The sequence below is a fragment of the Sus scrofa genome, chromosome 9 (genome assembly GCF_000003025.6).
Source record: "Sus scrofa isolate TJ Tabasco breed Duroc chromosome 9, Sscrofa11.1, whole genome shotgun sequence".
Taxonomy (NCBI): domain Eukaryota; kingdom Metazoa; phylum Chordata; class Mammalia; order Artiodactyla; family Suidae; genus Sus; species Sus scrofa.
The window spans coordinates 11,474,642-11,618,820 of NC_010451.4; the positions used below are offsets into that span (position 1 = coordinate 11,474,642).

At 38.1% G+C, this 144,179-nt stretch overlaps 1 protein-coding gene across 1 annotated transcript; it reads right to left on the reverse strand.

The window, feature by feature from the left end:
• LOC100525597 (glycerophosphodiester phosphodiesterase domain-containing protein 4-like) lies at positions 3,933-109,436 on the reverse strand. The gene is made up of 15 exons (XM_021063935.1): positions 109,393-109,436; positions 97,485-97,578; positions 94,501-94,560; positions 90,338-90,436; positions 90,174-90,267; positions 89,293-89,370; positions 88,101-88,246; positions 87,618-87,700; positions 67,248-67,404; positions 51,486-51,707; positions 43,996-44,150; positions 29,760-29,907; positions 24,352-24,434; positions 23,556-23,608; positions 3,933-4,646 (listed from the first exon to the last, which is right to left on the reverse strand). Exons 1-15 carry the CDS (start codon positions 109,434-109,436, stop codon positions 4,462-4,464), a joined length of 1,701 nt encoding a protein of 566 aa, XP_020919594.1. The 3' UTR covers positions 3,933-4,461.

Consider the following 144,179-nt stretch of genomic DNA (forward strand, 5'->3'; position numbering starts at 1 on the left):
TGATATCACTCATATGTGGAATCTAACATATGGTACATATGAACCTATCCATAAAACAAAACAGGCTCACAGATATAGAGAACACACTTGAGATTGCCAAGAGGGGTGAATTGCACATCCCCTCTCTGCTCTGGTTGTCTCCATGTGCTGCTGCCTTGCTGAACTCTGACTGTGAAAGCAGAGACCTGATCCTTGCCAGGGGAGGGGCCTGTAAAAAATCCCTGTTGGGGCCCCAGAGGTGGTCCAACCTCAGATCCTTCTTCCCAGCCTCCAGGTGTTTAGGCTCTTCCCTTTGTGAGGAGCTGTCTTCTGAATTTGAGATTCTGCTGCTATACCTGGGTCTGTAAACATTTTCCAACACAGGTGTCTCACACTTTGCACTCATTCCAAAAAACCTCCAAAAGGAGATAGGTTGCTCCTATTTTATAGACAGAAAAACTGAGACTCAGAGAGATCAGATGATGTAATTAGGATCGCAGGGCTGATGGAACTGGGGTTTGATTCCAGGTCTTCGTGACTGCAGTCCCAGTCTGAGCTAGCCCATTGACCAGTCTGTGGGAGAGACAAGCCAGGATGCTGGGCGGGGTGCGGGAGCTGGGGAAGGTAGCTGGCCTGGAAGCCAGAAGGGCTGCTCTTCTTCAAACCTGAGATCTGTCTCGACACTCCTCCTTTGCTCCATGTTGCCCATTTAGCAAGGGGCAGTCACTACCATGTCCCCCAAAGCAGAAACCCGAAGTCAGTGTGGACACTTTGCTCTCTCATCTCCCAAGTCCCATATCACTCACCTGAGGGCTTTACATCCTGCCTATCTTTAAAACCCACCCATGTCTCTCCATCACCAGCCTACCACCTCAGAGCAGCCCACCATCTCCTCTCCTCTGGATGCAGCCAGTAACCTTCTCTCTGATCTGCCTCCTCGGGCTTTGACCCCTCAGCCCCTTCTCCCCAGGATGGTCATTGTGCTTTCCAATCCTCAGTGACGTCCCACTGCTCTCGGGGTAGGACCCCACCTTCTGACTGTGGCCCCCCCTTGGGTGCCACCCCTACTCCTGCTGCCTTGTCTTGCACCAGCACTCGTTGGCTCAGGTCACTCTCGCTCCACTTCTCAAATTCTCTGGTGTGTCTTGTAATGTCTCTCTTTGGATCGCCCCTCCCTCAGTTCTTTCCCTCAGCTACTGAGCTTTTAGATGTCAAGGACATTTTCCTTGTCCACAGACTAGATTGGATCACCTTGTTATATGCTCTCCTAGCACTGAGAACAATTCCTTCAACAACTCTAATTATACATTGGTTTGGTGTGGTGATTAATGTCTGTTCTTGTCTTGATAACAAATACCATGGGAGTAGGGAGGGTATATGTTATTGCTTAAAAGGCCTGCCCTATGGTAGATGCTTAATAAACATTTGTTGGCTTAATGGGTGGGCTCATAGGTGAACTGGTCACTCAGTGAGTGGTTGGGTGGAAGAATGAATGGTGCAGAAATGTACGGGTGATTATTGGCAGGCAGATGCATTATATTGCACAGATTCAGTGCTTTAGAGTTTTAAAGCAGAGACATATGCCAGTATCATCACATTTCCTCTTGTCCAGGAGGTGAACAGTCCTGTTTCAAGGAGGGGGACAGATGGGGAACCTGAGACTGTTAACCCTAACTTTCCTTGAAAACCTTCTCATGCTGGCTCCTCCTATTATCTTCCATCGAGACCAGCTGGCTTCCTAGGAAAAACATTCTCTGAGGGAGCTGGGTTTCTCCGTGGTATGATGGAAGTCTGTGCCTTGGTTTTGGACATGTCTGAAGCCTGGGGCTGCACTCCTGGGCTGGTTTCACCTTTCCCCTGGTGTACACACCATGGCTAGAGGTTGGGTCAGGGTCAGAGGGCTTGGTGCTATGCCACGGAGCTGGCCTTGGCCCCTTCCAAGTGTGTAAATGGATGCTTGCTCAGGTGATGTTCTCTTCTCTGGGGCTAGCCATGCTCCTCTCTGAGTTTGTGCAGGATGCATGAGCTGGTAATGGCTGCCTCTACAGAGTCTCAGTATCTTATAACCTCTGGCAAGCCCCACACTGGCAAGCCCCAGAGTTTTTCAAGACAGCTAAGTGTCTGAACCCAGGGCTGAGGTACATAGTATGTGGCTTGAACCTCTTGCTCCCCGGGGAGAATCCCTGAGCCAGTGGTCTCCCTCCTTTTCTGTGTTCTCTGCTACAGGTCTGGGTTTGACCTGATCACTTCTCATACCTTTCTGACTCTGTACTTTCTTTATAGCCTTGGTCATAGAACAGCTGTTTTGCTTGCCTTTAGATCAACCTAGCGAGAGTTGCTCTAGTTTTAGTTGTAAATTGATGTGTTCCCGAGGGGAGGTGAGTCTGGCATCCTCCTACTCTGTCATCTTGATCTCCTCTAACCTGAGATCCTCTTAATTGCCATCAACAAGTACGGGGTCAGTCTCATCGATCCCAGAACCAAGGTGAGCAGTGACAGGAAGAGCAGGTGGGGGCGGGCTTCTCCGTCTGCATTTCTAACAAAGGCCCCCAGACCCAAACCCCACCGTCCCCACCAGCCACCACCATCCTCGCTTCATCCGTGCCCCTGGCCACACATCTTGAGGAACTGTTCGTGTTTGCTGTGTCTACTTCTTACCTGTCATCTGCTCCATGAAGACAGCTCCCTGAGTTGCTAACACAGTCCTCAATACTAAATCCAATTAACGTTTAGGGCTTGTCCTTTCAGCAACATCAGATGCTGCCAACCACTCCCTCCTTCCAGAATGCTCTCTGCCCACACTGGTTAGGGTGGCAGGCTGTGCTGCTGGGGGAACTCTGCTCTGATCTGTGGGCCTGAGCAGCTCCCACCAAGGGGGCCAGAAGGCAGAGTCTTACCACTGACACAGGAGGGTACAACTGGGACTGTTGGCACAGGGGGCCAATGACCACCCTCTTCCCCTTGGCTCCGTGTGCCCACCTTCCTGCTTTTCCTCATGTCGTCCTTGGTCCGTCTCTCGGGCAGTTTCATGGGCTTCTTCTCCATCCATGTGCCCCCGCCACCCCACATACTGTGTTCCCCAAGGTCGGGTCACCTTCGCATCTCCCTCCCACCTCCCTCTCTGCTGGACCATTTCCTCTGGGACCACAGCTGGAGCTCCTTCAGGCTCTCAAAATTCCAATTCTGGCCCCACACACCTGAATGCCCCCGAGGTTTCCTTGGTTGTCCCACCAGCTGGCCCCAAGCAAGGCCTGCAGGAGAAAGGCAGCTGCCTCCCACACCAGCTCCACAGCACAGCTGGACTCTACTTTCTTGTTCCTTTTCTCGTCTGATGGTCACCTGCATCTAGGTGCTCAATCACTCCACAGGAGTGCTGTTCTTTCCAGAAGCCTATGTGGGAGGCAGTGGGGCTCCGTTTTGAATGGAGGTCCAAAACCAGACAGTCCCGCTTTCTGGGACGACAATGCTGCTGTCTGAGGCAGCCCTGACCCACCAATGTTTACATGACTCATATTTATCCCACACTCAGCCCAGGATAAACAGGAGCTACAAGGAAGTTGCTGGGGTGTCTGCCCCTACACATCATCATATACATGGGAATATGAGGCCCAGAGGAGGAGTGTGAATAGGTAGAGGTCACATGGTAGAACTCAAGTCGCTGTTTCTAACACTGGGCTCCTAAACTGATGTTCTCAACTCTAGATTCCCTTCAAGGCCAAAAGCTATTGGGATTATGCCCATCATTCCACTGAGGAATCAGCCAATGCCAAGCTATTAGGAAGCACATCACTGCATATGGGAAGACATGAATTGCATATGGGATGAGATCTTTGCCCCCAAATCATGCCCATGTAACCTCTCATTCTCTGACTCAGGATGGCTTCACTTTGGCACTCATCCCTTGGACTTTGTTAGTCTGAGGGATCCAAAGATTGTATCATTTACCTTGTAGGTTCCTGAGAGGTTGTCTTTATTTACACGCTGTTGTTCACCATAGCCACTCCTTTAGTGGGCAATATTATGAACATTTCAGATAAGTCCTGTGATGCCCGGAGGGCAATCAACTCCACCTGCAAAACCACGACTCTTTTTTCCTTTGTTCATCCCCTTGAGATGAGAGGTAGACCAGAATGGTTTTCCCAGAAGCCTCCCTGGCTCTGCTATATGCCTTTCTTGACCACTCATTACCATCAGGTCACCCCAAGCAGAGAGGAAGGATATGAAGTGGGCAAGCTGTGGCTACTTCTTTGAAGACCGCCCAAAGCAGGAGAGGGACATGCTGGATGTGGTGGAAAACATGATGAAAGAGTACCACTGGGAGGATTCAATAGTGGGGGCTTTTGGGGTTATGTTTCAGGAGGAGGGACCTTCATGGAGGGAACTGCTGGTTCATAGTCTCCATGGTGGGCAATGCAGTTCGCAGGGTGGGCTCTCTGTTGGTCTCTGAGGTGGGTGCTTGGGTGCATTCATTCAAAGGCCGGTTCACTGGGCACCAGCTGGTTCTCTAACATCATCCATGGGAAATGGTGGTGGTTTAGTGGTTTTATAGACAGGCTCTTGTATGACAGCTGTAGATTCTGGGAGCTCCCCTACACTCTTGGTTAAAGGCTCAGGGCTTTCCATAACTTCCAAAGGTTCTTCCTTTAGGAGGCTTACACTCGGAGTCTCTGTGGGATAGAAAAGACAGAAACATAAATTCCTCCAAAGTTGCTTCTTTCTAATCTTTGCTTTCATGTGGTAAAACCTGAGTCTTCTTTACAATGTTAGCCCCTCACTAGGGGTCTTTCCCTCTAGTTTTCTCCCTACCCAGGCTTTGGCAAACTTTGCTAAGGTCCTCAGTTCATCAAGGTGCTGGTGTTTAAGAGTCTATTGTGTGAGCTTCTAGCTCACCATGGAAGCCTTCAGAAGGCAGAGACAGACATTTGCTTAAAGTTCATGCATTACTTCCAAATCAGTTTGAATAGAAAAATGAATTAATATCTACAGTTTTAGGTTTCTAATTCATGAATGTTGCTCCATTTATCTGGGTCTTCTTTCTCTCTAAACTTTAGTAGTTTTCAGAGACCAATCATCTATCTTCTTTGCAAGGGCTTGCAATATTTTCCTAAAATTTCTATTTATGTTTGTGTGCTGTTGTAAATGATGCTATTTCGATTTTTAAGTTTCCAATTATTCCAATATAATATATAGACATAAAATTTATTTTTCTTTATATTAACCTTGTATCCTAGAGCATTGCTTAACTCATTTATTAGTTCTAGTAGGTTTGTTATTAGATTCCTTAGCATTTTTTTAATGTAAATAATCACATCTGCAAATCAGGAGTCTTATTTCTTCCGTTATGCCTGTTATTTGCCTTAGTATACTGGCTATGATCTCCACTACGATGCCAAGTAGAAATGGTGAGGAGATATCCTTGCCTTATTTATGATACTAGAGGGAAAATGCTGTTTCACAATTTTAAAATGTTGTTAGCTGGAGGTTTTTTTGGTAAACATCTCTTAGATTGAGGAGGTTTCATTCTATCCCTAGATCATGCAGAGCTTTGATTGTAAGTGGGTGTTGATTTTTGTCAAATACACATTTTCTACTTAATATTGTTAATATTATAGATTATACTGATTAATTTTCAAATGACATCTTCATCTTACAGAGGTGGGTTAAACCTCACTTTCTCCAGATGTTTCTCTTCTTTATATATTGATAGATTCAATCTAATATTTTGATCAGAATTTTTATGTCTAAATTCATGAATGATAATTACTGTAAATTTTTAGTTCTTGTACTATCTTTGCCAGACATTTTTTTAATGAGATTATTGCTGTCCTCAAAGAAATCAGCTAGGAAATATTTCTTTCTCTTCTTTTTTCCTGAGTTGGTGTAAAGTTGATCTTATTTTTAATATTTGATTAAGCAGTGAAACTCTTTGGACCTGGACTTTTCTTTGTAGTGAGGTTTTTTCGTTTTTGTTTTTTTCAGGGCTGCACCTAAAGCATATAGAAATTCCCAGCCTAGGCATCGAATTGGAGCTGCAGCTGCTGGCCTAAGCCACAGCCACGGCATCAGGGGATCTGAGCTGCGTCTGTGACCTATACCAAAGCTCATGGCGACACCAGATCCTTAGCCACTGAGCGAGGCCAGGATCAAACCTGCATCCTCATGGATGCTAGTCAGGTTCATAATCTGCTGAGCCACAATGGGAACTCCTTTGGTGAGGTTTTTAATACATAGATTTGATTCTGATAGAGAATACGTTATTACAAGTTTTTATTTCTTTTCTCAGTTCTGCTAAGTTATATATTTCAATAAATTTGTCTACTTCATTTAAACTGACAAATTTAATGGCTTAAAATGTTCATAATTTTTGTTTTTATGTCTAGGATCTGGACTTTCATTAATCCAGAATGAATTAATCATTCATTAATCATTCTTTCATTAATCATTCATAACAGGCAATTTTTCCCTCCCTCATTTATCTAAGAGTTTGCACTTTTACTAGTATTTTCTAAGATCTAAGTTTTCACATTTAAATTTTTCTCTATTGTTTTATCTTTTCTATTTCACTGTTCCTGCTATCTTTATTATTTCTTTCCTTTTTCTTGGAGAAAAATTTACTTATCTTTTTTTTTAAACTTGGCTTTAACTTTGAGGTCTCATGATATATTTCCTTTTTTAAAAAATAACTTTATTGGAGTATAGGTGACTTAAAATGTGCTAGTTTCAGGTGTACAGCAAAGTGAATCAGCCATACATATGTGTGTGTGTGTGTGTGTGTGTATACACACATTCTTTTTCAGAATCTTTCCCCACATATAGGCTATCACAGAGTATTGGGTAGATTTCCCTGAGCTATACGGAGGTCATTATTACTGACTAATTTTGTATATAGTAGTGTGCATATGCCAACTGCAACCTCCCAATACATCACCACCCCCCAATGTTTCCCCTTGGTAACCATAAGTTTGGTTTCTACATCTTTGAGTCTGTTTGTTTTGTGAACAAATGCTTTTCTATCATGTTGTATTAGATTCTACATACTGACCTCAAATGATATTTGTCTTTTTCTGGCTTACTTCACTTAGTACGATAATCTCTAGGTTCATCCATGTTGCTGCAAATGGCATTCTTTCATTCTTTTTATAGCCAAGTAATATTCCATTGTATGTATGTACCATTTCTTTTTTATCCAGTCCTCTGTCGACAGACATTTAGGTTGCTCCTATGTCTTGGCTATTGGAAATAGTGTTGCAATGAACACTAGGGTGCATGTAACCTTTCGAAATATGGTTTTCTCTGGGTATATGCCAAGTGTTGGATTGCTGGGTCATATGGTATTTCTACATTTAGATTTTAAAGGAACCTCCATGATGCTTTCCAGTGGTTGCACCAACCTACATTCTTAGCCACAAAGTAGGAGGGTTCCCTTTTCTTCACACTCTCTCCAGCATTTATTTTTTGTAGACCCTTATTTGATGGCCATTCTGACTGGTGTGAGCTGGTATTTCATTGTAGTTTTGATGTGTATTTCTCTAATAATTAGTGATATTGTACATCTTTTCATGTGTTTTTTGGCCATCTGTATGTCTTCTTTGAAAAAAATGTCCATTTAGATCTTCTGATCATTTTTTTGATTTTTTTACATAAAGCTGTATAACATGTTTGTGTTATTTTGGAGATCAACCCTTTATTGGTCACTTTGCAAAGATTTTCTCCCACTCTGTGGGCTGTCTTTTCATTTTTAACAGTTTTCTCTGCTGTGCAATGTTACATACCACTTGTTTATTTTTATTTTACTTAACACAAATAAGGTGGATTAACAAATATTTCTGAGATTTATATCAAAGAGTGTTCTGCCTATATTTTACTCTAAGAGTTTTATAGTGCATCTATGTTTAGGTGTTTAATCCATTTTAAATTTATTTTTATGTATGGTGTTAGAGAATGTTCTAATTTCACTCTATTACATATAGCTGTCTAGTTTTCCTAGCACTATTTGCTGAGAGATTGTCTTTTCTCTATAGTATATTTTTGCTTCCCTTTTTTGTAGATAATTAACAATAGATAAGTGGGTTTATTTTTGGGCTTTCTATTCTCTTCCACTGCTCTATATTTCTGTTTTTGTGCTGGCTCCATACTATTCTGATGACTGTAGCTTTGTAGTATAGTCTGAAACCAGAGACTCTGATTCCTCTAGCTCCATTTTATTGTCTCAAGATTATTTTGACTATTCTGTTTTTTTGTGTGTTTCCATGCAAATTAAAAATTTTTGTTTTAGTTCTATGAAAAGTACCATTGGTAATTTAATAGGGATTGCATGAATTCTGTAGATTGCCTTGTGTAGTATAGTCATTTTGACTACATTGATTCTTCTAATCCAAGAACATGGTAGGTTCATCCATTTGTTTGTGTTATCTTCTATTTTCTTAATCAGTGCCTTATGGTTTTTGCCTCTTTAGGTAGGTTTATTCCTAGGTATTTTTTCTCTTTGATGTGAAGGTAAGTGGTATTCTTTTCTTAATTTGTCTGATCTTTATTGTTAGTTTATATGAATGTAAGAGATTTCTGTGTATTAATTTTGTATCCTGCAACTTCACCTGCAACTTCATTGATGAACTCTAGTAGTTTTCTGGTAGTATCTTTAGGATTTTCTATGTATAGTATCATGTCATTTTCAAACACTGACAGTTTTACTTCTTTTCCAATTTGGATTCCCTTTAATTTCTTTTTCTTCTTGGATTGCTGTGTCTAGGACTTCCAAAACTATGTTGGGAGTTCCCATCATGGCTCAGTGGTTAATGAACCCAACTAGCATCCATGAGGATGTGGGTTTTATCCCTGGCCTCGCTCAGTGGGTTAAGGATCTGGCATTGCCATGAGCTGTGGTGTAGGTCGCAGGTGTGGCTTGGATCCCACATTGCTGCGGCTGTGGTATAGGCTGGCAGCTATAGCTCCCATTGGACCCCTAGCATGGGATCCTCCATATGCCATGGGTGCAGCCCTAAAAAGACAAAAGACAAAAAAAAAGACTAAAACTATGTTGAATAAAAGTGGTTACAGTGGACATCCTTGTCTAGTTCCTGATCTTAGCAGAAATGCTTTAGCTTTTCACTACTGAGAATAATGTTAGCTGTGGGTTTGTCATATATGGCTTTTAATACCTTGAGGTAGGTTCCCTCTATGCCCACTTTCTAGAGGGATTTTTTAAAAGTCATAAATGATTGTTGATTTTTGTCAAAAGCTTTTTTCCAGCATTTATTGAAATGACCAGATTTTTTTTTAATACTTCAGTTTGTTGATGTGGTTTATAACATTATTTGATTTGCATATATTGAAAAATCCTTGCATCCCTGGGAAAAGTCCACTTGATCACAGTCTATGATCCTTGTAACACACTGTTGTATTTTGTCTGCTAACATTTGTTGAGGATTTTTGCACCTATGTTCAGCAGTAATACTGGCTTGTAATTTTTTTTTTTTTTTGTGGTATCTTTGTCTGCTTTTGGTACCGGGGTGGTGGTGCCCTCATAGAATGAGCTTGAGAGTATTCCTTCTTCTGCAAATTTTTTTGGGACAGTTTCAGAAGGATAGATGTTAGCTCTTCTCTAAATGTTTGAGAGATTTCACCTATGAATCCACCTGGTCCTTGGCTTTTGTTTGTTGGAAGTTTTAAATCACAGTTTCAATTTAAGTACTTGTGACTGCTCTATTTATATTTTCTATTTCTTCCTGGTTCAGTCTTGGAAGGTTAAACCTTTATAAGAACTTGTCCATTTCTTCAAGGTTGTCTAATTTATTAGCATGTAGTTGCTTGTAGGAATCTCTTATGATCCGTTGTATTTCTGTATCATCGTTTTAATTTCTAAATTTATTAATTTGAGCCCTCTCCTTTTTTTCTTGATGAATCTAGATAGAGGTTTATCAATTTTGTTGATCTTTTCAAAGAACCAGGTTTTAGTTTCACTGATCTGTTTTTCATTGTTTTGTCTTTATTTCATTGATTTTTGTTCTAATCATTATGAGTTCTTTCCTCCTACTAAATTTGTTTTTTGTTTGTTTGTTTGTTCTTTCTCTAGTTGCTTTAGGGGTAAGGTTGGTTTGTTTATTTGGGATTCTTTTTTCCTGAGGTGAGACTGTATTGCTATAAACATCCATTTTAGAACTGCTTTTGCTGTGTCCCATAGGTTTTGGATTGTTGTATCTTAGTTGTTATTTGTCTCTAGGTATCTTTTTATTTCCTTTTTGGTTTCTTCAGTGATCCATTGATTATTTAGTAGCATGTTATTTAGTCTCCACATGTTTTTGTGGGATTTTTTTGTGGTTGATTTCCAGTCTTATAATGTTGTGTTCAGGAAAAAATGCTTGATATGATTTCAATTACTGAGGCTTGATTTGGGACCCAAGATGTGATCTATCCTGGAGAAGTTCCATGTGTGCTTTAGAAGAATGTGTATTGTGCTGTTCTCCAATGGAATATTCTACAAATATCAATTAAGTCCATCTGGTCTAACGTGTCATTTAAGGACTGGGTTTATCAAATTTCTTTGTGGGTGATCAGTCCATTGATGTAAGTGGGATATTAAAGCCCCCCCCCCATTATTGTTACTGTCAATTTCTCCTTTTATGGCTGTTAGCAGTTACCTTATACATTGTGGTATTCCTATGTTGGGTTCATATTTATTTACAATTGTTATATCTTATTTAGTTGATCTCTTGATTATTAGGTAGTGCCCTTCTTTGTGGTTTTGTTTTTCTGTATCCATTCATCCAGCCGACATCTTTTGGTTGGAGTATTTAATCATTTACATTCAAGGTGATTATCAATATATATGTACTTATTGCCATTTTCTTAATTGTTTGGGATTTGTTAATGTTGGACTCTTTTCTTCCCTTCCTTTTGTTCTCTTGTGATATTATAACTATCATTAGTTTTGTAGATTGCTTTTTCTATTTTAAAATGTGTTTATCTACTGTACTTCATTGGTTTGTGGTCCCTGTGAGGTTTTGAGATAATGTTATATATATGCAAATTGTTTTAAGTTGCTTGCCTCTAATTTCAAATGTATTTTCAGTATCATGCATTTGGAGTCCTGTTGTGGCTCAGCAGTGATGAACCCAAATAGTATTTGTAAGGATGAGGGTTCAATCCCTGGCCTTGCTCATTGGGTTAAAGGACTTGGCATTGCCGTGAGCTGTGGTGTAGGTCACAGATGTGGCTCAGATCTGCTGCTGCTGTGGCTGTGGTATAGGCTAGAGGCTACAGCTCTGATTCAACCCCTAGCCTGGGAACTTCCACATGCTACAGGTGTGGACCTAAAAAGGCACACACAAAAAATCCTGCATTTGTACTCTCCTCTTAAGAGTGCTGGTTTTGATATCATATTTGTGTGTGGATCATTTCCTAACTTTAATTATGTTTTCCTTTACTGGTAAGCTTTTTCATTTGTAATTTTCTTGTTTCCAGTTATTGCCTTTTCTATTCAACCTAGAGAAGGTATTTTGGCATTGGTTGTAAAGCTAGACTGGTGGTCCTGAATTCTTTTAAGTTTTGCTTGTCTGTAAAGCTTTTGATTCCTCCACTGTACCTGAATGAGAGTCTTGCTTGGTAGAACACTCTTGGTTGTAGCTTCTTCCCCTTCATAACTCTAAATACATCTTGCCACACCCCTCTGGCTTACAGAGTTTCTGCCAAAAAATCAGCTGTTATAAATATAGGGGTTCCTTGTAAGTTATTTATTGCTTTTCCCTTGTTTTAATATTTTTTTCTTTGTATTTAATTTTTGTCAGTTTGATTAGTATGTGTCTCACCATGTTCCTCTTTGGGTTTATCCTGTATAGAATTCTCTGAGTTTTTTCAACTTGAGTGAGTGTTTCTTTCCTTATATTAGGGAATTTTTAAGCTACAATATCTTCGAATATTTTCTCTGATACTTCTCTCTGAGACCCCTATGATGAGAATGTTGGTATATTTAATGTTGTCTTGGAAGTCTCTTAGATGGTCCTCGATTCTTCTTATTCATTTGTCTTTATTATTTTCTGTGATAGTGATTTCTACAACTCTGTTTTCAACCTCACTTATTCATTCTTCTGCTTGTTACCCTGCTATTGATTACTTCTAGTGTATTTATCATTTCTGATATCACTTTATTCATTTTGTTTGTTTGTTCTTTACATCTTCTAGCTCTTTGTTAAACATGGCTTTTAAATTATTGATCTGTGCCTCCATTCTTTTTCCAATACCTTGAGTCATATTTACTATAATTCTCTGAATTCTTTTTCAGATAGATTGCTATTGCCCCTTCATTTGGTAGTTTTTGTGTGTTTTTATCCTGTCTTTTGTCTGAAACATATTTCTCTGTTGTGTCACATTTTCTAACTTTCTATGATTATGGTTCCTTTGATAGCAGGTATGTAGGTGCCATGATTAATGCATGGTCCTGAAGTTATCTCCATTGAAGAACTGGATGCAACTGGAGCACATGAAGAGAGTGGTGGTGGCTCACTACCTCCCCTAGAGCCAAGTGGCTGCTGGAATGGGTTCCGTAACAGAGGTAGCAGTATTACACATGACTCTGGAGCAGAGGGGACAGCAATGGTTCCCATGATTCCTCCCACTACTAGGCAGCTCACACAACTGCTCCCTGAAGCTAGCAAGGATAGCAGCAGTTCATGCAACCATTCATGATGCAAGGCAGCTCATTAACTTTACAATTTTAATTGTAATGTGTCTAGGTATATCTCTTTTTGGGTTCATCCTATTTGGAACTCTCTGGGACTCCTAGATATGGATGTTAGTTTCTGTCAAGTTTTCAGCCACTTTTTGTTCAATTAATTTTGGGGGTCCTTTATCTTTTTTCCTTTTAGGAACTCTGAAACGTGACTGCTATTACACTTGATGTTGTTCCAAATGTCCCCTAATGTATCTTACTTTTTCTAAAATTCTTTTTTAATTTTGTTGTTCCATCTGGATGAATTCCAATGTTTTTTCCCTCCAGCTCACTGATTCATTCTTCTACCTCACCCCGTTTGTTGTGTACCACTCTATTTTTTTATTTTTTATTTATTTTATTTTTTAATTTAATTTAATTTTTTGCTTTTTAGGGCCATACCCATGGCATATGGAAGTTCCCAGACTAGAGGTCAAAGAGGAGCTATAGCTGCCAGCCTACATCACAGCCAAAGCAATGTGGGATCTGAGCTGTGTCTATGACCTACACCACAGCTCATGGCAATGCTGGATCCTTAACCCACTGAGCAAGGCCAGGGATTGAACCCGTATCCTCATGGATACTAGTCAGATTCATTTCCACTGCGTCATAACAGGAACTCCCTTATGTATTTTTAGTTAAGTTATAACTTCTGTTTGGTACTTTGTTATGCTTTCTCTCTTTCTGTTGAAGTTTGCACTGTGTTCATTCATTTTTCTCCTGAGATCAGTGATTTATTTATGACTATTACTTTTAACTCTTTATCAGGTAGACTGCATATCTATCTTTCACTTACTTCTTTTTCTGAGATTTTTCTCTTGTTCTTTTGATTGGAACCTATTCCTCTCATTTTTTTTCTAATTCTGTGTGTGTGTGTGTGTGTGTGTGTGTGTGCGTGTGTGTGCGTGTGCATGTGTGTGTCTATGTAATAAGGAAATCAGCTATCTCTTCCAGGTTTGTTTCATGCCTTATCATGTGTCTCTTTCGGCAAATACACAAGTAATTTTGAACATGTATATTTGGCAGTTGTTGAGTATACCATTTTCTGTACACAAGTCAAACTGGCTAAAAGTGTTCAGACTTCTATATCTTGATTTTATTTTTTTTGTGTGCTTAGTTGTTCTTTCAGGTAATGAGAGGAATGTTAAAATCTCCAACTATTATTTGTCTCTTTCAGTTTTTGTTTAATGTGTTTTGAATCTGTTATTAAGTGTAAAATTATAGTGCCTTCCTGATATATTGACTATTTTATCAGTACAAAATCTTTGTTTCCAGTAATGCCTCATTTTTTAAAATTTTTATTAAAGGATGGCTGATTTACAATGTTCCTTCAATTTCTGCTGTACAGCAAAGTGACCCAGTCATATATATATGTACATTCTTTTTTTAATACTAACTTCCATCATACAATAACCCAAGAGATTGGACATTGTGCTATACAGTAGGATCCCATTGCTTATTCATTCCAAGTGTAACAGTTTGCATCTAACAAACCCAAACTCCCCATCTATCCCACTCCCTCTTCCTTCTCCCTGGCAACCATAAGTCTGCTCTTCATGACTGCAATATGATCCTGTTTTGTAGATATGATCATTTATGCCATACTTTATATTCCATATATAGGTTATATCATATGGTATTTGTTGTTCTCTTTCTGACTTCCTTTACTTAGTATGAGACTGTCTAGTTGCATCCAAGTTGCTGCAAATGCCATTATTTTGTCCTTTTATGGCTGAGTAGTATTCCATTGTATATCTGTACCACATATTCTTATTCCATTCATCTGCTGATGAACATTTGGGTTGTTTCCATGTCTTGGCTATTGTGAATAGTGATGAAGTGAATATAGGAGTGCATGTATCTTTTTGAATGAATGTTTTATACATATATATCCCCAGTAGTGGAACTGCTGGATGATAAAGTAGTTCTATATTTAGTTTTCTGAGGAACCTCCATAGAGTTTTCATTAGTGTTTGTACCAGTTCACATTCCCACCAAAAGTGAAGGAGGATTCCCTTTTCTTACACCCTCTCCAGCATTTGCTACTTGGAGACTTGTTAATAATAGCCATTCTGACCAGTGTGAGGTGGTATCTCATAGATTTGATTTGCATTTCTGGAATACTGGATGACACTGACCATTTTTTTCATGTGCCTACTGGCTAACTGCATGTCTTCTTTGGAAAATAAGTCTATTTAGGTCTTCTGCCCATTTTTCGATTGGTTATTTTTTTTGTTGTTGTTGAGTTGAATGAGTTGTTTGTATATTTTGGATCTGGCTCGTGTCAATTGCATCACTTACAAAGATTTTTCTCACATTCTGTGGGTGGTCTTTTCAGTATTTATTTGTTTATTTCTTATCAAATAGTCTTAGTCGTAATCAGTTGTTATTTCCCCAATACATTATTTTTTTTCTACTGTACAGCATGGTGACCCAGTTACACATACATGTATACATTCTTTTTCTCACATTATCATGATCCATCTTTTCAGTTTTTTCTTAAATGGATTCCTCTGTTGTTCAAAAGTTTTGACTTTAAAAAGGTCCCATTAGTTTATATTTTTTATTGACCTTATTCTAAGAGGTGGATTACAAACAATGTTGCTGTGATTTATGTCAAAGAGCATTCTACATATGTTTTCCTCTGAGAGTTTTATAGTATATGGTCTTACATTTTTAGTTTATTTTGTGTATGGTACTACAGAGTATTCTAATTTCATTCTTTTATATGTAGCTGTCCAGTTTTCCCAGCACTACTTATCGAAGAGACCATCTTTCTTCCACTGTATGTTCTTGCCTCCTCTGTCATAGATTACTTAATCATAGGTGCTTGGACTTTCTATTCTGTTCCATTGATCTATATTTCTGTCTTTGTGCAAGTACCATACTAATTGGGTAAGTGTAGCTTTGTAGTATAGTCTGAAGTCAGGAAGCCTGATTTCACCAGTTCTATTTTCCTTTTTCAATATAGCTTTGGCTATTCAGGGTCTTTTGTGTTTCCACACAAATTTTAAAATATTTTTAGTTCTGTAAGAATATCCTTGGTAATTTGATAGGGACTGCATTGAATCTGTAGACTGCCTTGGGTTGTAGAGTCATTACGATAATGTTGTATATATCCATCTGATTGTGTTTTCTTTGATTTCTTTCATCAGCGTCTTACAGTTTTCACAGTATAGGTCTTTAGGTAGGTTTATTCCTAGGTATTTTATTCTTTTTGATGTGATGATAAATGGGATGGTTTTCCTAATTCTCTTTCTGATCTTTGTTAGTATATAGAAATGCAACTGATTTCTGTGAATTTTGTATCCTGTAACATTGCCAAATTCATTGGTGAGTTCTAAAAGTTTTCTGGAACTGTCTTTAGGATTTTCTAGGTATAGTATCATCTGCAAACAGTGATAGTTTTACTTCTTCTTTTCCAGTTTGCATTCCTTTTATTTCTTTTTCCTCTCTGATTGCCCTTGTTAGGACTTCCAAGACTATTGAACAGTAGTGGTGAAAGTGGACATCCTTGTCTTGTTCCTGATCTTAGTGGAAATGTTTTAAGTTTTTCACCATTGAGAATGATGTTAGCTGTGGGTTTGTCATATATGGCTTTTATTATTTTGAGTTAGGTTTCCTCTACCCCAACTTTCTGGAAAGTTTTTATCAGAAACAAGTGTTGAATTTTGTCAAAAGTTTTTTCTGCATCTATTGAGATGATCTTATGGTTTTTATATCTCAGTTTGTTGATATGGTGTATCATGGTGATTGATTTGAGAATAATGGAGAAACTCTGCACCCCTGGGATAAATCCCACTTGATCATGGTGAATATATTTTCATATATATTTGGATTAGGTTTGCTATTACTTTATTGAGGATTTTTACATCTATGTTCATCAGTGCTATTGGCCTGTAACTTTCTTTTTTCTTTCTTTCATTCATCCTTTCTTTTCTTTCTTTCTTTTTTTTTTTTTTTTTGTATGCTTGTCTGGTTTGGGTGTCAGGGTGATGGTGGCCTCATAGAATAAGCTTGCGAATGTTCCTTTCTCTGCAATTTTTGGAAGAGTTTCTGAAGAATAGATGATAATTCTCTGAATGTTTGATTGATTTCCCCTGTGTAGCTACCAGGACCTGGACTTTTGTTTTTTGGAATTTTTAAAATCACATTTCCAACTTCTGTACTTGTGATTGGTCTATTCAATTTCTTCCTGTTTCAGACATTTGTAAGAATCTGTCCATTTCTTCTAGATTGTCTATTTTACTGGCATACAGGTGCTTATGGTAGTCTCTTATGATCCACTGTATTTCTATGGAGTCAGTTGTAATTTTTCCTTTTTAACTTAAAATTTTATTGATTTGAGTCTTCTCCCTTTTTTCTTGATGAGTCTGGCTAAAGGTTTATCAATCTGGTTGATCTTATCAAAGAACAAACTTTTGGTTTCATTCATCTTCTCTGTTTTCTTTGTCACCATTTCACTGATTTCTGCTCTGATCTTTATGATTTCTTTCCTTCTACTAATTTTAGGCTTTGTCTGTTCTTCCTTCTCTATTGTTTTGGGTAAGTTTAGGTTTTTTAATTGAGCTTTTCTTGTTTCCTGAGATAAGACTATATTGCTATAAACTTCCCTCTCAGAACTGCTTTTGCTACGTCCCATAGGTTTTGGATAGTTGTATATTCATTATCACTTATCTCTTACTTTATCACTTATCACTTACTTTAATGATCCATTGGTTGTTTAGTAGCATATTTAGTTTCCAAGAGTTTGCAATTTTTGCTGTTGTTGTTGTTTTTCTTGTAGTTGATTTCTAGTGTCATAGCACTGTGGTCAGAGAAACTGCTAAAATAATTTCAACTTTTAAAATTTACCAAGGCTTGATCTGTCACCCAAGATGTGATGTGTCCTGGAATACGTTCCTTGTGCACTTGAGAAGGATGTATATTCTGATGATTTAGGATCGAATGTTCTAGAAATAACAGTTAAGTCTATTTGGTCTAGGCTATCATTTAAGGACTGTGTTTCGTTGTTGATTCTCTGTCTGGATGATCTGTCCATTGATGTAAGTGAGGTGTTAAAAGTTCCCTACTATTATTGTGTTGCTGTTGATTTCTCCTTTTATGGTTATTAGCAGTTGCCTTATATATTGCAGTTTTCCTGTGTTGGGTGTATATATATTTCCAATTTTTATATCTCCTTCTTGGTTGATCCTTTGATTATTATGCAGTGTCTTTTGTCCTTAGTTACTTTATTTTAAAATCCACTTTGTCTGACATGATTATTTCTACTATGGCTTTCCTTTGATTTCCATTTGCATGTGTATCTTCTTCCATCTCCTTACTTTCAATTTGTATGTGTCTCAGGACTGAAGTGAGGCACTTGTAAAGAGTACATATATTAGTCTTGTTTTTGTGTCCATTCCGCTAGACTGTGTCTTTTTCTTGGAGCGCTGAATCCATTGACAGTGTAATTGTGGATTAGTATGTACTTATTGCCATTTTCTCGTTTTGGATTTTTACTTTGGTCTTTTTTGTCTTTTTCTTCCTTTTTCTTTTGTTATATTTTCTTTTGACTTACTGTCTTTAGTGTTGTGTTTGGATTGCTTTTTTTTAATGTGTGTATCCATTATAGTTTTTTCATTTGTGGTTTCCATTAGATTTTGATATAACCAATTATATTTACAGAATTGGTTTTGGTTGCTGTTCTCTTATTTTGCATTTTCAATGTTCTGCACTTTTCTCCACTTCTCATGCTTGCTAGTTTTGATATTGTCAGTGGGTGATTTTCCACCTTTATATTATCTTTGTCTTTACCAGTGAGTTTTCTCATTTGTAATTTTATTGTTTCTGATTGTAGCTTTTTTTTCTGCCTAGAGAAGTTCCTTCAGTAGTTGTTTTATAGTTTGGTTTGGAGGTGCTGAACTCTATTAGTTTTTGCTTTTCTGAAAAGCTTTTGATCTCTCCATCAAATGTGAAAGACAGCTTTGCTAGGTAGAGTTATTCTTGGTTATAGGTTCCTCCCTTCATCACCTTAAACTTACTTTGATACTTCCTTCTAGCTTGCAGAGTTTCTGCTGAAAAAAAAAATCAGCTTTTATCCTTATGAGGTTTCCTTTGTATATTATTTGTTGATTTTCTCTTGCGGCTTTTAATATTTTTTCTTTGTATTTAACTTTTGTCTGTTTGTTTAGTACATGTCTTGCTATTTTTCTCCTTAGGTTTATCCCATATGGGATTCTCTGTGCTTCGGCTACTCGAGTGAGTATTTCCTTTCCCATGTTAGGGAAGTTTTCAGTTATAATCTCTTTAAATATTTTCTCTGGCCCTTTCTCTCTCTCTTCTCCTTCTGGAATCCCTATGATATGAATATTGGTATGTTTAATGTTGTCCCAGAGGTATCTTAAACTCTCCTCAGTTCTTTTCATTCTTTTTTCATTTTTCCCCTCTGTGGCAATCATTCTGCCTTCCACCTCACATGTTCATTCTTCTGCCTCTGTTGACTCCTTCTAGTGTATTTTTCATTTCATATATTGTACTACTCATCTTAGTTTGCTTGTTACTTAAGTCCTCTAGCTATTTGTTAAACATTTCTTGTAACTTCGCTATCTGTGCCTCCATTGTTTTTTTCCAAGATCTTGGATCATCTTTACTATCATCACTCTGAACTCCTTTTCAGGTTGATTGCCTATATTATCCTCATTTAGTTGTCTTTGTCTGTTTTTGTCTTGTTCCTCCTGTATGAAAACTAGTTCTTTTTCATCTCTTAATGTCTAACTTTCTATGTTTGCCATTTCCTTGACAGTGGGTATGTAGATGCAGCAGAATGTAGTTCTCAGACGTGGTATCAGAGCATGTGATGGGAGCAGTGGTTTATGTTACCTCCCTTGGATCCAGATGGCTGCTTGGAATGGGGTCTGTAAGAGCGATGGCATTGGTTCACAGTTCAGGATTACTTTCATGGTAGGGTTGGCAGCGCTGGCTCCTGTGACTCCTCCTGCTACCAATTAGTTCTTAGGGCCATTTCCTATAACTGGCAATGTCAGCAGCTGCTCCTGCATCCATCCTCCATCAGGGAGGCTCTCAGGACTGCTCTCTTTAGCTGCAGGGGCAGGCAACCTTTCTGCAGTTACTCCCTTTGTTTGATCCCTCTAGGGAGTGTTCTCTGTAGCCCTAAGGGCAGGGGCTGATCTTTAACTGTTATTAAAAGGCTCTCTGTTTCTATAGGACCTGTACAACTCTTGTAGTCCCTCGCACTACTAGGCCAATTGCAGACTGATCCCTGTAGCCACCACGGAGCAAAACATGCATCCTTTCAGTGGGCCTGTCTCAGCTCTAGCCAGACATGCAATGTACACTGCTTCTGTGGTCCCCTCCCTGGCTGTTTACAGGGATTATGGAGTTTATGGTATTCCTGAGCACTCCATCAATTCTCTTGGCCATCTGCATCTCCTGGATAGTGTGTGCTATTTCTGAATTCACTTTGCCCACCCACCAGCTCTTACATCTCCTGAGACCATCTTCTCTGTTTCTGAAATATCTTTGTCTGCCCACTGGGCCTTATACGGCTCTCTGCCTACCCACCAAGCTTTTTGTGACCCTCAGGATTGTCTGTATTGTTTGTGAAATAACTTTGCCTTTTTACTGGGCCTTTTTGTGGCTCTCCACCCCAATGCTCCATGTTTTTGAATTTATTTTTAAAGATATTATTTCTTATGCTTATTATTTGCAGGGCATATTATTTTTTATCCTTTCACTTTTAATCTTTGCTTTTGTATTTTAAGTATTTCTTTTGTAGATAGCATATGGCTGCGTCTTGCTTTTTTACTATCCAGTCTGATGATCTCTACTGCTATCCTGAGAATTTGGTCCATTTATAGTTAATGCCATGTTTCAACTTGTTTCCTGTGGGGGATTTTTGTGTGTGTATTATTTTGCTTCCTTTGTTCTCTTTTTCCTAAACCCATCTGCTACAAGAGACATTCTTTGCTGGCTTTGAAGAAGTAAAATGCCATGTTTTGAGAAAGCTATATGGCTAGGACCTGAAAGTACTTTCTAAGATATCAGAGCAAAACTCTGCCAAGTGTGATTCAGAAAACGTAGATGACTTCAGTTTTGAGATTTTAAGGAAGTAAATTCTGCCAACAACCCATGAGCTTGGTAGAGGACTCGAAGCCTCAGACGAGACTACAGACTGGGCCAATATCTTGATTTTAGTCTGGTGAGATTCTATGCAGAGCACCTAGCAAAACTATGCCTAGACAGCTGGTCCACAGAAATTGTGAGACAATAAATTTATAGTGCTTTGACCTGCTAGGTTTGTGGTAATCTGTTACACAGTAACTAAAAACGAACCCATACTGTAATAGAATATATCCAAAATCAAGCACAGAAATTAAATAAGCTAAAGATATAAATAACAGTCTTGGTAACCTATGGGATAAGTAACCATATTATCATAGGTTAATATGAAGCCACCTAACATCTATGTAATTGGAATCCCAGAAAGAGAATAGTGATAGAAAAAGATTTGAAAAATTTACATTGAAAATTTATACTGATCCAACACTGATCTAAAAATTTCAGAAAACCCTAAGCAGATAGACACACTCACATATACACACTCATAGACACTATAATAAAGTAAACCATAATAAAATTACTGAAAACCAGTAATAAAAGGAACAATCTTAAAAAGCAGCCACAGAAAGTAGAGAAACTATGATAATAAAAAATGGAAGACTCCTTTTTTTGGAAGACTATTCGTAACAAACTATATGAGACAGAAGAAAAAGGATAAACTTCTTCATAGGCTAAAAAAATACATCCTAAACCAAGAGTGGTGAGGAACTCCTTCTAGTGGCAGCAGCAGGTGCAGAAGTACCACCCATCCTGGGGAGGGGTGAGGTTGTGCTGCAAGACACGACACTATGCTTAGTGTTCAAGGCCGTATTCTCCACACTCAGAATGGATCTGGGCAGTGGTTCTGGCTTCTTCCCAGTCTGTGTTCCTTCCCGGATTCTAAACTTGGTTCCACCACTTCTAAGTACTCAAACAGATTTTCAATAAATTTACTTAGATGAAGAAAAACTGGTTTCTGAAATGGGCAACTGAAAACTTAGAAACAGGAAAAATTTTTAATATTCTACTCACCTTATTTTCTTCTCTTTTTAACGTGATGGTAAGTTGGGGTCAAGTAAACTGAGTGCTTTTGTCTGGCATTATAGTCACTTCATCCACATTCATACAGTTCTTTAAACTTTCCTTCAAATCCATGCTTTCCTCATCATCCATATTCTTTTTATTTCTTGGCTGGATTACTTTTGTGGACTTAACTTGTGTCATTCCTAACAACCAGCACTTCAATATGTGACTAACTTAGGATATAAAGCCTTTAAAGCCATGATTAAAATGAAGCCACTGTGGTGAGCCCTGATCCAGTCTGAGTAGAGAAGAGAAAATCTGGACACACAGAGGACACCAAGTGTTTGTGTGTACACAGAAGAAAGGCTGGGTGAGGACTCAGCCAGAATGTGGCTATTTGCAAGCCAAGGAGAGAGGTCTCAGAAGAAATCAAACTTGCTGACAAATTGATCTTGAACTTCTAGCCTCCATAACTGTGAGAAAATCCATTCTGTTGTGTAAGTCACCCAGTCTTTGGTATTTTGTTATGACAGCCCGAGTTTACTATTACAACTATTGACATTCATAAGGCAGGTGAATGCAGTCTTTAGACTTAACAACCAGCAGAGTGATATTTTTAATATCCATATAATTCAGAATTACTAGAGATATCACTATACCTTAATAAATTTGGGTGAACTTGTTTAAATCTTCAGTTTAATAGTATGAAAGACCACTATCTTTCAAATTTCTGAACTTTTTTTTTCATAGTCCTTATGGATCCATTCCTACAACTCTATGTATGTGTTCAACTCTGCCAGCTGATATAGGCATCCCATTATCTTTACTGCTGTCCACAATAAATTTAATTAAGTCATGATTTTGTGATTGTAGCAACTTTGTTTAAGGCTGCAGGAGCTATTAGAGGAAGCTAAATCATGTACTACACAGTCCTCTGGCTCCTAACTGGTTTTTCCTCTGATGTTGCACTGGCTTCCCAAACCAGTAACTTGCTGTGTGATTATATATAGAATAAACTCTAGCTTCTCTTCCCCTTACTAGGCGTATCTCAGTTTCTCAGCTCCTGAGTTATTCTGATGCATAATAAGTTATTCTGCTATTCCATCCCTTTATACAGAAATCTAATCATATTGTTTCATTGTTTGAAACTCATTTGCCATCTCCTGATTGAGTATATGCAGAGCCTAGACTGTAGCCCATTATTCCAAGATCTCTGCAGTTTTCACCTTCCAACGTACATTGCCCACAATTAAAGTCCCATTAAGCAGCTTCAGCTCTGATGGTCATGGCAGTTTCTCTGTCCTGGACCTAGGTGCCTGGTCCAGCAGGGCCAACTGCTGTACCTTGCTTGCTCCCTCACTGCTCTCTGTGGGACAGATCTCTTTTCTCTTGGGCAACCCTCCACTGACAGCTTTCAATTACTTCAGACTCTCTCAGAGTGCCTGGCACAAATTGGGACTCAATAACTGTGTGATAAGTGAATATATGAACAAGTGAACAAAAAACCACCCAGGTTCACGGTCTTCCAAGGAGCCTCACTGCTTAGAGGATAGAATCCAAAATGAATCCTGATGTCAAGGGCCTTCCAGAATCTGTGCCTAGTCTATCTGTCCCCATTTCAGTGAGACTGGTCCCAACTCCCCAGTTCAGACTCCTTGAACTCTTGTCAGAAACATTAAAGGAAAGCCTTGTATCCTGAGGCAATGGGTAGGGATGAAGAGATGGGAGTCCATGAGGCCTCTGACTTTACCTGCATAACTGCTGATACCTTTGAGGACTTTTTCACTTTGGCTTTCTCTCCACCTAGAAGAAAACAGACTATCCATGAACCCATAGGCCTCTTCCAAAAAAGGCAATAATGCAAGACAATGGCCATAAAAGAATATCCTCCAGTCAAATTCCCCCTTAAGCAGAGGGTTTGTAGTCTCCCCCTTTAAAGGCCACCTCAAATGAAAAAATGATGGGCATGCTGGGTCCTAACTGCAATGATCTCTGCTACCAGATGGCCCCTCTTTACCCTGAAACTTGCAGTCTTGTAGCATCTGCCCTGCAAGGATTCAAAAATGTCATTTTCTTGGACAGATTTTTAAAGAACCATGACCTGGAAAGAGGCAATGATTTTCACAGGTTCACCCAGCAGCCAAGGGCAAAGCCAGGACAAATTTCCAGGCTTTCCAGATTGTGAACTTGCCCTTACACAGCACCCTGCTATGTGCAATTCTGTGGAAAGCAGGAGGATTTGGAGGCACTTTTGTGAACAATCTTTGGTCCCTGTCCCCTCCCAGTTGATCCACACTGAATCTGTAGTAACAGGCTTTGGTTAAGCTTTAGTCAGAGTCCTTGTCCTTCAAATGTGGTCTCATGTTCAGTAGGTGGATCACGTGTGAGGAGCTGCAGGCAGCATCAGATGATAAAACCCTGTCTCCCTGAGGATTTGCCTTGTGGGATTACGGGAAGAATGTAACTGCTTTTCTCAAATTTCCATAAAAATCACTTATATTTCTATTTTAGGAAAAAGCATTTAAAAATTACAAATATATGCTTACCAATGAAAATAAAATATGGCAACAATGAAAACGGCAGAAGCACAGTCCAGGAGAATCCACATCAAAATATAGAAATTTGGTGTCTGCAAAACACAACACAAACCATACTTATGGGACTTCACAACTGGAAGGGACTTTAGATCATGCGGGCCAAGTTCCTTGCTTGGCTGCCAGGGATGGAGTGAGGACAGACCAGGCAAAGGAAACTTGATTGATGGGGTTGGTCACAAACACGGGGAGTACCTGCTGCTATCCTAACAAAACCCCCTCACGTGTGCTTAGATCTCGATAAAGGATTAAACACTTCACCCACTTCATCTCCCTGAACCCTCAAGACAGAGGACTGAGGGAGTTTCAGAGATGTCACTTAAAAAATCTGATAGCAATAGAACTAGGATAAATAAATAGTTTAGAAATCCCGCTAGGGGATTAAGACAGACAGGGAATTTTAAGGGAGTTTGGGAGACTGTTGTAGGCTAATGACCACTCCAGAAAAGAATCCAGTAACCTAGAAACAATATACACTACCCTGAAGGTAGTGCAGCTCCAGACACATTTAAACTCCAGACACACTCAAAGCACAAACCCTGATAGTTATAACACAAGACAAAAGATATGGGGTCTGAGTCTTATAACATGAAGTCAGGTAGTTAATAGTCCTTGAAAAGTAGCATTTCTGCATGTAGCCAGGACAGAAATATAGGTGAAAGGGGAAAACACTAGGTAAAAGGAGACATTATCCTGAAACCTGAGATAAATTATACTATTTTAGTGTATGTTACTACCCTTTTGCTAATATATAAGATATATATTATATACAATTATAAATTACATGATATATATAATAAATTGTATATAAAGTTTAAATAATTTATTAAATTTATATATTATATATAATATATACAATTTAAATAGCACCACAACAGTCCTGGTTAAACCATCTAGGGTCAAAATAGGAACTAACGATGTAAGCCTTGACATCTATCCAAAAACGAGGATAAAGGCAGTCTTCTCCACTACTTTTTCTTTCACTATAAAACTGTAGCTTTTTTTGTCCTCAGGGCTGCTGTATTCCTTTGCCAACCTTCTTGTATCTCTCATAGGTGTCCTATAGTGATAAATTCACTCTTTGCCTGTCACTTTGCTTCTGCTGATTCTTTCTGTGATAAGACAAAAGAATCTTAGCTTCAGTAAATCCAGACGCTAGGTGGGCAGTTTCAATCAAAAGACAGTAGGTTTGAGCCCCCTCTTAGGTCAGGGATCATGAGTTCAAGTTCTAGTCTAAGGTGCCTGTGGATCTGAGGTCCAGCCTGTGGGTTCGAGGCCCAATCTGAGTTTTGGCTGGTTTCAAGTCCCACCAGAGAAGGAGTACGGTTTCAAGTCTATTCCAGGAGTAGAGCTCAAGTTTCCTGACTTCCAGTGCTCTATGTTTTCATGGCTTCCCAAACCTGGCTGTGCATTTAAATCTACCTGAGCAGCTTTTAGTAACACAGGTGCCCGGGACTCACTACAAACTCGAGAATTAGAATGTCTGAATTTTAAACAAGCTCCACAGGAACAAGCAACCAGCCAGTGAACCAGCATTTAGGAATCATTCTCCTAAATCACAGTACTTCACATAAGTATGTTGAAATTATAATTTTTACCTAACATGCCCACCTCTCCAGGATCCTTGCCTAATCACCCATTTCACAAAGCTCCATCTTCTAGGTAATCTTGTATGAGTTTTTTAATTGCCTGGTTTGATCCTTCCTAATTTCATTGTTCCTCCTCCAATATCTCTTGATGGTACTGAGTCTGGCATTTTTATTCTTTCTTATACCTTTTTCAACATATTCCAAGGTCTTTCCTTGGACTGATGAATAATGATAATAATAAAAACAGCATGAAAAACAATAACACAAGTTATCATGAAAATGATGAGAACAACTAACATTAATGAGCATTTACAGGAACTAAGGAGGTGTTCTAAGTATATTAAGTGTATTTTCACAGCTAATCCTCACTAGAGCTCTACTAGGCTGGTACAATAAAGGCTCTTAAGCAACATCCACTAACCTGAGACTCTTAATTCCCTCTGGGAACCTGACTGACTGATGCCTGGGTCTGGTTCAGGATGCCCACCAGGTGAGCTATACAGTCACCAAGAATCAATAGTTCTTACTGTCTATGGCTTAGAGTGGCTGTACCTGTTGTTATAATTGCACAGTGTAATTAAATGTTACTTAGATCTATAAAACCTTGAGTTTTAAACAAATGGCATTTCCAAGGAAACTAAGTGAACATTTTGAAAAAACTCAATGAAGACAGAATAGGTCAGCTAAAAATAAATTGCAATTGAATTAGGTGTGAGTGAAACACTAAGAGATGAGGGGGTGGGAGGATTATAAAAATCTGAGTGGAGTCTTCGTTCAGGTCATTTCTCCCACAAATTTAAGTTCTTGTGCTTTAAGGAAACAAATCTTAGAAATCATAGATGGTTCATTTGGAAATAGTTTTTAATTTAATTTTTTAATTGTTCCAATTAAACAATTTAAATTGTTCCCCAAAACAATGTTTTTTCTACTGTACAGCATGGTGACCCAGAATGGTCATTTAGAAATATTTATAAGCAAGAGAATAGAGAATTCAATCAGCTAAAATACCTTCAAAGAAAAGACCTTGAGTCTACATCAAAAAGTAATCAATATTTATAATTAAAATGTGGGAGGTGTGTGTGTGGTAGACTTATAAAAATGACAATATTCCTCCCAAAATGCAGGCCTGTATGCAGTGTCACACTGCTGTTCTTCTCCATCAAGAAGTAAATTCTGTTTCTTCTCTTCCTGCCTTGAATCTGGACTTGACCATGTGACTTTCTTTGGCCAATGAACATTAGCAAACATCATAGTGGGAGAGCACTAAAAAGGCACATGCATTGGGGCTTGACTTCTCTTGCTGCTGGGAACCTGCTGCCACCAGGTGAAGATGCTCAAGCTGCTCAATACAAATCTGGTATGGTAAATCATACCACGTAAGACCCTAGACATATGAACAAGGCCATCCTAGAGCACCTAGTCCAGTCAAGCTGGCTCAGACCAGAGAAACTACTCAGCTGTCATAATAGAATGTGACAAATATTTGTCAGTTTTAAGCCACTAAATAATAAGTAGGTACTATTAAGTATTTTTAAAAATGTAATAAAGTGCCAATAGATTACATACCATTTATTTCATGATTCCTCGTTTTAACTTTTTTTTTTTTTTTGAGTTCTAACTTTTTGAATTAACAGACCATATGCAGACTGGATTGTGTTGGGAAAAAATGCTTCTATTTTAGTATCTTTATCCTCAATTTACAGAAAAACAAACTGAGGCCCTGACAAGTGAACTAGCATTTCCAAGTTCACACAATAATTTCTAGAGCCACAATTTGCATCTGCATATCTTAAGCCAGAGTGTGGGATGCTTAGGAAAACCCTTGGGATACTGGCCCTACCTCCCTGAACAAAGTGGCCTTGGGTCCTTTACAAAAGCCCAGGCCAGATGCATGAGGAAGTCTTTTGCTTGCTTCCTTTTACACTCTTTGAATTTTGAATCACATGAATTTATTATCAATTCAAATATTATCAATTCAACTATTAATGAAAAATTTTGCTTAATAAAGTTTTATTTAATATGTCCATGGTATACTTGAGACATTACTGATTTGGGGAAATAGGATTATGGAGGGATGCACTGCTTTCTAACTTATGCTTTTTTTCATTATTATTATTTTTTTTGCTCTTTAAAATTTTTTAAATTATAGTTGATTTACAATGCTTTTGTATTATAGTTGATTATAACGTGCATTTTTTAATGATTGAATTTTATATAATGTATAAGTTTACATTATAATCAAATTTAAAAAACAGAAATGTTAGAAAAGTATATTGTACATACACGAAGAGGGACAATATGGGGACAGACAAGTGGAGAGGCTTCACCTACGCCAAGAGACCTGCCGTCCAAGGTTTCCTTGAGGGGCATCTGCAAAGCTGCCCAAGCCACCAAGAAAGAAGGGGTGAGCAATATCACACTGCCACCAGAGGGCCTCAGTGCGGTACTGGCCCTGCAACTGTGCCCTTGGTCCTGATCCCCCTTCTCCTGTCCTGACCCTGATGAAGTCAGAAACAAGGGCCAGTGAGGCTGGGGGATGGTGAAGGCAACTGAAATATTTAGGCTTCTCATTAAGGTTTCTCTGCCTAAATCTTTGACTCTCAAGAAAGTTTAGAGCTTGGAATATTATTATGGACTAGACACTTGGATGCTGAATTGGGGCTTTTTGGTGACTAAAACTGTACTTCAAAAAATTATTTAAGGGAGTTTCCATTGTGACTCAGCAGGCTACGAACCTGACTAGGATCCCAAGATGATGCGGGTTCGATCCCTGGCCATGCTCAGTGGGTTAGGGATCTGGCATTGCCTGATCTATGGTGTAGGTTGCAGTCATAGCTCAGATCCTGGCCTGCTGTGGCTGTGGTATAGACCAGCAGCTATAACTCTGATTTGACCCTAGCCTGGGAACTTCCATATGCTGCAGGTGTGGCCCTAAAAAGAAAAAAAAAAAGAGTAACTAGAAAGCTATGGGATCTGAAAGAGGCAGGGAAAGATCTAGCTCACAAAGAAGTCTAAATAGTCACGGAAATTAACCTGTTTTCTGTTGAAGGCTGTCGGTTCCACCCAGTCAGTCAACCTGCTCTACACTGATGAGAAAAATGGGCTCTGTAGCAGTTAGCGGTTAGCTGGGGCTCCCTTCACAGGTAATAAGTGACAGGATTTAGCTGAAATTGTAACCCAGGTCCTCAGGTCCCCAAGCCTCTGGCCATAAGCAGTAGCAGGGCAGAGGGGGAAATCAAGCTAGCTGGCTGGACATTCGCTCTTCTTTTCAAAAGCATTTTCTCAGGACATGACACACAGTCGTCACCTTGGGCTTGAGTACACCTGGTTTTCTCTCCGTACCCCATGCCACTGTCATTGTTGCCATGCCTACAGGAATGTGGGGCTGCACTGACACAACTCTGGAGTCAGACTTCATCTGAATCTTGCATCATGTGATGATGTGCAAGGATCTTAACAGCTTCAAGCTTCCGATTCCCCATGGGGATACCAACTGTGGATACCTCAGAGGGTTAAATTACATAATGCATGAAGGGCACATTGTGAGGATTCAGTAAACAGCAATTACGACACCAATATTAATTCCTCTCTCAAAAATCACAGAAATATCTGGGGGAGAGAAGGGAGAAAGCCACAGATCCGATATCACATTAGTCTCTGCTCTTAACTGGCTCCCATGGGGACTGCACAGTGGGCAAGGGAGGAGTGGGGTGTGGGACAGAGGTTCCTATTTTACCAGATGTGGAAGAACAGTCTGGACAACCAGCTCACCATGAAGTAGTAAGGGTGATTGATCTTATTCAGGACCTGAATGTTGTCTGTGGTCACTGACTGAATCCTGGAGCACCAGGCCAGTGAGAAGAGCCAAGGTTCATTGATGATATACAGGTTGATACTGATGTTAGCTGCTTTATATTCTCTGTAAAGAAAAAGAATCCACAAGAGATTTAAACTCAATCTCACCTTCATCATGTAAGAGGGAAATAGCCACCATAGTTGGGAAGGCTGTTGCTTAAATAACCAGAAGCAGCTGGTCCTGGGACAACTTATAATATGACATGCAGAATGGTGTTACAGTGAGATAAAGACTAGACTTAATACCCTTGCTCCTGTACCAACAGGAGTATTTTAGTGAACTGTCTGTCCTAAGGGAAAAAGAAGAGGGGAAACAAACGGAAGAGGGAAAAGGAAAGGAAGGAAGAGAGGAGGGAGGGAGGAAGGAAGGGGAAAAATGGAGGGTTCCATTAGAATTCGCCAATTTACATGGTGTGAATACTCCTGCAATAGCCCAATTTCAACTAACTGGTAAAACACTTATGCTTGTTTCCTGAATATTTAATAATTGGCTCCCCTGAGCTGACAAGAGTGAGCTCCAGCACACTATTGTGTAGATATGGTACTTACTTCCTTAAGAACATCTACTGTCTTCTACTCTAGCTGCTCTCCTATCAGTCTTCTTTACTTGACTTTAAGAAAATTAAAAGCAGACATTATTGCCTTACTCCTCTCTGTATATCCAGGACCTAGCATAATACTTGCCTCATAAATAGTTAACTGAAGGAATAAATAAATAAATACTGATCTGATAAATATTTACATTTCAAATAAATAAAAGAGGTTTTTTTCCCTTTGGCTGCACAATGGCATATGGAGTTCCCAGGCCAGGGATCAGAGCCACAGTCGAGACCCAAGCCAGATCCCTAACCCCCCATGCCAGGCCAGGGATGGAACCTGTGTCCCAGCACTGCCAAGATGCCACTGATCCCATTGCTCTACAGCGGGAACTCATCAAATAAATAAAAGAATTTTTTTAAGCACCGGGTAGGGGAAATAGAACCCAAATTTCCCTGTGCACTAAATGCCAGTAGATATTTATGTATTATGTATAGAGCCAGAAAGAAAATAAGTAGAAGAGTATCTAGTAATTCTAGCCAAGTTGTCATTTTCAGGGAAAACTTCTCACGTCATATGGCATGTAAGTCCCTTCAAAAATTTTTGTCTTAACCCTGGAAAGGGTATAACATATGAAAACAGCTCCATAAAGCCTAAGTTTGAATCCGTCTTTGTCTTGTACTACTTTGATAAGTTCTTAGGCTCAGTGTATAAACTGATTCTGAAGTAAAATAATACTATCACCTTTGCAGAAGTGCTTATAATTAGTTACCCAGTATGTTAGAATTGTCTTTAAGACAATTTTACAGATCACGTAAAGATTAAAAACAACAACAACAAAAAGAAATGAGGAAATAATAGTCAAAAGCTATTTTAAAGTTTTTTGAAACCAACACACAAAAACCATTCATAATTTCTATATATTGATAATGAACCTATAGAAACTGAAACAAATACCACAAAAATTATTCCAAAGAAAAGCAAATACTTAGGTATAAATTTAAAAAAAAAACAAGCACAGAATTGTTAAGTCATAAACTATAACGCATTGAAGAAAGCAATCAAACAAGCTTTTAAAAAGTGAACAGACATATGTGTTTATGAACTGGAAATCTCAATATCATAAAGATGTCAATTCTCCTCTCACTGACCTGCAGGATTAATGCAATTCCTATCAAAACACAGGTAAGGGAGTTCTCATTGTGGCAGTGGGTTAAGAATCCAGTTTGTCTCTGTGATGGCTCAGGTCACTGCTGAGGCATGAGTCTGATCTCCAGTCCACTGCAATGGGTTAAGGATCTGGTGTTGTCACAGCTGTGGCTTGGATTTGATCATCGCCTGGGCACTTTCATATGCTGCATGTACAGCCAAAACAAAAACAGAAACAAAAACATGCCAGCAAGGTTTTTTTGTGTAGTTAGCCTAGCTGATTCTGAAATGTATATGGAAAGGCACAGCCCAAAATTTAACTAAAATGATACTGAAAAAAATGGAATAATGTGAGACTCACCCTACCCAGTATTAAGGCTTATTATATAGCTAAAGTAATAAATGTGGTATTAGAGAAGGAATATAGGCCAATGGAACATAATTAAGCCAGAAACACCCACACAAATATGTCAAACTGATTTCTGACAAAGGTGCAAAAGTAATCTATGGCATAAGGAGAGTTTTTTCAACAAATGGTACTAGAGGCACAGGCAAAAACCAAAAAAACCTCAATCTAGGAGACCACTGTGGCTCAGTGGTAACAAACCCAATAGGATCCACGAAGAACCCCTGGGCTTGCTCAGTGGGCTAAGGATCTGGCATTGCTGTGAACTGTAGTGTAGGTCACAAACATGTTGCTGTGGCTATAGTGTAGGCCTGCAGCTGTAGCTCCCATGTGACCCCTAGCCCAGAAACCTCCATGCAGGTGCGGCCCTAAAAAAACAAAACAAAACAAAACAAAAACACAATCTACACCACACACCCACACACTTCATATAAAAACTGACTCAAAATGGATCACGACTTAAACACATAGTGTAAAACTATAAAACTTTCAGAAAATAAATAGGAGAAATCTTTGAGACCTAAGGGCTAGACAAAGAGTTCTTAGACTTGACACTAAAAGCATAATTTACAAAAGGGAAAATTGATAAGTTAAAGATAATCAAAATTTAAAAAATTTTTGTTTTGAGGAAGATTCTGTTAAGGAGATGCTACAGACCAGAAAAAAACTGGGACAAAATATTTGCAAACCAAATATCTAACAAAGGACTATCTTTATAATATAAAATAACTCTCAAAATTCAACAATAAAAAATTAAGCAATTAAGGGAGTTCCCAATGTGGCTCAGTAGTAACAAACCTGACTATGACCCATGAGGATGGGGTTCAATCCCTGGCCTTGCTCAGCGGGGTTAAGTATCTGGCGTTGCCATGAGCTGTGGTGCAGGTACCAGACACGGCCCAGATCTAGTGTTGCTGTGGCTGTGGAATAGGCCAGCAGCTGTAGCTATGATTTGAATCCTAGCCTGGGAATTTCCATATGCTATGAGTTTGGCCCTAAAAAATATTAAGAATAGTTAGAAATAATATGAAAAGACATTTCACTGGAGAGGACAGATCATTGGCAAGTAAGCACATGATAAGATGTTCAATATTATTATTCAATAAAGGATTGAGGAGTTCCCGTCATGGTACAGCAGAAACAAATCCGACTAGGAACCAGGATGTTGCAGGTTCATTCCCTGCCCTCACTCAGTGTGTTAAGGATCTGGCATTGCCATGAGCTGATAGGTCACAGACACAGCCCAGATCTGGCATTGATGCGGCTCTGGTATAGGCCAGCAGCTACAGCTGATTAGACCCCTAGCTTGGGAACCTCTATATGCTGTGGGTGCAACCCTAAAAAGGTGAAAGACAACAACAACAAAAAATTATTACTCAACAAAGAACTGAGGAGTTCCCATTGTGGCTCAGTGGTAACAAACCTGACTAGGATCCATGAGGATGCGGGTTCAATCCCTGGCCTTGCTCAGTGGGTTAAGGATCTGGTGTTGCTATGAATTATAGGGTGGCTTGCAGTCAAGCTCAGATCACTCCTGTGTTGTGGCTGTGGTGTAGGCTGGCAGCTGCAGCTCTGATTCAACCTCTCTCCTGAGAACTTCCATACGTTGCAGATGTGGCCCTTAAAAGCCAAAAAAAAAAAAAAAAAAGACCCAAAGAATTAAAAATTAAAACCATAAGAGCTATCACCACATACCTATTAGAATGGCTACTGTAAAAAAAAAAATGATGATGCCAAAAACTATCAAGGATACAGAACCTCTGGATCATCATATATTGCTGGTGGGAATGTAAAATGGCACAGACCCTTGAAAAAGTTTGGAAGTTTCTTATAAACTAAATAAAAGTTTATATAGTTTATAAAGTTCCTTATAAAGCTTTTAAAATGATGATTTCCCAGCAACTGCATTCTTGGGCATTTACCCCTTAGAAGTAATAGTTTATATTCACAGCAGGGGATTCTGGGAAGATGATAGGAAAGAAGCACCAGGAACCTGTCCACATGTATACAGTAACTGCACAGCAAAATCTATCTAAGGTAACTATTTTGGCACTATAGCGTCTATTGAAAGCTTGCAGGGAAGTTTTAGATAGTAAGTTATGGTTAACTCTGGCCACTTTCAGCAATTAGAAAGGTAGCATTTCCAATTTCACACACCAAGCCCCATTGTTCCTGGAGCTGCTCCTGGAGCAGCTTGCATTGGCTTTTGGGAGCCAGTGTGGGCTAAAGGGTCACTATCTTCCAAATATTGGTGATTTGTGCTCTGATCACTGATTGTTGCGTCTGACCACAGATGTGGACAGAAAGAGGAGGGCAGCCACTGCTGCCTCCCTCACCACCCCCATTGTTGCAAAGCTCTCCTTTTACCACTAAAGTGACTTCCATTGTATTTAAAAGACTAGAGTACTTTCCTTTCCATATTTCATTTTTATTTTCCCCCCTTTTGGGAGCCAGACTTTAAAGATTAGAACATTCAGAAGCAATCCACTGGGATAAAGGAAAAAATGGGAGGGTAGGAATAACATGTACACACTACTATATAAAATAGATGATTAATGAGAATTACTGCATAGCATGGGAAAACCTACTCAATAGTTTGTAATAATCTATATGGGAAAAAATAATGGATATATTTATAAGTATATTTATATTTATAAGTATCACTTAGCTTTACACCTGAAACTAATCAATATTTAAGTCAACTATACTGCAATAAAATTAAACTTTTAAAAAAGCAACTGCATATATAAGGAAAATTACAACATGATCAAGTATGCCTGGGAAAGGCATATTAGAGACCTAAGAAGAATTTAAGCTTAAAGCTCAGGCTGACTGTTAGGCACAGAGACAGCCAACAAACAAACAAATAAGCAAAAAAAGGCAAACCTAGGGATGAGGGAGAATCTGACTTCCAGAGTAACCAGATTATTAGATTCCAATGTCCCATTTTCAGCAAAGAAATCACAAGGTGTACAAAGAAACAAGAAAGTGGGGTTCCTTCAAAAGAAAAAAAAATAAAACCTGTCCCTGGCAAAGAGCTGATGGCAGATATACTAGACAAAGACTTTAAAAAAAATCTTAAAGATACCAAATGAACTAAAGGTAGATGTATAAAGTTAAAAAAATACATGAACAAAATGGAAATATTAATGAGACAGAAAACCTAAAATATAACCCCCAAAATTCTGGAGCTGAAAATTACATGAACTGAAATGAAAAACTGACTATTAATATTTCAAGGTAGATTTGAGTGGGCAGAATAAAAAGTGAACTTAAAGACAGGTCAATAGAAATTAATAATTCTGAGGAAAAGAAGCAAAAAATATTGAAGAAAGTGGAGCAGATTTCTGTGAGACACCATAAAACAAGTCGGTATATGCATTACTGGGGTCCAAAAAGTAGAAAAGTGAAAGGTATAGAAAGAATATTTGAGGAAATAATGGCTATAACATCTCAAATTTGTTAAAAAATATGAATATAAATATCCAACCAACTATAAGTAATAGCACCCAAAGAGATCCACTCTATGACACTTTATAATCAAACTTTCGAAAGCCACAGGCAAAGGAATAATCTTGAAAGCACTAAGAGAGAAGCAGCCTGTCACATACAAAGGATCATCAGAAGATTTCTGATAAATTCTGCAGGATAGAAGACAGTGGGCCCACATATTCCAAGTGTTAAAAGAAAAAAAAAAACTGTCAACCAAGATTCTTATATCCAGTGAAACCTGACTTTCAAAAATAAGGAGTGCTGTGGGGAAGAACAAATCTGACTCACCCGACTCCATGTGAGATCTGGTTCTCTTACTTTAACCTTTGTCTTCTACTGCTTTTGCTACAAGAATATTGCCTATAGCCTGAAATATATAGACAGCCCATTCTCAAGGCTCTGACCTTTAAAGATATAATATATTTCCATTTATATGGGGAGAAAAATAACTGCATAACAGAGAATAACATTTGTCTTGGGCATTTTTAGGACCATTGTAACCTGGCTCATGAGGACAGATGTAAGAACAAAGGGATCCTACACCAAGAAGTTTACAACAGCCAACCACATCCTCTCTTTTAGTACAAAAGAAACCTAAATTTTAACTTGGGTAAGATGTTTCTTTGGGACTAGTCTGCCATCTTCTCAGTCTGCTGGCTTTTTGAATAAAGTTGCTATTCCTTGTTCTAATAGCTCAACTCATCATGATTTGACCTACATGAACACCTGAAAGAACAAAGGATTCATATACTAAGAGGCTTGCAACAACCAACCACACTCCCTCTCTTTTTAGTATAAAAGAAGCCTAAATTCTAACTTGGGTAAGATTGTTCTTTGAGATACTAGTTCATCATCTTTGTCTGCTGGTTTTCTAAAAAAAGTTGGCAAGGCCCCAACAACCTGTCTCTCAATTTGTTGGCTTGCTGTGCATTAAGTGATATGAGCCTGGACTTGGTAATAGGAGGAAATAAGAATTCCCAAACAAACTAAAGCTGAGGGAGTTTGTACCTACTAGACTGGCCCTGTAGAGAGTCCCCCACGTGAAATAAAGTCACAAGACAGTAACTCAAAGCTATATGGAGACATAAGGATCTCAATAAAAGTAGATACATAGTAAATATAAATGCTAGTAATATTTTAACAATGTACCTAGCTTCTTTGTAACTGTATTACTTATTTTCAATATAATTTAACAGACTAAAACATCTAAAGGAAAAAACAATCATTAGTCTAAAAGCTCATATTATTACAAATGGTTTGGTTTATCATTCAATATGTTGGTTTCTTCATAATTTGAGAAACTACTACATTTAGAAAATTATTAGTTTATGTTTTAGGGCACATAATCCACAAAGATAAAATTTTCTGATATCAAAAAGTGAAAAGCAAAGGACTGCAGCTGTAAAGGAGAAAAATTATTGCATGTTATTGAATTTAAAATAGTATAAAATCAATCACAGTGTAATAACTTCAGAATGGTAAGTGTATTTCCCATGGTAATCAAAAAGAAATTAAGTATAAAATAGAGTTTAAAAGGATTTTAATGTTTCACTATAAAAAAAAACTAAACTTGAAAAGAGTAAGGCAGTAAATAAGAGATAAAAACTATAAGGTACATAAAAATAACAAATTAAAATGGTACATATACACAATGGAATATTACTCAGTCATTAAAAGGAAAGAAATAATGGCATTTGCAGGAACATGGATGGACTCAGAAATTATCACGCTAAGTGAAGTTGGTAAGACAGTAAGACACTAATATCATATGCTACCACTTTCATGTGGAACCTAAAAAAGGACACAATGAACTTCTTTGCAGAACAGATACCAACTCACAGATTTTGAAAAACTTCTGGTTTCCAAATGAGACAGGTTGGAGGGTGGGGGGATGCACTGGGTATTTTGGATGGAAATGCTATACAATTGGGTTGTGAGGATTGTTGTACAACTATAGATGTAATAAAATTCATTGAGCAATAAAAAAATAACAGATGAAAGAAACAAAGTAATGAATACAGAAATGACAGAAGCAACAATATGACAACAGTCCCTCCCCTTATCAGTAATTACTTTATATGTTAATAGATTAAACTCTCCAATCAGATACAGAGATTGGCAGATCTCATAAAGACACATGTCCCAACTTTACCATGTTTACAAGAAAGTCGTTTTAAGATCCAAAGCACAATCAGATTGCAAGTAAAACGGTGGAAAAGTTATTCCTTGCAAATGCTAACCAAAAAGAGCAGGGGTGGCTATATTAATATCAGACAAAATAGATGTTATATCAAAAAAGTTTACATGTGACAAAGAAGGACATTATAGTTTAATGAAAGTTTCAATACAGCCAGAAGACATAATAATTATAAACATTTATGCACATACTGCAGAACAGCAAAATTTAAAAAGCAAACACTGATTGAATTGGAGATTTTAACACCACACTCTCAATGTGAGAACAACTAGATAGACTATAAGCAGGGAAACAGAGGACTTAACACAAGAAACTAACTACATGTAACAGACATACACAAAACACTCAACCCAACAATAATGGCACACATATTCTTCTCAAGTGTACATGGGACATTTTCCAAGGTAGACTGTATGTGAGGCCACAAAATCTCAAAAAAGATAGGTATCAATCAAAGTATCTTATCCAACTACAACAGAAGAAAGTTAGAAGTCAATAACAAAAGGAAAACTGGAAAATTCACCTTTTGTGGAACTTAAATGACAAACTTTCAAGCAACCAATGGATCAAAACAGAAATCACAAGGCAAATTAGAAAATACTTAGATACGAATGAAAATGAAAACACCAAAATCCATGGGATACAGAAAAGTGGTGCTGGGGTGGGGTGGAGGATGTATAGCTATAAATGTTTACATTAATTTTTAAAATCATGAACTATCTCAAATCAACAACCTAACTTTAAAACTTAAGGAAATGGGAAAAGAAGAACAAATTGAACCAACATAGCAATAGGAAGAAAACAATAAAGATTAGAGCAGACTTAAAGAAGAGAAAACCAATAGAGATAATCAAAGAAACCAAAAGTTAGTTGGCTCTGAAAATATCAACAAAATCAGCAAGCTTTTAGCTAGATGTACTAATAAGAAAAAGAGAAAAGATTCAAATGACTGAAATCAGAAATGGAAATGGGCACATTATTACCAATTTTATAGAAATATGAGGATTCTAAAAGAGTACTTTAAGTAACTGTATCCCAACAAACTGGATAACCTAGATGAAATAGACAAGTTCCTAGAAAAAAGAAACCTACCAAAACTGAATCAAGATGAATTAGAAAATGTGAATAGATCTATTAGTAGGAGATTGAATCATTAACCTAACTCTCCCCTCAAAATAAAAATCCTGGGCCCAATGACTTCACTCTGAATTTCACCAAACATTCCAAGAACAACAAATACCAACCCATTAGGACAGCTACAATGAAAAAACAGAAATCAACAAGGATGTGTTAATGTGGAGAAACCAGAACATTTTTGCCCTGTTTTTACGGCTGCTGTGGAAAACTGTACAGTGGTTCCTCAAAAAAAAAATTAAAAACGGAACTACCATATGATCCAGCAATTCCACTTTCTGATATATATATCCCCAAAGAATTAAAAGCAGGGTCTTTGAGACATATTTGTACAACCATATTCAAAGCAGCATTATTCACAGGAGCTAAAACGTGGAAGCACCTCAAAAGTCCACCAACCAATGACTGGACAAAGCAAACTGTGGTATATACATACACATAAATATTGTTTTAAAAGTGAATATGATTCTGCAATGGATGGATCCAACGGGGTGAATCTTGAAGACATCATCCTAAGTGAAATAAGCCAGTCACAAAAATACAAATATTATATGATTCCACTTGTATGAATCAAAATCATAATGATATAAAGTAGAATGCTAATTGCCACAGCTTGGGCTGGGGATTTACGGGGGTTCATTGTTTAATGAGAAAGTAAGTTTACGAGATGAATTGTTAGGTAGGTTTATGGTGGTGATTATTGCTCAACATAATGAACGTATATTAAAACCACAGAATTTAAGGCTGGTGGGCAGGGCCGGGAGTCTCCTAGACTGATGGTTGGATATGGCCCATGCTCCTCTCAGGTTGCTACTTTTGATCTGGGTCCTTTGGTGTGTGGGATTTTGTGTGAACCCTTTAAGAGTGTAGTGTTTCCTACAGTCCTCTGCATCTCCCAAAAAGAGGACTGAGATGGCCCTGGAAGACCTCAGCATCACAAGATGGAGAAGCCAGATACCAAATCATCAGGAAAGGCCACGTGTAGTTGGCAAACCCATTTGGACTGTGATGTAGTTAAGAATAAACATTCAAAGTGATAAAAGGAAAAAACCTACAATCAAGAATACTTTACACAGCAAGGGTCTCATTCAGATTCGATGGAAAAATCAAAAGCTTTACAAACAAGCAAAAGCCAAGGGAATTCAGCACCATCAAATCAGTTTTACAGCAAGACTAAAGGAGTTTCTCCAGGTATAAAAGAACAGGCCATAACTAGAAACAAGAAAATTACAAATGAGAAGGTTTACCAGTAAAGGCAAACATATACTAAAGGTAGAAATCACCCACATACAAATATAATATCAAAGCCAGCATCATGAAAAGAGTATGATAGCAGGATATTGGAAAGGCATTTGAAATTAAGATCCAGAAACTTGGAGTTCCCGTCGTGGCGCAGTGGTTAATGAATCCGACTAGGAACCATGAGGTTGCGGGTTCGGTCCCTGCCCTTGCTCAGTGGGTTAACGATCCGGCGTTGCCGTGAGCTGTGGTGTAGGTTGCAGACGCGGCTCGGATCCTGCGTTGCTGTGGCTCTGGCGTAGGCCAGTGGCTACAGCTCCGATTTGACCCCTAGCCTGGGAACCTCCATATGCCGCAGGAGCGGCCCAAGAAACAGCAAAAAGACAAAAAAAAAAAAAAAAAAAAAAATCCAGAAACTTAAAATAATCTAGGATATCCATAGACTCTAATATCAAAACTTCATGATAACTGCAAACCAAAAATCTACAATAGAGAATGTGAGGTTTATCTGGCTGCTACATGTCACCCCATTGATTGCTAGCATTGATTCGGCTGATCTGGCTGGCTAGGTGGGTGTCCCCTTCCTCCCTTACTGCTCCATGTGCATGCCTCCCGAAGCTGCGTGCTCAGCCGAAGAGGACAACCATCCCCGAAAGAGGAGGATCGTTCCTCAGTCAAGGGTATACAAATAGCTGCACTCCCTAGCTAGAACCTCCAAACAAGCTCTCAAAAATCTACAACAGATGCACACACAAATAAGAAAAAGCAATCCAAACACTGCACTAAAGATAGTCATCAAACAACAAGAGGAGTTCCCGTCATGGTGCAGTGGTTAATGAATCTGACTAGGAACCATGAGGTTGCAGGTTCGGTCCCTGCCCTTGCTCAGTGGGTTAACGATCCGGCATTGCCGTGAGCTGTGGTGTAGGTTGCAGACGTGGCTTGGATCCCACGTTGCTGTGGCTCTGGCGTAGGCGGGTGGCTACAGCTCTGATTCGACCCCTAGCCTGGGAACCTCCATATGCCACGGGAGCGGCCCGAGAAATAGCAAAAAGACAAAAACAAAACAAAACAAAACAAAAAAAAAGAGAACAAAGAGGAAGGGAAGAAAAAAGACCAACAAAAACAATTACCACAATGGCAACAAGAACATACATATCAATAATCACCTTAGGGGCGTTCTCATTGTGGTGCAGTGGAAACGAATCTGACTAGTATCCATGAGTATGGGGGTTTGATCCCTGGCCTTACTCAGTAGGTCAGCAATCCTACACTGCTGTGGCTTTGGCATAGGCTGGCAAGTGAATCTCTGATTCAACTCATAGCTTGGGAACTTCCATATGCCACGGGTACAGCCCTAAAAGCAAATATCATCATCATCTCACTAAATGTAAGTGAATGGGGGGGGCGTGAAGAGAAGATGGTGGAGAAGTTAAGACATGAGGCTTACTTACTCCCACAAATACACTGAAAATCCATCTACGTGTGGAATTACTCATACAGAACATTTGCTGAATGCTGACAAAAGACCTCAGGATTCTCACAGAGCAAGAAAAACTACAAAACTGGGTAGGACAAAAGAAAGAAGAAAAAGAGAGAAAATAAGAAAGGAAGGATGGGACCTGAGCCCCTAGGAGGGAGCTGGAAAAAGGAAAAGCTCCTGCACCCTGGGAAGTCCCCTGCCAGTGAGGAGATCAGCCAGGATAGAGGAGGAATGACAGAGTACCAGAGGAGAACACAGCAACTGGTATGAAGCAGTTACAATGGAAAAAGCCCTACACAAACAGTCAGTGCTACTGCCCTGCAATCCCAACTCTACACTGGTATGGGCAGGGGTTGGGAACTGAAACTCTAGCTTTAGAGATCAGACTCAGAGAGAGAGCTGGGGCTGGTTACATTGGAAAAAACTGGGATTGGCCACACAGAGACAGCCTGGAGGGACTGAAGTCTAGAGTGACCACATCTGAGGGTGTAAGCAGAGGAAACCTAGTTTGGCTTGGAGGCTAGGTGCCAGTGTTGGAATTGTTGGAGAGAAAGGGTAGGATCAACCATTATAGTTTTATTCCTGGTGCATGCTCCCAGGCAGCAAGACACCAACTGCTCCAGCTCCAGGAGCCGCCTGGGAGCAGCTACTGCCTAGCCACAGCTGGGGAACAGCCTCCACCCTTGGGGCTACAGAGCATGCAGACCAGGTAGAGGTAACAGGGATAGCACATGCCCTTTGAGACACCAGGGCCATTTGTGCTGATTCTGCAGTCACTCTGGCCACCCACTGGGCCATTCGTGGCTCTCTACCCACCCATCAGGCTGTTTGTGACTCCTGGGACTTTTGTGTTAGTTCCCTGCCCAGGCAGGTGAATGCGGAAGTGGTGTTTGGCCAGAGAAGCTGATAATGGCTTGGTGCATGGGTAAAGTGATCACAGAAACAGTGCAAATGTCCCAGGAGTCACAAACGGCCCAGTGAGTGGGTGGAGTAATCTAGGGAATAGCACAAGTTCTGCAATACCTACCAGTGGCTGGGCAGGGGACTAAGGAAGAGGCATACATTGTGTGGCTGTCCAAAGGAGCCAATGAGGGACCAGTCAGCACATGTTCTGCTCTGTGGCAGCTACAGGGAGCACTCTGCACTGGCTTGGCAGAGTTTGGTCATGGGGGAGGGATGGTAGGAATAGTACAGGTTCAGTACAGAGAGCCTTTTAGTAAGTTAGGGAGCAGCCCCTGCCATTGGGGCTACAGAGAATGCTCCCAAGAGGGGCCAAACACAGGGAGGGATCATTAAAGCTATAAACAGCAGTCTTGAGAGACTCCCCAGAAAAGGAGGCGACAGCAGGGGAAGCTGCTGATGTTTCCAGCTATAGGAAATGGACCTGAGAGCTACCTGGTAGCAGGAGGGGTCGCAGGAGCCACTTTTGGCTCCCCCACTCCCACTGTAAGAGTAATCCCATGAATTGTTTACCACTGCCATTGCTCTCACAGACCTCAATCCTAGCAGCCAACAGGCTCCAGGAGAGGTAACATGATATTGCCGTTCCCATCAATTGTTTGGGTACACATGAGCTGCTACCACCTGCTGCTGCATCTACATGCCTGCTGTCAAGGGGACAATAAACATAGAAGGTTAGACATTATGAGATGACAAAGAAATAGCTTTCAGACAAAGTAACAAAAAAACCCCACCAAAACAATTAAATTAAGAGGAAGTAGGCAATCTACTTAAAAATGAATTCAGAGTGATGATAATAAAGATGATCCAAGAGCAATCACAAGTATTGAAATTGAAACTGTGATTAAAAAACTACCAAAAAACCCAAAGGCCAGGATCTGATGGCTATACAGGGAAATTCTATCATACATTCAGAGAAAAATTCCTATCTATTCTTCTGAAACTCTTCCAAAAGATTGCAGCAGAAGTATTACTCCCAGGCTCATTCTATGAGGCCACAGAATTCTATCAAAATTTATAGATTAGTGTTACCATCATTATGAAACTATTCCAAAAATTGCAGATGAAGGAACACTCAGAAATTCCTTCTATGAGGAAACCATCACCCTGACACAAAAACCAGAATGATACCCCATAAAAGTAAATTACATCCAATTCACTCATGAATATAGATGATTAAGTTATGTTCTTAGTTATTCCTGTACAAGATCTGGATATCTGGATCACAAAGATATTTATGAGGTACTGGCATCTCTCTGGTAATGGTAGAGGAAATCAATTATCACATTATTTAAAAAGAAAAACACCAAGCATACAGAAAAGTAGATTGAATGATGAGAGACTGGAGAAAGGGCTGAAGATTATGTTCCAGATCAGAGTCTAGAAATGTTTGTTGGCAGAGGGAGGGAAGGGTCAGAAGAGGAAAATTGGGAATTCTTAAAAGCCACACACAGAAATCCTGATAGGAAAGGGGGAACATAAGTAGCTTGGCTGGGATGCAGATTTTGTGTAAGTAAGGCAATACATGCTGAGAGAGGCAAGGTCAAACACTTACCTCAACCCATTGTAGTACAATCTCTTGTAGTCAACATTTATTCTAGTGATATTTTGTTTTGCAAGCTCTTCAAGGGTGTAAAATGTGCCCACATGCTGAAAACCAGGAGCTCTGTCCTTGATGTAGTCTCTCTCAGAACCTGGTAACCAAGCAATCTGCAAAGAGAAAAAGGAAGTGTTTCAGCAGATAATAAGCTGTCTGGGTACAAACAGTCCCAAGTAGAATGGGTGGAGCCCCATTTGGGGTTAAGTACAATCGATAGGGAGGAAAGACATCCTAGCCCTTGTTGAAAGAGTCAACCTGGGAGAGACGGGGAAAAGATGACAGAGTAGTAGGATCTGAAGCTCACCTACTTCCAAGAGTGGCCCAGCAAAAGGAGAATGGTGGAATGGTGCCTGACCTCACAGCTACAGAGAGTGCTGCCTAGCAGTATCTAGGGAGCAGCCCTGTCCCTTGGAGCTATTAAGAGAGCTCCCAAGAATTACACAGCAAAGAGTGACCTCAGGAATGGCACCTGACCCCACGGCTACAGAGAGTGCTTCCACAAGCTGACTAGGAAAGAGAGGAACCTGGGGAACAGTGTCTAACCCCACAGCCACAGAGAGCAGTACAGAGAGCCTCCTTGACATAGGAAGGGACCATAGGAATAGCTGCTGATGTTGCCAGCTACAGAAAATGGTTCTGAGGGCAGCCTGGTTATAGGGAGGTCATGAGAGCCCCTGATGCCCCCCCTGACCCCCACCTCCACTACAAGAGCAGCCCAATGAATCATGAAAAACTGCCACCTCCCCCAAGGACACCATCCCTAGCTGCTGGACTCCAGGAGACACATTGAGATATCGCTGCTCCCATCACATGCTCTGGGTACATGTGAGCTGCCACCACCCCACAAAACTACAGGATTGGACACCAGCTGCTATATCTACACACCTGCTGTCAAGTGGATCACAAACAAAGAAAATTAGACAATATGAGAGGACAAAGAAATGGCCTGCAGACAAAGGAATAAGATAAAATCACACACACACACACACACACACACACACACACACACACACACTAAATGAAGACAGGTAATCTACCTGAAAAATAATTCAGAGTGATGATAGTAAAGATGATCCCAGATATCAGAAAAAGAATGGAGCACAGATTGAGAAGTTACAAGAAATGCTTAGCAAAGACCTAGAAGACTTAAAGAATAAGCAAACTACAATGAACAGCATGATATCTAAAGTGAAAAATACACTAGAAGGAATCAATAGCAGGATAACAAAGGCAGAAGAACAAATAAATTCGGTGGAAGACAAAGTGGTGGAAATCACTGCTACAGAAAAGAATAAAGAAAATGAATGAAAAGAAAGGAGGAGAATCTAAGAGACCTCAGGGACAAAAATAAACATACCAACATTTGTATCATAGGGGTTCCAGAAGGAGAAGAGAGAGAGAAAGAGCCAGACAAAATATCTGAAAAGATTACAGCTGAAAACTTCCCTAATGTGAGAAAGGAAACCCTCACTCAAGTTGAGAAAGCACAAAGAATCCCATAGGAGATAAACCCAAGGAGAAAAAGATCAAGACACATACTAATCAAACAAACAAAAATTAGATACAAAGAAAAAATATTAAAAGACACAAGGGAAAAGTAACAGTGATATACAAGGGAATCCCTGGATGGATAACAGCTGATCTTTCAGCAGAAACTCTGCAAGCTAGAAGGGAGTGCCAAGATATATTTAAGGTGATGAAAGGGAGGAATGTAGAACAAGAACAAGTACCCAGCAAGGTTCTCATTCAGATTTGATGGAGAGACCAAAAACTTTTCAAAAAAGCAAAAGCTAAGAGAATGCAGCATCTCCAAACCAGCTCTCCAACAACTACTGAAGGAGCTTCTCTAGGCAGAAAAGAAAAAGCCACAATTGGAAACAAGAAAATTATAAATGAAAAAGCTCACTGGCAAAGACAAACATAATATAAAAGTAGAAAAATCACCCACTGACAAATACAGTATCAAAACTAGCAAGCATGAGATTATGACAAATGCAGAACACTGAAAATGCATTTGAAATTAAGAGACCAGGAACCCAAACCAATTCTGTACACATACAGATGGTTATATCTAAATCTAATGGGAGCCACAAACTAAAAACCTATAATGGACACACACATAAAAAAGAAAAGGCAATTCAAATTCAATACTAAAGAAAGTCAGCAAATCACAAGGGAAGACAACAAAAGAAGAGAAGGATAAAGACCCAAAATCAAGAAAATGCAGTAAGTACATACTTATCCATAATACAAATGGATTAAATGTGTCAACTGAAAGACACAGTCTGGCTAAATGGATACAAAAACAAGACTCATATATATGGTGTTTACAAGAGACCCACTTCAAATCTAAGGACATACAGACTGAAAGTGAGGGGATGGAAGTGTATATTACAGGCAAATGGAAATTGAAGGAAAATGAGAGTAGGAATACTCATATCAGACAAAACAGACTTTAAAATAAACAAAGTCACAAGGGAAAAAGAAGAACACTACATAATGGTCAAAAGACCAATCCAAGAAGAAGACATAACAATTATAAATACATATGTGCCCAACATAGGAGCACCACAATATATAAGGCAACTGTTAATAGCCATATAAGGAAAAATTGACAGCAACACAATGATAGTTGGGGACTTCAACACCCCACTTACATCAATGGACAGATGATCCAGACAGAAAATTATCAAGGAAACATAGGCTTTAAATGACACCGTAGCCCATACAGACTTAGCTGCTGTTTATAGAACATTCCAGCCAAAGGAAGCATATACATTCTTTTCAAGTGCACAAGGAGCATTCTCCAGGACAGATCACATCTCAGGCCACAGATCAAACCTTTGTGAATTTAAGTAAATTGAAATTATTTCAAGCATTTCCTCTGACCACAATGTTATGAGACTAGAAATCAACTACAAGAAAAAATAGCAAAAAGCACAAACACCTGTAAGCTAAACAATATGCTGCTAAACAACAAATGGATCACTGAAGAAGTCAAAGAGGAAATAAAAAGGTAGAGACAAATGACAATGCAGATAAGACAATGCAAAACCTGTTGGTCATAGCAAAAGAAGTTCTGAGAGGGAAGTTTATAGCAATATGAACTTAACTCATGAAACAAGAAAAATCTCAAATGAACCTAAACTTACACCTAAAGCAACTAGAGAAGGAAGAAGAGACAAAGCCCATAGTTAGCAGAAGGAAAAAAACCATTAATATCACAGCAGAAATAAATGAAATATAGACAAAGAAAACAATAGAGAAGATCAATGAAACCAAAAGTTGGTTCTTTGAAAAAATCAACAAAATTGATAATCCTTTAGCCAGACTCATTAAGCAAAAAAAAATGGAGAGGGCTGAAATCAAGAAAATTAGAGATGAAAAAGGAGATGTTACAATTGACACCACAGAAATGAAAAGAATCATAAGAGAATACTCTAAGCAACAATATGCCAATAAAAGTGACACCTAGAAGAAATGGATAGATTCTTAGAAAGGTTTTACCTTCTAAGACTGAACCAGGAAGATACAGAAAATAAGAACAGACCAATCAAAAGTACTGAAATGGAAACTCTGATTAAAAAAAAAAAAACTTCTGAAAAACAAAAGTCCAGGACCTGGTAGCTACACAGGTGAATTCTCGCAAACATTCAGAGATTTAACATCCATTCTCCTGAAAATCTTCCAAAAAAATTGCAGAGGAAGGAACACCCCCAAGTTCATTCTATAAGGCCACCATCACCATGATACTAAAACCAGACAAGGATACAACAAAAAAAGATAACTACAGGCCAGTATCACTGATAAACATAGATGCAAAAATCCTTAACAAAATATTAGCAAATGGAATCCAATTATATATCAAAAGGATCATACACCATGATCAAGTGGGATTTATCCCCAGGATGCAAAGATTCTATTTCAACATCCACAAATCAATCAATGTGGTACACCACATCATGAAACTGATATATAAAAACCATATGGTCATCACAATGGATACAGAGAAAGCTTTTTGAGAACATTCAACACCCATTTCTGGACATTGAAGGAACCTAACTCAAGATAATAAAAGCCATATATGACAAACCCATAGCTAACATCATTCTTAACGGTGAAAAACTTAAAATAATTCTGCTAAGATCAAGAACCAAGACAAGTATGACCACTTTAAACACAGTTATTTGAGAGTTTTGGAAGTTCTAGCAAGGGTAATCAGAGAAGAAAAAGAAAGAAAAGTAATCCAAATTGGAAAAGAAGCAGTAAAACTATCACTCTTTGCAGATGACATGATATACATGGAAAATCCTAAAGAACATTACCAGAAGACTTAAACAAATTCGGTAATGTTGAAGGATAAAAAATTAATACAGAGAAATCAATTACATTTCTATATACTAATAATGAAAGAGCTGAAAGAGAAATTAGGGAAATCATCCCATTTATCATCACATCAAAAAGAAGAGAATAACTAGAAATAAACCTACTTACAGAGATAAAAGACCTGTACTCTGAAAACTGTAAGAAGCTGATGAAACAAATCAAAGACAATACAAACAGATGCTTTTGGATTGGAAGAATCAATGTTGTCAAGATGACTATACTACCCAAGGCCATCTACAGATTCAATTCAATCCACATCAAATTATCAAGCACATTCTTCATAGAACTAGAAGAAAATATTTAATTTTTTTTAAAATTTTTGTCTTTTTAGGGTCAGACCCACAGCATACGGAGTTTCCCAGGGTAGGGGTCTAATTGGAGCTACAGCTCCCAGTCTACACCACAGCCACAGTAACATGGAATCTGAGCCACATCTGACCTATACCACAGCTCAGGGCAATGCCAGATCTTTAACCCACTGAGTGAGGCCAGAGATCAAACCCACAACCTCATGGTTCCTAGTCAGATTCATTTCTGCTGCACCACAATGGGAACTCCAAGAACAAAATATTTTAATTTTGTGTGGAAACACAAAAGACCCCAAAAATCCAAAACAACATTGAAATAGAATAACCAAACCAGAAGAATCAGGCTTCCTGACTGCAGACGATACTACAAAGCTACAATAATCAAAACAGTATGGTACAGGCAAAAAGACAGATTTATAGAACAATAGAACAAAAGAGAAAGCCCAGAGATAAATGAATACCTGTATAGTCAATTCATCTAGGACAGAAGAGGCAAGAGTATACAATGGTGAAAAGACAGTGTTCAATCAGTGGTGCTGAGAAAACTGAACACCTACATGCCAAAGAATGAAATCAGAACACTCTCTAACACCATACACTAAAATAAACTCAAAGTGGATCCAAGACCTAAATGAAAGACCAGACAATATAAAACTCTTAAAGGAAAATATAGGCCACAAACTTTTTGACATAAATTGCAGCAGTATCTTTTGGGATCCACTTTATACAATACTGAAAATAAAAATAAAAATAAAAATAGACATATTGGACCTAATCAAACTTATAAGCTTTTACACATCAAAGGAAACCATAAAAAATACAAAGCACAGAATGGAGGGAAATATTTGTAAATGAAGCCACTGACAAGGGATTAATCTCCAAAATGTACAATCATCACTTTCAGTTCAATATCCAAAAAACTAAACCCAATCCAAAAATGGGAAGGAGACATAAATAGACATTTCTCCAAAGAAGATACACAGATTTACAAAAAGCACATGAAAAGAGGCTCAACATCACTAATTATTAGAGAAATGCATATTAAAACTCAATGAGGTACCATCTAATACTGGCCAGAAGGCCACTATTTATAAGTCTACAAATAACAAATGCTGGAGAGGGTGTGGAGAAAAGGGAACCCTCCTAAACTGATGGTGGGAATGTAAATTGGTACAACCACTATGGAAAACAGTATGGAAGTTCCTCAGATAACTAAATATAAAACTACTATATGATCCCACAATCCCACTCCTGGGCATATATCCAGAAAAATCTGTAAGTCAAAAAGATACGTGCACCCCTATGTTCACTCTAACACTATTCACAATGGCCAAGACATGGAAAAAATCTAAATATCCACTGACAGATGAATGGATTAACATGTATACAATGGAATACTACTGAGCCATAAAAAAGAATAGATTAACACCATTTGCTGCAACATGGATGCAACTACAGATTCTCATATTAAGTGAAGGAAGTCAGAAAGAGACAAATACCATATGATATCACTTATATGTGGAATCTAAAATATGGCACAAATGAATCTATCTACAAAACAGAAACTCACAGATATAAAGAACGTACTTATGGTTGCCAAGGGGGAGAAAGTTGGATGGACTGGGAGTTGGGGTTAGTAGATGCAAACTACAACATTTAGAATGGATAAGCAATGAGACCCTACTATATAGCACAGGGACCTATATCCAATCTCTTGGGATAGAAAGTGATACAAGATAATATGAGAAAAAGAATGTGTGTGTGTGTGTGTGTGTATATATATACATGTATACACACACACACACACACACATATATGTGTGTGTGTATTAAATGTATATAAAACTGGGTCACTTTGCTGTAGAGCAGAAAATGGCACAACTTTGTAAATCAGATTCGCTTTAATAATAAAAGAGTCAACCTGGCCTAATATTATCTAATGATATCAGGGCTTTCATCAGGGTTGTTCTGGGGCTATTTTCTGAGTTAACATCATGGGGCTTTCATCAGCATTGTTCTGGGGCTTTTGTCAGTGTCGTTCTGGGGCTATTTTTCGAGTTAATATCATAGGACAAAAGGTCCACCGTGTCAGCACACCAGCCACAGTGGATGAGGAGCTGGTAGGTGTGGATGAAAGGTTAGAATCATAACGATATCCTCTGGCTGATGACGTTAAACATTATCTTTGAGAGGGGTCACTTCCTTCCAACAGAGAATGCTATTGTGACTCACAATTGGAAATATTTCTATTTGCAAAAAGACACGTATTCATTTCACTCACTGCATTCTTTCCTGTTTGGAGAATTTAAGACATTTGGAATGAAGAGAGTTCTGAAAATCATGATGAACAAATCTCTGCTCAAATAGGAATTAGCTGTTCTTTATATATCATTAATGAAACCTAGGCTTTGAAACCTCAGTGTTCAGGACCTTTCTAATAGCTCTACAATGGTGATGGTGCAGGTCACATCATACAGTATTACACATTCCCTTTTAACAGAGTGGTGACATTTCATTTGGTCTGAAACAGCAAAATGTCTCAATGTGTTCTCCTACTGATGTAAATTTAACTGAGTCATTCTTAGATTGTCACCTGTACCTGTATAATTAACCAATTCCATTTCTACAGGGAGGAAAAATATATTTAAGGGTCCCGGGGAAGACCTACAAGGTAGGTGAGGTTCAAATGCTATGCTCTTGAAAAATGCTACCCACTTCCCAACCTCTACCATAACTACTGAGACAGACATACCAGATGTTGTTCAATTTGAGAGTCAAGGATCTCGCTTACTACAAGATGGATATACGAGTATCTGGCAGGATGTCTTGGTGGAGGGGCATTGAGATCAAATATCACCAATTTTTTTTCCCTCTGCGCAAGTTTCAATAATTCCATGAGCTTTGGAATCTTCTGTTTACTTGCTTTTTCTCTATCAGCCTCTGATAGGGGCTTCATATGGTAAAATGGTCTGATCTAAAAATAAATACATCGGAGAAAACATTCGCTCCTATTAAAAGCATTTTCCAATTCTCCTATTCTTTAGCCCAGAGCGAGCCCTATGTTGGTCCATGCTGGTCCATTATCATTCACCCCACCAGGCTCTCTCAAATACTGATCCTAAGATAAGAGTTGACAAGGAGAGAAATTAAATATAATCTCCAGAGGTAACTATGGTATTTGGAATGATTTATTCTATACATTGAACCTGTTATATTTGCACTGAAGGTCCTTCCTCTTCTTGTTTTGCTTGAACTTCCTTTCCAATCATTTTTTTCTATACCCTGAGGTAATACAATCACTTTCCAGCCACACTAGTTTCACACATATTCACCTTTATAGTTTCATGTAATGAAAAGAAAATCAGCTTTGGCTTCAGATTAAATTAGATTCAATCCCGGCTCTATCATTCATTTGCCTTCTTTGCCATATCCATCTGTTAAAATCTTATCAAAGCTGTAAAGTTCAGTTTAAATGATACCTCCTTCATGAAGCCATCTTTAAATATTTCTGAATTAAAGAGGCTTTGATGGTATTAAACACCAATGGCTCATTTTTATGTCTCTTTAATTAACACTATTTTCTATACTTATTTGTAAATGTCTTAAATCAGGTTCAAGTCCTGGCATCATATCCTTCTTACTTTGTAATGTTGGTAAAATCATTTAAATTCTCAAAGTCTTCATTGTCCCAAGTATAAATATAAAAAAGGAAGAATAATCTATGTATTTTCATTATTATTTTGATGATTAAATACTATAAAATATTTACTAGGTCCAGGAACATGTCTGATACATAGAAAAGTGCACAATTCACAACAGTTCCCTCGCTGTACTGCTTCTACTGAGTATAACTTTCTCACAGAGGGAACTATCATTTTTTTCTTTGTAATACACAGCATTTCACCAATACCTCAGTCCACATACATATGGACTGTATTATAGGCTATATTAAACTTAGTAGATGGCTTCTTTTATCATAATTTGCCAATTTTGATCATTTGTTGGTGAAGTCAGTGGCAAAAGTTGTCTCTCAGGAGAAGAAAACTAGCTATCACACATTTTCTCAAGATTCAAATAATCTCTTTTTTTTACACATATTTACCTTCATTCATATTTCACCTTTTCTATTTTTTCTCCTTTCCATCCATCCATCCAGCACCTAAGCAAGCTGCCTTTTCTCAATTTTTTTTTCTCAGAAAAAATCACCTTGCACAATATCCCCATGCTAGACTAGAAGGCAGATCATCAGTGTTGAATTAAACCATGGTCTATATATGAGCTGAGGTCAATAATTAAGTGTTTTCTTAACCCTAATGACAACAGAAATTTGCTTCAGAATTTAAGATTTTGTTAGACTTTACCAGTTCTAGACCAAATATTTCACTTAACTGTTACATCTTCACATTGGGGAAAATAGTGGGAAAAACTGGATGGGAAAGATCAAGACAGGATTTAAATACCTCACCTGTGCATAATTTCTAAAATGTCCTTAAACGGAAAAAGGAATAGGAAATTCACTATACAAGGACATTTGTGGAACCTTTCCTCTAAGGATAAATTGGACAAAAAGTCAAAATAGCAAAACTGTAAAGATTAACAGGAGCATTTAATACTAGATTCCAAATAAAAACCATATGATCACCTCAATAGATGCAGAAAAACCTTTGTCAAAGTCCAACTCCCATTTCTGATAAAAAAAAAATCTCCTGAAACGGACATAGAGGGAACCTACTTCAACATAATAAAGGGCATATATGACAAATCCACGGCTAATATCATTCTTAATGGTGAAAAACTACAAGCATTTCTGCTAAGATCAGGAACTAGACAAGGATGTCCACTTTCACCACTGTTATTCAACAGAGTTTTGGAAGCCCTATCAAGGGCAATCAGAGAAGAAAAACAAAGAAAAGGAATCCATATTGGAAAAGAAGTAAAAGTATCAGGTTTTGCAGATGACATGATACCATACCTAGGAATCCTAAAAATGCTACCAGTAAATTGTTAGAGCTCATTGATGTATTTGGTAAAGTGGCAGGATACAAAATTAATACACATAAATCAACTGCATTTCTATATACTAACAATGAAAGATCAGATGAGAACTTAGGGAAACTATCCCATCTACCATCACATCAAAATGAATAAAATACCTAGAAATAAACCTACCTAAAGAGACAAAAGACCGATACTCTGAAAACTGTAAGATGCCAATGAAAAAAATCAAAGACAACACAAAAAGATGGGAGATATTAACAAACTCTTGGATTGGAAAAATCAGTACCATCAAAATGACTATACTATCCAAGGCAACCTACAGATTCAATGCAATGCCTATCAAATTACCAAAGATATTCTTCACAAAACTAGAACAGAATATTTTAAAATTTGTATGGAAAAACAATAGACCCTGAATAGCTAAAGCAATACTGACAAAGAAAAATGGAACTGGAAGAATCAGGCTCCCTGCCTTCAGACTATACTACAAGGCTACAATCATATGGTAACTACACAAAAACAGAAATATAGATCAACTGAACAGGATAGAAAGTCCAGAAACAAACCGGGCAACAATGATCAACTCATCTATGACAAAGGAGGCAAGAACATATAGTGGAAGAAAGACCATCTTTTCAGTAAGTTGTGCCAGAAAAACCTGAGAGCTACATGTAAAAGAATGAAATTAGATTACTCTCTAACACCATAGAGAAAATAAACCCAAACTAGATTAAAGACCTAAATGTAAGGCCAGATACTATAAAACTCATGGAGGAAAACAAAGGCAGAACACTCTGTGACATAAATCACAGCAACATCTTGTTTGACCCACCTCTAAGAGTAATGAAAATAAAAACAATAATAAACAAATGGGACTTAAACTTTAAAAGCTTTTGCTCTTTCTGCATGCGTGGAGATCATATGACTTTTTACTTTGTGTATGTTAACATGATAAATTCATTGATTTTCAACTGTAAACCAGCCTTGGATTCTCATGATAAAGCTCCTTTGATCAAAATATGATATTCTTTAGATATATTGCTAGACGCAATCTATAATACTTTGTTGAGTATATTTCCATTTATATTCATGAAGGATATCAGTCTTGAGATTTCTTAAAATGCTTTTTTATGGATTTGTTATCAGGGAAATGCTGGGCTCATCAAAGTACACTAGGAATTAGCCACTGCTCTTCCATTTTCTAGAAGATATTTATGGAATTTCTTTTTTGTACATTTGGTAGAATTTACCACTGAACACACCTGCACCTGGAATTTTCTGTTGGAAGTTTTTACACTACAAATGCAATTTCTTCAATAGATATAAAACTATTTAGGTTGTGCATTTATTCTTGAGTGAGTTCTGGTAGTTATGTCTTTCAAATGATGAAATAAAATGTATATCAAAAGGCAAAACAAGAAAATTTATACATAAAATTCTCTCTCACTGTCCTTTTGGGTCTCCTCCTCTCCTTTAATGTGCAATGTTCATCTTTTATACATTAACCAGATTTCCTCAAAGGTGGGGATGTCTGCTAAACTGTAAAGATATTGTTTTCCTGCTTCCAGTGTAACCTAAAAGATAAGCATTCTTTCTCAACTCTGTAAGGGGCCATGTGACTTGTTGTTCACTTTGTATGAGTTTATCCGGACTATTTATCTTTGGTGAATGTTATACAAAATTCCAGCATGATGTATGATTATCTGTCTTGAAAGTGTATATGACTGTACCTTCAACTTTCTAAGAGTCCTAACAGTTTCTGAACTTCTGAGAGTCTGTCTCCTGGGTTATAATCTTTTGTTTGGCTTGAATAAAATTCTATTCTTTTTCTTAACTTAGTTGTTAATTGAATTTTCATTAATACAAAGAATTGTTCCATTTCATCTAAATGAGAAGATTTACGAGCATTTCCTAGATAATGGTGTATTCCTAGGAATACAAAGACCTGATTTACAGTGTTCTCCCACTTTCCCCCTTAAATGGCTAATTACATAACTGGTTTAACCACTGGTCCCACAAGCTATGAAATGTAATAATTGGCTCTTGTGGACCAGTATGACCCAGCTCCTCTGTTCACTTTCATTATTATAACATTAATGTCTAGAGGGTCTGGACTGATGGACATTCTTTCATTGCTAACGTTGGAAGTTTTGTGTATTAGCTGTTTTTTTCTTGGTCAATTGGCTAGATGTTTATCAATTTTGCTGATCTCTTCAAAGAATGAGATATTTTTCATTGGAATTTCCTATTTCTCTGTTTCCATTTCATTGACTTCTGCTTTTTATTCTTTCTTTTCTTCTGCTTACTTAAGGTTTAATTTGCTCTTCTTTTTCTAGTTTATTAAAGAAGAATCTTAGATTTTTATTTGAGACTCCCTTTTCTAATATAAGCAGATAATCCCAGGAGTTTTTCTCTAATCACTGGTATAGTTAGTTGCTTTTCACCAATTTTAGTATGTTGTCTTTTTTTACTTTCATTCAATTCAAAATATTATAGTTTCCCTTGAGATTTCCTCTTTTATCTAGGGATTATTTAGAAGTGTGGTTTTTTTAATATTTGGGAATTTTTCAATTCTAAAAAAGAAACACATTCTGGAGCTTAAAAAATAAGATGAAAAATGCATTAGAAAGCAGTTAAAATAGAGCAGGTAAAAGGAAAGAAAGAATAAGTGAGCTGGAAGATAGGAATCTACAAATGTTTCAGGTGGAAGAGGAGAGAGAGAACGAAGATTTCTGAAAGGTGAAGAAACACTATGAGAACTATCAGACTCCATTAGGAGAACTAACAGACAGATAATGAGCTGACCAGAAGACAAGGAAAAGTTGGCAGAGCATTTATGCACAGAAGTAATAGCTAAAGACATCCCAAACTTTGGCAAAGAAATAGACATACAAGTGCACAAAGCTAATAAATCACCTTAACTCGGTGAAAAAAGACCTCCTACATGATACTTTATAATGAAGCTGTCAGAAAGGAAGCTGGGGGAAAAAATTAAGTATCCCCCAAAGGAGCCCCCATTAGATTCTCAGCAGAAACTCTCCAGGCCAGGAGAGTGGAAAATCTTTCAAAGCATTGAAAGATAAAATTTGCTTGCCCAGAATACTCTGTCCAATAAAGTAACTCTTTAGATTTGAAGGAGAAGTAAAGGCTTTACCAGACAAACAAACCTGAGGGAGTTCCTACCACTAGACCTGCCTTACAAGAAATGTTGAAAGGAGCTCTTCTATCAGAAATAAAAAATATAAAAGTGTACATAGCTCTCAGTAAGGTAATAAAAAGACGGAATACACAGACTCATAAGAGACAACTATGAACATTTATATGTCAACAAATTAAATAACCTAGAAGAAATAGATATGTTTCTAGAAATTCACAATCTATAACAAGACTGAATCAGTCAGAAATAGAAAATCTGAACAGATCAATAGTGAATCAAGACACTGAGTCAATGATAAAAAAATCTCCCAACACAGAAAATTCCAGGACCAAATAGCTTTAGTGGTAAAGTCTACCAAACATTTAAAGATAATACAAATCCTCCTCAAACTGTTTGAAAATAATGAAGAAGGAGGAATATTTATAACACATACAGGACAAATACTGTATAATATAACTTATACATAGAATCTAAAAAACACAAACCTGTTAAAAAAAAAAAAAAAACCCCACACACAGTAAAATAGTTGTTACCAGGGGGTGTGGAGGTGGAGGGAAAAGACTGATGCTGTTTAAGGGTTCAGCCTTCTAACAAATACTAAATAAGCCAAAAAGATCTAAAGCACAGTATTTTGAATATTGACCACAATATCTTACTATAAGCATATTATGTGATAAATACCATTACGGCAGCAACAATTTTACAGTATTTAAATGTACCAAAGTAACAAGCTGTATACTTTTTTTTTCCCCTGCATTTTAGGCCTGCACCCACGGCACATGGAAGTTCCCAGGCTATGAGTCTAGTTGGAGCTACAGCTGCTGGCCTACACCACAGCTCATGGCAATGCAGGATCCTTAATCCACTGAGCGAGGCCAGGGGATCAAACCCACAACCTCACGGTTCCTAGTCGGATTTGTTTCCACTGTGCCCCAATGGGAACTCCCAGGCTGTACACATTAAATTTATACAATGTTACATATCAAATTTATCCAACTTTTTTAAAAAAGAAAAGACAATATTTAGGAATTTCAAGATATTTTTTCCTGTTAATGATTTCTAGTTTAATTCCATTTTGGTCAGGTAACACACTTGGTAACAATCTGTTCTTTCGTATTTGTCAAAATTTGTTTCATGGCTCAGAACGTAGTCTAGCTTCTATTTGTTTTTAGTTCTTTTCTATTTGTTCTTTAGTTACTGAAAAAAAGTGTTGAAATATATAATTGTTTACTATTTCTTTCTGTAAGTCCTACCAGATCTGATTCATGTAAATTGAAGCTGTACTGTTCAACGAATACACATTTAGGATGTATATGTATTCTTGATGAGCTGATCTTTCTATAATTTCATAATATCCATCTTTACCACTAATAATTTTCCTTGTTGTGAAGTACACTCTGCCAGATATTAATATAGCCACTCCAGATTTCATTTGATTAGTGTTTATATCGTGTATCTTTATGCATTATCTTAACTTCAATCTGTAAAACAGGTTAAAATAATATAGTGGTGGTTATAGTTGAAATGGGCTTTTATAGACATCATGAATCTGGATTTTAATACACTCTGATTCTATTTTTATTGTAATTATTCATATGGCTGTATTTAGGTATTTCGATTTATGATTTTTTGATTGTCCTTTATATTTTTGTTTCTCTGTTCTTTTTTGCCTTCTTTTGGACTGTTTCTTTTTAATACTTTAAGTGGCTGCTTTAAAGATTACAAACTATCTTCCTACTTTAAACTTTCAGTCCACTCAGCTTCAGAATTTTCTTACTTCCAGTAAAATGTGGAGTTCTTACAGTTTTACAGGCCCTTTCCCTTTTCCCTCCTCCCCATGATGTTTAGTTCTCTGTGTACCAAATCTACATACATGAAAAATAAGAAAATATATAATTTTCACTCTTAAGAGTCACGCATGTTTTTTAAAACACCAGGAGAAAAACAGTCCATCCTCTTCACTCCCACATTTACCATCTCTATTGCCATTTCTTCAACCTGAGAGTTCCAAGTTTCCATCTCATATTTTCTTGCACGGTTGGGGGGCTTCTGGAGTAAATTCTCTAATTTTTCCCTTCATCTGAGAAGCCCTTGATTTAACCTTCATTCCTTAGGGATATGCCACTTTTTGCTGTTATCAGTATCTTTGATTTAGCCATTCGAATGGATGAATAGTAGTATTAAATTATGTTTTAACTTGAATTTCCATAATGACCAATGATATTTTAAAATACCTTCATATGTTTATTTGCTCTTTTGTAACATTTGATGGCAAAAAGAACATTTAAACAGGCCATATTGTGACACATAAAATGAACTTTAATATGAAAAAACAACAGACATACAAAGTGTGCAATCAGGCCAGAAGAGAATTAAACTAGGCTTCAAGGACAGAGACAAAATGCTAAAGAAGGATGGGAGCTCAACTCCTCTCACGAAGACACCAAAATCACAATTAAGTGCTGAACAACCATCAACAAAATAGGCTTGAAATGACCAAAAAAGATATCCTATGCCCAAAAAAAGAAGAAGCCACAACAAGATGGTAGGAGGGGCACTATCATGATATAAGCAAATTCCATACCCAACAGGTGAGCAACCCACAAACTGGAAAATAACTATATCACAGAGGCTCTCCTATAGGAGTGAGAGTTCTGAATCCTAAGTCAGGTTCCCCAGCCTGGGGGTTCTGGCATTGGGAAGAGCAGGGCTTGAATGTGGGAGCTCTACAGGATTAGGGGAAACAGACTCCACTCTTGGAGGGCACATATGAGGTTTCAATGCGTACTGTGTCCCAGAGCAAAGCAGAGACTCCATAGGAATCTGAGCCAGACCTACATGCAGGTCTTGGAGGGTCTCTTGGGGATGCAGGAGTCAGCTGTGGCTCACTGTGGTGGCAGGACACTGGACTTGGAGGTCCCTGGAAATAATCATCAGAGTGAGCGCCTTTGGAGGCTGTCATTTTCGAAAAATTTGGCCCTGTCCAACAGCAGCCTGTAAGCACAAGTGCTGAGAGTCCCAGGCCAAACAATGCTAGGGTGGGAACACAGCCCCACCTATGAACAGAGAGAAGAAAATATTTGTAAATGAAATAACCAACAAAAGACTAATCTCAAAATGTACAAACAACCCATGCAGCTCAATATCCAAAAAAAGCAAGTAACCTAATCAAAAATAGGCAGAAAATCGAAATAGACATTTCTCCAAGGAAGACATATGGATGGCCAAAGTGCACACAAAACCTGCTCAACATTGCTAATTATTACAGAAATGCAAACCAAACCTACTATGAGGTACCACCTCACACCAGTCAGAATGGGCATCCTCAAAAAGCCTACAAACAATAAATGCTGAAGAGGGTGTGGAAAAAAGGGACCCTTCCTACACTACTGGTGGGAATGTAAATTGGTACAACCACTACGGAAAAAAAGTACGGAGGTTTCTTAAAAAACTAAAAAATAGTATTACCATATAATCCAGCAATCCCACTCCTGGGCCATCTACCCAGAGAAAACCATAATTCAAAAAGATACATGTACCCCAATGTTCGCTGCAGCACTATTTACAAAAGTCAACATAAAAACAACCTAAATGTCTATCAACAGATGATGGATAAAGAAGATGTGGTACACATATACAATGGAATATTACTCAACCATAAAAAAGAATGAAAAATGCCACCTGCAGCAACATGGATGAACCTAGAGATTATCACACTAAGTGAGGTAAGTCAGATAAGAGAAAGACAAGCATCATATGGTATCATTTATATGTGGAATCAAAAAATGATACAGATGAACTTATTTACAAAACAGAAACAGACTCACAGACTTTGAAAACAATTTATGGTTACTAAAGGGGACAGGTAGGGAGGAAGGATGGATTGGGGATTTAGGAATGGCATATATACACTATTGTATATGGGATGGATGGTCAACAGGGACCTGCTGTATAGCACAGGGAACTGTACTCAGTATTATGTGATAATCTATATAGGAAAAGAATCTGAAAAAGAATGGATATGTGTATATATATAATTGAAGCACTTTGTTGTACAACAGAAATGAATACATTATAAATCAACTATACTTCATAAAACTTAAAAAAATAAAATCAATTAAAAATTATAATCAATAATAAGGTAACTGGAAAATCTGCAAGCATTTGGAAATTTAAAAAGAAAATTTAGGGGTTTCTGTCATGGCTCAGTGGTTAACAAATCCGACTAGGAACAATGAGGTTGTGGGTTCAACCCCTGGCCTTGCTCAGTGGGTTAAGGATCTGGCATTGCTGTGAGCTGTGCTGTAGGTGGCAGACATGGCTCAGATCCGATGCTGCTGTGGCTGTGGCGTAGGCTGGCAGCTGCAGCTCCAAGTGGACCCTAATCTGGGAACCTCCATATGCTGCGGGAGCAGCCCTAGAAAAGGCAAAAAGACCAAAAAAAGAAAAACAAAAAAAAAAAAAGGAAATTTGTAAATAACCCATGGGCTTTGGGAAATTTTTAAATATTTTGGACTAAATAAAAATGAAAATGCCACATATGAAAATCTATGAGATGGGGAGTTCCCGTTGTGGTACAGTGGAAATGAATCTTACTAGTGTCCATGAGGATGTGGGCTCGATCCCTGGCTTCTCTCAGTGGGCTGGGGATCTGGCGTTGCTGTGAGCTGTGTTCTAAGTCACAGACATGGCTCGGATCCCATGTTGCTGTGGCTGGGCCGTGGCTGGCAGCTACAGCTCCGATTGGACCCCTAGCCTGGGAACCTCCAAATGCCATGGGTGTGTCCCTAAACAGACAAAGAAGGAAGGAAGGAAATAGATTTGAGCAGAAATCAATGAAACCAAAGACTGATTCTCTGACCAGAAGTTCAATAGATCTGTCTATCAATGGATAGATCTCTAGGAGATTGGAGGAGAGAGGATTACAAATTATAAAAATCAGGAATGAAAAATGGAATATAACCATTGATTCCAAAGTCATTAAAAGGATAATAAAATATTACAAACAATTCTATGTCCATTAATTCAACTACTAAATGATTTAGAGCAATTACTCAAAATACACCAACTATCAACAATCACTGAAGAATTTCTAACTTCAGATAGCTTAGGTTTTCAGTCCTAGAGATTCTGTTTGGTTGTTTTTAGATCTTATATCTCTCTCATTATGTTCTTGTTTTCCTTTAAATCCATGATAGATTTGTGATAGCTTTTGAAAAGTTCCTTTCTCTTAATTCCCTTTCTCTATCTTTTTTGGATCTTTTCTTTTTTAATGGGTAGTTTTTCTCCTGATTTTAAGGCACACTTTCCTGCTTCTTCATGTATTCCAAGTAATTTTATTATTGGCTCTTGGAGACTGTGACGGTTACATTGTTGGAGGTCTTGATGCTGCTGTTTCTTCCAAAGTGTAGCAATCCTCTTGGCAGATGTTTATATTACTAACAAATCAACTGAATTTTTTTGGAGTGGATATAAAATAGCCTTTATCTAGGGTTTGTTCAGCCTGATTACTGAGGTGTGACCTTTCTGGGGTTTTTACTAAAGGTCCCAAAGGTCCAACAAACTCTATATTCTGATATTAAGTAGAATGTAATTATCTTCCAGACCCTGTGAGCTCTTAGAATGGTTCATCTAAAAGCTCCCTAGTAGTATTTGGCCCAGTCTTGTGGACTTTCACCCTATTTGTGAGCTTCTTAGCAGCAATAGACTCAAGCAGAAACCCTATGAAGATTTCTGGAGGCCCTTCTCTGGAGACTGCTTTCATTTTTGTCTTCATCCCTCAAAATTCCAGCCACCTTGATCTCCGCAAGATCCCATCTTTCTCTCCTCAATTCCGCAAGATATCCATGCTTTGCCTAGGTTTCTCCTGCCGTGTGATAGCTGCAAAGGGCCTCCAGGCAAGAACATGAGGTCATTCATAACATTCTCCTATTATTTCCTTCACTCATGGATCACAATTCTTCACTGACTGTTCTCTCGTATCTGAGAATGATGATTTCATTTATTGTGTCTGGTTTTCTAGTTGTTTATGGCAGGAGGACATGTCCAGCACCTATAAACTGTCATGACCAGAAGTAGGAATGTCCATGCTTCATCTAGAGCTCAACACTGTGTATTAAACCCTCAATGGGGTAGGAATTGTAAATGATAAAAAGAGAACCTTTACCTTCCCAGCACATGCTGTGCAGGTAAAATAATTATATATAAAAAACCATCAAATTGCTATATATATAAGTTTCAAAGAACAAACTGGATGTACCAGGAGAGCTGTTTTCAATGCCCATAATATGTTCTTAACCATAACGGAAATAGACTAAGTCATTTGAAAATAGTTGTGTATTATACTCTATTAATAGTGTATTTTATTATACTTTCTGACATGGTTTACTATAATAAATTAACCAAATGAATTCAGTTTAATTGTCATTTGGTTTCTGCTTTATTCACATGTCCATCTACAGGTCTTTTCCATAAGATACAGATCAGAAATTGGAAAGGCTATATTCAAATTCTTGTGTGAAAGGACCATAGAGATATTCACTTAACTACTGATATGCAAGGAACTCAAAGAATAGGGTTCCTAGTGTAACCTAACATTGCCATCTCAGACACTGTATTAGAGGAATGAGTTAGAACGTAGTTATATTTAGTTAGTTATATTTCCAGGATTAAATTTTAAAGCAGGAACAGGTAACTTTCTGGAAGCACACTGATAACCCCAGATATAGCAGGACATTAACCATGCCAGACTGAATAAACTGATTAGGGCAACCAAATCAGGCTTATTCATTTTGGACCTTTGTTAGCATTCTTTTCAACATTCTATTTCCTGACGGGCATATGACCAAAACCCATTCTCTTTTTGACCTTTTTATACTCTTACACTTGTGCAAAACATTCTTTGTATTTAGTAACTTGTTCTCATTACAAATTATTTTTACTGAGTCGCTATATTTCATGGCAATGCAGTCATTTGCAGAAATTGAATAAAAATTGTCCTTATTTCCACTGGGATATAATTGGACAAACTGATTGTGTAATCAAGGTTATATATGAAGGATCATATTTGAGAATACATTTCATTCAATCTGGTATAACAAGCCCCCAGTCCTACAAAGGACACAGATGTAATTTATATTCATAACCAACGCCTTTGAGTCTTCCTAGTCAAACTGTCCGGTGTCTGTTGTTGCTCACTGTCCAACATTACAGGTAGTAAGAAAAGTCACTGATCAGCAGAAAAAGGATACAGGAATTTGCTCACATTTGTGGTATACATGTGAAACTTGGTTTAAATGAGCTTCTTATTTTTCAAGTAGTAGCGATAAAGAGCTCTGGAATGATTTAATGGCCTTAGTAGTTGTTTAACACAATCTGACTCTAGATTTGCTGATTATATGACAAGGAACCTTAAGCAGGTTAAGTGAATTTTTTCACTGCACTGATGTAAAGTAAAAAAGCCTAATAACACAAAATCACAATGAGATAGCTCTAAATAATGTATAGAACTTATTTATGATCATAAGAGGGGACCTAAATTATTCAAAACTTAGAAATAAGGCAAAAGGTGATTAATGAAGCCTGTAGCAACATGGTAGCATATGGTTTAACAAATACACCGAAGGTCATCTGACTCTTGGGGGAATGTAACTTTCTTTGAATTACTATTTACTATTGTTAGGGTCAGAATATGTAAAGTTAGATGTTAACTTGTAGAAAATGGATAAAAGTGGAGATGGTTTTTGTCCAGTGGAAACGGAAACGAGTTTGGACAGAGATGACAATTCCAAAAGTAGGCTTTGTTAATACAGAGTATATTAACTGAATTAATGTACTAAGTTTGTATCCAACTTGGCAATGTAATTCCAGCATTTCTTTGTTGCACTGACTACTTGCATGTTGGTGTCTGATGAGTATTTTGAATGGGTGTTGTCATCCTGCTTGTTCCTGGATTAACATGCTTAATAAAACTTGTATTCTGATCACCATCTATATGCATGAGAATTATATCTTTGTAATTTTGAGATTTATACTTTCACAGAGGGATATAAAAATGCTCTACAGGAGTTCCCATTGTGGCACAGGGGAAATGAATCCAACTAGGAACCATGAGGTTGTGGGTTCAATCCCTGGCCTCGCTCAGTGGGTTAAGGATCCAGCGTCACCGTGAGCTGGGGTGTAGCTCGCAGATGTGGCTCAGATCTGGCGTTGCTGTGGCTGTGGTACAGACCGACAGCAATAGCTCCAATTAGACCCCTAGCCTGGGAACCTCCATATGCCGTGGGTGTGGCCCTAAAAGGGACAAAAGAAAAAAAAAATGCTCTACATAAATGCTGATTTTGCTGGAGAAACAAGAACTCAGCTAAGATTCCAGGGGAAACTCCCAGAACTTCTGTATCTATTTTTATTTCATTATCAACCAGATTTCATTGCTTAATTTTCAAAGTAACCTCAAGAATAACTAATATAATGACAAATAATCATCAGCTCACCACCATCACCAATTCATAATTATACCCATCCAAATAAAGAGCAACCCACAATAATTTTTACAAATAAAACCAATTTATTTGCTATGGAATATTATCCAAACAGCCAAATCTTTCAACCACGTGCCAACACCATTTCAATCACCTCTGACCACACAGCATGCAAGCAAAGGATGTTCCTTAGTGAAATCCAAAATTAAAGCCTCTAGATAACCATATGTAAACCTGAAGTTTTACGTTTCCGTAGCCAGATTAATAGTATAACAAAACACTGCAAGCATATCACCTAAATATGCTAACATAAAACTGTTAATCCTAAAAAAAAGCCTACCAAAATTTATCACAGTAACATATCCTATCCTATCACTTGCAATAAATAAGACCTTAATGGACCATATGTTCCATGTTAGATATAACAACAGCATTTTCATCTGGAGAATATATTTGCCAAAATATTACCTATAGCTAATCCAATGTATACATTCTAGTAAAGCATTCTGGCTTGTGCCTATTTTTTCATGTATAATGAGACATATACAGAATATGCATATAACAGAAACCTGAAATATCAAATTGATCTCATTTTATTCACAAATGGAAACAGGAGTTCCCGTCCTGGCTCAGTGGTTAACGAACCTTAACAGTATCCCTGAGGACAAAGGTTCTATTCCTGGCCTTGCTCAGTGGGTTAAGGATGCCACATTGCTATGAGCTGTGGCATAGGTCGCAGATGCAGCTTGGATCCCATGTGGCTGTGGTTGTGGTGTAGGTCAGCGGCTACAGCTCCAATTCAACCACTAGCCTGGGAATTTCTATATGCCATGTGTGTGGCCCTAAAAAGACAAAGGACAAAGAAAAATAAAACAACAAAACACAAATGGAAACAGCATTTATGGCTATGTACTCATATGAGAGTGAGTACTTTGAGGCAGACTCAGTTATTACAAATCAACATTCAGGTATTCCTTATATTAACACTAATTAATAGATGAATTTGAAGTGGAAAAATCTATCCTTACATAGTTACTTACTTTTCATCATTTAAACACAAAAAAAGATCAAGTCAATCCTTTATATTTGATTAACATCAAATATGGACAAAATTCCATTCCACTCTTAATATACAAGGCAGCTAGATTTATTTTCCTAATTACACAATTACATGACAAGACAGCTATTACCACAACTGATCCCCAACCATGTTAGCTCTGCTGCCATAGGTGCTGGCAATACGAATGCCTGCTGTCTGTCCTTCTCAGATATTTATTGTCAAAATCAGACTCAAAATGAGTATATCTGCTTGCCAACACCTTGGTCACATGGATTCCCTCTAAACATATGATAACCTGGAAAATTTAAGTTGTTAAGTTTTCGTCATCTCAAGAAGGTAGGCTTGACTTTTACCACATGCAAATCTGAGCTTTTGTTTTACCCACTCTAAAATATTCAGGATAATTCTAAACTTTCTAAGTTGTTTAAGCACAATCTCCTCATGTTTCCCTGATTCTTCTCCTAATTTACCTTCCACTTCCTCCCTACCCCTCTTTTGTCTCTCTTTCCTCCTTTCCTTCCTTTTTCACTCACACACACACACACACACACACACACACACCCCATGTCCCCTCTCGTTCCAATATACCATAATCTCTGCAACAAACCACCTTCATTGCCCATGGTTCCCCTTAGTAGTGATCTTCTTTCAGCTCAGATGATAATATTGCTTGAAGTGCTCTCCAACTCTCTCAGGAAGAACCACTCACATTTGCACCAAAATTTCACTGTACAGTGTATTTATCTCCAGAAGCAGCACATGGCATCATACAAAAGAGGGATTCAATGTAGGTTCTTTGACCTAGGGAATGTGTCTTACCCATGAATGTGAAAACCATCTGCCTGCATTCAGAGTTGACAGGAAATCCCAATAAAATACGGTTGGGTTTCGGAGGGAGGCATTTGGCAAGACCTCCATGATATTGGTTGTTCTTCTTAGGTTATAATCATGCATGAGAAAAGGCACTTTATCATAACTGCAGGTAGAAGGGGGAAAAGGGAAAGGTGTGAATTGGCTGAATTCAGTAACCTTGGTAGATAAAGTTCTTAGGAAGCCCATCAAATCAGAGGTCTTATTACTAGGGTTCCTCACCCCCTGTCAAATCTCAGCAAAGGCCTAAGTGCCAGTAATTTGTAGTTGATTTCAATATGTTCATGCCCTAGGGATCAATCTTTTGTGGTGTGTGAAAATCATATTATTTGTGGTGATAGAGCATCTTCCCTATATAGCAGCTTTTTAGATAAAGAAAAAGTGGGTACAATAGTGACCTGAGAGTAAGGTAAGTGGAGTGGGGATGGGGCAAGACCCTGTGGTCCCCAAAGTCATACTAAGCAGGCACCTGGACAATCTTCCTATGTTGTTCTAATTCATTTCCTACCTAGACACCTGCTCTGATTGTATCTGATGCTAGACACTTCACATCAGATGGCATCATTAGAAAAGTTCCTGGTTCTGTTTTTTGCTGTTGACCTCGAAGAATCTCTGTTTTATGAAAATCTTTCTCTCATTAAAATATCCTTGAAGAGAACTCTGTAATGGCCATGGGGGAGTAACAGGGTAGAAATTTAGCCTCCTGCCCATAAAAAACTAGAGAACTGGAGAAAATAAGGCAATAACTTTTCAGCCAATGGACAATGGGAAGCATAACATGATGGCTTTAGAGAAAAAGCCAAAAAAAAAAAAAAATGAAATGGTCTCTAGCATTACCCAGGCTTCTCCTTATAGATGAATACTGGACTGTGGCACTGGAAGGGAAAACCTAAAAGGGGCACAGCTCTTGTGCTGAAATGAGGAGAAAGATATCAGATGAAGGGGAGGTGAAGACGGCTAGGATCTGTAAACGAGAATTCCACAGATGTTTGAGTTATGCCAAAAAAAAAAAAAAAAAGATTGCCAGGGAAATGTGTAAAGAGTTCTCTTTAATGCATGGCTAAATATCAATGTGTATCCTCACAGAGTAAAACTCTATGAATAACCTCAGAATAACCTCAAGGAAATGAAAACTACCAGAAAATTCTAAGACAATTTGGAGAGCCCACACTGGGATATGAATTATTCAAGTTCCATCCACTAAGAGTGAAGAGACCTCAATAATTTGGAGGCATTTTCTAGAGACTCCAGAGGGCCACACCTTTGAAATGAAGATAATTTAGAACTAGAACGACTTTAGAGCCTCTATTAAAGAGCTTAAAAACAACTTCCAAAGGACTAAACTAATCTCCTGTAAAAGAAACCAGAAAGAAATTCTGGAGATAAGATGTACAAGAACTAAATTAAAAAATGAAGATTCTTTCTTCTGCTTATCTCCAGAATTTATTCTGGTTTCTTTTATAGTTTTAAAAAACTTTTTATTTACATTTCCATTTTCATTCACATATTATTTTATTGAATTTATACACATTATCCTTTAATTCTTCAAATATCTTTAGTACAATTATTTTAAAGTCTTTTTTTAGTATGTTTCACATAAGCTCTTTGCAGGGGTAGCTGATTTATTTTTTTCCCTTGAATAAGCCATACTTTCCTATTTTTTATGCCATGTGATTTTGGGGGATTGAAAACTGGACAAATGGTATTATAATAGCCTTTAATGTGGACTTGTACATGTGTATGTATACTTGCATATTTACCTTTCCTAATGTTCATAAAGATTCTTGGATCTATTAGTACCTAATTTTTATCAAATTTTGAAGATTTTTTACTTTCATTCCCACAGATTTTTTCCCCTGTTCCTCCTCTCCTTTAGGACTCCAATCACACAGAAGCAGGCAAAAGAAAGAATCAGAGAATTTGAAGACAGGACAATATAAGTTATTGCGTTTGAGGAATGGAATGAAAAAAGATTGTAGAAAAGTGAGCAGAGTCTAAGGTAACCCTGACACCAAAACTAGACAAACACACTACAAAAAAAGGAAACTACAACCAATATCTCTTACGAATAGTGATGTAAAAATCCTCAACAAAATACTAGAAAATAGAATTCAGCAGTGTACTAATAGGGTTATAAATCATATCCAAGCAGGATATGGTCTAGAATGCAAGGATGGTTCAACATAGCAAAATCTGTCAATGTTATATAACACATTAATAGAATGGAGAATAAAACGCATGATCCTCTCAATTGATACAGAAAAAGCATTTGACAAAATTTGACACCTTTCATTATAAGAACACTAAACAGACTGGAAATAGAAGGAAACTATCACAACGCAATTAAAGACATATATGAAAAACCCAGACTGAACATGGTATCCAATGGTGAAAAGACTGAAAGCTTTTTCTCTAAGATTAGGAACCAGGCAAGGATATCTGCTTTTGGAACTTCTGTTCATAGGAGTCCTGGAATTTCTAGCCAGAGCAATTAGGCAACATAGGGAAATAAAAGGCATCCAGACTGGAAAGTAAGAAATAAAATTACTTGTTTTTAGATGGTATGATCTTATATGTGGAAAACCCTAAGATCACACACAAACACCCCAAAACCAATAAATTAATTCAGTAAAGTAGTAGGATACAAAGTCAACACACAAAAATCAGTTGTATTCTATACACTAAGATTTAACAATAAGAAGAGAAAATTGCAGGAGCAACTCCACTAACATCCATTAACAAAATAATAAATGCATAAGAATTAACTTAACCTGGGGGGGCAGAGAAAGATGGAGGAGGAGTAAGGGTTGTGCTCACCATTTCCCACAAACACATCGAAAAAACACATCTACATGTAAAAGAGCTCACACAGAACATCAACTGAGTGCTGGCAGAAGAACTTAAACCTCTAACAAGGGTAAGAAACTCTTGACATAACTGAGTAGAACAAAGAAAAAGAGAGAGAGAGAGAATGAATAAGGACTGCACTAGCATTCCAGAGAGGGAGCTGAGAAGGAGAAAAGGAACCCACACCCTGAGAAGCCACCTAACCGATGGAAAGATCAGCCAAGTCAGAAGGATCTCAAAGTCGCCGAAAAAGCACAGCAGCAGGTCTGAGAAGGGAAAAGCAGAGTGGGAGCCACACAGATCATCTGAACCACCAGCCCAGACACCACAGCCTCGCTGGGCACTGAGACTTAGGCTCCAGAGGTCAGTCCCTGGGAGAGGACTGGGGTTAGCAGTGTGGAGACAGCCTAAGGGGATAAGGAGCAGTGTGCCTCAGGCAGGGGAATGGTACGCTAAGGGCTGGGGAGTGGAAAGCCACAGCAGAGGGAACCTGGGAGAAGGTCCAGACCCACAGGAGAGACAAAGGCACCATTGTTGGGGAGGGGAGAGGAGGCAGGCCACCATAGGAAACTCCTTACGCCGGAGTGTGTGCATGTGCTCGCAGGCTTGCAGGGTGGGGGGCAGCAGTGGCATAGGCTGCTCACAAACAGAAGCTGCTTGCAACCCACAGGAGACCAGGCATTTCTGGCACAGGATACCCGTGAGAGAAGCCTCTTGCTCGTATATGGAGACTGGGTGCTTCCTGAGTGGGCTACCAGTGGCCAGCCACCTCTTGTGTGAGCTAAGGGGATCAGGGGGCTAAGTGTGACACGGTGCCTACAAAGCACCGTACACTATTGCACTCACTCCCTTGGGAACATACCTGCCCTGCAGCTGCCACTGCCAAATGCTCTGGGTGGCGCCCAGACACTTGGTCACTGTCCCTTCCAGAGACCATACAACTAGGAACAGCTGGTGCAGCACCCCCTGCATGGTCTAAGTGGGACAGGGTGCTTCTTGCATGGTCTGCAGCGGGTGGTAACAAACCACTGCAGTTATCCCTCACTCCAGAGGTGGGCAGGGCCCACACCCACTGGGGATACCTGAACAAGAATCAATTGCAGCTCCAACCACCTCAGAAGGAACTACAGAGAAGAACATTAAGACAGACCACCACCTGATGTTGCTCTCACTCCCCTGGGAGCACACCTGACCTGCAGCTGCCACCGACAAACATTCTGGGCAGTGCCCAAATGCTTGATCACTGTCCTTCTCAGGAGCCTGCAACTAAAAGCACCTTGTGCAGCACATCCTTTGGGGGCTAAGCAGGATGAGGTGCTTCTTGCATGGTCTACAGGTGGGGGGGGGGAAACCACCTGTTATCTCTGGATTCTAAAGGAATCCAACATCAAGATATAGGAACATAGAGGGCCCCAAAACAAGTTGAACCCAAACAGGCCCACACCAAGACACATTATAATAAAAATGGCAAAAGTTAAAGACAGGATTCTAAAGCAGCAAGAGAAAAGCAAAGCGTTAATTATAAGGGAACCCCCATAACACTATCAGCTGATTTCTCACAGAAACACTATAAGCCAGAAGGGAGGGCAAGATATATTTAAATGCTGAAAAGAAAAGATTTGCAACCTAGAATACTCTACCCAGCAAAAATATCATTTAAAATAGAAGGGGAAATAAGGAATTTCTACAACAAACAAAAGCTAAAAGAGTGCAATACTAAACCCTTTTTTAAAAAATTCATTTATTTATTTTTCTGCTGTACAGTGTGGGACCAAGTTACACATACATGTATATATACTTTTTCCTCCCATTGTTGTGTTGTGATGTAAGTACCTAAACATAGTTCTCAGTGCTACACAGCAGGATCTCATTGTAAATCCATTCCAAGAGCAATAGTTTGCATCTGTTAACCCCAAGCTCCTGATCCCTCCCACTCCTCCCTCTCCTCCTGGGCAACCACAAGTCTATTCTCCAAGTCTATGATTTTCGTTTCTGTGGAAAGGTTCATTTGTGCTTTATATTAGATTCCAGTTATAAGTGATATCATATGGTATTTATCTTTCCCTTTTCTGACTTATTTCACTCAGTATGAGAGTCTCTAGTTCCATCCATGTTGCTGCAAATGGCATTATGTCATTCTTTTTTATGGATGAGTAGTATTCTTTTGTGTATATATACCACATCTTCCTGATCCAATTGTCTGTTGATGGACATTTGGGATGTTTCCATGTCTTGGCTATTGTGAATAGAACTGTAATGAACATGCAGGTGCATGTGTCTTTTTTAAGGCAAGTTTTGTCTGGATATATATCCAAGAGTGGGATTACTGGGTCATATGGTAGTTCTATGTATAGATTTCTAAGGTACCTCCATACTGTCCTCCATAGTGGCTGTACCAGCTTACATTCCCACCAACAGTACAGGATGGTTCCCTTTCTCCACAACTCCTCCAGCACTTGTTATTTGTGGACTTATTAATGATGGCCATTCTGACTGGTATGATGTGGTATCTCATGGTAGTTTTGATTTGCATTTCTCTAATAATCAGGGATGTGGCGCGTTTTTTCATGTGCTTGTTGGCCATCTGTTTATCTTCCTTGGAGAATGGTCTATTCAGGTCTTTTGCCCATTTTTCCATTGGGTGGTTAGCTTTTTTGCTGTTGAGTTGTATAAGTTGCTTGTACATCCTAAAGATTAAGCCCTGGTCAGCTGCATCATTTGAAACTTTTCTCCCATTCTGTAAGTTGTCTTTTTGTTTTCTTTTTGGTTTCCTTTGCTATGCAAAAGCTTTTAAGTTTGATTAGGTCCCATTGGTTTATTTTTGCTCTTATTTCTGTTGCTTTGGGAGACCGACCTGAGAAAATATTCATGAGTTGATGTCAGAGAATGTTCTGCCTATGTTCTTTTCCAGGAGTTTGATGGTGTCTTGTCTTATTTGTCTTTTAGCCATTTTGAGTTTATTTTGGTGCATGGTGTGAGGATGTGTTCTAGTTTCGTTGATGTGCATGCAGCTGTCCAGGTTTCCCAGCAAGATTTGCTGAAAAGACTCTCTTTTTCCCATTTTATGTTCTTTCCTCCCTTGTCAGAGATTAATTGACCGTAGGTGTCAGGGTTTATTTCTGGGTTCTTTATTCTGTTCCATTGGTCTATCTGTCTGTTTTGATACCAGTACCACACTGTCTTGATGACTGTGGTTTTGTAATAGTGCCTGAAGTCTGGGAGAGTTATGCCTCCTGCTTAGTTTTTGTTTCTCAGGATTGCTTTGGCAATTCTGGGTCTTTTGTGGTTCCATATACATTTCTGGATTGTTTGTTCTGGTTCTGTGAAAAATGTCATGGGTAATTTGATAGGGATTGCATTGAATCTGCAGATTGCTTTGGGTAGTATGGCCATTTTTACAATATTGATTTTTCCAACGAGGAACATGGAATATCTTTCCATTTCAATACATCTTCTTTAATTTCTTTGATTAACATTTTATAGTTCTCAGCATATAAGTCTTCTACCTCCTTGGTCAGGTGTATTCCCAGGTATTTGATTTTTTGTGGTGCAATTTTAAAAGGTATTGTGTTTTCGTATTACTTTTCTAAAGTTTCACTGTTGGTATACAGAAATGTGACTGAGTTCTGAATGTTACTCTTATATCCTGCTACTTTGCTGAATTTGTTAATCAGTTCAAGTAGTTTTGGGGTTGAGTCCTTAGGGTTTTCTACGTATAGTATCATGTCGTCTGCATACAGTGACAGTTTAACCTATTCTCTTCCTATTTGGATGCCTTTTATTTCTTTTGTTTGTCTAATTGCTGTGGCTAGGATTGCCAAAACTATGTTGAAGAGCAGTGGTGAGAGTGGGCATCCCTGTCTTGTTTCAGATTTGAGTGAGAAGGCTTTCAGCTTTTCTCCATTGAGTACCATTTTTGCTGTGGGTTTGTCATAAATGGCTTTGATTATGTTAAAGAATGTTCCCTCTATACCCACTTTGGTGAGAGTTTTTTATTATGAATGGATATTGGACTTTGTCAGATGCTTTTCTGCATCTGTTGAGATGATCATATGGTTTTTGACTTTTCTTTTGTTAATGTGGTGTTTGACGTTAATTGATTTGCATATGTTGAACCATCCTTGTGAACCTGGGATGCACCCCACCTGGTCATGGTGTACGATCTTTTTGATATGTTGTTGGATTCGGTTGGCTAAAATTTTGTTGAGAATTTTTGCGTCTATATTCATCAAAGATGTTGGCTGATAGTTTTCTTTTTTGGTGGTATCTTTGTCTGGTTTTGGAATTAGGGTAATGGTGGCATCATAGAATGTCTTTGGGAGTGTTCCTTCTTCCTCAAACTTTTGAGAAAGTTTAAGGAGAATGGGCACCAGATCCTCTTGTATGTTTGGTAGAATTCACCTGTGAAGCCATCTGGTTCTGGGCTTTTATTTGCAGGGAGTGTTTTTGTGAAATATTCAATTTCATTTCTAGTGACGGGTCTGTTCAGTTGGTCTATTTCTTCTTGATTCAGTTTCAGTAGGCTGTAAGATTCCAGAAAGTTGTCCATTTCTTCCAGATTGTCAAATTTGTTGGCACATAGTTGTTCATAGTATTCTCTTATAGTTTTTTGTATTTCTGCAGTATCCATTGTGATTTCTCCTTTTTCATTTCTAATTTTGTTTATTTGGGTTTTTTCTCTCCTCTTCTTAGTGAGTCTTGTCAGGGGTTTGTCAACTTTGTTTACCTTTTCAAAGAACCAGGTCTTGGTTTTATTAATTTTCTCTATTGTTTTTTGAATCTCTATTTTATTGATTTCCTCTTTGATCTTAAAAATTTCCTTCCTTCTGCTGACTTTAGGTCTTTTTTATTCTTCTTTTTCTAATTCATTTAGGTGGTGGGTTAAGTTGTCAATTTGAGATTTCTTCTTTTTGAGGAAGGCCTGTATATTCCTATGAATTTCCCTCTGAGACTGCTTTTGCGACATCCCATAGATTTTGAGAGGTTGTGCCTTCATTATCGTTTGACTCGAGGTATTTTTTAATTTCCTTCTTGATTTCCTCATTGACCCATTGGTTTTTTAGTAGCATGTTGTTTAGTCTCCATGTAGTAGGTTTTTTCTCATTTCTTTTCCTGTGGTTGATTCCTAGTTTCATGCCACTGTGGTCAGAGAAGATACTTGAAATAATTTCTATGCTCCTAAATTTGTTCAGGTTAGCTTTGTGCCTGAATATGTGATCAATTCTTGAGAATTTTCTATGCTCACTTGAGAAGAATGTGTGTTCTGATTTTTTTGGATATAGTGTGTCCTGAAAATGTCAATTAAGTCTAAATTTTCTATTGTCTCCTTTATGATCTCTGCTGCTTTATTGGCTTTCTCACCAGAGGATCTGTCCATTGATGTAAGTGGGGTATTAAAGTCTCCTACAACGATTGTATTCCCATCAATTTCTCCTTCTGTGTCTGTTAGTATTTGTTGTATGTCTCTGGGTGCTCCTATATTTGGGGCATATATATTGATGATAGTATGTCATCTTCTTGAATGGATCCTTTAACCATTAAATAGTGGCCTTCTTTGTCTTTTTTATGGCTTTCATTTTAAAGTCTATTTTGTCCAATATGAATATTGTAACTCCTGCTTTCCTGTCATGTCCATTGGCATGAAATATTTTTTCCCACTCCCTCACTTTGAATCTATGTGTCCTTTGTCCTAAGGTGAGTTTCTTGTAGGCAGCATATTAGAGGTTTTTGTTTTTTTATCCAATCAGCCACTCTGTGTCTTTTGGTTGGAGCATTCAGTCCATTGACATTTAAGGTGATAACTGATAGATGATTATTTACTGCCATTTTAAGCCTCATTTTCCAGTTGATTCTATGATTCTCCATTCTTTCTTTCTTTTTTTGGCTGGATGGTCTCCAATTATTTTCTGCTTGAGTATTTTTCTTTTCATTTTTTGTGAATGCTATGTTTGGTTTTGATTTGTGGTTGCCCTGTTTTTTAAGTATGTTAACCCCTTCCTATATAATTGTGTGTTTTAGCCTGATAGTCCCATAGGTTCAAACACTTCATTACCATACTAAAAATTTAAAAAAATTAAAAAGAAACTATTTATTTCCTTACTTCCCTTGCCCACATTTTATGATTTTGATGTCTCTTTTTTTTCTTCTTAATTTTATTTTGTTTTAAACATCTGCATGATTAGATCTGTATACTGGCTTATTTGAGTGACTGCTCTCTGATTGTGGTTTCCTCCATCTAGTTCTTCCTCTTTTTTTTTTTTATTTAAAGAAGCCCTTTCAATATTTCCTTGAGAATGGGTTTTGTATTGCTGTATTCTTTTAGCTTTTGTTTGTTGGAAAAAAATTTTATTTCCCCTTCTACTTTAATGATATTCGTCTGGATAGAGTATTCTAGGTTGCATATTTTTTCCGCACAGCACTTTAAATACCTTTGCCATTCCTCCTAGCCTGTAGAGTTTCTGCAGAGAAATCAGCTGATAGCCTTATGGGGGGTTCCCTTATAAGTGACACTTGGCTTTTCTCTTGCTGCCTTTAGGATCCTCTCTTTATCATTAACTTTTGCCATTTTTATTATAATGCATCTTGGTGTGGGTCTATTTGGGTTCAACTTGTTTGGGCCCTCTGTGATTCCTGTATCTTGAAATCAGTATCTTTAGATTTGGGAAGTTTCCAGCAATGATTTCTTCAGATATATTTTCCATCCCCTTATCTTTTTCTACTCTGTCTGGAATTCCTATTATGCATAGATTGACCCACTTTATATTATCCCATAGGTCTCTTATATTGCTTTCATATTTTTTCATTTGGTTTTCTGTCTGCTGTCCTGTTTGGGTGATTTCCATTATTCTATGTTCACATCACTAATTTACTCCTCTGCATTATTCATTCTGGTTTTTACTGCCCTTAGCTCAGTTTGTATCTCTGCTAATGAATGTTCTAGCTTTTCTTGGCTCCTCCTTATATTTTCCAGTTCCTTTCGAGGGAGTCTGCATTACTGTTCATATCTTCTCTTAATTCCTTCAGTATTTTCACTATCTCCCTTTTGAACTCCAAATCTGTCAGACTGCAGAGATCTGTTTCATTGTTGACTGCTTTAGGTGAGTTCTCCTGTTTGTTTAACTGGGAATGGTTTCTGAGCTTCTTCATCTTGCTTGTTATTTTCTTTTTCTTGGTGGAGGTGTACTCCCCATGCTGGGCAGGGTTTGCCCTGGCACTTCTGTGGAGTGTTTCCTGTGGGCTGGCAGTGTTGGCTGGTCTTCTTTGAGGCAGTTGGGTGGTTCCAGGGTGGGCGGGTCTAGCAGGGTCACTCTGAAGCAAAGGAGGTCTTCCTGAGGGCAGGTGGGACTGGCAGGTCTGCACCTCGATGGGGGCAGACTTCCCATGGCCAGGCAGAGCTTGCTCTGGCGTTTCTGGGCTGCAGAGCTCTTCCAGGGGGCAGGCAGTTCTGGGCAGCTGCTCTGCAGGAATGCAGCACCTCCTGAGTGTAGGTGCAGCTATCAAGGCCTCTGGGAGACAAAGGAGATCTTCCCCAGGGCAGCCGGAACTGGCAGGACTGCCCTGTGATGGAGGCAGACTTCCTGTGGCCATGCAGGTCTTGCCCCAGTGCTTCTGGGCCGCAGAGTCTTCCAGGGAGTGGGCAGTGCTGGGCAGCTGCTCCACGGAAGCACAGAGACTCCAGAGGGCAGGAGCGGCTAGCCCGGCTGCTGGGAGACATGGGAGCACTTCCCCAGGGCAACTGGAACTGGAAGGACCGCCCCGCGATGGAAGCAGACTTCCAGTGGCCGGGCAGAGCTTTCTCTGGCGCTAAACCCTTTCTAAAAGAAATACTGAAAGAGCTAATCTTAAAAAATAAAAAAAAAAAGTAAGAAGAAATGGAATGGAGGAAACCGCAATTGGAAAGCAATCAAATAAGCCAGTATACAGATCTAAATATGAAGATGTTTTTTAAAAAATTTAAAAAAGACAACAAAATCATACAATATGGGAGGGAAAATAAGAAAATTTAGATTCTTTTTTAATTAAAAAAATTTAATGATGTGTTGGAGCCTATATGACTATCAGGCTAAAGTAAGCAGATATAGGGAGAGGTTAACATATTTAAAAAACAGGGCAACCACAAATCAAAACTGAACATTACATTCACAAAAACTGAAAAGAAAAGCACTCAAGCATAAAATAAATGAAAACCATCCAACCCTCCAAAAAAAGAAGAAAAGAGAAACAAAGAATCAACTGGAAAACAAGGTTTGAAATGGCAATAAATAATCATCTATCAATTATCACCTTAAATGTCAACAGACTGAATGCTCAAATCAAAAGACACAGAGTGGCTGACTGGATAGAAAAGCAAAATCCTTCAATCTGCTGTCTACAAGAGACTCAACTTAGGGCAAAGGACACATATAGATTGAAAGAGAGGGGATGGGAAAAGATATTTCATGCCAATGGACATGACAGGAAAGCAGGAGTTGTAATACCCATAACAGACAAAATAGACTTTAAAATGAAGGCCATAAAAAAGACAAAGAAGGACACTATTTAATGGTTAAAGGATCCATTCAAGAAGAGGATATTACAATCATCAATATATATGCCCCTAATATAGGAGCACCCAGATACCTACAACAAATACTAACCGATAAAAGGAGAAATTGATGGGAATACAATCATAGTAGAAGACTTTAACACCCCACTCACAACAATGGACAGATCCTCTAGACAGAAAATCAATAAGGCAACAGAGATCCTAAAGGACACAATAGAAAAGTTAGACTTAATCAACATTTTCAGGACATTATATCCAAAAAAATCAAAATATACATTCTTCTTAAGTGCACATGGAACATTCTCAAGAATTGATCACATACTGGGGCACAAAGCTAACCTCAACACATTTAAGAGTACAGAAATTAGTTCAAGTATCTTTTCTGACCACAATGGCATGAAACTAGGAATCAACCACATGAAAAGAAATGAGAAAAAACTAACTACATGGAGACTACAAAAAACGAATGGGTCAATGAGGAAATCAAGAAGGAAATTAAAAAATACCTTGAGACAAATGATAATGAAAACACAACCACTCCCAATCTATGGGATGTTGCAAAAGTAATGCTCAGAGGGAAATTCATAGCAATTCAGGCCTTCCTCAAAAAAGAAGAAAAATCTCAAATTGACAACTTAACCCACCACCTAAATGAATTAGAAAAAGAACAACAATCCAAACCTAAAGTCAGCAGAAGGAAGGAAATCATAAAGATCAAAGAGGAAATTTTAAAAATGAACCTTTCCACAGAAAAGAAAATCATGGACTTGGAGAACAGATTTGTGGTTGCCAAGGGGGAGGGGGAGGGAGTGGGATTGTCTGGGAGTCTGGGGTTAACAGATGCAGACTATTGCGTTTCGCATGGGTAGGCAATGAGATCCTACTGTTTAGCACTAGGAACTATGTCTAATCACTTGTGATGAATCTATACATGTATGTGTAATGGGTCACCATGCTATACAGTAGAAAATTGATAGAACACTGTAAACTAGCTATAATGGAAAAAATAAAAATCATTATTAAAAAAATCAGGAAAAAAAGGATTAACTGAACCAAGGAGGTGAAAGTCTTATACAATGAAATCTAGAAAGCATTACTGAGATAAGTGAAAGAAGACATACATGAATGGAGACACATCCCATGTTCACAGAATAGAAGACTTAACATTGCTAAAGTGTCAATACCACCCAAAGAATCTACAAATTTAGTGCAATCTCTAACAAGATCTCAATGACATTATTTGAAGATATAGAAGAACTCATCCTCAAATCCATGGAGTCACAAGGGATCCCAGACTGCCAAAACAATCTTGAAAAAGAACGAAACCAGAGGAGTTATACTTCCTGATTTCACAACTTACTACAAAACACCAGTAATATGGTACTGGCATAAAGACAAATACAACAACAGAATAGAGAGCCCAGAAACAAACCCTCATATGTATGATCAAATGATTTTTAACAAGAGTAACAAGGCCATTCAACAGGGAAAAAACAATCTTTTCCAGAAATGGTGCTGGGAAAAATGGATATTCACATGAAATTGGACCTTTATGTAACACCGTACACAGAAATTAACTCAAAATGGATTGAACACCCAAACTTTAGAAAAAAATCTTAAAATATTAAAATGCTTAGAAGAGTCTATAAGGGGAAATCATGATGTTTGATTGGCCATGGTTTTTTTTTTTTTTTTTTTTGTTTTTTTTTTTTTGCTATGACAACAAAGGCAGAAACAAAAACAAAAAAATTAGACAAATTGGCTTCATGAAAATTAAAAATTTTGTGCTTCAAAAGACACTATTGACAGTCTAAATAGGCAACCCACATACTGGTAGAAAATATTTGAAAATCTTATATGTGATAAGGAATTAATATCCAGAATACACAGAGAACTCCTAAATCTCAACAACAAAAAAATAACTGATTCAAAAATGACTCGATATTTGTCTAAAAAGATTTGGTAATCCATTCCAAAGCCAATAATGGAGCAAGATAATGTGAGAAAAAAGAATGTATACATGTATGTGTAACTGGGTCACCCTGCTGTACAGTAGGAAAAAATATGCATTGGGGAAATAAATTAAAAAAAATTAAAAAGATTTGACTGCTAATAATCACATGAAAAGAGGCTCAACATCACTAATCACTAGGGAAATGCAAATAAAAACTATAATGATATGCCACCTTACAATGATTAAGGTAGCTCCTATCAAAAAATAGAAAACAATGGGTTTATTGTTACTGGTAAGAACATGGAGAAATTGGAATCTTTGTGCACTGTTGGTGGGAATATAAGGTGGCATGGCCACTGTAGAAAAGAGTATGGCACTTCCTCAAAAAATTAAAAATAGAATTACCATATGACCCAGCAATCTCACTTCTGGGTATATACACAAATAAACTGAAAGCAGGGTCTCGATGAGGTATTTATGGATCTGCATTCAGTATCACATTATTCACTACAGCTAAAATGTGGAAGCAGCACAAGTGTCCATCGGCTGATGAATGGAGAAGCAAAATATGGTACATACATACAATGGAATATTATTTATCCTTTCTAGAACAAATTCCACAGTATGCTATAACATGAATGAATTGAGGATTTTATGCCAATGACTAAGCCAGTAACATACAAAATATACTATATTATTCCACTTATATGAGGTACCTAGAGTAGTTAAAATCACAGAGGCAAAAGTAGAATGAGATTTTCAGGGGCTGGACTGGGGGGGAGGAGAGAATGGGGAGTCACTGCTTAATGGGTACAGAGTTACATTTTGATAAGATAAAAGAGTTGTGGAGATGGTTGAAAGTTAAGCAACATTATAAATATATGTAACAACGCTAAACTATATATTTAAAGATGGATAAGACGGTACATCTATGGTTTTTATTTTATTGCAATTTTTTAAATTGAAATTTTAAAAAGGCACCACAATATATTAACTTAGAAAACCAACCCAGATGACAATTCTTTTCTTAGTGAATAAGTGAACTTCCAAGTGGAAAGATTAAGAATTAAATGTACATATGTTTAAAATAGTCATACATGTGTTATTACTGTTGTGCTTAAGGAATATTTGGGCATCTAGCATTTCAGGTAAATTTTTATGTTGGCCCAGCTTACCTTTATAATTCTAACTGAAAACATGAAATAGGTCAGCGGACCTAGATTTATGATTGTAAGTTCAAATCTCACAACATTAAAAATGTTTTGAATATATGAAAGCATTGAAGTCAATATAGTTATACTTAACAAAGAGGCAAAAATGTAGATACCAGTAGGAAGATTAGATCTACATGAAAGAATGAAGAATATCTGAAATGATGAGTAAAAAGTGAAAACACTTTTCTCATTTTTTAATTTTTAAAGATTACTTGCTGTTTATAGCAAAAATTAATAACAATGTATTGTAAGATGACAGTAACAGGTCAAATGATGGGAGAGATGAAATAGAATTACACTGTCAAAAGACTGTATTTTACACAGGAAAAAAGGTATAATTAAAGGAAGAGGTGATAGGTTAAAGATCATTTTATAACTCTAGTGCAACCACCAATAAAAAGAGGTTGATTAATAAGCCAACAGTGGAAAGAAAGTCCTAAAACTACCCCATTAATCTAAAAGGAGGCAGGAAATGAGAAAACAAATAGCAAGATAGTAGTAGAGACTCACTTCAGGTGCAAAATTTAACGGCGGTACCAAAAAATTCAATAATCAATATAAATACTATTTTTAAATATTTTAAAAATCTGACATAAAATCCATTTTTTATAAACAAAAAATGAAAATTTAAATATAAACAGGATTAGCATTACTGATTTTTAGTTTTGTCTCATGCTCTAACATGGCCTGGCATGGCACATCTTTACTGAAACAGTTCATATTTTGTTCACCATGGATGTTGAAAGTTAAGCAATACTGACAGAAATTACCATTCTCTCTCCCCTTCATGTGCACACACACACATATGCACACACATTAGTTACAACAGTTGGTTTAGTTTCCTTAAAAAGCTAAGTAGAGCCTGAGTTGGTAGGGAAGGAAAGTAAAAATAGGCCACATAGCTTATCAGGATCTTCATCTCTCTGTCTCAGATTCCAGTGGTAAGATTTCTCTTCTGGCCCACACCAGGAGGTCAACACTGCCTCAGGAAATATGATTCAGTGTTATCCAGAGACGTGTTGCTGCATGGTCCTCAAGGGAGGATATGGCTGGCCTGGCTTTTATGCTAAACCTCAGCAGCCAAAAATCTTTGTATAGGTTCTTATCAGGGCCTGCAATAGGCTTTCTCTCAGGTGCTGAGTATCTGTTTATATTACTTGCTTCTGAAGTACAGACATGCCTCCCTCCTCTTTAAATATTTCTCAAAACTATCAGGTTCCAATCAAAATTACATATAAACACGTTTGGCATGTCCTAAGAGCAACGTGCTTGTAGTTTCACAAAGTGGGGTGAACACTCAGTCAAAACAAGTTCCCTTTGGGAGTGGGATGAGAATAAGACTTCCCCTAGGAATACTTTATTGCAAACCTCAAAAATGCCAGCATTTTGAGGGAAAGAAAAGATGGTAGGAGGTGAGCAAAGGAAACAGCTAAGAAGAAAGAAAATCAGCAGAGTACGATATTCTGGAAGCCAAATAACGAAAATGCTCTTTAAAAGAAGGAATATTCAAATGCTGAGAGGTTAAGAGGAAAACTTAAAATTTGCCATCATGTCCGGGAAGTTTAAGGTCACTGGTAACATAGAAGGAGCTCGCCGAAGTGGTGTGGGAAAAGTCTGGTTAGAGTGAGCTCAAATGGAAGACAGGGAGTAGAAATAATTCTTTGTCCTGGATATAGATCCAAAAAAACCAAAAAATATGTTTGACTCTTTACTGCTCTATAGGGATGACAGTGGCTACACAGTACGTCTTAAAATCACATAGTGTGATTTCTCTAACTTTATTCTTTGTCAAAATGGCACAGCTATCCTAGTTCCTCTATCTTTCCCATATAATTTTAGAATCAGATTGTCTTTTTTTTAAGTTGATGGTATTCAAATAGAAATTTTAAAATATTTCTATTTTGAGATAATTGTAGATTCACACGTGTTTGTAAGAAATAATACAGTGAGATCTCACATATCCTCACTCAGTTTTTTCCAACAGTAACATCTTGCATGACTATACTACAGTATTACTGAAAATCACTGACATTATTCATATTTCATTGGTTTTACATGCACTTATTTGTGTATGTGTTCACTTTACCACATGTACAGAATCAGGTGGCAATAAACACAGTCAAGATATAGAGCAGTAAAGATATAAGATATAGGATCAATCTTTTATTACCATTTATAGTCATAGGCCACCTCTCTCTCTCTTCCTCTTCATCCCAGGCAACCACTGATTAATTCAAAAGCACTTTAATTTTATCATTTTGAAACTGATATATGGAAGAAAGCATACAGCTTGGAACCTTTTGAGACTGGCTCTTTTCATTTAGCATAATTCCCATAAGACCCATACAAATTGGGTTGCATGTTATCAATAAGTCATTCCTTCTTACTACTGAGTAATACGCGATGGTATGGATATAACACAGTTTGAACATTCATCTCTTGAACCTCTTGAAGGACACTGGGGTTGTGCAGATATTGCCTATTATAAATAAAGCTGCTATAAACAGAAATGAAAAAGTCTTTGTATGAACATAAATTTTCGCCCTCTGCACTAAATACGCAGGAGTGCAATTTCTGAGTTGTACGGTAAGCAAGTTTAATTACATAAAAAAATTCCAATAGAGAATCCGGAAATAAACCCTGACACCTATGGTCAATTAATCTTTGACAAGGGAGGCAGGAACATAAAATGGGAAAAGGAAAGTCTATTCAGCAAGCATTGCTGGGAAACCTGGACAGCTGCATGCAAAGCAATGAAACTAGAACACACCCTCACACCATGCACAAAAATAAACTCCAAATGGCTGAAAGACTTAAATATACGACAGGACACCATCAAACTCCTAGAAGAAAACATAGGCAAAACACTCTCTGACATCAACATCATGAATATTTTCTCAGGTCAGTCTCCCAAAGCAATAGAAACTAGAGCAAAAATAAACCCATGGGACCTCATCAAACTGAAAAGCTTTTGCACAGCAAAGGAAACCCAAAAGAAAACAAAAAGACAACTTACAGAATGGGAGAAAATAGTTTCAAATGATGCAACTGACAAGGGCTTAATCTCTAGAATATACAAGCAACTTATACAACTCAACAGCAAAAAAGCCAAATAATCAATGGAAAAATGGGCAAAAGACCTGAATAGACATTTTTCCAAGGAAGATATACAGATGGCCAACAAACACATGAAAAAATGCTCAACATCGCTGATTATAAGAGAAATGCAAATCAAAACTACCATGAGATACCACCTCACACCAGTCAGAATGGCCATCATTAATAAATCCACAAATAACAAGTGCTGGAGGGGCTGTGGAGAAAAGGGAACCCTCCTGCACTGCTGGTGGGAATGTAAACTGGTACAGCCACTATGGAGAACAGTTTGGAGATACCTTAGAAATCTATACATAGAACTTCCATATGACCCTGCAATCCCACTCTTGGGCATCTATCCGGACAAAGCTCTACTTAAAAGAGACACATGCACCCGCATGTTCATTGCAGCCCTATTCACAATAGCCAGGACATGGAAACAATCCAAATGTCCATCGACAGATGATTGGATTCGGAAGATGTGGTATATATACACAATGGAATACTACTCAGCCATAAAAAAGGATGACATCATGCCATTTGCAGCAACATGGATGGAACTAGAGAATCTCATACTGAGTGAAATGAGCCAGAAAGACAAAGACAAATACCATATGATATCACTTATAACTGGAATCTAATATCCAGCACAAATGAACATCTCCTCAGAAAAGAAAATCATGGACTTGGAGAAGAGACTTGTGGTTGCCTGATGGGAGGGGGAGGGAGTGGGAGGGATCGGGAGCTTGGGCTTATCAGACACAACCTAGAATAGATTTATAAGGAGATCCTGCTGAATAGCATTGAGAACTATGTCTAGATACTCATGTCGCAACAGAAGAAAGGGTGGGGGAAAAAACTGTAACTGCAATGTATACATCTAAGGATGACCTGACCCCCTTGCTGTACAGTGGGAAAAAAAAAAAAAAAAAATTCCAAACTTACCACAGCAGCTATACCATTTTACATTTGCACCAGTAATGTATATGTGATCCAGTTTATCCACCAGTATTTGGAGTTATCTCCGTTTTTTAAACTTGGCCATTCTGACAGCTGAGTAGTAATTTTAGTTTTAGTTTGCATTTTCCTAATAGATAATGAAGCTGGACATCTTTCCATGTGCTCATTTGCATCTATGAATCCTCTTTGGTGAAATGTGTTTTCCTAGTTTTTGCCCATTTTCTAATTGGGTTATTTGGATTTTTTTTACACTATTTGAGTTTTGAGAGTTTCTTGTATATTTTAGATACAAAGCACATTGTCAACAATATATTTTACAAATAGTGTCTCCCAATCTATACTTCTCTTTTTATTCTATTCTCAAGTTCTTTTGCAGAGCAAAAGTTTTTCATTTTGAGGTCTCATTTATCATTTTTTCATTTTATAAGTAGTGCTTTGGTATGAAGTCTAAGAAAATTTTGCCAGCCCTACATCCCCAAAGTGTCCCCCTCTTTCATTTTCTAAGGTTTTACAATTTTACATTTAAATCTATAATCAGTTTTGAGTTGGGGGGTTTTTTGGTTTATATTATGAGGTTTAGGGTCCTATTTTTTTAACATCTGATGTCTAACTACTCTGGGCTACTCGTTGAAAAGGCCATTCTTCTTCCATTGTTTATCTTTTCCTGCATTTATTTTTACTTTTTACAGTGGTAAAATACATACAACATAAAATTTTCCATTTGACAACCATTTTTAAGCATACAATTCAGTGGCATTAATTACATACACAAAGCTACTTCCAAAACTTTATGTTATCCCAAATAGAAACTCTGTAACCATTAAGTAGTAACTCCCAGTCCTCCCTTCCCCCAGTACTGGTAGCTTTAACTCACTTTCTGTCTCTATGAATTTACTTCTTCTAGATATTTCATATAAATAGAATCATTCATTAGTTTTTTACTTTGTTTATTTGTTTCTAGCTAGTTTCACTTAGTGTTTTCAAGGTCCTCAGAGCACATTAATTTTGGCATCCATACAGGCTAGCTCACTCATCTATAAACTTATTTCTCATTTAGATACCTTTTAATAAGCTGTTGAATCTACTCAGACTATTATCTTTCCCCATCTCTGCTGGTAAAATTGTATTTTTCCTTTAAGGACCAACCCAAACACAATTCTGAGCACAGAGATCTTTTTCAGAGTAGGAGATGGCCTCTTCCTCCTCCACTGAGGTTCCACTGCATTTGACTTACTCTTCTCTGGGAGGCGCTCACCGCAAATGGTCTTACACTGGGTTTGTTTGTAAACATGCCATGTCTCCTTCACTGCCTGGGACAGCTCTTAGGCAGGACTCGATCTCACTCATCTGCTCCTAACCCACACTCAGAAGAGGGATTTACAGCAGGTACACAATAGGTGCCCAGGGAACACTGGTTCAATAGGTTGCTAAGGGAGGGCGTGGGGATAAGTGGTAAGCAGGTTTGCAATGCGGCCGGGACAAATTTGAATGGTGTGTGAGGCTCCACAGAGGGTATCTGATCATACAGGGGTCAGATGCATGGCTCATAAAGGAGAAGTGGTTCGTGTGTGTGTGCTGTGTGCAGATGCACGTGTGAACACCAGGAAACTCCCCAGGACTTGCCCTCCCTATAAATGGGGCCAGGCTGGAGTCTTCCTTGGTATTGGTCTGTTCTCCTCCCACCCTGGCCCCTGCTTTCCTACCTTATTTGTACATCACTCTCCAGCCCGAAGGCACCTTCTTCAACAGCTTTCTCAAAGGACATCATGGTATTCTCAGGCCCCAGCTGTGGAAGAAAAGGACAGGAGGCCCTTAATCTCAGAGTCCGTTCTGCCAACATCCCTTTTAGGGTAGAGAGGGAGCCCAGTAACAAAAGGACTTTAGCAAGCAGAGTCTGGCTCCCTTGGCTCTTTTTTCAAAGAGCCTGCCTCCATTCTTCTCTACCCAAACTGATTTGGGGATTCTGCTCATCTGAGGCAATGTCACTGGGCACAATAAAGAGAAAGGAGTGAGAATGAGGTGCTCTGGGTTCAAGGCCAACCTCTCCCTTTACCTCCTATTACTGTTATCCTAGGTGAAACCCTTTACTTCTAGAGGGGTTCCTATGGTTCTCATATGCCCTTCTCTCGACCATACATGTACCACGCACACCTGTACCCATCCACATGCATCATGCTCAGACCTACCATGGGTGCACCTCTATGTCCAAAGAAGCTCGGCTTGGGTCCCAATTTATCCTTCTCTTGAATGCAGGGAGAATGATTCCCCCAGGGCACCACATAGAGACATAAAAGGATAAGGAAAAAAGGCAATACAACAGCCACTTGCAGAGCTAAAAAAGTTGGAAGTAGGAGAAAGTGATCAAAAAAGGCAATGAGAAATGGAGAATCATCCTAAGCAAGTAACTATCCCCCCAAAAAACCAGTAAATCTCCAATCTATGGGTTTGCTGACTCTGTGGACTCACGGACTCACTACTGATTTCTGACACATCTCCACATACTTTCATTTGAAAATACAAGACTATCTAATTAGTAATTGTTATTATTAAGTCAAAATTATTACAAACGCACACTTATAAGGGAATGAACTGTACAAGAGGCGAGAAGGAAAGGAAGGAGAGATAATATTAAGGAAGCTTTCTCAGAAGGAGAAGAAGTTTGGCTGGTTATGAAAAAGCCCTCAAGATCTTAAGATCAGCCTAAAATGGCCCTATATTTCAGGCTGGGTGGTACAGTGGAAGAGAAATTAGTTGAAAGAAATCTGAATTCAAAACCAGACTCTATCCCTTTCTAATTCTGACTCAGACACGGTGCTTAACCTCTCTGGGTCTTCATTTTCTTCATTCTGAAAAAATGGAGCTATCTTGCTACTGACATCTGCCTTATAGAGCTGATAGGACAGGTGATTCACCATAGGTCTTCAATAAATAGTAGGCATTTCTCTACCTCTTCTTCTTATACACACACACAAACATACACAAACACACAGACACAGAGAGTCAGACCATTATACCTGTTATCACTGGCCATTTCCCAATACTTACTATTTTGTTTTTCAGGGCTGCATCTGCAGCATACAGAAATTCCCAGACTAGGGGGCAAATCGGAGCTGTAGCTGCAAGGCTATGTCACAGCCACAGCAATGCAAGATCCAAGCTGTGTCTGCAACACAGCTCATGGCAACACCAGATCCTTAACCCGCTGAGTGGAGCCAGGGACTGAACCCGCATCATCAGGGATACTAGTCGGGTTCATAACCCACTGAGCCACAACGCGGAACTCCTACTTAACTATTTTAGACCTGTGAGGATTTTACCCATTTGTACACTTAAAAATTACACCTATGCCACTTTCAAATCTAGATCTCCAGCTCTAACCTCTCAACTTTGTGATCATATTACACATCTTATTTCTTCTTCTTTCGTTACTTGTAATCTTGTATCTTCTGATTTTAGCTAAAATTTAGAAAATGAAAAGAGTTTATTATTGTCCCCTTTAAGTTCCTGCACCCAGAAACATTTCCTAACATTCACCTTCCACCTACACACACACAGGGGTACAAACACATGATGCAACACGTCTTTTCCTTGCCTGCATCCTCACACAAGTCAGGAAGCCAGCATTATTTGTTTAACCATAGTCCAAAAAGGGAGACATAGGTAAAAGAAGATCCTACTGCTCTCTCACTCCACTCTCAAAACAGTTTGGTGTACAGCTCTGATTCTTATTTGGTTCAGTGGTATCAGGGCAAAGACTGGAGAGGAAACCAGTGGCAGAGGAAGACATTTCTTCTGTTGCTGCCGGTCCCCAGATGTGACGGGACTCGAGGGGCCTGCTTTAAAGTACTATGATGTAGCTGGGGATATCTGCACCTGGTTCTTGAGTAGAAAATAATAACATTTAAATACAATATTTAAAGAACTGTGACTTCTATCATCCCTTGTCAAATAAAATTAAAACTGCCTCCACCCTCTTGCCAACCACTCCAATCCATTTCGAGACAGTCAATGTGTAACAACGGACAGAGAATTCTCTTTTGGTAGGAGAATCCCTCATGAGAGGAAGGACTGCTTGGCCAGGGGAATGCATGCCGGGCCATGCAGGGTTGTGAGTCTGACCAGAAGGAGCGTGTCCGAGCAACAAGCTACATGAATTTCAGGGTGGTATTGCACTGGCTATCTACCACGCTTGTTGCGCTGAGTAAAGTAGGGAAGCCAGAGCTGAAAGGATCAGGCAAGGTTCCACCCACGTGACATACCTTCTCCTTCCAAATGGATCACGTAGAAGGCCACAGGCCAGGCGACCATAACCATCATAGATATGCTGCCCAGGTGTATGTAGGGAGCGAAGACCTGGGGGGAAGCCAAAAGTCAGGCTGAGCATATCTGGACAGACAGGGCTAGAACAAAGGATGATGCTTACCTGCAGGGACAGCCCAATGGTGAGCCACCTCTCTTTCCAGTAAGTGAATAGGAGCCAGAAAAAAAACGAGCATATTCCAACCACTAGCAGAATCAGGACCTGGGGAAACAAGAATATTGCCCTGACTTGGAACATAATTTCCTAGGCTTGGATCAGAACTGTCCTTGGAAAATGCATGTCCTCACAATTTCAGGGACCTCACTTATCCTTTTAATCTTACCATCCTTCAACCCCCCCCAATATTATAAGGATCTAATCATTTAGCTACTATGCAGCATGGCTGGAAAAAAATAATTACACAACAATGTGGCCCAGTGCCTTTACTAATTTATCATCTCCACTTCAGCTGGGCTCTCAACACTGCTGGGAGTATTTCACTTAGTTTCCACAATGGCCATCACAGTATTCACTGTCTTTAAATACAGCTCAATATAATCACAAGTAAATAGCACTTTGTAATGAATTGCCTTTTCAATGTAGGTTTTCCCATAGACTGTAAGCTTCATAAGCTCGAGGACAATATTTGGTTATGATTATATTCTTGCTGCCTTGTAGAACGTCTGAAACTTAGTAAACATCTAGTTCATATTTGCTGAACAGATGAAAAAAAATCTGCTGTCCATAACGATATTCCTTTTTTGAGAAAGAAGACTGAAATCAAGAAGACTCAACTCCAAGTTCTTCCTCTTTGGAAGTAGTTTTTCCACATCCGTGTTGCCCTCTAGAGAGTACCTGGTTCTCTCCCCTCCATAATCTCTATATCTATGAAATAACAACTGAATCCACAATTAAACCTTCCCACAAAATAATTCCAGGACTTGCCACTTCGGTGTTTAATTTCCCAACATTTAAGGAAGAAACATTTCCATCTTAACAAACACTTCCAGGGGATAAAAAAGAGGGAATGCGCTCCAACTTGTCAGATGAAACCAACAGAACCCTGATACCCGAACTGACAAGGACATCACAAGAAATGAAAAGTACAGGCCAATCTCTCCTATACACAGATGCGCATCAATGCAAAAGTCTTAGATAAACTAGGATGGAGGTTGGGGGTTTGGAACTGGGATATAGCCACACTCATGTAGATGGAATGGATGGTCAACAGGAAACCTGCTGTATAGCACAGGGAACACTACCCAATATTCTGTGAGAGCCTATATGGGAAAAGAATCTGAAAAAGAACGGACTGTGTATGTATATAATTTAATCACTGTTGTAAAGCAGAAATTATAACAACTTTGTAAATCAACTATACATCTGCCAAACTTTTAAAAATGGAAAAAAAATTTAGCAAAATAAATGCATGAACAAATCTATATCAGTAAATTTTTGGCAAACCTATGCAACAAAGGTTTAATAGTCAAATCAGGAGTTCCCGTTGTGGCTCGGTGGAAACAAATCTGAATAGCATCCATGAGGACTCAGGTTCGATCCATGGCCTTGCTCAGTGGGTTAAGGAACCGGCAGTGCCCTGAGCTGTGGTGTAGGTTGCAGACGCAGCTCGCGTATGGCGTTGCTGTGTGCGGCTGTGGCATAGGCCAGCAGATGGAGCTCAGATACAATCCCTAGCTTGGGAACCTCCATATGCCATGGGTCCCGCCCTAAAAAGACAAAAAAAAAAAAAAAAAGTCAGATCAGACTCACATGAATCCCATGAATTCTGTGATCTTAAGCAACACCAAATTTTACTAATGATTGAAAGGATACAGGCATTATAAGGTATAGATGAAGCATTCTCCCTTGTTTTTTCAGAGAAATCTGATCCTGTCAAGTGCTGCTACTCATAAACAGGACTTTCCTCTCTGGCATTAGAATACAATTGCTCTGGGACTTAAAACATGAAGTGTGTTTTGAGCAAAGTATGTGGAAACATTGCTTCACATCAGGAGTCTTTTGGGTTAAGGCACATCATATTCCACATACCCCATTAATTGCATAACTCCCAAAAGCCATTTCTCCCACCCTGCAAATCTGTATATTCCAGGTTTATTTAAAGTAAGCAACCCAGATGGGCCAGGTTACATCCTGTTAGACATTTTCATAGATAAGGCCCTCTATTACATTTTGGCTAATAAATATCTTTAGTATGTTTATCAGGAGGTTGGATTATTAGCTTGTGTATAAAGAGTTTTGACTGAGGTCATTCATTGCTCTCTGAGCCTGCCTGGATAGACGGGAATATACTACAGGCCTGGTGCTCACCCTTTCCCTCCAGGTTTACTCTTTATACATTGAAACTCCAAGTCCTAAAGAAACTCCCTTAACAGGGAGATTGGAAGACCGAGGGTTTAAAGGCTCACTAACGTCAGTCATTTTCCAAGGGGATGTCAACTCTTCTCATACCCAGCTCCAGCACCTCTCATTGACCACAGACTCATGACTGGAGTTAGATGCCAGAATGCCTCAAGAGATGAGGCTTTGTTAAATTTACTGACAAAGCACTGTAGAATATGTGTGGGAATAATTCCAAGGGTGTTAGACATGGAGAAAAGAACATAATTTTATATCAGGCTGAACTGATTGATATGTGTGCACTTCCCAGAGACTCTGAATTCAATATACCAGAATCCAGGTATTTTGCATCTGAAAGTGGTTCTAATTGTTGTTTGGTTATCTGAAACCTTGGCTCAATAGTAGCCTATGCTTAATAAACCTGCGATGTCACCAATTCATTGGTATCACTTGGAAGAAAGAATCCAACGATTTATTGAGAAAAGTCTGTGGAGTGCTATCACCTATGAGCAGCTAACCCGTTCCATGGCGTGTTCTACGGGAGGTCTCAGAGGACAGGGAAAAACACATGGGTGAGGAAGGGTCAGCATCCTTGACAAGAACAGCAGTGGCCATCCTTTATCCCTGGATAAAGGTGACTGATGCTGCTGCTGAACCTGGATTCCTGACTGGAAAGGCAACGATGAGATCCTGCTGTGACAGAGACTAAGGAGCAGTGCTCACCCCCAGAGGCAAGGCAATCACGATTTCTCTAACAGGCACAAACCTGGAATGGTCATCAGAATGATTTTACCCACAGGGGTTCTTGGTAGTGACTAACTGCTCGTGGTGTTCCAACCCTAAAGCCCGTGATGATCACAGTAAGGGCTGGACGTTCGATCTTCAATGTCCTCTTCCTCCGTAAGATCTTGTGGATCCACTTCCATCTATTTTTAACTCTTAAGATTAATTTTCAGTTCATGCTTCCCATTTGAGTAAGAGAAGATCTAAGGGGGGCACTCAGAGATTTAGACATGTTCCTGGATTTCAGGTAAACACAAGGAATAGTATCAAAACCAGGCCTGAGTCTATAAGCAGCAAGAAGCTGTGGCTGGAGATGCTCCAGGCCAGGGCAGAACAAAACAAGGCAGGCTATGCTGGAAATGAGCTGCGTGCCCACAGATGTTGGGACAATGATGCCTGCTTCCTGGGACCAGATACGTATCCTCTGAGAGAAACCATGCTTCCTGTAAGTGTAAAGGGCTCCAAACTAAGGGAGAGTGAAAAAGACCTCAAAAGAGAAATTTCAGGGATTGACTCCACCAAGAGAGGTGCGGTCCAGGTTCTCAGCAGCAGGGTCTCTGAAAATACACATAGCAAAGTCCATGCGGTAAAGAGCCAACGATGGTGCATTTACTTGGTCCTGATGGAACCAACCCCCCCTTGTGGGACAGTGTCCTTTATCCTACCTCTCCTTCCCCTGAGCTCTGCTCTCATGGAAGAAAGGGGAAAGGACAATTATACTCTTTCCACCACTGGAGGTTTCCTGGCCTGGATTATGTGAAAACAGGGGAAGGGTAAAGTCTCATAAAGTTGGAGTTCGGTGTATTACAATGAACTGAAATTTTAAATGACTGAAATGAGAATCTTCTGACTCAAGAGGACTGGTAAAACAAGGGAGCATGGCTCAGATTTTATGGGGATGGGAAGAACAGAGTCAGAGAATGAGTTTAACAGGGAGTAGTGAGGAAAAACAAAGTCTGGATTCAGCTTCATCCATAAGTCAGTTCCCTCCGTTAGCAATTTAATGATTTCAGTTAAAACTGGGTAAGCAGATCTCTTCTTTCTAAGGGAGACAAAGAAAGGGAAACTCTGTATTTAACACTGAGTGCCAAAGAGGCACATTCCGTCCTGGCCTAAGGTCTCCTATGAAGATTCTGAGGTCCTACCTTATGACACCAGTGCAGGGAGAGTTCCCGCCCTTCCCAACACAACAAAAGTCCAAGTGCCTGAAAAAAAACAAAGAAAAAGTGGGTTATTTTGAAATTGCCATATTCCTACCCAAAGCACTGTTCTGGAACTCAGAATTCCTTTTACAGTCCGGCATTACATTCACGTCCCGCTACATCTGCACCTTTCATCATTTGGGAATTTGCCTGCTGTTCCTCTGCCTGGCAAATTTTCCCTCCCCATGCCATTGACCCTTAAAAGGTAGTTCAAATGTCACTTGCTACTTGTAACGTTCACCAGGAACCTAGAAAGAAGTTATTATCTTCTTTAGAATTCTGTACCAATCACCACACTGAAATCCTTCCCGAGTTCCTACCAATTTCTTTTCCCTGGGATGGAGCTTATTCCTGGTATTACTCAGAGCCACTAGGGAGAGAACAGGGGTCGGGGGCAGCCCTTCCAAGGGTCATTTAAAAGTTATTTCTTGAGGAACCAGTGCCATTGTTACAACTGTTAACCACTGTTGCTAACACTGGTGTTAGTCAATAAATCTTAATTAGATTTGAATCTAAATCTAAGTAGTCATCAAGTCCGTATGGAGATGGAGACCAAAAACTGTAATCCTCAGATGTGTAGGATATTACTGAGAGTTTGAAAGTATAAGGCACTCACCTTTTCATCAAAATAATTTTATGAATATGATTTTTATTTGTTCTTTACCAAGTCTTATAAAATATAATTTCTCATTTGAAAGAAAAGAAACAGGCCAGAAGAGTTATATGACTTGACAAAAGTAACAGACTAACCTAAGGGTAAAGCAGAAACAGGAGTTCCTATTGTGGCCCAGCAGGTTAAGGACCAAGGTTGTCTCTGTGAGCATATGGGTTTGATCCTGGCCTTGCTCAGTGTGTAAAGGATCTGGTGTTGCTCTGGTCATGGCATAGGCCACAGCTGTAGTTCCAATCTGACCCCCGGCCCAGGAACTTCCATATGCTGCAGGTACCGCCATAAAAAGAAAAAACAAAAAACAAAAAGATAAAGCAGCAATAGAATCCAGGTATCCTCAGTTGTTGCCACTGTATGCATCCAAAAAAGAGGCAGAATAGAGTAGAAAATTTGTTAAAAATATATTACTTATTGGACAATGGAACTCACCCCCACCTTAGAAGTTAATTGTACCATTTCAAATTCATTGTGTATGAGTGCAGTACAATTCAGTGGCTAGATTCTTGCCCTAAACACATCCTTCATCTGCATTTTCCTCACTAAAATGATAAGTTTTTGGAGCTCCCATTGTAGCACAGAGGATAAAGGATCCAGTGCTGTCTCTGCAGTGGTTCTTAGGTTGCTGCTGAGGTGCAGGTTTGATTCCCGGCCCAGCACAGCAGGTTAAAGGTCTGGCATTGCTGCAGCTGTTGCATAGATCACGGCTATGGCTCAGAGTAGACCCATGGCCAGGGAAATTACATATGCCTTGAGTGTGGCGAAAGGAAGGAAGGAAGGAAGAAAGAAAGAAAGAAAGAAAGGAAAGAAAGAAAGGAAGGAAGGAAAGAAAGGAAAGAAAGAAAGGAAGGAAGGAAGGAAGGAAGGAAGGAAGGAAGGAAGGAAGGAGAGAAAGAAAAGTTTCTAACAAGTCCCCTAGTCTCTGGCTATATCCACCCTCCTCACCACAACCTCCAGAAAGATTATCCTACCTAGAGATCTGATTTATGCCAAATGTCTTGGCCTACTTTTTGAGCCTTTCAAAAATCTGTCACAGGCCTATATCTTAGCCATGTTCCCCATTATTCTTCACTTTCCCCAACATGCTAACAGTGTGATTCTTCCAGCTTATCTAATCATACCACATACATTTCTGTCTTGCTGACTTTGTCACGATGTCCCCACAGTCTATGACTTTCTCATCTCCATAAAAGTAGGTCCAAATCCAACATTCCTTCAAGATCCCATGCCAGTGCCCCAATTTCCAAGAAGCCTCACTTAACCCCCTTGGCTGGAAATCTCCTCTTCCTTCTCAGAACCCATGTAGAATTTTATTTAGGCCTCTCTAATGACAATTACAATGTTCTGTCTGTGCTGGTTATTTCCGTTAAAAACTTAATTCTCTACTGTATTCTCAATTCACCGAATTAAGGACTATTGTAACTTTATCTCTAATACCTATTTCTTTGAAGTGCCCTGCATGAAAACAGAAACTACACATCTTGTTGATCTCTGCATCTTCAGTACTTATAATTTATATAATGATCAATATACGTTGAAAGAAAAATTAATGCAAATGGCAACTGATTGGGGGGTTGAGTTTTTCTATATCAGACAGGAAATCACTGGGAACAAGGAATTATGAAATTAGAGAAAGATATATATGCCCCATGTATAGGTGGGCACTAAAAAACTCCAGTTTTACCTAAAAGTCTTTTATAAGCTTTCCACTTCTGTAGACTCCTCTATTTCTTGGCCTGAATTTCTTACACCACATGACACTACTATGTTAGGAAGAGAAGCAGGGTCACTATGGCCTAAAGACTTTAACTAAAATGTACTTTGCACCTGGACTAGGGGACTAGCATTTGTACTTCAGAACAGGATTAACACACTCGCTAACTTGCAAGGCCCAGAAAGACTAATTCTCAAGAGATGGGCTATGGAATGAATAGTTCGATGTGCAGAGGTACTGCCATGCGAAGATGTATCTAAAATGACAATACTGAGAGAACCAGAAAATTAGCTGAGGAAAAGGATGTTCTCCCACCCTTTCAAAGAGTCAAAGTAGCAAGACACATCTTCTAACAGCACAAGCCTTTTTCCCCATCCATTTATCCCTCACGCCCAATATGCAGGTGGCTGATATCAACTGCAGTACCGCTAAGTGTGATCTGAGGTTCGGAGGGCTCCCAGGACCAACTGGGAACCATTCCACAGACAGGAGTACTTCATGAAGCTACTCAGGAAGGGAGTGGGATAAATGGGAAACATTACTCACCAACAGAAAAGATGTGTAGATAGCCAGGATCCAAAACAAACTCAGCAAGACAAGGGACCAGAAGAACCAGACTCCTGTACCTAGAAAAACAACCCTGCAAAAATGGGTTTCAATTCTTAAAATACGGTGAAAATTAGTAACATCTGTGTCAAGGACGGTGGAGACAAGACCAGACTAGATGAGGCACAAGAAAACAGAGGAAGCTAATTAGAGAAGCAATTTGGGAATAGATGTGTGAAGGGCTTTGCGATATCTGGTTGGGAATTTTAACATGGTCCTATAGGCGACTGGGTACCTTAATAGGGTTCTGCATGAATTGTATGGTTTTTAAAAGTTATTTATAGTTCATCCTCAAAAATTATGTCTTCTTTAAGATTCAATATAATACAGAAATTCTGGAACACCAAAAGAGAAAAAGTCACCCATAAGTTCACTTCATATCTTCGTAAAGCTGATACTTTCCATTTTGGCAGGTTCCCTTCCATACAGATGTGTTTTCCCACATAATTGTAAGCCACCAACTTACTCTCTCTTCTGTGTAAGAGATCTGGGCCCTTTATAAACAGTTCTAGTGTATTCTGTTCCCAAAGGAGTTTATGAGAGAAAACTGCTAAATGTTTGCTAAGAGAAACAGTGTTATATTTAGTCTAGGTATTACAGGTCAAAGAATTTGGACTCTTCATTTCAAGATAACAGATATTACTTCCTCTCCATAGAAGACCTGGACAAATTACACTTTGATGATATAAAATATGGTTAGTGAACATATAACCACATTAAGAAGAAAAAAGAAAATTCTCTTTGGTCAGCATCTAGAAGACACATCAAGAGAGAGAAATAGGCAAGCAGCTGTCCTAACAAGAGGGATCCCAGATTGAGACAGTGGGAAGAGTGCTCTGTAGAAAATGACCTCCCAACCAGGAATCAGTAACTGTGTAAGTAATGTTAACTAATTACCCCAATAAAGCCAACTAATATATAATACAATAGCTTGCACACAAAGACATAATTAATACAAGAATCAGAAAAGAACTGCAAAATAAATATATTCAAAATCTTCAGAGAGATAAAGGACTCATATCACATAAGAATAGGATGTTTAGGAGTTCCCGTCGTGGTGCAGTGGTTAACGAATCCGACTAGGAACCATGAGGTTGCGGGTTCGGTCCCTGCCCTTGCTCAGTGGGTTAAGGAATCTGGCGTTGCCGTGAGCTGTGGTGTAGGTTGCAGACGCGGCTCAGATCCCACATTGCTGTGGCTCTGGCGTAGGCCAGCGGCTACGGCTCCGATTCGACCCCTAGCCTGGGAACCTCCATATGCCGTAGGAGCGGCCCAAGAAATAGCAAAAAAGACAAAAAAAAAAAAAAAAAAAAAAAAAAAAGAATAGGATGTTTAAACACAAGTACAGTCATGATCAAAACAATGAAACAGAGATACTGAAAAATATGATCCACAAGGTAAACATAACAGCAGAATTAATCAAATGGCCAAAGAATTAATCAAATGGCTTAACCAAGTAGTGACATTGATTTTACTTTCCAAGGGAGAAAGAAAATTTAAGTTTTGCCATTTAATGGTACCTCTTCTTTATTTGTACTTATTATTGCTTTTTATTACAGTGAAAGGGTGCAAAACAAAATCAACAAAGAGAAAAGGAATATGGGAGAAAGTATGAAGGAAATCATATCTTTTAAAATCATTTCGGAGCAGGGGTTAACGAATCCGACTAGGAACCATGAGGTTGCGGGTTCGATCCCTGGCCTTGCTCAGTGGGTTAAGGATCTGGCATTGCTGTGAGCTGTGGTGTGGGTCACAGATGTGGCTCAGATCTGGTGTTGCTGTGGCTCTGGCGTAGGCCGGTGGCTACAGCACCGATTAGACCCCTGGCCTGGGAACCTCCATATGCTGTGGGGACAGCTCAAGAAAAGGCAAAAAGACAAAACAAAACAAAAATAAAATAAAATAAAATCATTTCCCTAGCCACATAAGATTTTTTCCCTCTCTATATCAACAGAGTGGTCTTCTTTTGTCTACTTACTTGCACATACACATTAGTTCAGCTCCAGACTTTCCCACCACATTCAGGTGAAGTTCCCACGTACCTGCTGTGGATTGCAGGTAAAGGAAGAATTGTGATATTTTTCTTTTTCTCTTCTACTTCTTCCCTTCTCCTTCACCTGTACTCACTCTAGTTGGTGGTGGTGGGTAACACAGGGGAGTGAGAAGAATGACAAGGTGCTTAGGTGACTGCCTGTGTACATCAGTGGGATATCAGAAAGGAAGTCTTTATTGAGGCCTCTTCTGAGACAGCATTTTCAAGCAGTTTTCTCTTTGCTCTTGGCCACTGCTTTACATCCCTCTAGCAACATAACCACGCTGCCCCTTTAAAGTACTTCTCATTCAATAGAAGTAGTGTTATGGGGGCACACTAGTCAATGCAAACTTCTAATCTAAATTCACATTCTTTGCACTGATGTTTAAATAAATCTTCTATGACCTCTTCCCTGCTCTCCCGCAGCTTCAAGGTACAGCTTTCCTGCATCTTATTTCAGTGCATACTCTACATACCACCATTCATTACATCAAAAGACGCACTGTGATGAAGCCTCAGGTACCTTCACATAGCAAGCAAAGAGGATACAAGTCTAACCCCATAACACCCACAAGGGAAAAATGAAAACTGACAGTTACTCCATCAAAAGTCTGTTCAACTCTCTCTAGCTAAGGGGAATAACTTGGAAAAGCTGGACAATATGATGTTTTTAAAGTCTAAATGAAGGCATCAGAGAGCTACCAGGCAGTGAAGAACTAAGTAACCAATGTCTAAATAAGAAAGGAAATCCAGAAACGTAACTTAGCATTTGGGTGATTTTTCTCTAAAAGAAGTGGTTGAGATCTAGCAAGGAGGACTTCCTGTATGTTGCGGGTCTAGAAATACAAAAAGAGAAGAGGGTAGTTTGTTAAATACTACACACTCTTGATTTGGGACCTTCTAGGGCATCCTAAGAGTAAACACAAACTAGAAATAGAATGCTTTTTGGAGATCGAATCTTAGCTTTGAATCATCTACATGTGTGAAATAAGATTAAGGTGAATAGGACTTGGGTACCTGTCAGTAACTCTGAGAGGACATATGCAATTCAAGGTCTCAAATTACCCATACAACTTTTTACATACAATATTTGACACTAATGAAAAATAATCAGGCATATTAGGAGAGGAGACCACATACTGAATGCCAAAAGAAACAATGGCTAAAATAAAACATATTCAGTAAATCTAGATAATAGAGGTATCCGGTACAGACTTCTAAATACCTATGCTTGAAAAATTTAGACTGGGACAAAATTAAGAATTTCAGTAGATACCTATTCATAAGAGGACCAATTAAGAATTCTATAAAGGAGAACACAGCAGCAAAAATTAAGAATTCAGTGAATGAATTTAGTAACAAGTAAACAGAGTCAAAAAGAATTTGTTTAACAAAAAATGAGTCAGGAGAAAAATATCAAGAATGAAACAGAGACATGAAAAAAAAACATGAGAAATGCACAAGAAAGGGTAAAACACTTTAGGGATAAACAGATAAGATCAAATATCCATAAAATTAAAGTAGAGGCGATAGAAAATGGGGCAAAAGCAATTTGAAAAGATAAGTACTGAGAACGTTTACAAAATGATTAAAAATATTATATTAGGACTTCCCATCGTGGCGCAGTGGTTAACGAATCCGACTAGGAACCATGAGGTTGTGGGTTCGGTCCCTGCCTTGCTCAGTGGGTTAACGATCCGGCGTTGCCGTGAGCTGTGGTGTAGGTTGCAGACGCGGCTCGGATCCGCGTTGCTGTGGCTCAGGCGTAGGCCGGTGGCTACAGCTCCAATTAGACCCTAGCCTGGGAACTCCATATGCCGCGGAGCGCCCAAGAAATAGCAACAACAACAACAGCAACAACAACAACAACAACAACAACAAAGAAAATGAGAAGGCAAGGCACAGACTGACTCTTTGCAAAGCATGCATATATGTATACATATATATGTATGTGTATGTACATATATATACACACATATATGCACCTATATAATCCCACCACACAATAATAGGAAACCAAACAAACCATAAAAAAAAATATATTATAATATTCTGGGATTATTCAGAAAAAAATTTACCATAAGGACTAGACTTTATACTATTTATTACAGAGGATGTTAGAGAAGGCTGTTACATCCTCCCTGATACGGGATCACTGGGTGATGTTTATACCTCTAATTTAAGTATCAGTATGTATGGTTAACTACTATTAACACTCTTGGTAGAGACATGGGAGAAGAGAAAAATTCATACATATATGATACATATATCCTTATATGTCATATATATTAAAAACATATATCATTCCAACATCTCTGTACATACACACATGCAGAATTCTAGTCTCCGTGTCACCAGTGGAGACCGTCCTCTGGTGTCACCAGTGGTGACGTTACTAACATAATGTAATTAGGGTTAATAATCAGTGGACTTTAAAGTAGGGAGATTATTCTGGATTATCAGACTGAACCAGTCTAATGAGCTCTAAAATCAGAAAAGGAAGGCAAAAGAAGTCAGTGAGATGAGAAATAAGGAGAAGTCAGAGAAATCTGAAGTATGAGAAGAACCTTAAACACCTCTGCTAGCTTTGAAGATAGAGAAGGCCACAAGCTAGAGGCTGAGGACAACTCCCATCTGACAACCACTAAAGAATGAGCATTTCATTCCTGGATTCTGCCAAACACTTGAAGCTGGAAGTGAATTCTTACTCAGAACCTCAGGTAAAAGCTCAGGCCACCCAACACCTTGATTTTGGTCTTATTTTCCTAAGTAGAGCACCCAGGCAAGCATGTCCCACTTCTAACCAACAAAACTGTGAGATAATAAATGGTTTTTTTTTTTTTTTTTTTTTTTTTGTCTTTTTGCCTTTTCTAGGGCCGCTTCCAGTGGCACATGGAGGTTCCCAGGCTAGGGGTCCAATCAGAGCTGCAGCCACCAACCTACACCAGAGCCACAACAATGCAGGATCTGAGCCGCGTCTGCAACCTACACCACAGCTCATGGCAATGCCAGATCCTTAACCCACTGAGCAAGGCCAGGGATCGAACCCGCAACCTCATGGTTCCTAGTCAGATTCATTAGCCACTGCGCCACAATGGGAACTCCCGGGTATTGTTTTATCCTACTCAATTTGTGGTAATTTTCTATGGCAAATTCCATGAAATTTACTTGTGGCTTTAGGATCAGTGCAAGCTCACTCTGATGTGTACAATCTATACGACGATGGAGTATTGGTATGGGGATTCTGCCTGCTTCTGAGTATGGTTATTGAACTATGCTTCCAGAACCAGAGAAATAACCACAGGGTGAGTCTGAGGGCCCACCAGGCCCACTGAAGAGATGGGCCTGAGCCAAAATTCCATTGATTACCTTGTATCAAAAAGCTCCTACTCTTACTACAGAATCATGATGGTGTTTTATAACTCCAGTTATTCATTTCAGTTCAGAGTCAGGTTCCAAAAATCCCACAAAAGTATTTCTTCTTCCCCAGTAACAAGCATCCTGGTAAATAATCAGAAGTTCTTCTAAGAGAAAACTAGGAGGAAGATTGATAGCACACATTTCTGACTGTACAGAAAGGTCCTTCCTCAATGCCTTCACCTATTTGGTAAATAAATAAAATAAAGAACAGGAAAACAATGGCAGAGATTAACAAAACTAAAAGTTGGGTTTTAGAAAAGGTGAACAAAAGACTAACCAACACCCAATTATGAGTAGCACTGGGAACAATTTCTAGTCATTTATGATGGAGCATGATAATGTGAGAAAAAAGAATGTAAACATGTATGTGTAACTGGGTCAGCATGCCGTACAGTATAAAATTGACAGAACACTGTAAACTAGCAATAATGGGAAAAAAATCATTACATATATTAAAAAAAAAAAGAACCCTCCAGAGAGTGGGCATAGAGGGAACTTATCTCAACATAATAAAAGCTATTTAGAGCAAACACAGAGCTAATATCATTCTCAATGGTGAAAAACTAAGAGAATTTCCACTAACAGCAGGAAATCCACTCTCACCGCTTTTATTTAACAGAGTATTGGAAGTCCTAGCCTTGGCAATCAGAGAAGAGAGAGTAATCCAAATTGGAAGAGAAGAGGTAAAAATGTCGCTGTTTGAAGATGACATGATACTATACATAGAATATCCTAAAGATGCTATCAGAAAACTACCAGAGATTATCAGTGAATTTGGTAAAGTTGCAGCATACAAAACTAATACAGAGAAATCTCTCTCATCTCATACACTAACAGTGAGATATAAGAAAAAGAAATTAAAGAAATAATCACATTCACCGTCACATCAGAAAGAATAAAATACCTAGGAATAAACCTACCTAAAGAGGCAAAAGAACTGTACTCTGAAAACTGTAACCCATAGAAAGAAACAAAAGAGGACACAGATGGAAAGATATACCACCTTCTTGGATGGGAAGAGTCTTTTGTGTATGGAAACATGAAAGACTGAATAGCCAAAGCAATTCTGAGAAAGAAAAACGCAACTGGAGGAATCAGGCTCCCCAACTTCAGGTTTTACTACAAAGCTACAGTCATCAAAACAATATGATATTGGCGCAAAAACAGAAATACAGATCAATGCGACAGGATAGAAAGCCCAGAAATAAACCCAAGCACCTATTATCAACTAATATACAACAAAAGAGGCAAGAATATACAATGAACAAAAGACAGACTCTTCAATAAGTGGTGCTGAGAAAACTGGACAGCTACATGTAAAAGAATGAAATTAAAACACTCACTAACACCATATACAAAAATAAACTCAAAATGGATTGAAGACTGGATAATATAAAACACTTAGAGGAAAACATAGGCAGAACACTCTCTGACATAAACTGTAGCAATATTTTTTCAAATCCACCTCCTCAAGTAATGATGATAAAAACAAAAATGAATGGGACCTAATTAAACTTAAAAGATTTTTCAGAACAAGGAAAATCATAAATAAAATGAAAAGACAACCCATAGAAAAGGAGAAATTCTTGGCAAATGAAGTGATGGACATGGGATTAATCTCCAAAATACACAAACAGGTCATGCCGCTCAATATCAAAACAAATAAACAACCTAATCAAAAAGCGAGCCAAAGAACTAAATAGACATTTCTCCAAAGAAGACATGCAGATGGCCAAAAAAATATTCATGCTTAACATTGCCAATTATTAGAGAAATGCAAATCAAAACTATACTGAGGTACCACCTCATACAGGTCAGAATGGCCATCATTACTAAGTCAACAAATAATAAATGCTGGAGGGGGTGTGAAGAAAAGGGAACCCTCTCACACTTCTGGTGGGAATGTAAATGGGTACAACCACTATGGAAAGCAGTATGGAGGTTCCTCAAAAAACTAAAAATAGGACTACCATATGACCCAGCAATCCTACTCATGGGCATCTATCCAGAGAAAATCATAATTAAAAAGCATACATGCACCCCAGTGTTCACCACAGCACTATTTACAATACTCAAGACATGGAGACAACCTAAATATGAACTAGCAGATAATGGATAAAGAAGATTGGTACATATATAAAATGGAGTATTACTTGGCCATAAAAAAGAATTAAATAATGACATTTGCAGGAATATGGATGGACCTAGAGATTATCATACTAAATGAAGTCAGTCAAAACAAAATACCATATGAGATCACTTATATGGGGACTCTAATAAAAATAGTACAAAAGAACTTATTTATAAAATAGAGACAGGAGTTCCCGTCATGGCGCAGTGGTTAACGAATCCGACTAGGAACCATGAGGTTGCGGGTTCGGTCCCTGCCCTTGCTCAGTGGGTTAACGACCCGGCGTTGCCGTGAGCTGTGGTGTAGGTTGCAGACGCGGCTCGGATCCCGCGTTGCTGTGGCTCTGGCGTAGGCCGGTGGCTACAGCTCCGACTGGACCCCTAGCCTGGGAACCTCCATATGCCGCGGGAGTGGCCCAAGAACCAAGAAATAGCAACAACAACAACAACAACAAAAAGACAAAAAGACAAAAAAAAAAAAAATAGAGACAAACTCACAGATTTCAAAAACCAATCTTATGGTTACCATAAGTGAAATGATTGAGGGGAGGAAAGAAATGGGAGGCTGGGAATAACACATACATACTACTCTAAAAACATGATTAATGAGAGAGAACCTACTGTATAGCACAGGAAAATCTACTTAATAGTTTGCAATAACCTATATGGGAAAAAAGAACGGATACATTTATATGTATGATTGATTCACTTTGCTATACACCTGAAACCTATACAACATTGTAAGTCAACTATACTCCAATAAAATTATGTTAAAAATAAATTTTAATAGAAAATAAAATTTAAAATACTGAAAAAGGCTATTTCTAGCCCCAAATTGCCCTCAGCTAAGTACATATACATCTAGTGAAAGCTATTCAAAACTTAGAATTATGTTCACTGATTAGAGGTCAATGTTCTCTTTCCTGTATTAAAATTATCTTGAACATAATCCCAATTAACATAGTTCAATCACCGTTTTCAACTTAATAAAAGTTTTAATTAGCAAAAAGAAAAAGAAAACAAACTTATGGTTATCAAAGGATACAGGTGGTGGGGAGGGATGGACTGGGGATCTGCAACTGGCATATGCACACCATGGTATATGGAGTAACTGGCCAACAGGGACCTGCTATACATAGTACAGGTTATTCTACCCAATATTCTGTGATAATTTATAGGGGAAAGAATCTGAAAAAGAATGGATATGTGTGTGTATATATATAATTGAATCACTTTGTTGTACAGCAGAAATTATCACAACATTATAAATGAACTATACTCAATATAACTTTAAAAAATGAAAAAAAAAAATGATGTAGAGGGTGTGGGAAAAGGGAACTCTACTACGCTGTTGGTGGGAATGTAAACTGGTACAGCCGCAATGGAGAAAAGCATGGACGATCCTCAAAAAATTAAAAGTAGAACTACCATATGTTTCAGCCATCCCAGTCCTTGGCATTTAACCAGAGAAAAATAGAGAAGCACAGTAGCAATGAGCATACCTAGCATTCAGATATTGGTATTTAACATTATCCTTTAATAAAAAGAACCAAGGTTCTTAAAAAAATGAAGCGATAGAAAAATGTATTCTATGTAAATGAAAAGGAAAACCATGAGATACCACCTCACACCAGTCAGAATGGCCATCATTAATAAGTCCACAAATAACAAGTGCTGGAGGGGCTGTGGAGAAAAGGGAACCCTCCTGCACTGTTGGTGGGAATGGAAACTGGTACAGCCGCTATGGAGAACAGTTTGGAGATACCTTAGAAATCTATACATAGAACTTCCATATGACCCCACAATCCCACTCTTGGGCATCTATCCGGACAAAACTCTACTTAAAAGAGACACATGCGCCCACATGTTCATTGCAGCACTATTTAGCCAGGACATGGAAACAACCCAAATGTCCATCAACAGATGATTGGATTCGGAAGATGTGGTATATAGACACAATGGAATACTACTCAGCCATAAAAAAAGAATGACATAATGCCATTTGCAGCAACATGGATGGAACTAGAGAATCTCATCCTGAGTGAAATGAGCCAGAAAGACAAAGACAAATACCATATGATATCACTTATAACCGGAATCTAATATCCAGCACAAATGAACATCTCCACAGAAAAAAAATCATGGACTTGGAGAAGAGACTTGTGGCTGCCTGATGGGAGAGGGAGGGAGTGGGAGGGATCGGGAACTTGGGCTTATCAGACACAACTTGGAATAGATTTACAAGGAGATCCTGCTGAATAGCATTGAGAACTTTGTCTAGATACTCATATTGCAACAGAACAAAGGGTGGGGGAAAAATGTATACATGTAAGGATAACTTGATCCCCTTGCTGTACAGTGGGAAAAAAAATAAATTATAAAAAAAAGAAAGAAAATGAAGAAAAAGTGTGTGTAAAAACACAGACAAAATAAACCTTAAAACAAAGACTGTAACAAGAGAAAAAAAGAAAAACATTGCATTACGATAACTGGATCAATCCAAGAAGATAGGACACACAGACACACACACAGACACACACATTCTTAGGACCACCTAAATACATAAAGCAAATATTAAAACCATAAAAGAAGAAATTGATGGTAACGCAATAATAGTCGGGGAATTTAACACCTTATTTACATCAATGAACACATCATTCATACAGAAAATCAACCAGGAAAAACTGACCCAAAATGGCACTCTGAACATGTTGAAACTAATAGATACCGTACATGCCATCCAAAGAAGAATACACACTCTTTTCAAAGGCATGGGGAACATTTCCCATGATAAATCACATGCCAGACCAAAAATCATGTCTTAATAAACTTAAGATTATCACATCAAGCATCTTTTCCAACCACAATGGTAGGAGACTAGAAATCAACCTCAAGAAAAAAATTGCAAAAAATCACAAACACATGGAAGCTAAATAATATGCTACTAAAACCAAACAACTCACTAAATAAATGAAAGCCATGAATTTTTTAAAACTTGGGAGACAAATGAAAATGCTCCAAAATCTATGAGCCATAGCAACAGCAGTTTGAAGAGGAAAGTTTATAGTGGCAAAAGCTTACCTTAGAAAATAAGAAAAACCTCACATCAACATATACCTAAAGGACTAGGAAAAGAACAAACAAAACTCGAGATTAGTAAAGGAAAGAGATCATGAGGATCAGACTAGAAATAAATGAAATAAAGACTAGAAAAACAAAAGCAAAAGTCAATGAAACTAAGAGCTAGTTCCTTAAAAAGGTAAACAAACCTGGTATATTGTTAGCCAGACTCATCAAGAAAAAAAGAGAGGGCCCAAATCAACAAAATCAAAAATGAAAAAGAATTTATAACTGACACCACAGAAATATAAAGGGTCACAAGAGATTACTATAAATAATGAAATGCCAATAAAGTGGACAATCTATAAGAAACTGATAAATTCCAAGGATGTATAATCTAAGTCTGAATCAAGAAGAAATAGAAACTATGAACATACCAATTACTGGTAATCATACTGAATTAGCAATAATTTTAAAAATCTGAACAAATAGAAGTTTGTGACCGATGGCTTCATGGGTGAAATCTATGAAACATTTAAAGAATATTTAACACCTTTCCTTCTCAAACTATTTGCCAAAAAATTACAGAAAAAAAAGAATGCTTTCAAACTCATTCCATGAGGCCAGCATCACACTGATAATAAAACAACAAATATAATCAAAAAGAAAATTACAGGCCAGTATTACTGATGAACATAGATGCAAAGTTCCTCAATAAAATATTAGCAAATGAAATTCAATACTATATTAAAAGGATCATACACCATGACCAAGTGGGATTTGTATCAGCAAAGCAAGAATAGTTGAACATCCACCACTTATCCACTGAATCAATCAGTGTGATACATAACGTTAACAAATTGAAGGGAAAAATCATATGAACACCTCAATATATGTCAAAAATAGGCTTTTGAAAAAAATTCAATATCCATTTACAGTAAGAAAAAACTGTCCAAGTGGGTATAGAGGGAATATGCCTCAACACAATAAAGGCAAAACCCACAGCTAACATCATACTCAACAGTGAAAAGCTGAAAGTATTTCTTCTATGACTGGGAACAAGAGAAGGATCTCCATCCTGCTTTTATTCAAGAGAGTATTGGAAACCCTACCCACAGTCATCAGACAAGAAAGGAAACAAAAGGATCCAAATTGGAAAAAAAGAAGTAAACTGTCACTGGTAGCAAATGATATGATACTACTTACACAGGTATCCTTAAAGATGCCACCAATAAAGTATTCGAATACATCAACGATTTTGGTCAAGTGGCAGGGATAAAAAAATTACAGAAATCTGTTGCATTTCTATAAACTAATGAGAACATCAGCGACAGAAATTAGAAAACAAAATTATTTACAATCATAACAAAAAAAATATTTGTGAATAAATTTAAAGAGGTAAAGGACTTATACTAGAAAGACCCTATGACCTTGATGAAAGAAACTGAAGATGGACACAAAACAGATAAAAGATACACCATGCTTATGGACTGGAAGAATTAGTATTGGAAGAATTAGTACCTAAGGCAATGTACATATTCAATGCAATCCATATTAAAATACTAATGGCATTTTTCACAGAACTACAACAAATGATTCTAAAATTTAAATAGGAACAAAAATATCCCAAATAAATGAAAAAACCAAAGAAAGAACCAAGGTGGGGGTATCATACTCTCTGATTTCAAGGTACTACAAAGCAACAATAATCACAGCACTATGGTACTGGCACAAAAACAAATAGATCATCTTAACAGAATAGAGAGCCCATAAACAAACATACACACATACAGGCAATTAATCTATGATGAAGGAGGCAAGAACATATGGTGGGGAAAAAGCCTCTTTAATAAGTGTTATTAGGAAAAATGAACAACACGCAAAAGAATCAAACTTGACTACTTTATTACACCATATACAAAAATAAGCTCAAAGAGGATTAAATCTAAGACCTGAAACCATAAAATATCTAGAGGAAAACACAGGCAGTAAACTCTTTGACACTGATCTTAGCAATGTTTTTAAAATATATCTCAAGAGTAACAAAAGCAAAAATAAACAAAAGGTACTCTCTCAAACTCAAAAGCTTTTGCATAGTGAAGGAAACTATCAACAAAATGAAATGTAGCCTACTGAATGGAAGAAAATATTTGCAAATCACATATGTGATTAAGGGGTTAATAGCTAAAATATTTAAAGAACTCATACAACTCAACAGAAAAAAAGCAAGCTGGTTAAAACTGGGAGGAGGACTGGAATAGGCATTTTTCCAAAGAAGACATGTGAACGGCCAACAGGCACCTGAAAAGATGCTCATCATCATTAATCATCAGGGAAATGCAAATGCAAATCAAAACCACAGTGAGATATCATCTCATATCTGTCAGAATAGCTATTATCAAAAAGACAACAAATAAGAAGTGTTGGCAAAGATATGGAGGAAAGGCAACACTTCTGCACTGTTGGCTTGTTACAGCCACTACGGAAAACAGTATGAAGAGTTTGTCAAAAATTAAACACAGATTACCACACAATCTCGCAATTCCACTTCACAGTATTTTCCTGAAGAAAACAAAAACACTAAATCGAAAACATAAATGTACCCCTATATTCACTGCAGTATCATTTACCTTAGCTAAGATATGGAAGTAACCTAAGTGCCCGTCAATAGATGAATGGATAAAGATTATATATATCAATAGATGAATGGATATATATATATGAATGGGATATTATTCAGCCGTAAAGAAGAAAACAATCTTGCCATTTATGACATCAGGGGTGGATCTTGATAGTATTATGCTAAATGAAGTAAGACAGACAAGGAAAGACAGATACTATATAATTTTATTCATACGTAGAATCTAAAATATAAAACAAATGAACAAACATAACTAAACAGAAACAGTCATAGATACTGAGAACAAACTGGTGGTTGCCAGAGAGGAGGAGGGTGAAGGGAGGAGAGAAGTAGGTGTGGAGGATAAGAGGTACAAACTCTGAGTTACACAATAAATGTGTTATGGTTATGCAAGGTACAGTGCAGAGAATGTGCACAATAATTATGTGATATTATGGTGACAGATGGTAGCCAGACTTATTTTGGTGATCATTTTGAAATATATAAAAAAGGAAGATCACTATATTTGTCCTGGGAAATAACACAGTATTGTAGGTCAACTGTACTATGAAATTAAACAAACAAATATCCAAAAACTCATAGAAAAAGAGATCAAGTTATGGTCATCAGAGGTGGAGGTAGGAGGAGGGGGAATTGAATGAAGGGAGTCAAAAAGTGCCAACTTCCTATTACAGATAATAAATGCTAGGGATATAGTCTATAACAAGATAAATATAATTTAACACTGCCATATGTTTTCATATATAAAAGTTGTTAAGAGAGAAAATGCTGGGTTCTCATCAAAAGGAAAAATGTTTTTCTATTTCTTTAATTTTGTGTCTATATGAAATGATAGATGTTCACTAAATTTATTGTGGTAATAATTTCATGATGTATGTAAGTCAAATCATATTGCTATACACCTTAATTTTACATAGAGTTATATGTCAATTATACCTCAATAAAACTAGAAGAAAAAAAGATCCTAGAAATATATTCACAAATATATGATCAATTTATCTACAACAAAGGGGCCATGAGCCAAAAATATAATTAGGAAACAACAGTCTCTTCAACAAATGGTGCTGGGGGAACTGGACAACTACACACATAAGAATGATTCTAGACCACTCTCTTACACTATATACAAAAGTCAACTCAAAAGGGATCAAAGACTTGACATAAAACCTGACACAAAACTCCTAGAAGCAAACATCGGTTGTAAGCTCCCTGAAATCAGTCTTGATGATATCAAAAACAAAGGTGACAAAAGCAAAAGCAAGTAAGTATGACTACATCAAACTAAAAAGCTTTTATACTACAAAGGAAGTCATCAACAAAATAAAAAGGCGAGCTACAAAATAGAATAAAATATATGCAAATTATACATGTGACTAAGGGGTTAATGTATAAAATATAGAGGGAGCTCATATAACCTCATAGAAAAAACATTATAATTAAAACTGGAAGAGGATCTGAAGAGACATTTTTCCAAAGACATCCAAAGCTAACCAGGTACATGAAAAGGTCCTTAATATCACTAATCATCAAGGAAATGCAAATCAAAACCACAAAAGAGATATTACCTCACACCTGTTAGAATGGCTATTACTGAAAAGACAAAATATAACAAGTGTTCACAAAAATGTGGAGAGAAGCAAATACTTGTGCACAATTCATGGGACTGTAAACTGGTATAGCCACTCAGGAAAACAGTATAAGGATTCCTCAAAAAATTAAAAACAGAACTACCATATGATTCAGCAGTTCCACTTCTGGGTATCTGCCTGACAGAAGCAAAAACACTAGCTCAAAAAGATATTTGTACCCCCCACTCATATTCACTGTGGCACTATTTACAATAGCCAAGACATGAAAACAACCTTAGCGTCCACTGATGATCTGATAAAGAAAATGTGGTATACACATACAAGGGGCTATTATTCAGCCATATAAAAAAATGAAAGATGTTATTTACGACAAAAAGGATGGACCTTGAAGGCATTATGCTAAGTGAAATGAGACAGATAAAGATAAATACCTTATGACCACACACACATGTGAAAGACAAAAACCAAATGAACTAAGTAACCCACAGACACAGAGAACAGATTGGTGGTTGCCAGAGGTGGAGTGGACAAAATGGGTCAAGATGGAAAAAAAAAAGGTATACACTTCCAGTTATAAAATAAACATGTCCTAGGGGTGTAATTTATACGGTATGGTAACTATAGTTAATAATACTATATTGTATATTTGAAAGATGCTAAGAGAGCGTTTCTTAAAAATTCTCATCACACACAAAACTGTAACTACAGGCAATGAAGAATGTCAAGTAGACTTGCTGTGGTGATCATTTCACAACACATAAAAATAGCAGGTCATTATGCCGTGCACCTAAAACAAGCGTCATACTGTATTTCAACGTCATACTGTATTTCAATTACATCTTAATAAAAAGTTTTTTTACAAACCCGAGGAAATTTTATAAAGGAATGAAATACTTTTACATTTCCAACACTGTGGAATAATTTAGAACAATCCATAAATAAAGACTGCATGTAGACTAATGAGAAAACTAGATCCCACAAGATAAAAATGTGCAAAGAAAACTAAAAAGAAAATTAGTAAAGAAACCAGTTTTGACACTTAGTCAATAATTAAATTAAAACCAAATCCATCTATAAAATATATTAAAATGATTCAAAATTGGAATAGTCAATGCTGTCAATGGAAGGTTAGAGTGGAAATTCAGATACCTCTGTTGTGAATGAAAACTATTACTACCTTTTGAGAAAGTACTCTGGCAATAAGAATAATGATTTTACTAGCTTTATTCTTCTTGACTGAACAATGCCACTTGTAAGAGCATAAGGCAGAATACAAAGATTTCTCTGCACTCTTATTCTATAAAAACAAGAAAATTGGCAACACTCTTAATGCCTAACAATAAGTAAGTGTACTAGAGTATCTTCATGTCAGGAAATACTGTAACACCACTATAAATGATTTTCATTAAGAGTTTTAACAATTCGTCAAAATGTTTATTACTATTTTAAGTTTAAAAGAAAAGTAAAATTATGTATATGAATCAAGCATAATGATATAAAAATAAGCATAGGAAAAAACACTGAGAAGTATGTCACCCTGTTTTCTACTTTTCTGCATTTTTACATTTAAAACAACAAACTGTATTTTAATTCTATAAGAAAAAAATAAACTTAGTTTTTTAAAAACCTTATGGTCAAAGATATCCCTTTGTCCTCCAAACACCAAATAATGGGTAAGTTTTGCAACAATCAGGCCACAGAAACTCCAAGAGCTGGGAGCAGTTGAGGAAGAGGAGTCTGGCCAGAAAGGCTGCTGAGACTGGACACCCTTTCTGTCTTCAGAGTCCTAGGAAGCCCCCTCAAGACAGAAGTAAGAAGCAGAGACTGGAGTGAGGCAGAGACACCAGGGTTCAGGGACAGAGATCATGAAGACCAACACTAGCAAGTGGCATCAGTAACCCAGACACAAAGACCCAGGAGCAAGGGGTCAGGGAGCCACGTGAACAGAAGCACTGGGCACAGGAAGCACACAAAGCTTCCCCCGAGCCAGACCCGAGAGGGGGAGAGTGTGCACAGGGGAAGGGAAGTGTGACAGCCGAGGCTGCCCAGCATCCTCACTCCTCCCCAGAGCCAGGTCTCCCATCCACCAGCTGCAGAAAACCCAATTTGGTCCACCCTCCCTCGTAGCCATCTTTTTAGCTTGAGGTTGTATCCATGTGGCTATTAGACCAAAGAGGCCTTACACATATGAAAATATAAAAAGGAAAACTTACCAGTTAAAGCCATTGTATTCGTTTGAGGATTCTATCCACACGAACAGCAAAAGCACAGTCAGACAAAATGCAGCAATCAGCCACGGGTAAAATAGTTGATCTATCTGGGAAGAGAAAGAAGGATGGACAGAGGAACGTACCTGCCTAATCCAGGGAAGCCTTCTATGTCCCAAGAGAAATTAATGATCCAACTGGTCAGAATCTTGGACCCTAGCTAGGCTGAGTTTATAAATAAGTGAAGGTACATGATATGACCCTCCTCTTACTTCAGTGGGCTCATCATTTGTTCTCCTACATGGTATAGCCCACCAGAGAGGCCCAATACATATGGCTAACAGAAAGAAAAAGGCATTCAGTGAGGCTGGGCCACATGAAAAAAAATGGTATTTTACAGAAAGAAAAAGGCACTCAGTGAGGCTGAGCCTTACCAGTGAAAAATGGTATTAGCCTGACCAACAATGAAGGAGCACCTCCTTTCTCACTTGCTGTTATTTTTCTCATAAGTGCAGCTCCTTTGGGAAACTCACACTGAAGAGAGATTTAAAGACTCAGGTATTCCTGAAATCCCTAGCTAAAAACATTAAAGGTAACTAAACCTCTCTTTTTCTTCAAGATTCACTTATTAATAAAAGCAAAAGTGAATAAATGGATAAATTAATGACAAGAAAGAGGAGAAATGAAGAATAAAAGTGAAGGAAATGAAGAAAATGAGCGCATGTTTCAGGAAGGTCGACTTTGGCTCCAGAATCGTGCTCATCCTTTCAAGGAAGAACTAGAGCCCTCGCATGCCCAATCCTGAAGACTCTAATGAGCCCTCATCAAGGCGGGGACCAGCCATGTTCCCCTTATCCAGATCCTTCCCATCTCTCATTACCAAAGAACAGCAGCAAAGTGGACGTCTAGGTTCTTTCTGTTTGGCTTCCCACTTGCAGCTGTAGCAGCCAGAAAGGTAAGTAATGTAGCATTCATAGTTGAAGTTGCGTTCGATCCATGAATTAAACTCTCTCCATCTTCCTGTCTCCTGGGGCTCAGTCTCAATCCTGTCAACGTTTTGCATAGTTCACCCTTTTGCTGAAATGATAAATAAAACAGTCAGAATCCAGTGGCTCCCTCATATGTCTCCTACTCTACCATTCTACAGAAAATTCCCTCATAAATGGATAGATCTTAAGTCTGTTCTCTGTGTCTGTGAGTCTGTTTCTGTTTTGTAGACAGGTTCATCTGTGCCATATTTTAGATTCCACATATAAGTGATATCATATGGTATTTTTCTTTCTCTTTCTGACTTACTTCACTTAGCATGAGACTCCATAGCTGCCAAGGGGGAGCAGGGAAGGAATGGGATGGACAGGGAGTTTGGGATTGAATAGTTAAATGTAATAGTTTTACATTAAATTTAATAGTTAAATGTAATAGTTAAATGCAAACTATTACATTTTAAATGGATAAGCAATGGGGTCCTACTGTACAGAACAGGGAACTATATCCAATCTCTTGGGATAAAACATGATGGAAGATTGTATGAAAGAAATAATGTTTATATATTTATATATATATATATATATATGTATATATGACTGGTCACTCTGCCGTCCAGCAGAAATTGACACAACACTGTAAGCCAACCATAGTCTAATTTCTAAAAATCTCACCATAATCAAAAAATGGAAATATCTTTCAAAAGTTTACAATCCAGGATATTTAACTGGATTTAGAGTAGAAGAGGAGAGCTTGATCTTATCTTTCCCATCAACTAGGTGAGTATGAATGGCAGTCATTGCAGCAGTCAATGTTTGGTCTTCTCACCTCTAACGGGGTACCATGTTCTCTGTCCTAGCCAACTGAAAAACATCAAATTAGGAACTAGATATGAATATGTTTTTAAAACAGCAGTATGCTCTTGAAATAATTTGAGAACTTAAGAGGCATGGATGAGGTATATTTAAAACATACAGTCTTTGAATAATGAGCTATCCATTATAAATGGTGCATTCCTTTCTCTCCTCTCACATATGGCTTTTTTTAAGTTAGCCTCAATGTGAAATGATGGAATATTTAGAATAGCAATTTCTGAAATAAGACAAGTTTATTTTTGCTTTTGATAACCCAAGAATGTCAAAAGGCAAAAGAACAAATTACGTAGTACATGGCTTCACGATGTTGTTAACGCCAAGACACCTTCCATTTTCTCTTCCACTACAGTCCACGGCTTCCTTTTCAGGGTCCGAAATGCTGCTTGAGATTTATCTATGACCCCAAATTCCAACTAGACAGGAAGAGGAGGAAGGAACACAGAACGGTGCTTGCCCTTGTTTTAAGAATGTTTCAAGAAGCTGGACATATTTCAGTAACGAGGTTTTCCTTACTAGCAAAAAGCAAAACCCCCAAACAACCAAATATTGAAAGGCATCTAGCTGTCACTGTTGCATTTTCTAATCTTTCTATGCCAGGATAAAGTTCTCAGACACAGCAGCTTCCAGAGAACATGTGCAAGTGGGATAAAGAAAGAAAAAAAAGTTAAATGAAACAAATAGAAACAGTCTTAAAGACCTGACCCTTGGTCTCTGCCCCTGGAAGTGCTTTGCTGTGCTCCACTTTACTTTTTTACAAAGGCACTCTGGAATAATCCTCCTATATTAAGTGATTCAAAAATGGGGCAAAATATGAAACGATGGGTTTCAGAGAGCACACAGGAGGTAGGGAAGGAGAGCTGTCCTTGAGAGAGGGGAGACAAAGGCGGTGAGTGTCATGAACGTCCTGCTTATAGTCTGAACAGGGTCTCCAGGATGAAGCAGTAGATGTGAGAACCCAGTGGAGCCTGGCAGTATCCCAGAACTGCGCTGAAAGAAACGGGAATTGGGGGAAATAAATGTTCCCCTGGGTCTCTGACTGAATACTAATCAATACCTGCTCACAAAGAAACTACCTGAGCGTAGAAAGACAACCTCCAAGGCTCACAAAAGGCAGGGAAGAGTTGGTGTTTCCACCAGAGCAGAAAAATCTTGTAACATAGGTGATGCCACGTATCATATTCAGAAGGGTATTGCCTCAGTAGTGGGAAAAAAAATAGGTCTACATTAAAGGTTTCTATGGTCAAGCCAAACAAACTTAAAGGTGAGCTTCAAAATAATCGAAATATCTCCAAGGTACTTGACTAGGTTCTGGAACAAAGATCAAGAATACTTTTTTAAAAATACAAAAAGCAGCCAACAAAGCCAAATTCACAATGCCATCCATCCAATGAAAAATTACCAGGAACATTAAAAAAAAAAAGCAAAAAAAAAATCACAATTCATAAATAGGAAAAATCAATCAACAGCAATTCAGAAATGTTTCAGATGACAGATTTAGCAGGCAAGGGCATTAAAGCATCATTACAACTCTATCCAATATGTTCAAGAAAGTAGAAGAAAATAATATTTAAAGGGAAGATATGAAAGACAGTTTTAAAAGATGTAAACTGAACTTCTACAGATCAAAGATATAATGTATGAGTTGAAAAATACACTGCTATGATTAAGAGGAGATTATATACTGTAGAGGAAAAGATTAGAGAACTTGAGAATTCAAAAAAAGGGAAACTGTGAGCTTCAGTACAACTATAAGAATTCTAAGACAAATGTGACTAGGGCTGCTGAAAGGGAGAGGGAGAAAATAAGAGACAAAAACATTATCTAAAGAATCAATAGCCAAAAATTTTCCATCTTTGATGAAAACTATAAACCCATAGACCAACAAGCACAACAAACCCTAATGATCATAAGTATTAACTAACACCAAAAAAGTTAGGAAAAAAGTGGTAATAAACATAGAATAGGAGAATAAATAGGAAGCAAATACCATACGACGTCACTTATACCTGGAATCTAAAATACGGCACAGGCGATCCTATCTGCAAAACAGGAACAGACCACAGACATGGAGAGCAGACTTGTGGTTGCCAGCGGGCAGGGGGGAGGTGGGAGGGAGTGGGATGGATGGCAAGTTTAGGGTCGGTGGATACAAACTGTGACATTTGGAGTGGATGCATGATAGGCTCCTGCTGTACAGCACAAGGAATTTTGTGTGATAGGTGGTCCCAACCAGTGTAAGGCAGCTCAAAAAGGACAAAAGCTGACTCCAGGTTCCTAAGGCTACAGGCAGCATTTTTTAAAACATGCTGTTTCCTTATCTGCTGATCTGTAATACAAGCTCAAGAATTTCTGTTACTCAGCAGTTTCTGTTAACTATTGATGTATGGTTTCAAGATTTTTTTTTTAACCTATGGGATATGGTACTGATTTCATTCTTAGAAGTTTAACAAAACTAGCTATGTGGCTCGACATATGATCACTTTTGATTAATGCTCCATTTCCATTAGAAAAGAATATGCATTCAGCAATTATAGGGTACAGTGTTCTATAAATTTTAATTAAGACTGGTTTTTTTAATCTAGTTATGAAAATTTTCTATATCCTTACATAATTTTTGCCTGCTTATTACATCTTTATAGAGAGAAATGTGCTAAATCTCCTACCGTGGTTGTGGATTTGTCTATTTTTCCTCTAGAGGCTGTGTGATTGGATGGCTATAAATGAAAATTTCTTTCCTTAAAAATCATTTTAATTAAACTCAAAAGCTTTTGCACAGCAAAGGAAACCATTTTAAAAAATGAAAAGACAACACACAGAATGGGAGAAAATCTTTGTAAATGATGCAACAGATAAAGGCCTAATCTCCAAAATATATAAACAACTCATACAACTCAACAACAAAAAACCAAATGACCCAATCGAAAAATAGGCGGAAGACCTAAAGAGATATTTCTCCAAAGAAGACATATGGATGGCTAACAGGCACATGAAAAAATGCTCAACATCAATAATTTCTCTAATTATTAGAGAAATACTAATCAAAACTACAATGAAGTACCACCTTACACCAGTCAAAATGGCCATCATTAACAAGTCAACAAATAACAAATGCTGAAAGGGGTATGGAGAAAAGGGTACCCCCCCCTTCACTGTTGGAAGGAATGTAAATTGGTACAACCACTATGGAAAACAGTGTGGAAATACCTCAGAAAACTAAATATAGAACTATCAGCAATCCCACTCCTGGGCATATAGCCAGACAAAACATTCATTCAAAAATATACATGTACCCCTATGTCCACTGCAGCACTATTCACAATAATCAAGAAACAAACTAAATGCCCATCAACAGATGAATGGATTAAGATGTGTTACATATATACAACGGAATACTATTCAGCCATAAAAAAAAAACACAAAATAATGTCACTTGCAGCCACATAAACAAAAATAGATACTCTCATACTAAGTGATCTAAGTCAGAAAGACAAAGACAAGTTTTATATTGTAATATCTAATTCATGACTGAGTTTTAAAATGAAGCTATGAGATCTCTGGATATATATGTGCGCACATTATAAATATATCTTTACCTCTAAATGGTTTTACTAAAATAAATTTGTGAGCTCTATTTAATTGGCTTAAAGAAAATTAAGTGCTTACATAAATGCTCAGAAATATCCAAAAAAAAACCCCACTAACCTGAATGAATTTCAGGTTCACAAGATCTGGGAAATATTTGGTACTAAATTAATATCTGGTATTAAGTTAAAGATTGTTGATTTAATAAGGTATATCTTAATAAAGTTATCAACTTTAAGTATGTTTTTCTTATAATTCTGAAAGTCAGTAAGTCACATTATTTCTATCACAAAATTTATCAGTAAGAAAAAGAATTTGATACGATGAAACTTTTAAGTAAATTAATTGTAAATGAGACAAGAGCATTTTTTGGTGAAATATTTGGGAATGAATATATTTTAGGACTATCTACTTAAAAGTAGTCTCTCCAGATATTTGGTATCTTGAAAGTTTTGCTTCAATAATGGGAAGTCCTTGAATATCCAGATCATTTCCAAATAGGACAAAATATTGGAACTTTAACTGCTAAAGGAGTCTAGGTTTACTTACTTTTATCTTCCTATGAGAGAAAAACTAAAGGTATTTGAGCTCACTGGATACATGTCTTGTACCATATGGAGAAAGAAATTATGCTGTGACAAAATATATGTTTCTAGAGATTATAGAATTTGTTCATAAATTTGCCAGTCAGGAAATGCTGCTATGTTCACAATTGCCTGCTTCTTGGTTTTCAGTAGAGACTAAAGTTTTTAAGAGTTAGGTACTATAAAATACACAGAATTAAAGCTGCTAGAAAAAATAAAGGAAACATTTTAGTATGTAGGAAAATAAGTTGTGTGTCTTCACTCTAAGAAGGTATGAAAAATGGAAATGCGTTTTGTCAAGGGAAAACAAAATGACTTTTTTCCTAAGCCTTGTTATTTGTAAATGGGAGAGAAAATAAAGGATAAGCCAATACGGACACAGAAAGTTATAGAAGGTCTATGAAAAAGGAAACATGAGAATGCATTTTGTACATGATCAGGACTTACTTAGACTGGATTTAATTAGGTAAATGAATTTTTTTATTAAAAGTAAACTGACCCAAGAGTGAAGTTGAGTGTTCGCTCTTTGTTAAGAAAACCAATTTTTGGAATATTGCGCTGCATTTGATTACAGATTGTAAGTTTCCATACATTTTAAGTGATCTGTTTTAACTATCCATATTTCCCTTTGAAACTGTTTAATGGTATTTTGGTTAAGTGAATAAGTATTGCTTCATAGTGACCTACGATGATATTTGATTAAGTACTTTGAAACTTTTTTGATATTTCTGACAAAATTCCAAAGATCAAATTCTAACTGAAGTTCTTCTGACCTCCAGCTAAATTTGGGATGCTTGAGAGGGCCCCTGAGGCATCTAATAGAGAAACATAAAACTGATTAGGATTACCTGGTTTGTTAAATTAAGTGGGAAGCACTGGCAAACGAGTGGTGACAAATCTACTTAGGTTATAACTATGTGGGTAAATGCCATGAATATAAATGTTCTAGAAATTATGTTAAATTTCTAAAACTTGGATATGTCCTGGTGTAATGTTATAAGTCATAATTCTGTTTACCTTAAAATGTGGCCCTAAAAAACAAAACAAAACACGATTTGTAGCAACCTGGTAAATTTATCTTTTCTCCCTATCCAATCCCTCTAGAATTTAGAAACTCCTAGTATTTTTGTTTTCATGAAAATGTAGTTACTTGCATGAGTTCAGTAAGAATTTGTTCTCCTTTCAACGGGACACAGCTGGAAATACTGCTTAAATTACCATGACTTTAACTGAAATGTCCCATCTGAAGAACACATAAAACATGACCAAACACCTTTAAAGAATTAAGGTGGAATTTATAGATCCATAAATCCCTTGAACGAATAAACCTCGTTTGGTAAAAACAAACAAAAACCACTTAAGTGATATTTTCTGACTACAGTGCAATAAAGCCAGAAATCAATAATAAAACTACCAGAAAATCCCACATACTGGAATTAAACATCATATTTATTCTATGAGTCAAGGGAAAATAAACACAATTAAGATGAGAAAAAATTTTAATTGGCTGATCATGAAACTGCAAACTGGTGTGAACAGTCGCAAACATTGGCCTGTGAGATAAAGATGTTGTGAACCAAAGTTCTGTGTCTGGGAGGAAGGTAAGCTGCTTGAATACCGAATAAAAAGCAGCGTTTTAACCAGAATCATTATCTTAACCATTTTCAACACTTCTACAGATCCTCTGCAGTTTCTTTCCTTCTACCAGCCAGGATAGCCAAATTCACATGCAAATCCAGTAATGCTGAGGGAAAGACTAATAAACATAATTTCCAGTCCTCTTTTCTGGTTTACAGACCCATACATCCAAAAATCTCCTGAAATGTCCACCTGGATGTATTAGCATCGCAAAATTAGCATGCCTGAAACTGAAGCCTTGACTTTCCCTCCAAAACCTATCCCTCTTGAGGTCAATTCCATCTTAGTAACGAGCACCACGGTTCATTCACTGGTCTGAGGCAAAATCCAGGCTGGTAAAATCCAGACTTACCCTATAGCCATTCAAAAAATGAGGTAACTGTACAAAATACATAAAACAACTACTTTCAGATGTTGAAGAGGCAGCGACGAGCACTGACCCGCCAGAAGAAAAAAAAAAAAAAAAGAGCACCCCTTTATACTTGCAGGGACTTCCAGACGAGCCAAGCACAGGCCAGCCCGACGCTCACCCGCCACCAGGCCTACCCCTGGGGCTGGGGGCTTGGTGCCCCTGGCTCGGATGGGGACCTGGGACCGGTTTAGATGGAAGCCCTTTGGTCTCAGGGTCCTCCCTGGAGAAGCAGGAATAATGGCAGCTCCAGCTTCACCCAACTAGTGAGCTGACTGGGTAGAGCGCCTGACTTGCGGCGGCCACCTGGACCGTATTTACCAGCCTCCTCTTGCTGGAGATGCTTAAGGGGCATCACAGAGTCAGACACAATACTTACGGTGACTGCACAGCCCCAAAGCTCAGCCTGGCACTCAGGCTGCAGAAGACTAACGTCTGGCAAAATGGAGGCCCGGGCGGCAGGTGCAGGTGGGCGTGGTCATGGGCGTGGCCTCAGGTGCCCAGTCAGACACTAAGCCTGAGTGTAAGGCGGCTCCCCAATCGAAGCTCAGAGCACCACGATTTAAATATGTTTTACATTATGTCCTTTTTGTTTGTTTTAGTTCTTCTAAAAATAATATAAACTTAATTCTCATCAGTCATTTAATTCAGGCATTAACTAATTTTGTAGTCTTTTATTCGTTGTCCCCTCCCCATTTGTACAATTTTTTCTTCAGAACCCGCTTCAAAAATGGACTTGTTTTAGATTTCTGTCTTTAAGCTCTGATTTTTCCATTTATTTCTCTAGCTCTGATCTCATTTTTATCTGTAGACTCATATACAACTGCCTACTGGTCATCTTTATCTGAATGTCCTTCTCTAGAGACCTCCAACTCAGTTAAACCTTATCTGAATGATCTTTCTCTTCAACTATACTCAATATTCTATGCCTCCAAACCCCTAAATGAGAAGATTTTAAACAAGTGTCTCATTCTTAATTCTTCTCTTTTCTTTCTGATACCACTCCCATGTATACTGACGATATCCTGATTATTATACTTTGTATTCATTTCTATCCATTTCTCCTACTCATTCCTTTGTTGATTTCAATGCTCACTAGGCCCCTAATCATCTTCCTTGAACCAACTGCTTAGTACTGATAAGTGTTAAGATAAGAATCTTACTACTTCCAATTTGCCTTTCCCAAAATCTACCTTTTAAAGATTGGCTGGTGATTTTTTCAAGATGCAAACCTGAACACAGTTAAAATTCATTCCTAAGGTTAAGGGTTAAGCCTCTTGGAGTTCCCATGGTGTTGCAGCAGAAACAAATCTGACTAGGAACCATGAGGTTGCAGGTTCGACCCCTGGCCTTGCTCAGTGGGTTAAGGATCTGGCATTGCCATGAGCTGTGGTGTGGGTTGTAGACTCAGCTCAGATCTGGCGTTGCTATGGCTGTGCTGTAGACGGGCAGCTGTAGCTCTGATTAGACCCCTAGCCTGGGAATCTCCATGTGCCATGGGTGTGGCCCTAAAAACATAAAACAAACAAAAAAACCCAACAAAACAAAAGTTTAAGCTCCTTAAGTTAGTTGGAGCCCACCTTTCTCTCCAGCTTCATCTTTCCCCTACTCTGCTTCACCACTTGTATTGAAACTCCAGCAAAACCAAATCCCTTGTCCTACACCATTACACGTCTTTCTTCATTCTGTCCCTATGGCCAGGCTGACCCACTTCCTTCCCCCAACATTCACCTGGTGAACTCCTCTTGTTGGACTAAGATGAGGCTCAGGAAGCTGATCATCTTTGAACATCACCACCTTTTCTTCATCACCAGATTCAGCCTTCTTCATCTCAAATGTCCCCTGAATTGATCACACCCACTGAGATTAGGTAGGAATCAAGGGATTAAGCAATCTCTTAATATGTAGATTTTCTGAAACTTCATTCTGACTTCTTCTCTGAACACCCTTTCCTCTTCTCTTATCCACAGAGAAGGAAACAAGCTCTAGAGGTTGGTCCTATGTGAGGGCAAATACAGCCCTGATCCTATCCCTCCTGACTTTAAAGCAGAAACCAGACAAATAAAATTAAGGTATTGTAAGCAGAATATAGGAAAGGATGCCAAAGAGCTTATCAAATAAGTCTAATTATCACATTCTTATTTCAAATAATGTAAGTATTGAACTGATCTCGGTGGGAGGCTTGAATCTTGCCTGTAAAAATTGGCAAAGGGAGTTAACTCAGACACATGATGTAGCATAAGAGACCAGAGGTTCCCACGATATCTGGGAGAGATTTTCCCCCAGCTTCATTGTCCAAAAAAAAAAAAAAAAAAACGGACTCAACTTTATAAACTCATTATTAATCTAATGAAATTGTTATTTTGTAATGAACATTGTTCAGTCTAGTGGGCCATGAATGATCCTAGACAAAATGTATGATGAACTCATAACATTGTGCTGAGAGAACTCAGTTATTTTTCCAGACACTTTCAAACCTGCAAACAAATATTGTTAGTCATTATTTCAAAACCCCACTCTTCTGTAGAGTAGGGGCTCTTAGTCCCCTAGGTTCCTTAAGGAGAAAGCTGATCTGAGATAAAGTTTTTTGTAGTGATCATTGCTATACTATCATCTTGGGAAGTATTTCTATAAAAACAAGATAAGAGAATCTGAACTTTGTTATGATCCATAATGCCTACCTGAAATACTTTGCAAGCATGTGTACTCACATATACAGAGTCTTTTTTTTTTTTCTTTTTAGGGCTACACCCGTGGCGTATGGAGGTTCCCAGGCTAGGGGTCCAATCGGAGCTGTAGCCGCTGGCCTACGCCACAGCCACATCCACATCAGATCCAAGCCGCATCTGTGACCTACACCACAGCTCACAGCAACACCTGATCCTTAACCCACTGAGCAAGGTCAGGGATTGAACCCACAACCTCATGGTTCCTAGTTGGATTTGTTTCCGCTGTGCCATGATGTGGAACTCCTTCCCCACTGCCCCACCCCAGCCACATGTGCAGCATATGGAAGTTCCTAGGCTAAGGGTCAAATTGGAGCTGCAGCTGCCAGGCTACGCACAGCCACAGCAATGCATGACCTGAGCTGCATATCTGACCCATGCCACAGCTCACAGCAGTGTTAGATCCTTAACCCACTGAGAGAAGCCGGAGATAAAACCCACATTTTCATGGATACTAATCGGTTTCTTAATCTACTGAGTCATACTGGGAACTCCATCATTTGGTATTTAAACAGCTAGAATGGCACATGAGCATTTAGGCCTTTGTGTAGAGGATAAGTTTCTTAGAACAATATAAGAGGCTATTAATATTATAAAAACACAGCCAATTCCTAACCTGCCCTGCAGCCTACAATCTAGGCAATAGCAATCCCAACCTTTATTTGTAGTTTTCTAAATATTGTAAGAGCAACTTTGTAGCTCACTGATTAGACTGAGGATGATTCAGGGGTTGTTTTAAGTAGTTCTGAAAAATGATAAAATTGGCACAGTCACACATACCTCTAGCAGAGCCAAAAATTAATCCAACCCATTTGACTCCTATTATACTAGGCTACTCTGTTTCCTTTGACCTAGGCTCTTCAGTAAAGTAGCTATGAGCCACCTGTAGTTATTAAGTTTTAATTAACAAAATTAAAGAAATTGTAAAAGTCAGTTCCTCAGTCACTAACCACATTGCAAATGCTCTGCATCCATGTGTGGCTAGTGGTTACTATAGTAAGCAATGCAGTTACAGAATCCATTGTTGCATAAAGTTTATTGGACAGTGCTGATCTAGAGTCACAGGTAACTGGGATGTCCTCTCTCTTTTCTAATAATGAAAATTACATAAATTATCTTGTTATTTACATTGACCTCCAGGAAGTTCGATTCCAAAGTTTAAGCTCAAGTATAGCAATACTTTAGCCCCTGTGGTCAACATATTATGTGCTCATCTTTTCCTTGTTCTTAAGGTTCTGTATTTATTTGTTATTACTTCATTTTAAAGGTTCTTGCTGTAGGATTTCTTAAATCATTTGAGGAAAAGGGCAGGATAGAAATAAATAATAATCAGGAACACATCATCTGTGTTTTTCATCACCTCCCTGGTGTGAGGTACAGACTAGACTCATGAGCCAACTAAAGCATTTGAAAAAATCCAACATCCATTTATGATAAAAACTCTCACCTAAGTAGGTACAGATAATCCTTAACATAATCAAAGCCTTTTATGACAAACCCACAGCAAAGATGGTACTCAATGGAGAAAAGCTGAAAGCCTTCCCACTAAAATCTGGAACAAGACAGGGATGCCCACTCTCACCACTGCTATTCAACATAGTTTTGGAAGTCCCAGCCACAGCAATCAGACAAACAAAAGAAATAAAAGGCATCCAAATAGGAAGAGAAGAGGTAAAACTGTCACTGTATGCAGACGACATGATACTATACGTAGAAAACCCTAAGGACTCAACCCCAAAACTTCTTGAACTGATCAACAAATTTAGCAAAAAAGTAGCAGGATATAAGATTAACATTCAGAAATCAGTCACATTTCTGTATACTAACAGTGAAACTTTAGGAAAGGAATACAAAAACACAATACCTTTTAAAATTGCACCCCAAAAAATCAAATACCTGGGAATATACCTGACCAAGGAGGTAAAGGACCTATATGCTGACAACTATAAAACATTAATCAAGGAAATTAAAGAAGATGTACTGAAATGGAAAGATATTCCATGTTTCTGGATTGGAAAAATTAATATTGTAAAAGTAGCCATACTACTCAAAGCAATCTACAGATTCAATGCAATCCCTATCAAATTACCCAGGACATTTTTCACAGAACTAGAACAAACAATCCAAACATTTATATGAAACCACAAAAGACCCAGAATCGCCAAAGCAGTCCTGAGGAACAAAAACCAAGCAGGTGGCATAACTCTCCCAGACTTCAGGCAATATTACAAAGCCACAGTCATCAAGACAGTGTGGTGCTGGTACCAAAAAAGACATAAAGATCAATGGAACAAAACAGAGAATCCAGACGTAAACCCTGACACCTACGGTCAATTAATCTTTGACAAAGGAGGCAAGAACATAAAATGGGAAAAAGACAGCCTATTCAGCAAGAATTGCTGGGAAACCTGGACAGCTGTATGCACATCAATGAAACTAGAACACATCCTCACACCATGCATGAAAACAAACTCAAAATGGCTGAAAGACTTAAATATAAGACAAGACGCCATCAAACTCCTGGGAAAGAACATAGGCAAAACATTCTCTGACATCAACCTTATGAACATTTTCTCAGGTTGGTCTCCCAAAGCAACAGAAATAAGAGCAAAAATAAACCAATGGAACCTAATCAAACTGACAAGCTTTTGCACAGCAAAGGAAACCAAAAAGAAACCAAAAAGACAACTTACAGAATGGGAGAAAATAGTTTCAAATGATGCAACTGACAAGGGCTTAATCTCTAGGATATACAAGCAACTTATACAACTCAACAGCAAAAAAGCCGACGACCCAACTGAAAAATGGGCAAAAGGCCTACATATTCTGTCTACAAGAAACTCACTTCAAAAATAATAACACAGTTACACATACATGTTTACATTCTTTTTTCTCACATTATCATGCTCCGTCATAAGTGACTAGACATAGTTCTCAGTGCTTAACAGCAGGATCTCACTGCTAATCCACTCCAAAAGCAATAGTTTGCATCCATTAACCCCAAGCTCTAACTGAGCCACTATGTTGTACAGTAGGAAAAAAAACTGTATTGGGGAAATAACAATAAAAAATATGTAAATAACAGCACAAGCTGAATTAAAGTAAGTGGATGGGAAAGTTATAGCATGCAACAAGAATCTAAGAAAAGCAGAAGAGACTACATTCATATCAGATAAATTATATTTCAGAGCAAATATAATTACTAGAAAAACAGGACATTATGTAATGATAAAAGGGTCAATCCACGAAGAAGACATAGCAATCTAAAACTGGTGTGTAGCAGGAGTTTCTGTTGTAGCACAGTGGGTTAAGATTCTGAATGAAGCAGCTTGGGTCACTGCTGAGGTGCAGGTTCAATTCTCAACCCAATAAAATGGGTTAAAGGATCTGGTATTGTGGTTCCAATTGGTTCCAGATCATTTTCAATCCATGGCCTGGGAACTTTCATATGCTACAGGTACAGACATTAAAAAAATTTGTGTGGAGCAGACAACAGAATTGCAAAATATGTGAATGCAAAACTAACTGAACTGGAAGGCAGACAGATAGATACATACTAGTTCAAGTCTTCAACACTGAATTCTTAAATATTGACAGCACAACTAGACTGAAAAAATAGCAAATATTTAGAGGAATTCAACAACTACACCAACAGATAGGATTGAATCAATATTTATAGAAACTTTCATCCAACAACATCAGTAAAAAACATTCATTTCCAATGATTATGGGACATAAAACAATACAGACCATATTCTAGACTTTAAAATAGACCTTGAAATTTTAAAGAGATTTAAATCATTTATAGTGTATTCTATGTTACATTGAAATCAAATTAGAAATCATAATAGATAATATGAAATACAAAGACAATAAAGACACAAATAAACCAATGGGAACTAATTTGCGGGGAGCAGAGAAGATACAAGAAGCCGAGGAAGGGAGTTTTGCCTGAATGGTGCAATTCCGAAGGTAGGCTCCTAATCAAAAAAAGGAGCCTACCTGAATGGTGCAGTTCTGAGGGCGAGCTCCTAAAAGGGGCCTGTCTAAATGGTACAATTCTGAGGGCAGGTTCCTAAACAAGGGGATGCCTGCCTGCACGGCACAATTCCGAGGACAGGTCCCAGAAGATAATAAGGCTCGCCTGCTGGCATAGGTGGAAAACTAATTTCCCAGGAAATAATTTCCATTTTGTGTTGCTGAGTGGGGATTGTTCCATGGATAACTTAGTCTTTTCTGTTATTCATTTGCTATTCAGTTTTCCTCAGTCTTTCCTGATTATTTACTTATTATTCTTATTTCCCATTCTTATTCTTATTCTGTGGTGATTTGTGACTTAACAAAATTACAACAATAATATAATAATAATTTCATCCTGAAGGACTTTCCCCTATTTTAATCCAACTTAGTTAAAACATAGTGTTTATCTATTAACTAGTTATAAACTTTAGAGTTAGGATCTTAATGAGGTTCATAAAAGTTAGACATATATTATCTAAAAAACCTAGCTGTGAGTTTTGTCTTTGATTTTAAAAGCTTTTAAGTGATAGCTAGTTTAGTTAAGTTGGTTTATATTTACTTACACTGTCTCCCTGCCATAACACTTTGAAGATAAGCACCAGTCTACAAACAAAGTCTGTAAATGCTAAATTCTTGTGTCTATTGCCTCTTCAAAGTACTCACCAAGTTTAGTTAAGATAGAGATCTTAAAACAGGATGCATAGCTGCTATACCATGTAAGAGTTAACCAATGTACTTTTAACACTGTAATCTGTAGTGAAAAATTGTATCATCAACCACTGTTGCCAATAAAGTTTGAGCAGTCCAGCACCCTGAAAGAAGGGACAAAGAGGCTGTCTCCGATGCAAAAGCCAATGTCCATCCATCTTCTTCAGGAAAGTGTACACTCCCTGGCCGCTGGAGCTGGCCTCCGGCGCTAATTAAACTCAAAATCTTCTGCACAGCGAAGAAAACCATTAAAACAAACAAACGAACAGAAACAACCCACAGGATGAGAGGAAATTTTTGCAAATGACTCAACCAACAAAGGTTTAATCTCCAAATACACAAACAACTCATACAACTCAACAACAAAAAACAGACAACCCAATCAAAAAATGGGCAGAAAACCTAAATAGACATTTCACCAAAGAAGACATACAGATGGCCAGCAGGCACATGAAAAAATGCTCAACATCACTAATTATTAGAGAAATGTAAGTCAAAACTTCAATGAGGCACCACTTCACACCAGTTAGAGTGGCCATCATTAAGAGGTCAACAAATAACAAATGCTGGAGAGGATGTGGAGAAAAGGGAACCCTCCTGCACTGTTGGTGGGAATGTAACTTGGTACAACCTCTATGGAAAACAGTATGGAAATACCTGATAAAACTCAGTATAGAACTACCATATGATCCTGTGATCCCACTCCTGGGCATATATCCAGACAAAAATTTCATTGAAAAAGGTACATGCATCCATGCGTTCATCACAGCATTATTCACAATAGCCAAGACATGGAAACAACCTAAATGCCCATCTGCGGATGAACAGATTAGGAAGATATGATACATATATACAATGGAAAATACTCAGCCATAAAAAGAACAAAATAATGCCATTTGCAGCACCATGGATGGAACGAGAAGCTCTCATACTGAGTGAAGTTAGTCAGAAAGAGAAAGACACCATATGATATCACTTATATGTGGAGTCTAAAATATGGTACAAAACAGAAAAAATCATGGACATGTAGGACAGACTCATGTTTGCTGGGAGTTGGGGAGAGAGTGGGATAGATTCAGAATCTGGTGTTAGGAGATGAAAACTTAACATTTGGAGTGGATGGGCAATGAGATCCTGCTGTACAGCACAGGGAACTATACATCTAATCACTTGTGGTGGAACATGAGGGAAGATAATGTGAGAAAAAGAATATATATATATATGACTGGGTCACTCTGCTGTACAGCAGAAATTGACAGAACATTGTAAATCAATCATAATTAAAAAAATATTCAAATACTCGGAAACGAAACCACATTTCTAAATAACTTATTGATCAAGAAGCACATTTCTAGGTAAGCTATATAAATACAATGAATTGAAAGAAACAAAATATAACACATATAATTTGTAGGATATACCTGTAGCTGTGATGAGAGGGAAGTTTATGGCATTAAATATATAAATTACAAAAGAGAAATTCTCAAATCAATAACCTAAGCTCCCATCTCAAGAAGCTAGAAAAAGAAGAGCAAAATAAATCCAAAGCCAGGAGAAAGAAGGAAATTATAATAAAGATGGATGGGGCAGGAGAGAAATGGGTATGGATATAATAGTGTGACATGAGGCATTCTCAACGTTCTGCATCTTCACTGAAGCAATGTCAATAATCTGGCTGAGATACAGTCACCATAGTTTTGCAAGGCATTACCAGTGGAGGAATCTAAATAAAGAATACGTGGTAGTTTGGGACTGGCATGTACACACTGATGTATATGGAACGACTGGCCAGTGGGGACCTGTGGTATAGCACAGAGAGCTCTACCCAGTGGTCTGTGATGATCTATGTGGGAAGGGAACCTGAAGGAGAATGACATGTCTGTGTGTGAAAGAATCACTTTGTTGAACAGCAGAAATTTGTCTTAACCTTGTAAATGAACTATACTTAAAACTTTATTTTTAAAAAGAAAAAAGGAATTACGTGGTTTATTTCTGTATTATTTCTTAATACTGCATATGAATATCAATTATCTCAAAATGAAAAGTTTAATTTAAAAAAGAAAATAAATAGAAGATTTTACAACACGAAAAAGAAAATAATCATTCATAATACAAAGAATTCAGACAAAATAGAAAACAAAACAGAAAAAAATGAAATATTTGAAAGCTAACTTCAAAAAAGAGTAAAAGCACAATAAAATACTACAATACACACATCAGATTGGTTACAATGAAATGATCTGACAATGTCAAACATTAGCAAGGGCTGTCTGAGCAGTGTGAGCAAGGTTGAACAACATGCATGACTGATGGGAAATTAAATTGGTACAACGCCTCTGGAAAACTCTTAGGAATTATCTTAGAAAGTTAAAGGTACATATGCCCTACTATCCAATTCCATACCTAGAACATGTCCTAGGTAAATGTGTGCTTATGAGCCTACACTGTTCATTGAAACACTTCTTGTCATAGCCCCAACAGCAAAAACACCAAATGCTCATCAGGAGAAGAATGAATAAATAATGTCAGCATATTGATACAATTGAGTAACATGGAGCAAACAAAGCCAGATGATCAGGCAGTTCATATACTGTGCCTTTAGGATAGGATTTATTAGAGCAAACCGGTAACAATTTGGAAGTCCTCTATTGCTTATTCCATTTGGAGTCAGCACACAGGAATGAAGGCTCTGGTCTTGCATGAACATGGCTATGCAGAATCTTCTCATCACCTCACAATCCCCCCACTGCCAATGAGGAAGGTTGTTGCTTCACAGCAGAAGAGGTTTGAAAACCACAGAATGGCTACCTGATAAGGGCCATGGTCTAATAATTGCATGGCATGGCAGATCTGGGGCTCTAGCCCTCTTCCACCACTTTATCATACATCAGTTAGGCGTGCTCTCAGACTAACCATTTACCACTGCACACTCAAAGTGAGGAGGTACAGTTCTTGGGTTCTCATCAGCACTGCTGTCTTCTGATGGGCTATACTGTCATCCAACATTCCTTCTATCTTACGCATAAGAAATCTAATATATCTGTCCTTTTGGTAATGGCACAGAAGATCTCCTGTGCCTTTACTATTTTTTTTTATAAAACAATACCAGGAGTCACCAGTCTTTCATCACTTTTGACCCCTTGATTGAGCAGTGATAACCACATACCATTATAGAAGATATCAGTTCACTTAGCCCCCCTAGAGTTCACTCATCTGGATCTGAAGATGGGCAAAGTGATGGTTAATTTTGTCAGCTTGACTGGTCCATGAGAAGTCCAGTATGTGGTAAACGTTATTTCTGTGTGGCTATATGAGGGTGCATCCAGAAGAGATCAGCATTTGTATTGATGGACTGGGTAAAGCAGATGTCCCTCCCCAGTACGGGTGGGAATCATCCAGTTAATTGAGGGCCTGAACAAAACACAAAGTGGTGTTCTCTGCCTGACTGTTCACAGGGACAACGATCTCCTGCCTTCAGTGCTCCTGGTTCTCAGGCATCAGACTTCAACTAGAATCTATATCATGGCTGTCTGGCTGTCTGGTCTTCAAACTACACCACTGGCTTTCATGGGTTTTCAACTTGCAAATGCAGATCATGGGTCTTCTCAGTCTCCATAATTGCCTAAGGCAACCTTACATCATCAAACATTTAGGACCATTTCTCTTAATCAGTTGATGTTTAAAATAAAACTGAGGTGAAGAAAGAATATGCATTGAAATATACAGTGATAAAGGGACATCTTATCTACAACTTATTCTTAAACTTTCTAGAAAAAATATGTCGTAATATATTTTTCTTAGGTTTTCTTAAGTTTGAAATTAGTTCAAAATTAAAAATTAGAAAATAAAGAAAGGGAAAAAGGAAAGGAAGAAAGAAAGGCACACTCCAATTAGAATATTTTCACCCCCTTTTATTGAAGGAAATAAAACGTGTGCTGCAAAGGTAATGATACCTCAGAGCATGATGAGGTAGGTAGAGGATGGGATTGACAGGACAAGCTATGAGGCTGGCCAGCGGTCCCATCGTTGTGGGAAGATGAAAATACTGCAAAGATAGAAGGAGAGGGCAAACATTCCCAACACTCAGTGCAAGCATTTCCACTGGCAGAGAATTTGGCCTTGGCCATGCATCATAAAAACAGGATCCCCTATCATCTCAGGTTTACAAATCCATCTAAAACTAACATATAGTCTCAGATTTGGACATCCTTCCCTTTGACCCAAGATTCATGACATCAGAACATCTGAATTAATCCTTTAGCACCTTATACTGGAGAGAGAAAGAGGCTGACTTCTTGAAACATCACATAGGTATAGCTAAATAAGTGCCAGCCCTGTCCTAAAAGCAGCAACATTTTCCCCCTGATTTTTCATACTGCTCTCACCCAGCATGTGCTCTGGAAAACTTCTTAATATCCTATACAATGATTGTATAGAATCCAATCCTTCACAGGATTGGGGCACCAGCCTAGGAGATTTACAGAGTCAAAAGTTGCTACATAGACAAAATTATTTCATCAAAAATAACATGGGAAATTGGTACAGCATTGTAAATCACCTAAACTCTAATAAAAACGTTTTTAAAATAACGTGAGGAACACTATTAAGTCAAGAAACTTCAAAACAACTACTAGAAGCACAAAAAGTGATACCTCTCCATCCCATATCACAATCAGCAGCACCAAAATCATGGTCCAGGAAGATGCTTACTTAATGTCCTTGGCAAACTGTAAATCTCTATGGCATTCCTCAAGATGTTCCAATTTTCAAATACAATGAGGTATTTGACCAGTTAGGTCACAGAAAAGTAGGCACTCAAGAAATCTCCATGTGGGATCATGGGATCATATGGTAGTTCCTTTTTTTAAGTATAGCTCATTTACAATGTTGTACCAATTTTTGCTGTACATCAAAGTGACCCAGTCATGCATATACATACATTCTTTTTCTCACATAAACTTCCATCATGTTCTATTCCAAAAGATTGGATATAGTTCCCTATGATTACAGTAGGACCTTATTGCTTATCCTTTCTAAATGTAATAGTTAAAATCTACTAACTCCCTTCCCCCTCCCCCTTGGCAACCACAAGTCTGTTCTCTATGTCTCTGAGTCTATTTCTGCCTTGTAAATAAATTCATTCATGCCATTAGATTACACACATAAGTGATATCATATAGTATTTGCCTTTCTCTTCCTGACTTACTTCACTTAGTATGAGAATCTCTAGTTGCATCTGTGTTGCTGCAAATGACGTCATCTCATCCTTTTTTATTGTTGGGTAGTATTCTATTGAATATATGTACCACATTTTCTTAAATCCATTCATCTATTGATGGATATTTAGGTTGTTTCCATGTCTTGGCTATTGTGAATAGTGCTGCAATGAGCATAGGGGTGCATGTAACTTTTTGAATAATAGTTATTTTCCAAATATATGCCTAGGAGTGGGGTCATGGGATCATATAGAAGTTCTACATTGAGTTTTCTGGGAAACCTCCATATTGTTTTCTATGATGGTTATATAAGTTTACATTCCCACCAACGGTGAAGAAGGGTTCCCTTTTCTCCACACCCTTTCCAGCATTTGTTATATATTGACTTATTAATGATGGCCATTCTGACTGGTGTGAAGTGCTATCTCATTATAGATTTGATTTGCATTTCTCTAATAATTAGTGATGCTGAGTAATTTTTACGTGCCTACTAGCCATCTGTATGTCTTCTTTGGATAAATGTCTATTTAGGTCTTCTGCTCATTTTTTGATTGGATTGTTTCTTCTTTTATTGTTGAGTTGTATGAGCTATTTGTACATTTTGGAGACAAGGCCCTTGTCTATTGCATCATTTGCAAAGGTTTTCTCCCATTCTGTGGATTGTCTTTTTTTTAATGTGTCCTTTGCTATGAGGAAGCTTTTGAGTTTAATTAGGTCCCATTGGTTTATTTTTGTTTTTACTGTCATTATAGGAGGTGGATCAAACAAGATGTTGCTGAAATTTATGTCAAGGAGAATTCTGCCTATGTCTTGCTCTAGGAATTTTACAGTATCCAGCCTTACATTTAGGTCTTTAATCCAATTTGAGTTTATTTTTCTGTATTGTGTTCTAATTCCATTTTTTTTACATGTAGCTATCCAGTTTTCCCAGCACTGCTTATTGAAAAGACTATCTTTCTTTCATTATATGCTCCTGCCTCCTCTGTCATAGATTAGTTGACCACAGGTGCTTGGGTTTTTTTTTTTTTCTGGGCTTTTTATCTTGTTCCATTGATCCCTGTTTCCATTTTTGTGCCAATACCATACTATTTTGATGACTGTAGCTTGGTAGTAGTCTACAGGCAGGAAGTCTGATTCCTCCAGTTCCATTTTTCTTTTTAAATATTGCTTTGGCAATTCAAGGTATTTTGTGTTTCCATAACAATTTTAAAATATTTTGTTTTAGTCCTGTGAAGAATGCCATTGGTATCTTGATAGGAATTAAGATTGCCTTGGGTAGTATAGTCACTTTGACAATATTGATTTTTCCAATCCAAGAGCATGGTATATCTTTCCATTTGTTTGTGTCATCTTTGATTTCTTTCATCAGTATCCTACAGTTTTGTCTCTTTAGGTAGGCTTATTCCTAGGTATTTTACTCTTTTAGATGTGATGGTAAATGGGATGGTTTCCTTAATTTCTCTGACCTTTCATCATTAGTATATAGAAATGAATTGATTTCTGTGTATTAATTTTATATCCTACAATTTTACCAAATTTATTGATGACCTCTAACAGTTTTCTGGTAGCATCTTAGGATTTTCTAAAAATAGCAACATTTTTAATTCTTCTCTTCCAATTTGGATTCCTTTGATTTCTTTTTCTTCTCTGATTGCCATGACTAGGACTTTCAAAACTATATTGAATAACAGCTGTGAAAGTGGACATGCTTGTCTTATTCCTGATCTAAGCAGGAATTCTTTCAGATTTTCACCATTGAGAATGTTGTCAGCTGTGGGTCTGTCATATATTATGTTGAGGTAGGTTCCCTATGCCCATATTCTGGAGGGTTTTTTTTTTTTCATAAAATAATGTTGGATTTTGTCAAAAGCTTTTTCTATATCTATTGAGATGATCATATGGTTTTCATTCTTCAGATTGCAGATGTGGTATACCACACTGATTGATTTGTGGATACTGAAGAATCCTTGCATCCCTGGGATAAATCTCACTTGATCATGGTGTATGATCCTTTTGATATATAGTTTGATTCTGTTTCCATTTTTGCATATATGATCATCAGTGATATTAGCCTGTAATTTTATTTTTTGTGGCATTTTTGTTTGGTTTTGGTATAGGGGTGATGGTGGCCTAATGGAATGAGCTTGGGAGTGTTCCTTCCTCTGCAATTTTTTGGAAGACTTTTAGAAGAACAGATGTTAACTCTTCTCTGACTGTTTGATAGAATTTGCCTGTGAAGCCATCATAGATCAGTGTGAGGTCCCAGTCCAGCAACATCATCATCATCTGGGAACATGCTGGAAATGAAAATATTCAGGCCCTACCCAGATCTACTAAACCAGACACTCTGTGTTTTAATAAGCCCTCCAGGCATTCTCACATGAACCCAAGTTTGAAGATCAAACTTGCTACTAAATAAAATGCTTAGATTAGAAAAATACTTTTAAAAATCACAATATGAAAGAGGCACCCTTTAGCAAAGTCATACAAAGTGCTACAGAAACATAAAACCAGGCAAGTACCCTTTCAAACTGATGGGAATGTTATAAGACTAGATTGCAGTGAAGCTTCCACAAGTCTATAATTTTAATGAAAATCATTGAATGTATGATTAGTATGGGTGAATTTCATGGTACGTAAATAACACTTCAACAAAGTTGCCTTTTAAAAATAAAAATTGTCAATTATGTGTAAAGCTAGCTAACTTCTCATTGTATTTTAAATAACATGGAAATATAAGGAGTTGAAGATGAAGCCTGGTAAAGATGGCAGATTGAACACAATCATGGTCTTTTTTTTTGGCCACACCCCCAGCATATGGAAGTTCCTGAGTCAGCGATCAAATCGGAGCCTCAGCCATCACCTACACTACAGCTGTGGGAATGTGGGATCCTAAACCCACTGTGCCAGGCTGAGGCTCTAACCAGTGCCTCCGCAGCAACCCAAGCTTCTGCAGAGACAATGCCAGATCCTTAACCCACGGCCACAGTGGGAACTCCTTTTTCTTTTTTTAAAATGCTGTTAAACCCCGAAGTTTGGGGAGAATAGGAAAGGAGGCAAGATCAGCAAAGAAGGCAATGACATATAGGTGAGCAGTAACTGACTCAAAGTGGCTGAATTCAATGCTGACAGCAGGCAAAGCTGAAAATCAATCTACACATCTATGCTTCAGAATCCTCAAAAGGCCCAATAATTGGTAGCACTATATACTTCTGAAACTGGAGAAGTAGGGGGAGGGGGTCAGGGACTAAAGACAGATTCAATGAAAGTTATTTAAAATACACTGAGATCCCCAAACTCTTTTCTTACTCTATACCATTAGGTGATTGCCCTCCAATTTCCTAGAAGACAATTGGAGGTTTATTCTCTGGAGAAGGTGAAAAAGAGGATTTCTGGATTAGAGAATGTCAGGTACAGTTAAACATAAGAGCATTATAGCAAAAGCCTGGTAATGAAGTGAATACATGCATATTAAATGCTGAAATTCCTAACCCTCTTCCCTTACATGCACCTGGAATATTAGTCAACCTTTTATTCTCAAAACAGGAGATTAAAGATTCTTACTCTAGAACTGACCAGACTAAATTTCCAAGACAGAAAAAAAGGAAATTTCTCCAAATGATCCATCTATCTTAGTCTATCTCTAGGGATACAAACAAATGACAAAACAACAAAAAACTAGATTATGGTAATAATTGCACAACTCTAAAATTCACAAATAGGTGAATACAGGGAAAAGTAGTAACATTTGAAAGAAAAGTGGCAAAGAAGATATACAAGTTTCCCAAATGAAATATAAAATAGATCTGAAAGAAAGAAGCAGGAAAAAAAATGGCTTTGGACTTCAATAGACAATGCTGAAAGCTAGATGACAAAAGTGCAATGTTTTCCAAATTTTGGTAGAAAATCATTTCCAACCTAGATTTCCATCCTCAGCAAGGATCAACCAAAGTTGAGAGCAGAATAGAAATGCTCTATTTTGAGACCTGAAGGTATTAAATATTTACTCTCCATTTAATTTCTTAAAGCTACTGGAAGACAGGATGCACCAAAATGCAAAAGCAAACTAAAAATGAGAAAAGTATTGCACAGGGAAAATAGAAATCCAACACAAAAATTCAAAATTACCAAGACAATGGGAAAGGTAGATCCCAGAATGACAGTTGCTAGTTACAAGAATTTTAGTCCTATTTGATTTTAATCTAATAGTTGGGTGAAAGGTAATAACTTTTAGGTGAATATTCTTAATTACCATTTCCCCTGGAAGTTATTGTTATTGCTATTTTACATATGGAAAATAATGCCATGCTACCACAGTAAAAACCATATCCCCCATTTCAAACTAGTAAAGGACTAGCCACAGGGACAATGTTCTAAATTGGGGGAGAAAACGTCCTTGACAGCCTGAGTGCTTTTAATTGTAGACACCAAACCAGTGCAGGTTTTTACCAAGCAGGTGTTCTCCTCTCTGCCATATGGCAGGAGCCCCAGGGCACCTCCTCCTCACTAATGAACAACAGACCTAAGGCTTTACCGCAGTCTCCTTTATAAGACCTCTCTGACATCTTTTTTCTCAGTCCCTGCCACAGTGCAAAGCATCCTGGGTAGGGACTTAGAAAACCCTATTTCTAATCTGGTTCTCCTCAATAGCAGTTATGAGTGTTCAGGAAAATCTATTTTCCTACCTGTGAAGTGGGGATGACAATGTCTTCACGAGGAAATAGTGAGGACCAATTAGGCTAACATATATAAAGCACAGTGGCTGGCACCTATTACCTACTCAATAAATAGTAGCTATTACTCCTCCTAGAAAAGCAGAAAGACATGTAAGCCACAAAGCACAGCTCAGGTTTGCTTAGTCCCCTTCTTCAAGAACTTGCAGTTCAATAATGGGGAGAAACTCCCAAAGATCTTGACATTTGCAACTTTTCCCATCTTTTAATTATATCTCTTTCATTTGATAAAAGAATGGCTAAGAGGAGAGCAATGAAGACGGGGAATCAGATACCTGACACCATTCAACCCTTCTTGATCTCAGTTCTATTATCTACAAAACAAAGATAATAAACTATCTCATTAAATTCCAGTGAAGATCAAAAGAGGGAATAATAAAGGACCAGGAATGCCACAAGGCACTGGCTATGTGAACATTTTGTATCACTGATAAAGTGTATAAATGACTCAGAGTTAACAATCCCCAGTGCTGGAAGCATGGTTCAACGTATTTGGATAGTAACCCAGTATTGTGCTAGAATGTACAGCTCCCCCACTTAAAGTTCTTCAATAGTTTCTCATTACCTTTAAGATAAAGTTGAAACTCCTACGCAACCTGACCTGTTTACACTCTTCCTCCTCATCCACCTCTAGTATCTTCACACTTCATATTCCAATCATTAAAAACCACTTGCCGTTCTCTGTGCAAGCATACCTCATAAACCTCCTTGCACTGGCATATGCTAATTACTCTGCCTGGAATGCTCTCGTGTCTCCTTAATTCTTATCCTAGATAACTAACTCATTCAGCTCAGACTCCACCATCAAGAAGCTTTCTTTGGAGTTCATTTCACAGCAGAAATGAATCCGACTAGGAACCATGAGGTTGCAGGTTCGATCCCTGGTCTCACTCAGTGGGTTAAGGATCTGACGTTGCCATGAGCTGTGGTGTAGGTAGCAGATGTAGCCCAGATCCGGCATTTCTGCGGCCCTGGCATAGGCCGGTGGCTATAGCTCTGATTAGACCCCCAGCCTGGGGACCTCCATAGGCCAAGGGTGCAGCCCTGAAAAGATTAAAACAAACAAACAGAGCTTTCTTTATACAACCAACCTTTCATTCAGTAAATAGTTACTTGTCGGATGCTATAGATCCAGCAATTGACAAGTCAGACATAGCCCCTGGCCTCATGAAGTCTGAGCATGCTGCAGTGCAACTGTGCCTTCATGTCATTCTCAACTGGGAAATTCTTAGGTGTTGGGACAATGTCTGATTTATCACTATACTGACACTTCTACACACAGGACCTGGCATTGATTAGGCGCTTTGCAATATTTAGTGAATCAATATAATTACCACCTTTGTACAAGAGACAATATTGGGTAAAAAAAAAAACTAGCAGTATTCTTTCATGCTTACTATTTATAAAACTTTCAAAACACATCACTACTGCAACTGCTCTAGAAAACAGGATTCATAAGTTAAGAAAGCAGAGGAATCCTTGAGGTCACAATTTTCATTTCCAGCCAGTTCATCAACGATTTGTATATACATCCCTTCAAGGAACAGGACATTCGCTACAACTTTAGAGGACAAAATGAAAGACCTTAAATGAATAGAATCCACTCCCTCCAACAAGTAGTCCTGTTCCTGGTTTTGTAGACCTTACCAATCCAAAAGAAGGAATTCTCTTCTAAATTCAGCTATTTGAAGACATGTCCAGGTAAGGCAAAGTGCACCATCCTCATTTTATTGATGAAAAAAAACTGAAGCTCAAAAAAGGCAAATTGGCTTTCCTAAGGTGCAAAGCTACAAATGAAAAAACTGAGCCTAACAGTCAATTCTTCCAGTTCCAAAGCTCAAGGTTTCTAAAGCATTAATAAATTAAACCCAGTAGGGATGCCCACTGTTTTTTAAGTGCAAGTCCTTTACTCAGAGGCCCAGGGTAGGACTGACCAAGATGAGGGCCTCCCAGCCCAGGCTCTGTATCCACCACACTGACTTGATTGCTGAGCATCCTACCTGTCCTATCAGAACAGAGAAAATAAACACTGTTATACTGGGAGTTCCCGCCATGGCGCAGCAGAAATGAATCTGACTAGTATCCATGAGAATGCAGGTTCAATCCCTGGCCTCGCTCAGTGGGCTAAGGATCTGGCCTTGCTGTGAGTTGTGATGTAGGTCTCAGATGTGGCTCATATCCTGCATTGCAGTGGCTGTGGTGTAGCTTGGCAGCTACAGCTTCAATTGGACCCCTAGCCTGAGAACCTCCATATGCCACAGGTATGGCCATAAAAAGACAAAAAAAAAAAAAAAGAGAGAGAGAGAGAGAGAGACTTACCAAAGTGTTAGAATTATTACTAATCCTTAGCTGTTTTATCTCCAAAGGAAAAGAGACAAGGGACAATAAACAATTACAGGTAACCCTTTATTGAGAGCTAAGGAAGCCTACTCAGTTAAGCACTTGTAGGCTCAGAGAATAATAGTGTTACTGATACAAGAAGGCCCAACACCAGGCCAAGTGCATTGTACACATTACCTCTTTTAAAACTCACTGCAGCTCTGAGAACTATTAGTACGTCTACTTTTATAGACTGGGAAAGTGAGGTTCAGATAAATTATTTTACCCAGTAATTACGGAACACATAGGTTATGAGGAGTTAAGAGCTGAATCCTGGTCCACTTCTAAACACGATGCTAAAACTGTATCGTATAATCAGCAGTATCATCATCAGGCCTCCACAGCCAAGGAGATTTCCTGCATTTTAGAAGAAAGAGAGGAGTTCTTGCTATGGCACAGGGGGTTAAGAATCTGACTGCAGCAGCTCAGGTGGCTGCAGAGGCGTGGGTTAAAGATCCAGCATTGCCACAGCTGTGGCATAAGTTGCAGCTATAGCTCAGATTCAACCCCTGGCCCAGGAACTTCCATATGCCATGGGTACAGCCATATTAAAAAATAAGAGAAAGAATTCATGGCTGATACCATCCTGAACCATCCATAGCAAATCAGGACCAGCTTTTAGAAAGGATGCTTATACATCTAGGTCTATCCTGTATAGGGAGAGAAAGACTAACTTCTGGGAAAAGAGAGGCATGAGTTATGTCAAGTACAGTCAAATAGGGTCTAGTTTCTAAGAATAGATCCAACTTCCCTCAATCAGATAATTATCATATTTCATTGATTCTGAAATGTACTTTTTTTCACATTAACACCTCTGAAACAGAGATGTGTCCTATGATTCAAGGCATTTCATGGTTTAATTGGAAACTTTTTTCTTTAGTGACAAATAAAATAATGGCACACCTTATAATCAATGATAGTCCAGATGATAAAATATGAAACATGGATCCAGTGGAGGTCATAGCAAGAAAATAAATTTAAAAAGCAAGTATTGTGTTTGGTTTTATTCTTTAATTAATAAAGGTCTTAGAAGAAACCGACTTCACCATTCCACCACCAGTAGAATTAAGGAGGACAAATATTCCACCAAATCAACATATCCCTCACCTAGAACCAAAGCCAAAGAATGTCCAAGATCCCAATTCCATCACATAAGGAAGTACCAGGTACAGCTTCTTTGGTTCTATGACAAATCATGAATGTGTAAGCTGTGATAGCATGTTCTTAAAACAATCCCCGAAAAACCATCTGTACCTTGGATAAATCTATTCAGGACTTATTCACTTGTTTTCATGTTCAAAAGTCAATCACCTTAGGCAGAGCAAAGTACAATACTATGACTTTACCTTATGTACTAGATATTCTCGTGTCAAACACATCTCCACTGTATAAGACAGGTAAGAACTTCTATTTTTAAATGTGATTGATAACCTCTATATGTCAAAATCACATTCCATAGCACAGAATGAAAGAACAGAAAGTATTATGAATCCTTTCATTTTACAAATAAAAGTTGAGAGTAAAAGAATCGGTACAAGGTTACATAAATCATTGGCAAAGTTGGGCTAAAACCCAGATTGTTGGATTGGCTATCTAGTCTAGGTTTTACTTACTACATTAGCTACTAAATGGTACAGAAAATAAAGTGCTGAAAAACATAGAAAACTTGACAAAGGGATTGTGCTTGGGTTATCAATAAGAA

What these genes read in the sequence shown, in the direction of transcription:
- LOC100525597 (XM_021063935.1), bottom strand. Translation starts at nt 109,436, where the DNA reads ATGTATTCGAATACTTTATTGGTGGCATCTTTAAGGATACCTGT. An exon ending in GAGAGTGATGTACAAATAAG is followed by an intron (nt 67,405 to 87,617) that starts GTAGGAAAGCAG and finishes TTCTACCTGCAG; the next exon opens with TTATGATAAAGTGCCTTTTC. An exon ending in CTCAAATTGAACAACATCTG is followed by an intron (nt 44,151 to 51,485) that starts GTATGTCTGTCT and finishes TTCTCTTTGCAG; the next exon opens with ATTGCTTGGTTACCAGGTTC.